Source organism: Parambassis ranga, chromosome 24, assembly GCF_900634625.1.
Source record: "Parambassis ranga chromosome 24, fParRan2.1, whole genome shotgun sequence".
Taxonomy (NCBI): Eukaryota; Metazoa; Chordata; class Actinopteri; family Ambassidae; genus Parambassis; species Parambassis ranga.
Window position 1 is genome coordinate 10,280,713 of NC_041043.1, and position 109,899 is coordinate 10,390,611.

At 41.3% G+C, this 109,899-nt stretch overlaps 5 protein-coding genes across 11 annotated transcripts; 3 read left to right on the plus strand and 2 right to left on the minus strand.

Annotated features, from left to right (window-relative positions):
* The first annotated feature begins 27,743 nt into the window (after nucleotides 1-27,743).
* On the plus strand, nucleotides 27,744-58,523 carry esrrgb (estrogen-related receptor gamma b). Of its 3 annotated transcripts, none has more exons than XM_028397081.1 (7): nucleotides 27,744-28,237; nucleotides 35,608-36,023; nucleotides 39,577-39,693; nucleotides 47,493-47,603; nucleotides 47,738-47,899; nucleotides 53,384-53,653; nucleotides 56,283-58,523. In XM_028397081.1, the coding sequence occupies exons 1-7, from the start codon at nucleotides 28,188-28,190 to the stop codon at nucleotides 56,525-56,527; spliced, it is 1,371 nt and encodes a 456-aa protein (XP_028252882.1). In that variant the 5' UTR covers nucleotides 27,744-28,187; the 3' UTR covers nucleotides 56,528-58,523. The 3 variants fall into 3 exon arrangements, with proteins under 3 accessions (XP_028252882.1, XP_028252881.1, XP_028252883.1); XM_028397080.1 differs by having other exon boundaries at nucleotides 27,744-28,233; XM_028397082.1 differs by lacking the exons at nucleotides 27,744-28,237; nucleotides 35,608-36,023 and adding an exon at nucleotides 39,405-39,417.
* Nucleotides 58,524-73,919: 15,396 nt separating this feature from the next.
* On the plus strand, nucleotides 73,920-90,669 carry ylpm1 (YLP motif containing 1). Of its 5 annotated transcripts, none has more exons than XM_028397994.1 (23): nucleotides 73,920-74,782; nucleotides 75,186-75,413; nucleotides 75,599-75,637; nucleotides 76,019-76,207; nucleotides 76,329-76,876; nucleotides 77,004-79,460; nucleotides 79,585-79,708; nucleotides 79,910-80,051; nucleotides 80,141-80,230; nucleotides 80,312-80,489; nucleotides 80,579-80,602; nucleotides 80,722-80,912; nucleotides 81,296-81,450; nucleotides 81,529-81,591; nucleotides 81,700-81,819; nucleotides 81,912-82,088; nucleotides 82,168-82,251; nucleotides 82,361-82,444; nucleotides 82,523-82,597; nucleotides 89,217-89,268; nucleotides 89,615-89,742; nucleotides 89,866-90,051; nucleotides 90,414-90,669. In XM_028397994.1, exons 1-22 carry the CDS (start codon nucleotides 74,213-74,215, stop codon nucleotides 90,010-90,012), a joined length of 5,865 nt encoding a protein of 1,954 aa, XP_028253795.1. In that variant the 5' UTR covers nucleotides 73,920-74,212; the 3' UTR covers nucleotides 90,013-90,051; nucleotides 90,414-90,669. The 5 variants fall into 5 exon arrangements, with proteins under 5 accessions (XP_028253795.1, XP_028253796.1, XP_028253797.1 ...); XM_028397995.1 differs by having other exon boundaries at nucleotides 75,186-75,410; XM_028397996.1 differs by lacking the exon at nucleotides 80,579-80,602.
* A 1,432-nt stretch (nucleotides 90,670-92,101) lies between these two features.
* Nucleotides 92,102-96,069, minus strand: LOC114429145 (prospero homeobox protein 1-like). Its single transcript, XM_028398002.1, has 4 exons — nucleotides 94,766-96,069; nucleotides 94,294-94,395; nucleotides 93,863-94,057; nucleotides 92,102-92,506 (listed from the first exon to the last, which is right to left on the minus strand). The coding sequence occupies exons 1-4, from the start codon at nucleotides 96,062-96,064 to the stop codon at nucleotides 92,339-92,341; spliced, it is 1,764 nt and encodes a 587-aa protein (XP_028253803.1). The 5' UTR covers nucleotides 96,065-96,069; the 3' UTR covers nucleotides 92,102-92,338.
* Nucleotides 96,070-96,680: 611 nt separating this feature from the next.
* LOC114429144 (dihydrolipoyllysine-residue succinyltransferase component of 2-oxoglutarate dehydrogenase complex, mitochondrial-like) lies at nucleotides 96,681-101,948 on the plus strand. Its single transcript, XM_028398001.1, has 15 exons — nucleotides 96,681-96,987; nucleotides 97,786-97,816; nucleotides 98,080-98,122; nucleotides 98,730-98,794; nucleotides 98,876-98,950; nucleotides 99,027-99,082; nucleotides 99,167-99,275; nucleotides 99,489-99,626; nucleotides 99,711-99,784; nucleotides 99,866-99,963; nucleotides 100,071-100,201; nucleotides 100,341-100,414; nucleotides 100,488-100,571; nucleotides 100,665-100,832; nucleotides 100,937-101,948. Exons 1-15 carry the CDS (start codon nucleotides 96,823-96,825, stop codon nucleotides 101,069-101,071), a joined length of 1,446 nt encoding a protein of 481 aa, XP_028253802.1. The 5' UTR covers nucleotides 96,681-96,822; the 3' UTR covers nucleotides 101,072-101,948.
* A 2,716-nt stretch (nucleotides 101,949-104,664) lies between these two features.
* Nucleotides 104,665-108,934, minus strand: LOC114429066 (leucine-rich repeat-containing protein 74A-like). Its single transcript, XM_028397916.1, has 11 exons — nucleotides 108,931-108,934; nucleotides 107,846-108,024; nucleotides 107,657-107,764; nucleotides 106,381-106,456; nucleotides 106,180-106,265; nucleotides 105,892-106,086; nucleotides 105,717-105,812; nucleotides 105,493-105,621; nucleotides 105,272-105,376; nucleotides 105,084-105,169; nucleotides 104,665-104,683 (listed from the first exon to the last, which is right to left on the minus strand). Exons 1-11 carry the CDS (start codon nucleotides 108,932-108,934, stop codon nucleotides 104,665-104,667), a joined length of 1,083 nt encoding a protein of 360 aa, XP_028253717.1.
* Nucleotides 108,935-109,899: the final 965 nt, after the last annotated feature.

Sequence of the window (109,899 nt, forward strand, 5' to 3'; positions counted from 1 at the left end):
CATCATAATTCCCCCATTACTACACAAGGCCCCTTTATTTCTACTCACCAACTGCATAGCTTTTTTTAGAAAAGTGTAAAAAAAAAAAAACTTAAACATTAGTTATTCCTGATCCTTGGCTGCTGTGCATGAATTCATGCATTTTGGCAGGACTGTGTGATGGCTTGGTCTGATGTCACAAAGGTGAAGACTGTTCACTTTGCATCATGGGTCTAAAGGGGGGGTGGCGGCGATCTGCTGAGTTAAGGCCTTTTAGAAAACAAAGGACAAGGTGTCATTGGGCCTCTGCATGAATATGAAATAGCGATGGCTGTGATGTTGATTCACACTCCAGACAAATACTGTCAAAGCTAAAGCTAAACACACTTAGCATTTCTGGATTAGCACTCAGTGTGAGTGCGCAAGGCGGCAGAAAGTTGCTGCGCTCAGTGATGTCTGTTGTGATTACTAATGGCAGGGTTTGTGTGAGTGATTGATGGTGCAGGCTGTCAGCGATTCCAGTTATGATTCAGCTCAGTTTAATCATGTTACCAAACCATGAGGGATTCTTTTTCAGTGACTTAACTTTCTTCAGTTTCAGCTTTGCTGTTTGGAGGCTAGCGCTCAGCCGCCACATGTACCGATCAGCTGTGAGGAAGGCTGAAGAATAAGAGAGAGGAAAGTGAATCTTTCACTAGCTTAGCCTTGCTATTCAATGGAATTTGAGAGAAAAACCACATCAGGCCTTTTTTTGTTTTCACTTTAACCCTGCACAGCCCCTCCTCTGTATTCCCGTAAGCATGTGCATGTTGGATAATGAGGAAATTGGCTTTTGGAATCTCGGCAGCATTGGCATATGTGGCAAGGAATGTGTCAAAATAACAGGCAACAAAAAAAAAAGGCGCGTTATTGGGAATCGTCCAATTAAAAGCAGACATTGGACAGAAGATAGAGAAGGCCACAGGTTAATGCCTTTTTCAATGATAGAGTGCAAATACTGTAACAAAAAATGGAGGTTTGTGCTCACACATACATTAGCAGCAGACAATGTGTGGTAATGTGCTTGTATGCACACACACACAGATACACACACACTCACGCTCACAGCATTAGCCAGGTTAGTGCTGGCCTCCTCATGCAGAGTCTAGACAGGAAGCTGGTCCATGCCAGATTAGGGATTTTCTCCCTCACACCCTCACACCACTATGCGCACACACACACACACAGACACAAAGAGAGAGAAATACACACACATACTGCTGACAGTCATCTTCTTTCAATATGCTTGCATGTATTGTGTGACTGGATTTGTGTCACACGGAGGAAAAAAGAGAAAGAAAAGGAGTTAAAAACAGAGACATGGTGACAGAGCCCTGTGTGTACGCAGATTCTGTCTGTTTATGTGCTTGTCTGATCTGTCTTTGTTTAAATGACTCTCACACACAAAATATAAAACTCAGCCGGGAAGAAACACAGATTCCATGTCAGGAGCTTTTTTTTTAGCTCTATTACTCATTTTTCCTCGACTTTTCCGCCCGTTGAAGTGATGAGTCTGAGGCGCAGTGTGAAAAGTTCAACATGTCCTTCTCAGGTACAGGGGCGCACTGCATCCTGTAGTGCTTAGCTAAATTAAAGCGAGCTCCTACTGTTCTCATCTGCTCACCTGTAGCCCCTGCCAGGCCTGGCCATGACCTTTGAACCCACACAGATGGGTCTGCATAATAAGACACGGGCACACACGGCTAAGTGCCATCTCGGACATGTTTGATGGGTGGCTATATCAGACCAGAAAATTTTTAAATACTGTTATGTGCCGCAATGCTAATGTGTTGACCTTTCCGAGCAGGCAGTGGCTTGTGTGTGGATGTGTGCATTTCTATATTTCACACTGTGGGTTTGACTGAGCTTTTAAGAGTAAATAGAGATACCAGCAGCAGTGCGCTTACTATACATAATCTGTGTCTCGCTGTGCATTGTTGGCCTGAGGCCAATGACCTCTGTGCAGGATGGGCTGTACTTCTCACTCTAACTGTATGAATATGCATGGCCTCCTGGCTCATTAGAAATGACAGTGAAATACAAAGAGCATTCTTACAGATGCAACATATATCTGTTGATGTACACAAAATCCACCTGGCTTCTGAGACATGTCTAAATATTTTATTTTTTTCTCTCTGTCTCTCTCTGAGGAGGAGTTCAGTTTGAAGGAGAGATGCTTTTATTAATTTTAAACAAGATAAACAGTCAATACTTTATGTAAGTTGTCATGGATCTGTAGACTTATGTCCGTCAAATTGTCCAATAATTGTTCTGAGTAATGAGTTGTATCTTATTTATTATTTGATGTAAAGAAATACAAATATTTATTTTCCTTATACAAGGTTTTAAGTGCTATTTTTAGATGGCTGTCATCTCTGCCCAGGATCCCTCTGAATATATGAGCATATTTACACCTTGTCTTAGAGAATATATGACACATGTGCACTGGCCACTGCTGCATTAACAGTATATTTCATCCCCTTCTTGGTTCTGTCTGTGAAATGGTCCTCTTCATTTCCCACATGAGTGGTTTTCTTATCATCGTGGCCCCCTCTCGCCTGCCCCGGAGGCTGAGTTAAAGCCGATAAAACACCCAAATATTCTGTTAAACATGGGTGCCCTCTGCCATGTGGCCGCTCCCTGCAATGCCTCCTGGGTAATTATGGTAATAACTCAGCCATCAGAGGCGAGGCCAGAGGCCCCGGGATGACGAGGTCAGACTAGAGAGAGAGCTTGAGACAAGAGGAGTGGTGGCGATGTTGAAACTGGGCGGCAGCAGGGTCAAGGTGAAGCGGGCAGGGCTCGCACGGTGCTATCCCATAAACCCTCGCTGTCACATCAGAGGCCGCTTGGATGTATGTGAACATTCCCTGTAAACTGTCCTCCTCAACAATCAAGATGCTGATGAGGGATGATGACAAGTGTTTGAGTAGCTCGGTTATTTGTGCAGCCTTGACTGGCAGACGTCTGTGCAGGTGGTTGAGAGGAAGGTCAGAATGTGGCGCTGCTCAGGCTGCTGAAACCATGCACTGCTAACTGTCGTGAGGCGTTTTCCTGCCATGGCAAATATTGACGTGGTTTTGAAAAGCTGATTGGGCGGACAAACATGATTTTTATTTTTTTTATTTTATTTTTTGAGATGGTCAGAAAATTGAGAGCAAGGCAAAGAGGACAAAATGTTCTGTCCGAATCTGATGCATTACTGTGTGCGCCATTACTTTCAGAAATTAAAATCGACTCCTTTGTATTCTCTGTATTGTCCGACTCTGACGGCGACCTCCTGTGTGATGAATCACTGAAACAGAACCAGAACAGACACAACAGATTTTGGACACTTTTGTAATCTGATACATACTTAACATTTAACATGAGTTTCACATATTGTATTCATCTCTTTTTTTAAAAAAAAAAAAAAAAACATTTGTTTATTTATAAGCAACAACACACATTGATTTATGTAATTGTTCCAGTTTGGAGATTGGCTAATTCATACCCTCAGTCACTTTGTCCCTGCAATCATAAAGTAACAATACAACTTTATTACCTCGTTTCATAAAGCAGTTTAAGGACAAGTGTCCAAAACGACAAGAACTGACTATGAAAAAGATGTGTTAATAGCAATTTTAACAAACAAGAATAAACTTAAATATAATGTCCTTTTATATCCAGCAGTCTGCACCCGTCTCCTCCACAGTCCAGTCAATGTAGTCATATTTTTTTTCTTCTACCAGTTGCATTTACTCAAGCTTAAAAGACTTTAAATAGTCCAAACTGACGGTAAATAGATGTAGGAAACTATATGCATTATTTCTGATAAGCCAGAGTAACAAAGCTAATTTAATAACAATGTTCATCATCAATTTTTTTCTCTTTATCCTGTTTAGGTAGCATCAAAACTTCACAATTACAGTAAAATTATCATTATTTGGGATCTTGTGATCTTAAATATTGTACAGTTACGTAAAAGAAGAAGCACACTGTCATTCACTTACTGTATTGTGTGTTTCTGTGCATGTGCAGTCTGATCCCTCCTTACATAACTTACAGTATATTTAGACTGAGACAAACAATGCCAGACACACAATATTCCCCCCGTTTTCTGTCCAAATTCTGGTCAGAGGGGAGACCACAAGAAAATGTTACCATTCAATCACCATTTTGGCTTCTTCAGCATTTCTTCATTTCCTTTCAGCCTTAAATTTTTCCCCTTTCTTGCACTGCTCCGTCATCACCCAAGCCAAGGCTTTGTCTAGGTCATTCCACTCTCTTTGCATAGAAATATCCTCTCTAAAAGTATAAATTTGATAGGAAGTGGAGTGTAGTGACAAGTGTAATAATTTCCAGTGAGACACATCTCCATTCTAACCCAAGTGTAATGAAGAAGTGATCAGTGCCAGAGCTATTATCAGGCATCCAGATGTCAGGGAAAATGAAAAAGCTGCATTTAGGGAAAGTGTGAGCAAAAATTGAACACCACACTGGAGTGAATAATCCCCATTAAGCCACCAGGAAGCTCTCCACTTAAGTTATTTTGAAGCTAAGCAGTATTAGAATTGATAGAGATGAGCTCAACCCTTAATTTTTTTGCCCCACAGATTTTAATTCTTATGTGTATTTTTTTCCTGTTTTAAACTATGAGCCTTAAATGTAATAAACCTTAAACGTTCCATTCCTTGCCCTGCTTTAGTGAGCCCATATTCATGCTTACATACTGTAGTTTATTCACCACCATCCACCCTGCGGTTCATTGAGACCCCTGACCTGCAAACAACTATAAATATTTATTTGCGTCGGCTTGTCTTAAAATAACTGTATTACAATAGAGTGTCCTGGAAGGGGTCCAGGAGAGCTGTGCAGCGAGCAGTCGTCAGCATTCAGTGTCCAGCCTCCGTGTCCGGAGAGAGATAGGGCGGTGTCAAGAGGCAGCCATATCGATAGCTTTGTGGGGGGGGAGAAAAAAAGTCACTTAGTGAGGGATCCTTTGGGTCTGAGGATGTATTTCTGGAACATGCAGACTGGAACCAGAAACAGTTTGGAGTGATGCGCAAGGTTCTCCAGTGACATCTATAAACAGTAACTGAGTCTTTCACAACATCACAGTGCTGAACCTCGGTGTCTGTAATATTATAAATATATCAAGACACTCGTATATAACCTATTATAACCCGGATAAGCACAATTTCTACTGTAGTGAAATTTACATATTCAGCAGCTAAATTCTTGACCTCCATTTACACTCACCACTGTGATGCACCACCTTTTTTAGTAGTCATAATAATAAGTCCAGGAAACTATAACTAGCATACCTATCTGAAGCATGTTGAGCACCACACAGGTAAGATTGAAGTCTATACATGGGTACAGCAGGCCATCTGACCCTGATCGGTAAGAATACAGACTTTTATATTTTGAAATAAACCTCTGTGCTCTGTGCTAGTATCATTCATGGACTCTCCATAATCCAGCGGAGAAGAAGCGTCTCCCATTGACCTCCAAAGATATACACAAATTCAACTTATCACTTCCTTTATTCACCATTTGCAAACTTTTAGGCATAAAACATACATTCATTTGTCATATTAGTTGCACAAAACAGAGAAAAATCCCGTCTGTATAGGCTCATATACAGTCATGAAAAACCAAAACACAATCATGCAAACGGAGATATTAAATATGTGTGAGTCATTGTAAAGAATAAAAGCTGAAGGATCGTCTGTGGACCAAGACTCAATTCACAGCCTTAGCTCCACTGACACAATAATAAGTAACACTGGCTAAATAATAACAGGTCTCATTCAACAAGCTTCACACAGAAGAAACCCTGATCCAAGATCCTTTTTTTCAGATTTTAGATTTGCTTTTCAGATTAAACACAGTTTAATCAGCGATCGATGGAAACACCGGCAGCATCATAACACGAGATTCTGTTGAACCAAATCTTGATGGTGTGAAGTTGATAGACATCTCACTGGACCCCTCTTGTAGAAGCAAAACATGGTTTATTAATACACAGTTCAACATATTTGAAAGCCAAACATGCTGCTTAGAGGTAGAGTGTGTATCACAGATCAGGACCACATTGTCAGGTCTTCGGACTGAGGCATACTCTGCTCAGATACACATAACACATTCGGCTCTGTTGTGGATCATTTTCCGTATTGTCTCCGTTCTTTGTGCCAACCATTCGATATCAAACCTGTCTGCCAGTCTGGCTCGGTATGAGACACAAGTCTCACTCGGCAACTTGCGCCTCTCCTCCCCAATCCCTCCTTCACCCCCAGAATGCAATAAATGTCCGGCCATCATTTATTTTAATTCACTCCCCTCTTGCACAGATGAAATGGATTCGTAACCTTGTAGGACAAGGACGTGCATGCCGTCTGCCGTCAGTTGCTGAGTTATTCTCTATTCTTCTAGCATAGAGAAAGAGAGAGGGAGGGAGAGAGAGAGACAGAGGGAACGAGAGAGCGCGAGAAAGAGGCCCAATGATGAAGAGAAATAGTCTGGCATGCAAATTGCCCGCTGCCATGTCCAATGAGGAGGCCTGGCAGAGATTGTCACCGTAGAAACTCTGGACAGGGTTAACGAGGCTGAGGGAGAGACAGACAGGAAGACAGGAAGAGCCTGAAAAAACTCCGAGTGTGATTTATTTGCCAAATCAAGGCACGATGAGTGGATTATGGGTAGCCTAATGAGAAAGAGTGTTTAGGGGATCGCTAATTGAACGTGACCAAGGAGGAGAATGCTAAGAGCGGGCAGAGATGTGGATTGGGTGGTGTATGTCGTTCAGTTTACAGCAGCTTAGCTCACAGTGAGGAAAGGGGAAGAGTACAGATGTGCACAGCAACAACTGGTGGTTGTTTCCATTAGTCATTTATTTGCTCAGTTGTTTTTTTTTCAAGATAATTTATAGTATTTAACTTTTATGGACTGCATCTGTGATTTATCGGAGGCTACAGTGTATTTGTGTTCGGCTGTCTGAGTAGTTTCAAAGTTCAAAGATCAAAACAAGCTGATGATTGTGTGCTACCTGCTTAATATTACATGTCATAATTCACTTCAGACAGTGAAACGCTGCACTGTTTTCTTGATTCATTGAGTGCACACTGATATTCAGTACAGACTGGCTCGCAGTGATGACCCTGTTTCTGTGTTTGGGTAATAAAACGCTGCCTCTCCTTCCTTTTAGTTGGGTCATGACTAGACCCACATCAATGTTGTAACGCCCACTAGAGGGTAGTATTTAACTACAGGCAGTATTAATATTCATAATGGTTTGTGCTTTTTAAAACATTGTATCCACCACTTGCACATCTGCTCTCATGGTTTTAGGTTTTTTTTATATTTTTTTTTGACTCCACGAGCAGCTGGACTTAAAAACCTATTGCAGAGTGTGTGTGTGTGTGTGTGTGTGTGTGTGTGTGTGTGTGTGTGTGTGTGTGTGGTCTCTTAGTGTTTATTAAACATTGTCTGCGGAGGGATCGTCTTGTTGGGGTGATTCCTTTCCAAGTTCCAAATAATTAATAATGTTACGTCATCATGAAGTACAGAGCAGAACTAATTTTTGTTTTATATAGTGATATATTTGTGGTGCCACAGAAACTGAGGAGATTCCTTTTAATTTCAGATTAACTACATGGATGTAAAGGCCGCATCTGAATTTAGATTTATTAAATTAACGATTCATCAAGTGCTTTAAGAGGCTGTTAGTGTCACCACCTGCTGCTGTGACCATTTCATGTTAGGATTTACGGACATGACGTAGTTACACTTTTGGAAATATCCCCCATGTCTTTCTGTATTAGTAATGTAGATGTTGTAATTGATAATAATTGATTATTTTTTGTCTTCTTACACTGCACACTGGTCAATTTATTTCCAAAAATACAGCATGGTTTATTAAATCAACCTCTCAACAGTTTAAAAACCAGGACTCCCTTTTGCTTTTTTATTGGATGCAGATGCTCTCAGTGATGACATATCCTTTGTGTCGTCCACAGAAGTCCTTGGAAATGTTTGCGTTGCATCCATTTGATCGCCGCAGCGTCTCTCTCATTTCATGAGTGCAGCGGAACACACATTCGAAATGGGTTTGGACGCAAATTGGATTAATGTTTGCAAGACATCTCCTAAAGCGTTTCCACCTGTAATGTTGTTTGCAGATGCACTAAATGAGATGTCTCAGCGGGAGCGAGTGTCTCTGTATGCAGAGCGAGTGCAGGGGGGGGGGAGGCCCGTACCAGCCTGCACTGTGACCCCCCTGATGCAGGAGCCTACTTTCTGCCTCCAGTTTCAACAGTAGCATATAGGGAAAGAGACAACATGGAAAATGTGATTACACAGTTGCCTAATGTAAGGGAATCTCATTTGTTTTGTCGGCCGTTTGATTGTTAGTTTCTGCGCTGGAAAATATAATGCAGATGTGGATGGGGGCGAGCAGCTACTGTTACCACCCAATCTGACAAAAGTGTGTTTTGACTTTGAAAACCCCAAGCCAATGTTTGAGTTAAAAAGGATGCAGCATCAGTCACGACTAAAAATAAAAACCAGCCTTAGAGCGAGTAGTCTGTGGTCAGAATGCAGGATTATGATGTAAGATGTCTATTGAAGGAAAAGCCTACCCTAACCAAGATGAATGAGTGGTATTGAGCCCTGGCATGACAAACGAGGGCTGAAGTGTCGCAAGTGTTTTATGACAGTCCCTAGGGTCCTTATCTCCCATAACCCCTGACCCTGTGACCTTTTAAACCACAAGGGTGATTATAAGTGGCCGGCCAATGGAATAACTGCTATACTATGGCCATTAGAGGACTGTTTCACACAGCCTCGCTCTGTGGTGAGCTGGTAATCACTGTATGGCTTATATTTCGGCTCAGATTTGTGTTAAAGTGAAGAAAAACATCCAGAATGTACAGTAGCAGGGATGCAGGTTATAAATAGGCAGATTGGCTGTGTTGTCATTGGTTGTAGTTAATTTCTGTTTTTCTCCTTTTGAACACTTCTGCCAATACTTGAAGAATCTGTGTTTACATCAACCAATGTTAGGAAGCAGCAGAAAGGAGCATGGTGAAAGGAACCAGTGATGACAGTGATATCTTTAACTTCGGGCAGCACTGAGTGAAAACGGTTTATCCATGCAGGTGTTGTGTCTGCATTGTTGCCGATACATACCTGTCACTACAGGATCATCTGGGAGTCCAGTGTCTGAGTGACTGTTATAGTTCAGAGTTCAGTATTTTGATTGCGACAGGCAGGAATGACTTCCTCTGTCCTCTGTCAGTGTTGCATGAAGTCAAGTAAACCAAGACACTACAGCATTATTCACTCCAACATGTAAAACTAGTTCAGTCGAACTAAAACACAGGGAGCTTCCTGATTAGCTAAATCACAGCTTTATTGACCATTGAGCAGAGACAAGCCAATTTAAGACATATATAATGTGTATTTTGGCGAATTATTTATATCTAATGATGTATATACATACATATATACATAAATATGTGGAATCTTTAAAAATGAAAACTATAACTTTTGGTTAGCTAACTTCCCTGCTCAATGTTTATGATACCCTTTGATACAAGGTGACACATAATTCACTCTAACTTGTTGCTTTATTTATTCATTCATTCATTTTCCAGACATAATTCAGTGTACTGTAGTACATCACTGTTTTGTGATTTAAAATTATCTGTAGACCGCCAAGATAAATTATCCGATGTGTGTCCAGAAGCAAAGTAGCGTGCATCACATAGTGTCTGCTGCCATGTTAACCGGTCAGCAGAGTGATGAGCAGAGGTCTCATTCGCTGCTCATCCGCCACACCTGTCATGTAACAAGACTATGATATCTGTTCCCCATGAGACACATAACTGTGTGACAATTGGCATTCTTCACCTCAGGCTTTGACAGCGACAGCAGCAGTGACCGTTAAAAAACCCGGGGACACACAGCAGTTTATCGAACGCCATTAGGGTGAAAGAGCAGCTGCTTTAAGTAAGAGGGGAGTTCAGTTTGTGGCCTTTGAGTAAAAAGATAAATATCCCAGCTAGATGACAAAACAGTACAAGCGGTAAACAGTTAACATTTGCTGCCCTGCTGCAGTGTTTGATTTGGTGTTTGTTTACTGACAGGATGAATTTTGGGGGTGAGCACAGGTAATTGATGTCCGCATGTGCTCCCGCGGATGCGAGTGTAACTGCCTACTGGAGATGTACATCATTTTCTGTAACACTGCAGTCTGAGATTAGTGCGGGGTCCCAGGGGTCTCACTCGTCACTCCATTTCCTAAATTGACAGCTGGAGAAACTCTATTCCACCGGACGTGATAAACGACACGGGGCGTCGGAGGAGTGCGTCGCAGAAGAGAGAAAGGAGTGATAAATGGGGGAGGTAGGGAGGAATCAGGGCAGATGAAAGTTGTTGGGCAGTGAGAAATGACTGACAGCTCATTATGAAAATCCAAGAGGGGAACCTAAACTTGTCCAGCCACACCCTTTTATTTATTTTCTTTCCTTTTTGTAAAATATAGTGAATGTGGATACACACGTCCACTGATTTTGAGACCTTTAATTAAAACAAGAAGAACATTTAAGACTACATCTGATTTTCTTATTGAACCTTATTTAATGACAGACATTTTAGAAGAAACAAATTTTATTTGCACAAATTTAGTAGCTGTTGTTACCTGTGGTTTTATTATTCTTGTGAAGCCGGAACTTTCCACCTATGTCAAACCTTTTCGGGTCTATTTTTGACCATTGGACAGAAGTTACAGTTTTAGCATGTGCACCTGCTACCGTTTTTTGTTCTTTTTTGTTCCCTTGTGTTCTCTGCAGTGTTACCCCCTTGTCATTTACATTTATAGCATATACAAAGCCATAAGTCACCCATCAGGACATTACAGAGCTCAAAGAAACCCTTGAGATTGCCAGTTGGCAGTGCTTTATTGGGTATTTTCCCCCAGTACTCTTACTAGCTTCTTGCAACCTCACTCAATTTAGTTGTTTTAGCCCCCTATGGCCGTGTTGCTGATTTTGAATAAGTGCTCAGGGCAAGAGGGGTCAGCTGCAATTTCAGCCGTAGCTAAACTGGTCTATTCTAATGTGAGATCTGAGGTGACTTTGACTTTTGATTAATGACAGTTCTCCAAAGGACATATCACCAGGAAAACTTTCCCCAGCATGAAAATCACTTCCAGTAAAAGAAGAAAACATCTATATCTTCACGCATACACAATCCAGCAGCACCGGCTGAGCACATTCAATGTAAAAATACCCAGGTGCCGTTACAGGAGGCAAACACTGAAAGTGTTTGTTATTAAAATATTTGTACTTTTCAGGCCCCAAAGGCCCACTATACCTTTTCTCACTTATGCATATTTCCATTATAGTCACATCAAGCAAACAGAGAGAGACGCCGCTGCTGCTGCTGCTGCTGCCTCTCTCCTGTTCTCTCTCGAGTGCTTCTCACACAGGCTGTGAAAACGGCAGCCCCAGGGAGTGCTCGTATCCCATGAGCCCTTGGGGCAGAAGGCCCGAGGACATGCTATGGGGATGCATTGAGGGGTGTATTGTAAGGGGGGGCTGAGGGCGGGGGGGGACAGGTGAGCTGCACATCTCAATGTAAAGCAGACAGTGGTTGAATGGAATTTGCCCATTTGGGATTTTTTTGCTGAGATTTAAAGATAATGTGAAAAACCCAGAGTAGTTACCATGGTGTAAACACAGATCTGCCAAGAGAGTTTGTTTTTTGACTTGAAAATGCTGTAGATAGTTTTATTTCCACACTGCTTGGCCATTTTAGCAGCTGGAAAAACCCCAGTACAGCCATCATGCTGCACCATACGCACATTATACATATCTACTGTTTGCATGCATTGTAGAGGCTTTATTAAGCTCTACCAGGGCCGATTTGGTGTTTAGAGAGAATAATCTTGGGGTAAGTTGGGTTGCAAGCAGTCATAGGACACTCATGTTATAGTACTGTGATGCACTTTGTCTCAATGGTACCAGAAAGATCAGTTTTTTTATTGGGTCAGTCAGATGTCATGCGTTACACAAATATATTAACCTACCAGGCGTACCATTCACAAAACAAAAAGTCTGTGAAGTGGGTCTGGATTCCCTCCCATTTATTGCCAGTTCCACTTGGTACAAACCCTATTGCACAAATTGTAAGCGTTGATCTGGAGCAGGGCAGGTATATGTGATGACTTGCTGCTTACCTAAGACAATGCAGTGTTAAAAATTGCAGTACCCTTTGCAGCTCCTAAGGGCTGCCTCCACAAGTGAGTGAATCCCCATAGACTCCCATCTTAAATTGGCCTAACTTTAACACAGAAATATGTTTACAGGCTGGTTAAAAATGGATTTTGGTCTGTATTAATATATAATATATGTAATATTTTAATATAATTCAATTATACATAATTACGGGTGTGACCACTTTGTGTGACAGGCGGATGCGGTACCACAGCACAAGCTTCCTGCTTCCACGACTCATATATAATCCTTACCAGTGATGGCTTTTAGACTAAACATCAGAAGTACAGCAGAATGAAAATTTAGAATTATTGGTAAGATTTCATTAAATTCACAAGGCCAACCAGTGTTGTAGAAAGCTCACTTTGACAAAACTTAAAAGTTTGCCTCACAAATGCTGCTGTGCGATGCTTGCGGCGTCCCGGTGTTTGTGATGCAGACCGGCGGCTTTACCAGAAATAAGACTGTTGGACTGTGGGACAAAGGTCTCTGTGTCTGTACTCTCCTGTATGATCTTATTATCTGTCAGCCAATTTAACAGAGAGGCCTTTGGGGAGTGACAATGGCGATGCAGGGGAGGAGGAGGAGACGGCCTCATACACACATGCTTGCAAACACACAAACGCACACCTCTGCTCTAATTCACACTGACCTCTGTGGCCTCTCCACAATGTCTGTTTTTGTATTTGATAGAAAAATCGATGGGCTTACTGGCAGAGAACAACCTCCATGAAGAATTAAAACAAGAAAAGTGTTGGTAGTGGTCAATCATATTTCTGTCCACTAACACTCCACCTAATGAGGCAGCCATGTTTTAGTGTCGCTCCCTGTTCAGATACTTGCTGTCAGCATGAAGTTGATGATGCAGGAAATATGTGGTTCTTCCATAAGATTTTTTTGTGCAAGCTTACATCATCATGTGCTACAGTCTATTAGGAGATGTCTCCAGGAGGACACTCAGAGCTTAGATTTTGGGAATATTTCCGACATGACCTCATACATTTGGTCATAAATACATCCTGCCAGACACAACACATGGTTATGTTTGTGGAAATGGTTCGAGTCACCTGACACTGTTGTGGCTGTTTTGCTTTCACTCAGTGTTAATTTTCATTTTTAATCACAGCTAGATTTGGCTTAAATAAACAATGTGTAGGGGTACGTACATATCATCTTTAAACACCCAAATTTCACTTATTGTGTAGTAAATACACTCTTGCATCTGCTTATGGATTTTGCTATTCACCTGTGACACAGCCAGGGGTCTAAATCCAATGTGCACTTCTGACCTATTAACCCTTCCGATGCCAGGGTGCACCCAGACCAGTAATTGATCCTTGAGATCTTGGTCTGTCCTTTACATGACATCTTTTAACACATACAGCAGTTCTAAACCACGTGTCTGCCAAACCTAGTACGGAAGTCTACTAAATGTTGGCCTCCACTAACCCCTGAGGCAAACAGTACAGTGTTCACCTGTTACCTTTTCTGTCTATGGGTATAACACACCTAATCTTTTCTCTTAAAACAGCAAATGTTGACCCTCTATTCATTAATTTGTAGTATTTGAGCAATGATTTACACTGAATGTATCCAGTTGGATTCAGGTTCACATTTTTATTTTGATGAGCCATGTACAGAATCCAATTTTAACATGGTTAAAAAAATAATAATATATAAAAAAAAACGGTAATTTTTTCGAATGTAGCTGTTGATCCAAGGTCAAGCAGCATAGACAGGCCTCTCTCATGCCAGTCTTGAGGCCATTCTGAGCAGATGTTGGCACAGCCAGCTGGACATGGCGACCTTGAGTAAATCTCAAAGGGGTCTTCTTTGGCAGCATGGGCACCAGCTCTCCCCCCTGGCAAAGGAGACCCAGTGCAGCAGCAACAGCAGCAGCAGCAGTGTATGCGCAAGTGATGTGTGTGTGTGTGTGTGAGTGTGTGTGTGAGCGTCTACAAACCAGCATTGTGTGTCATTCAAGCTTCAGTGAAAAGGTACCAGTGAATCAATCACATGCCCTGTGTAACACCACACTAAATGAAATTCAATGGACTGATTGAGTGAGTGATGGATGATTCACATACATACAGCCAGAATTAAGTGATGGAGAAACACTCAGAAGGAGAGTGGAGGAGGTGAGGGTTGGTTAGACCTCTGAGGACTACATGAGGGGCGTGTGCATGTGTGTAGCTGCGTGTGTGGTGTTAGATATAGAGTGTATAGACTCATAAGGCTGAGCGCCCTGAGGAGTGGCTGTGTTCGTAGCCCACATCTGCCCTCCCAGGATACAGCAGAATGCGTGTGTTTACTTGTGTGTGTGTGTGTGTGTGTTCGTGAGTGTGTGTGTGTGTGTGCGTTACCATCTGGGCAGAACATCAGGGGTACGCCTGGACTGCACGGTGAGCCAGTCCACTTTTAATCTGCCCAGCGCCCTCTCCCCACCAACGAAGGTCACCGCCTCGGCAAGGACAGCACTGTCACCCCTGTAACACTAACAGCGGGGGTCGGCACTGGCTATCCATAATAGATGGCAGCTGGCTTTAGTGTACGTCTTCACTTTGCCTGGGGCAGCGGTGTTAGCCCATCTTTCATTCCCACTACTCCGCTGAGCTAATGTGCTGTGTTAATGCTTGTGTGAATCAGGAGGAGTGCTCAGTCGTGTGTCTCCCCTGTAGCTACCGAGCGCTCCTGTCATTGCCAAAATAGGACAGAAGGTGCATCAACAAAGGAAACATTCATCTGGAGGTATCACAGCATGGCAACAAAAATCCGCCTTAATACATTAAGAGTTCACAACTCCAGCCAGTGAGAAAAATGGGAACTTTTATGGGACAGCATGCCTTTGGTAAACACAGACATCCAGATGGTGCAGTCATCTAATAGTTAGTGGTAAAACCCCATTTCTTTATTATGTACCATGTAGTTTCAGGTGTCAACATTTCACATAAAATGCATCTACTATAATTTCACAGGCTTTTATGTTGAGTGGCCGTACAGTCTGACTCACCCATCAAGTATGATTTCCAAGAGACCAAAACCATTTTAAATGCAAATGACCTAAATAAGATTAGCGAGGTAGGCAGTTCGCTCCCTGTTAATTATCACACGCAGTAGTCAATTAACAACGCTAACGATGGGACACTTAGTGTGTGTTAACCCAATTTACCACGGCTCAGAGCTGAGTGGACACAGTTGCAAGGGGTAACTTAAGGTGTGGTCTGGAGTTCTGGAGGATGGGAACGGGGGGGGGGGTCACATCTTTATTGAGCCCCATTACAGACAGTCAGAGGTCGGTGGCTCAGGTGGAGTGTTTAGAAATAGTTCTGTGATGCTACTGGTCTCTTTCCTCCATGTCCTCCTCAGCACCGGGGAAAAGGAGTGGGACTCGTCTGGGGGTAATTAGAGTTACCCAGGATGTGTTAGTCGAGATGCTGCTCTACGGTTAACGGCATTAGCCACGGCGGGGATGAAGGCATGCTCTGATTTAACAGTTGTCAGTAGCCCTTGGCTGTAAGAGGCATGGGTGACTGACAGGTCGGAACAAGGCTCTGATGTGTGTGTGTTGGTGCGGACACGTTGTATTAAAGAGGGGACAAATCTCTCCCTAGTCAGATGGTCCTGTCGTAACTATGTAAAATTGCCCGTGCTGGATTTGATGGCTGAAAAGACAGGATGGACAAAACACTCTCTCGATCTCTGAGTGTGTAGTGGACAGGTCTGATCCACTTTATGTCTTTATATTATAGATAAAAACAGAAACTCGGCCTTTATATGGTCACTCACTGGCTGTTAATATACAGTAAAAGTTAAGATTTTACTCACTTGTTTGACTTAATAAGATCATAGGTAAACAGTTTATTTTAAGACAATCTCAGCCTTGTTCGTAGGTGGTTTTTAAGTGAAAACTAATGTTCATTTCTTCCCAGAAATAAATCTTCTGCAGTGGAGAAATGCTATAACATAACATAAACTGTGATGAACGGAGTATTTGTAATCTATAATGATAAAATATCATCCATGTTACTGCAGGGAAATGATCTATTGCCTTGTTTCTTGGTTGCCTGGCAAGTATGATATTGATTTTTTATTCTTTTTTTACTATCTTCTCCCTTCGCATCCTCTTCAGTGTAGCAGCTGAACAATAAATATTAAATATAACTGTCTTTACTGGTGAGGCCAGTTACAGTTAAGTACTTTTCCTTCTTTCTCATATCGAGTTAAGAAGTGATTTTTGCTGGACAAAGTATCTGTATTCCTTAACGTTCTTTTAAGTGTTGACTACGCTCAACAAATTGGGGATTTGTACGCGGTGGACCGACACCAGTCCAGCGTTAAAATACTGTACACACACTCTCACAAAGTCCAGGCAGTGACATTCAGGCATCTCTATCAGGCTGACTCTCTCCAAAATGACACATCTGCCCCGCTGACATAAATCATCATCACATTCTGGCCCTGCCCACCCATTTTCATCTGTGTAACCAGAGCTCCGAGCGTCAGCAGGAAGTGTATTGGTGTGAGCGGCCTATTGATCATTGATCTGGCGCCATTGATTCAAACCTAGCCTTTCCCTTTTCCCTCCCACCCTAACGCTGTTCACATTCACAGGGAGACATCCTTTGACTCTAATCTCCCTGTGGAATATAAACATAAGAGCAGATAATGAAAATAAATGGCAGCTCTGGCAGCTCTTCTTGTTGTTTGATTTATCATTTTTTTTCTTTAATCAATGTTTTTTGCCATCTGATGGAGGTATCGCTCGTTGATCCTGCAGACAGAGCAGCTTTTTTTTTTGTCTTTGGATTGTGATGATGTGTCACCAGAGCCTGACCCTCACTGCTCTACTCAAATATGAGCAAGCCTGTTTTAATTCAGTCATTTGTCTGTCTGTTTGAGTATATACTGTATAATAAGAAAAAATGTGCAGAAACTGTGTACAGTACTACTAGTGATCCTCATGTCTTTATCGGTGGCACAAATGGGCTCCCATCCCACTGTGTGATGATGGGCTGATCAATATACGCACAATATACAAACTACAGGGCAGGTAATCAATGGGCATAAAACTGTATGAAATATACATTTCAGGAGTTTTGCTATAGCGCTTACCGCAGACTTTGATAAATAGTTTAACCATTTATTTTTGTCAGTATTGATTATTCAATCCAGAGAGTTCACTCGAATCGTCCGTCTCCTCTTCTCCTCTTCACTCGATCTTCCTCTGAACACTGATTTATGAGCTAACGCATCAGATGAGCAGCTGTTGGTCAAAACATCTTGGAGTTGTGGCTGTATTTATATTTATCCAGGTTATTTAAATCCTTTATCCTCTTTTAGTTGAGTCTTCTTGCAACTTACTGCAGGATTTACCTCCAAACAGCAGCGTGGACATGGCTATTGCTTGTCATTAGAATAACAAATGCACCAGGGCTCCTGATTTAGTGTGGCGCTCTGGCCTCTGATGTATATTAATACCACAACATTGCACCTCTTACCCAGGGTTCATCATTCATTCGGGTAAAAGAGGTGGAATTGAAAAGCAGTCCTTGTTTTTGCTGGAACCTGGATCACAGTCATTTATTGTGTCACGAGACAGGGCGGCCCCTCAGCGTGTCCTTCACCTCCGCGCGCAATGCCAGCTCCTAATTAGACGCTAAATTGTGTTTGTGTGTAATTTTGTGCATCGACATGTGATGACAAAAGTTGGATGTTTGTAAAGAAGTTAAAATGAGATGTAGTTCATTAAATTAAATCAGGTTTTTTTTCAATGGGAGTTCCATTTTTAATCTAAATGTGTAGAATTCTGGGAGAAGTGAAAGGATTTGCATTTTATTTCATGCATATTTTTAATCATGTCTGTTTCCGCTGGCTCTGCCCAGCATTCCCATTTGAGTCTGGTGGTGAGATTCTCATTGAGTGAGTGGTGCAGCTCTGAGCTGAGTTAAGTGATGACTGCTGATGACAGATTGTCCTCCACCACATTGCTAGCACTTCTCCCAGACAGACCGTCCGTCCCTTTTTCATCTCTTCCTGAGTGGACGTGAGGGCTCACCCGGCAATGCAAGACAAATAACACTTCTGCCGGGCCATCACTCTTTCCAGCAACAAGGCAGCTTACCTTTCACTTGACTGTAGTCCGCGTGGTATCAGACTCAGCATCACCTCTCAGCCTCTTCATTTCCTGACTGTACTCGCTGGCATGCAGGCCTATCTGATGTTAACATGGAGTGCATTGATTGAATTAAATAAACCTCTGGAAACTATACCTTTTTTTTGTTCTAGTTCTAGTGTGTGGATTCATACATCACAGCGGCTGGTAGCACCAAATATCTTCTCAGCAGCTTATTTCAGCTGCAGGAGGTGAAGCATTAGAAGCTCCTCAGAAAATTTCTTGGCCACCGTGGTGACGTTTAGTACCTCAGCCGGGACACTTTACAGTACATGCACTCTTTGTTTAAGCATTAGCTGTTTAAAAAATGAGTCTTTTCTGTCACCTTCAGAATTCACTCACTGCTGCTGCTCGCCTGCTGTGATCAGACTAGTGTGGGCCAAGGATGGGGCCCCAGTTTTTCTTCAAAGTGGACTTCATTTAAACACGTAAACTACTTTAAATAAAGAGGCAAAAGCTACCTCTTTACTTTTACAAATAAAGGACAATTTTCCTGAATTGCAAACAGCACTAAATGGGTTGTCTGTGTAACTGTGTATGATGACTCTACCTGCCTATTACTCAGGAGGATGCCGGTGTGAATGTGCTTGTATGAAAGCTTCGCTTCGGATGAGTCTCGACTCATGATTCGTTAACTTCACAGGCGCTCTCGGGGAATCCTGAGGCCACACTCCCCCTGCCACCGCCCCGGGCAATTATGCTCTTTTGAAATGCAAATGCAAGGCATGTACTTGCGTTAATGTGCGTGCATGCGTGCACGTGCTTGTGTGTGTCGCCGTGTGGGTGGGTATGTATGTATGTATGCATGCATGCAGGTTGGGCGCGCGTGTCTTCGCGCACATCTGTTGGAACGAGAGCGTTTCCCCTGTAACTTATCTTAAAAGCAGCTAAATCCACTGGCACCCCGGTGCAGCAGCAGTCAAATACAATCACATCTGAAAGCCCTGTTACCTTGGGCTCGCTCGGTCCATAGAAGGGACCCTCCAAAACGCAGCGCCGACAAAGAACATACCTTCAATTAGCCCGACGATTAACATTTTAGAGGAAGTCTGTGTTTGGGTCCCCTGGGCTCCCGGCGCTCCCCACCATTCTCCCTTTCATATTCAAATCCACATCATAAAAGTTAGCCATATCTAATCCTAAAAATGGGTCTTTTACTATTTTGTAAGGAGATAATGCCTGAAGTTTTTGCAGGCAGTATAATTGCCAGGTTATGGAAGAAGGTGTACCATTATGTCTGTATGACAGTCACTGTGGGCCATAGGTGCTCCTCTCAGTCAGAGCAGACAAAGCTCCCAGAAGCTGTATGATATTGTCTTTTCTAATTTATTAAGTGATTAGTCAATCATACTAACCTACAACCAGGGCCTCTCTGGGGGTAGCTTCAACGCTTGAGTGGGTTTGTGGTCATTATCGTGTTGTGCTGTGGTTTGGTCTTTTCCATAAGAGACGCCACTATTGATTTGGTTTTATTTTTTTTTTGTGTGTCTGGCTGCTGTCACTTACCCATGGCATCTTGGTGCTGTTGTAGGCAGGGGTTGCCCATCTGCCCGCCCTCATGACGTTGAGTGTGACAGGGTACAAAGTGGTATTGCATGGAAGCTGTAAACTTTGTGTGAACTTACACCATGCTCCGTTGCCATTAAATTCCTCTCAGACAGTTAACCTGGGGTCAGGTGAAGTGAAGTTCTTCCAAATATGTCACTCACAGGAAGCACAGAGGCGTCTGTATAACCTTTTTTTCTCCCCTGAATGTGGAATCAGCTTTTTTTTTTTTTTAGAATTGGTGCTGTGCTGTCAGTTCTTATTAATGCAAAAAACTTACATTCACCATTTTTAAACTGCAAGCATCCATTTGAAACGAAATCATTATTTATTAACATTTTTATTGTATTTTATGAAACACAAAAAGACATGAACTGAAAAACACAACTAACTCAGGGTGGTGAATTGAGACATTGATTCAGTTGAAGGAAACACCCTCTGAAATGCTGAAATTATGTATTGATTTTGCTCCTGTCTTTCGCCCCGATGCCTCTGGGTAATTGCCTCTTCACTGCTGCTACAGCTGAACTGAACCATCAGGGTGTCTCGGTGTCTCTGGCCTGTTATGTAGACTGTAAGAAGACAACCCCGCTGACGTCTTGTTGGATTGTGTGTCTCCAACAAAATCAGTGGGGACATGATGCAGAACTGTACTGTACATTCACGTTTTTAGGAAGAAGCATGAAAAGAAGTGAGGCTACCAATTACTGTGGTCAAAAAAGATGTAATGCTAACAAAATTATTACAGTAAAAATATTATCAGTCAAATTTAGATTGTCTACAAGGGTCCATGCGTCATCAGAAGTTGATTGCCAGCTTCTACAAGGACATACAGGTACTGGTCTGCCGAGGCTAAATTACCCAATCGTAGACAGGCACCTTTCACTTCCACGCTTTGACTGTAGCCTTCACTGCCTCACTTACTGTAAAGTGAGCACCCTTGTATCAAACACAACATTAGATTATAAACTTGCTCAATTAGGCATCGGCATGAATCTGTCCGCACCCACTGCTGGATCACAATCAGCTATATTGACTTGATTGATTAAGCAGTTCATTGGGGTTTAACATTACCTCGTCTGGCGACCTGTCCATGGTGTACCTTGCCTCTTGCCCGTAGATAGCTGGGTTTAGGTTTCAGCCCCCTGTGACCCTGTACTGCGGGACAAAGCGGGTTCAGAAGATGGATGGATTAACTTGTCACATTTCACGTTTTTCCGGCTACCTTCCCGACGAGTCCCCACCCTGCATAAACACATGTGGCACATATGTCCCATTTTTAAGCACTGAAATATTGACCAGGATGAGGTTACAGTCAGCAGCAGCCTAACTGTCTTTTATTATGGGACAGGCCCCTCATTGTGTAACGTACATCACCTTACCTAACTCCTATTGACTGATCCCTTTTCCTTTGTTTTGTTATTGTCAGAGCCGTGTTTCTCTCTGGTTTGACCCATGACCCGAGTGTGGTGGTGAAGCCTTGTAAAAGTGTGATGTGTCATCAGCAAACTCCCTCACTGCTCCTGTTTGACAGGTGTCACCCCAGAGAGGGGTTTAGTAAGTCAGACCTTTTCCTGAGAATCCACACAAGTATAGGCCACATGACATTTCTACCTTTTGGTGTCTCAGATTATTTTCGTACGGAGGGTCTCGTTACTGCTTTGCACTTTAATTCTGTCTCGATGCTTGACTGCCCTCTGAAAATGGAAGACGATGGAAGACGACGGAACAGTCAGTATGAAACGTCTTTTTTAGGACAATGAGCCTTGTGGGCTTTAGAGAGAAATGAAGACAAACTGTTGATGACAGCCTCTAATTCCCAGGATCTAGAATAAATGTTTTCCTTTTTTTGGTCCAACAAAAGAACTCTATCCATCATTAAGTTTTAGGAACAATCCTAGATAAAGTCTGCTCTAGTTGTAAGGTGTTTGTTTCTTTTTATGAGGTTAAACTGTCTTTTAAATTGATTTGCAGTTTTTGTAAACTGACACCCGTCTCAGCAGGATCACAGAGCGTAAAAACGGCAGACGTGAAAAAGGGGGGATAAAAACTGATTCAAATTCCTTTGACGTGGCATTGTCTCACTCACCTGAAAAATCAGATGAAGAAGGAGCTGTGCTAAATTGCTCTGTGAATGTGGTTACTGAAACCAATACTGTTTTCTTTGCTTTGCTAATTATTAATTACCCGTCTCCATGCATATGTGTTTATTCCTAATTGTATTTGATGGATGAGTGGCAGCTTTGACACCTCATTAGACCAGATTAATTGAACGACACAATATTTATGTCTCGGCAATGACCAGTTATCCTACCATCTATCATTGAGATGATCTCACTGATTGAAAACCACTGGTCCGTGTAATCCTAATTATTTTGAATTAGGAAAAGAATTTATAGCTTCTTGTGGCGTTTTTCTGTGATGATGGCAAATTGGAAACATTAAATGCATAACGAGGGAGAAAATGAGAGGAAGACACAATCATGGAATTAATGTGGGTGAATGTCGGAGAAGGGGGGGGCAGGGCGCGTAGAAGAAAGGAGGTGCATGTCTTATACAGCCACACTTTTCTTTGGTGTGACTCTGATTGTGGTGTTTTCTCCAGATTCTGCCATAACATTTGTCTCTTTCTCGTAATTCTGTAAAGCTAATGCCCACAGGAAGCCTATTTAGAAGAAGGGTTACTATTTTACATTTAACTCCCCATCCACTCACTTCCAAACAAGCTTCTGCAGAACATCTCGATCCATATTCTTTTTTATTAAAAAGTTGGCTGGGAAAAAAAAAACACACATTTCCACTGAACTTCACATAACCCTCTTCTAACTTCTGCAAAGCTTTTCCCCTCATGGGAGGAGCACAAACTAAAATCCAGCATTTGAGCTCACAGAGAAGCAACAAGGCCCAGAAGAGTGAAGCTTTTACTATCATACAGTATAGGAAAGCCTCGAGGAACAGACTTCTCTTTCTCAGGTAGTAAGAACTTCCTCAAGCTTATTTTTTTCCAACTTTTCAAGTTTCTAACACCATTAGCCGGCTCCCTTGTGGTCTTGAAAGTGGGAGCGCTGATTGAATTAAGCTGTTTGCTTCTTTGAGACATTTTTTTTTATATACATAAGTCACTTCCATTGCTATATGCACACACACACACAGACAAAGTTGCATATGTATACACATATCCACATACGGTACATGTAAAGGCATGCACACGTACTGAATCTGACAAACAATCTGTCAAAATCTGCTGACCAGAATCGCTCAATGGGATATAGACCAAAGACATTCTCAGAGGCTGCGCTGTAATGCTATTTACACCATCGTATTTTAATCAATTTAACTGGCCTTTTTAGATATACTTGGCTCAAAACGCTCTTTCTGCTGTTAAAAATAGGACAAATGGTCTTTCAGAATCAGCTGGGGAGAAGTTTAATCTCATTGAATGGAGCCAAAGCCAGACGTTTAGCTCCACATAGTGTAGAATACAAGATTATACCGGCCTGATATAGCCCTTCCACCACCCGTTTATTTTTATCCTCTATTAAGGCAGCGATATCCTTAAAGGCTGCCAAAATTATCCTGTAAAAATGCTGACTGGGAAATATGAAAGGTTCCAGGCGGGTCTAGTAAGCAATCTGTGCGCATGGTGGAGCAATGTGACTGCTGTGCTTGCTATACCAACAGGGGTGACCCCGGTTGGATGGAGAGGTGAGACTAAATGAAAGTCATCCCTGGATCTTAGGGGAGCCAAGGCTGGAATACCGAGCCGCTCTTTGAAACGAGGTTTACTGCCAAAGTAGGCTGCTTTACATAAATGTTTGGTTTGTATGTTGTTGTTGTTGTTGTTGTATGGAAGAAAAGTGATGATTTCTCTGCAGATAGAGTTCTATTTTACAGAAGAGACTTTCCTTTCCTCTTGATACTCCTCTCACCCGTGGAGGTGATTTAAACAGGCTCTCTTCTCTTTTGGGTTTGGGACAAACTAAGCGGATAATTTCCGTATCACACACACTCTAAATCATTTGTAACAGAAAGTTTTGTACTTAAGTTAACCGTTCCTCAGAGTGAAGCTGGTAATTGAAGAGTTACTAGTGCCCTGCGGGTGTTCTGAGATGTTGAAGTCGGTGTGAACAGCTGACGTGATGGGAATTAAGGAGAGCACCAGAATTTAGATTCTTTCATGAATGTCTGGAGTGTGTTTTATTTGGAGTTCTGTGTGTTGTTTGTCCAGCAGACAATATAAAGCAAAGCAAATCTACCCGTAGCTGATGCACACAAGCATCGTAACGGTGTTAAAAAGCTGACGCCATGATGGCCTTTTTGTTTTTTTTTTTGTTTTTTTTTGTTTTTTTGCCATCTGCCATATTGGAATGAACTTGAGATGAATGTATTGATCCAGTTTCTGGATGGCAATGACACAACCTGGCGTTGCTTTAAAGGTGACTCCGTTCGGACCCTCCTCTCGTGCTAGGCGGTTGATGTGGACAAGTCGACTGATGTCAAGGAGCCGTTAAAAATTAGAGTGTAAGGGGGGGAGAGTACAATTGATTTTGTTTATATTTGATGTGATTAAACACAGCGGAGACCGTGTTGGCTGTTGCTGGAATCGCAATCATGGCTTCTCACCGGAGCGCAGGTTAGAGAAATGTCCTCCAGATAATATATGCCATTTTGGTGATTGCCTTTAGCCAAAGTGACTTCTCATGACTAAAAAAAAAACAAAAAAACATTTTAATAATGAACACTGCAGTAGCTCTACAATGCACTGCAGCACAAGATGTTTATAGCTTCCTTTAAAATCATGATTTATAAAACATTATAGTCCAGAATACTGTTTAATCAAAGAGCAGCTAAGCAACAACTTGTCGTCTCATTATAGACATGATACCCACACTGTAAACTCAAATCATTATAACACTCAAATGTGAATTGACCACATGAATACTTCACCCCATGAAGCACAGTTGCAACCAAAGTAGATCCACTCACACAGTGCTACAGGTCCCAGCATACATTTCCTTCCCTCGTTGTGTGAGCCCCGGCTCTCTCAATCAAGATATCGGAGTCCTGCTACAAGTCTCTGATTAACACCACTGCTCTACTATTTTAGTGTTTTAAACTGTCCCCAGTTAAATGAGAAATTAAGAGGCACCAGATAGAGGCTAATAGCATTTATTAACCCAGCGTGAGTGGGCAGCGGGGCAACGGCAGTCCTCCACCAAGCACCGTCTCTATAGTCCTGGTGGCTCAGTCAGCGTGGCCCAGAGAGGGGGGGGGGAGTGGAACATAATAAACCCCAACAAATGCACCCAGCTGATTAATGCAGCCCTGTGGCTATAGTAATTATCCCTCTCCGCATTCCGCCAGCAGACGAGCCAAACAAGTGTGTGAAAGGGAAATGTGCAAATGATGGATTTTTCGGAGCGTCAGAGTCTGTTGAGTGAGCTTCATGTAGGATGCACGAAGCTCGGAGACTCACAAGTTTTATCCTAATGCTGGGCCTGGTTTAAATGTGTCCTTTAAAAAATATAATTGCTTAATAACAATTTTATTATATCTAGTCAAAACTCTTATTGCCATGATAATATATTTATATATTTATGTTGTTGCTATAGGACAGCTTACTGATGAAATAAATACCAAATATTATCAAATAAAAATCAACCTTTGATTCCTGCTTATTTTAAAATGAGGCTTATGCTGATAAAATTTATTATAGCAACATTCAATTCTGCCCTCGTACAGCTCAATTATTTTCCATTTCATTGATTGATAATTTCATTGAAGCAGCCATTGATTGAAGCTCATCCAATTATGTCATTAAAACCAGAGAGCCTGTCCAATCAATTAAACATGAGTTAAACATCTCAAACTCTACAATATATATTTTTTTTTAAATATATAATTTTACATTTAATTTTTAATGTGAGTCCATACGCTGATTCTTGAGGTGCATCTGACTCTGAGCTCAGTTTATGGTGATAAAGTGTCTCCTCAGAGAGGTCAGAAGGTCGGCATAAATGAGCAGTTTGCTCATGAATCAGCACTTTAATTACACACAGCCAGTGTGACAGTGTCCCCTCAGTCTAACACAATATGTAATTACTATTTATTGACACTAAATGATCGGATCTTGTTACACTTTTCAGAAACAAGGCAGTTAAATTTCTTGTCGTGTAAAATCCAGGTTTAGCTACAGATGCTGGATTGAGGCCGTAGTCCAGCGGTGGGTCACTCTCACCTCAGTGAGAACGAAGAAAACTAAACAGTTAACATAAACGATTCAACAGCAGTTATGTCCCCGTTTTCTTTGATATCCTCAAAGTGACACACTCTTGGTGCCAGAGCTTGAAAATCTGTTTTTGCTTAAACACAGACTTAATGATTGGATTACTGTTTCTTCATTTGGCGGTAGCGTGATGGTGGGATTACAGCCTGTGCGCTCAATAGATTTCCTGTCAGATGCCATGAAGCTCGGTGTCCCCACCCTGTGTAAGCTGGCTTGCTGAGAGGGAGGGAAGCAGATGAGCCTTGGAGGTACCACAGAAACACACACACACACACACAAAATAATAATCCAGTAAGATTTTGGAGTTTCTGTTAATTTAAATACTTTCATATACACTGAAAATTTTGCATGAATGACTCTTAAAAAAGACATTTTTATTTAATTAACATCAACTACATTCTGTCTTCTCTCTCTGCCTCATTAAAAACATAAACATATCTCCTTTATTGATTATGTCTGGATGTCTTAATCAGATCAGCAGGAATATCCTGGTTTTCCTCCACAGGAAAGTACATTAAATGCCAAAATATTGATCAAAAAGGTAATTGAGAATGCACAGTTCCCTTTATTATAGCAATCGGCCTTTGCTCCTGTGAGTCTGATACGGACTGACATGAAAAGAAAATGTTCAAATTTATAATTCCTTTTTATTTAAAAGACGGCAGGGAAACAGAGTCTGTCCCGAGGCTTCTGGCGACACGGCAACGCTGTGATCAATAAGAGCGTGTGATGGGTTTTGTATCGATCAGGAAAATGTGGGTTGATGAAGTGGGCTGGAGGGTGGGTGTCGGGAGTGTGTGTGTCGGGGGGTGGGGGGTATTGGGTTTCCTCTGATGGCAGCAACATTACGCGGACAAGGTGAAGATCCACTCAAACTTCTTCTTCTCCTGTTGTTGTCATTATTATCCTTCCTGCTGAGGTCATTGTCACACTGGGTTTTCTCAGGATTGGTAGATACCCTCTCTCAGTGTGATTGGTGAAGTGCTGTGGGAAGCAGCTGTCATTACTTTTAAAGGAGAGCAGGCTGTGGAAAGGCAGAGCCATGGTGGACAGGATAAAAGGGAAAGGTTTAGCTCCATAAGCTGGCACTGAGCCCTTAAAAGCACTGTAAACAGACCTGTGTAAATCACCCTCAGTGAACCTGCTGCTACTTCTGTTGCTTGTCAGTTAACTTCTCACATCTCTCTATCTTTCTGTTTCTCTCTCTCTCTCTCTCTCTCTCTCTCTGTCTGTGTGGGGGGGTCTGCTTGTTTCTGTGTTTTTTGCAGCACTCCCTTGTGAATGGACACTGACTGCTTTCCCATTAGCCCATCACATCCCAGTAATCTTTCATCTCCATTGGCCACTGCTAGGACGGCCCTCCCAAAAACGGACCAATGGCAGCCGCTCCATATGCACCAAGCCACTCCCTCCTGCTCTTAAAGAGCCCCCTTGTCTTCAATGGAGACTCAGTCCCCTCACAGACTTACTCAGCCTGAGTGCGCTCTCACCGCTGCTGCTCTCCATCAGTCCGTCTCTTATCTATTATTCTCTCTCTCCCGCTCGCGCTCTCTATCCATCACTCCCCTCGATCTCTTCTTCTTTACACTTCCTTTCATCATCCCTTCCTCAGGTTCTTTGTTTCTCTCTGTTTTGTCTGTATCACCACTCTTCTTCTCCTGCTGCTGCTCCTCCTCCTCCTCTGCCTGAGCGTGCAGCACCTGTGCAGACTGGAGTTTGTTGGGCCGTGTGTGTGTGTGTGTTGAACAGTGGAAGGAGAGGAGACAACACCCAGGAACACCTGACCAACATTTCTCTGAAGACATGTGGAGACTTAGGAACTGATCTCCTCCTCCAAGCTTTTTCTCCTGCTGTTTGTTTGTCTGTTTTTATTGCAACACCTGGAATGCTTAACGTGGACTGATGGATGTTTCCGAACTGTGCATCCCCGACCCCCTCTGCTACCACAACCAGTAGGTGATTCTCTTTATATTTATCTTTTTTACCTCCTTCCATCACTTTCTGACTCTGATTATATTTTCAATTTTATTGCGAAAACACACCTCGTCTCTATGTGTGGGACAGCTGTAGTGCCGGTGAGGCTGCGGTAGCGCTGCCTGCAGGGAGTCCAGGGTGGACGGTTGCCCTACAGCTGTCCTGCTCTGCATCAGGATCTATGGTTTAACTTCAGCCACAGGGAAGAACCAGGGGCAGATTAATGCTGACAATACATAAAATACTGCAATGCATGTGACACACAGGAGGAGATAACCGTCTGTGTTTTGGATGAGGCTTCTCTCACTTTATTGTGGTTTACATTTATACACCATCACACATAATAGTTAAGTCAGGCTTAGAATATGAAAAGAAAATGCTGCTAAAAAGTTTTTAAAGTGCAGCTTTCTTCACTGCAAATCAGGAAATCGCAGGTTATAGACATTCCTTTGGAGCACCAGATCTCACCATGGCTTACATGCCTGGAAAGACGCTGCTCTTATAACAGATATGACTGTACGGGAGAGTCTATTCCCTGGGATCCTCTTAATATTAAGCTGTAGATGGGATTGGTATGGTTTAACCCGCTTAGCACTTTGAACAAGACTGTGATTCTACAGAAAGGGAAAAAAGGAAATGTCATGAAGTTTATAGTGTATCTTCTTTAAACCTGCCAATCTGAATAGACATAAAAAGAAATTAAATATGTATAATTGTTCAAAAGCAGCTGCTGTTAATAGAAGAAGTTAGTTTACATTTCATTCTACATTGAATACATTTTTGTTTTTATCATATTTACATGTCATCTTCAAAAAACACACTTCATTCAAACAAGTAAAATCATGATAATTAATTGCAGTAACACTTTAAAGAGGTTCCAGTATGATCAAATATGTAGAAAACACCACTCCAGGATGTAGATTACATTTATTTAAATGTCTGTGATCTCCTAAAACATGTTTCAGAAATCAGTTCAGAGAAAGAAACGTCATTTGTTTTGTTTTCATCTTATACAAAAAGAAACAGATCGCAGTTAAAAGCATGTATTGTCATTTAAAGTGTTGACATTCAATATCACAGTTCCTGTGCAGTAAAGAACACACACACACACACAACCTGCAGTTCTTCTATCAGTCATCTAATTCAAACTTTTATTTGGTTAAATCAAGTTTTTTTTACAGGTTTTATGCAAAAATTTCAATTATGAAAAATGACAACATGATGTCATTAACCTAATGTGACCCTGCACCAGGTCAAAGTGCACACTGTCTGTGTGTGCTGCATGATTCTGTACTTTCACAGGCAGTATAAATAATGTGTGTGTGTTTAGCATGCACACACCAGAAAAAAAACAGCATTTTTATACTTTTTGTCAATAAGCCCACAAATGCTGATGTTTACAAACAACATATTTAGTTCTTCTTTGAGATTAGTACTGCTTTAAAATATATTTTATTCAGTTAAAGCAAACGTTAATAAATAAAGCAGCATTTTATTGCTGTAAACTGCAGATAACTTACAACCTGTCTAATAATATGTGTCATTTGAATTAACCAGGTAGTGCAAATGCATTCTGAAAATCCGAACATTAAGCTTCACTTAAGGCTGTGTTCAAATAAGGATTGGCTTTGGAGAGTGCTATTAACCCATCGATGACTCTTGTCCTGACGCTGAACGGACTGGTCTGATAAGTGTAGTGTCCAACTGTTACGCCATGACAGACAATCCAGGCTTCCACACAGGTGCTAACTTTGATCCATCTTAAACCTCCAATCTGAGGTTGTTTTGGCGTTTCTTTTAATAAAGTTAGCTTAATGCGTAACCACAAATTAAAACACTGTGCAGCTTTAAACAATGTGAGTCTGAATGGAATAATCTGCTTTTTAAAATCTACACATACAGGGACGCTTCACATTTAAGTCCATCTAATTTCCCTTTTTTATAGTAGAATTCTACATCTTTTATCATAAAAAAACACAAATATTCTCCTAACAACTAATTGTTAATTTAAAAATGTATATGTGGTATTATAGTTTATAAGAGTCAGCCACGGCAGGTTTGGCAGCGACTGTAAGTTTAAATATTCAGTTTACTTTAATAAATCACTCCTTTTTTTTCTTCTGCTGTTGCCACATGTAGGTGCCCTTCACAAGAAAACAAACAGGAATGCATAAGCAGTCAAACGTATGCACACACACACACACACACACACACACACAGACGCCATCACATACACACAGATATGTGCACAGATTAGACCAAAGAATCGCACACTGACCTGGGATCTAATATTAGCAGTGGAAGCACCTGACTGTGTCTGTTAAGAGGAACTCTTCATCTTATCCAGCATCTGCATTTATCTCACTGCGCTTTATGAACCAGTTAATTGTCGTGTATTTTGTTATTTTAATTTTTAATATTGGGTGCAAAGATTTTAAATATATCGTAATATAATAAAACTTACTGTGCAGCAACTAAAACTACAGCTTAAATAATTAGCTTAGGTACAGAGCGAATGCAGCGCCATGTTCCACACTCTGTGTGTGTTTGTCAAAAGGGACATTTATCCGAACAGCAAATCGCATTTTAAAGTTTAGAGACTGGACACTGTGAAGTGTGTGTTGGGCGCAGAAATGGTTGAAAAGGATCATAAACTTGCAGCAGCGGTTTAAACTGTCCTAGCTTTGTTTGATAGTTGGCTGATTTGACCGAACTGTGAAACCAAAAGAATTCAGTCCACTGATGGATGGAGGAAGCAGGTGGTGGGAAAGTGCTGAGGACAAAAAAAATACAAAATCCTCTCCAACTTTTTATATTGCTCACAACCAGAGATAAAAAGAATCTTAAACAACTTAAGTCGCTGTTGTATTTTTTTTTCTTTTCTCATGACTGTCATGTTTATTAATGGCAATGGCTGCTCCACACGAGGCCACGGTCCACGCCGCGGTTCTGTGTGTGACGGCATGAGAGGGGGAAATAACTTCATTACATGTCACGACCCCTTCCTTGATATAGATATATCCTTTAGGCAGCCTGTCAAGGACTCTGAATTCATCAGAATGTAGATGGACGCCCCTTAGCAGCCGCTGTCCAATCAAAACATGAATGTGCTGAATGTAAGCAGCAGAGAGGACTTCTTAGAAGGAGTTTGTTTTATTGATCAAATGAAATTAACACACACCCACACACACATACACACAGAAGTCGAAGAAGAAGCAGTGCGTCTAATCATGGAGTGCAGGTCAGCCAGCATGTTTAATTTAATGGGCCTCATTGTAGCTTCACGAGGTCTCACATTGTGAACTTAATTCCTCTTCACCACGTTAATTTGCATTGTGTCAATTGACCGGAGCTCTTACTGTATCAGCTTGAGTCTCACTTGAAATTCAGCCCATGCCCTAATACCATTAGGCAAATGCAAAGTTGTGTCATTTACACATTTGGAAAAAAAAAAAAAAGAAAAAAAAGGTGGGGGTGGGTGGTGGTGGTGGTGGTGGTGTGTGAGAGAAAAGCCAATTTGTGCCGAACAAGACTCGCTTGTGATTATCAGTGGATGTTATTACTGTGGAGAAGCAGACGTTTGAAGGTTATGTTTCTGGGCAGTAATTGAAATGCAAAATAACATTAGGATCGATGGCCATCTCTGTTTATTTATGAAATCAATATCTTAACTGTCCCTCATGAGTCCTCCTCTGATTCCCAATGACGGCTTAAGTCTCTGCTCGTTTATTCTTTCTACCCCCACCACCACCAGCACCACCACCACCCCGGTAACCTCCTTCTTCTGTCTCTTTTTAAAAGGCAGTTAGGGGTGTGTTTGACTTTGCAGAGAGAGCAATTTCCTCGAGGTGGTGGATGTGTATGTAGATGGGGGTTGATACTCCAGGTAAGGAGACATCATCCATGTGGGAAATCTATGCAATCTCTCCTCGTGGCAGTGACATTGAAGAGGCCATATGCTGGAAGTTCTGTGCACTCTGTGTGTGTGTGTGTGTGTGTTACAGATGCAGAAATAAAGTATACCCGTTCAGTCTAAATGCAGTTCAGGACCTCACTAAAGAAGATCTTATATTTAAGAGGTTTTAGAGGCTTAAGATAAATTACAAAATGTAACCTTCATTTTGTTTAAAGATTCAATCATTATTTAAGTGTAATGTTTAAAAAAACTCCTTTTTTTTCTTTTTTGTTAAGTAGTAAATGGACATTTGAAGACTTGTGATGGACCATGATTAATTGAATTATAAAGAAAAAGACAAGTAAAATAGCTATTTTTACTTAAAGCGGTAAAACAAGGAATGAGCAGACTTACAAAGTCTGATAACACACCTAAACAGGTGCCACAGACCCACCACAAACACAGTGACAGCCAAAAAAGAATAGTCTAAAAATCTAAATAACAACAACAATACGACAGATTTTCCATAGTTTAAAGGCAAAAAATATAGAATTTATTTATAAAGTCTTGTCATGAGCTCGGTTTTATGGGCTTTGTAGGAAGAAAATAGAATTTTATATGTAGCATCATGAGTTCACATGTGTTTGCATTGTGAATATTAAAGATTTAAATCACTTAAAGTTCAAAATCACTCAGCTTATAAATGCGTTTCGGCCTGCGTGTATGAATAATTTGAATTTAAGAACATATTTGATGACCTTCATTTGTGCCAATGCTACAGTATGTCAGCTGCATGTTGCTGTTACTACTTAACACTTGGACGACACGCGCTACCCCATTTTCCCCCCTCGCATGACCATTCATTTCCCAGACATCCCAGCCGCGGACTAACAGCGTAATCTATGTGTCAGGCAGGAAGGGGGCACTCCGTTTAAAGCTGATAGAGTTTGCCCCAAACAAGGACAGCCTATCATAGAAAGATTAATGAACTAATTTCATGCATGGCTCCTTGCCTCTGTCCTTCTGTGCTTCCATGTTGGACTGTGTGTTCAGCAGCGTGATTTACGCCGCGTTCCCCGCTACAAGCTTAACCCCCAAGCTTAACAATAATATTTCCCCTCAGTGGGAAAATACATTGTAAAATATGTAGAGACAACCCTTCACTCAAGGCAAGGACGGCGTGAGGTCATTGTGGGGAATTGTTTTAAATATGCATTTTATTTTTTTTATTTTTTGACTGTGGGTGTAAATTTATTGTGCTGAAATTCAGAAGCTAGAAAACATATTTCATGGAGGAGAGGTGGATGGATACAGGATTTATGTTGGGAAGCTGGGGATCTGCAACACTGCCAGCATGAGCAGGCATGCCAAAACACACACACACACACACACACAGACACACACACATGCAAACATTTGAGATTTTAAGCTGCTCTTTTGGGGCATTTTCTGCACCCATCAGACTTTGGCTCCAAAATAAATAAATAAATATCAAAGGATGCGCTGCATTCCAGCCCTATTAAACATTCTGTAGTTTATTTTTTTGTGTGTGTCTAGACTGTGGTGGACAGACTGAAACCTGTGCATCTGCTGCTCTGAGGCGTCCATTGTGGGACTGCCTCGGCCTCTCAGAGCAGCAGAACAGAGAAGGCAGGTGACCTTCACGTCTGTCTGATGAGTCCTGCTTGTCTGCTCAGTTTGTACCATTTTTCTGCGCGGCGGAGCAAACACTACCCCATTAGATATTAGGTGCAGTATATTTGACTGTGTGTGTGTGTGTTGCCAAGGGAGAGGGACAGGTTGAGGAGTGTCAGGCTGTGCTTAGAAAACTCTATGTGTCTTTATATTAAGGAAGTGGTGGTTGTAGGTGGTGGTGGTGGTAGCGGGTGGGAGGGTGGGGGGGCCAAATTATGAAACTATGAAGCTATTTCTGTCGGCGCGAATTGGTGGTTCGTGCCATTATTTCATTTCGACAGATTTGAAAGGACCCATTAGAAATTTCCATTAAACCTAACAAAAAACATCTCCCCAGCGTTGCTGTGCGCTAAGTGTGGAATGAACTACTTTTTACATATGCCACAATGTACTATTCCACAGGGATTCCCCCCCTATCTCTCTGCGATGATGTATTAACTGTTACCACGCCGCTCTCTCCAATTCCCTCAGATGGGAGAAAATATACCGTCCAATTGACTATAGGTGCGCACTGATTGCTAACAAGGTTTAAGTTCCTGTGAATCTTTAATAAACCACAATAACCTCAGAATGAAGACTAACATAAATGTTGTAGCTCTCCATCTATGTTAACAGTCTTTGACTGATTAAAAATGCATAAGGAATGTCTGGGACCCGTAAGAGGAGGGTTTATTTTTTCATGCCTCATCTGGAACAGGAAGGAAGCAGAGGATCAATAGATCTGATCTGGGCCCAGGGGTAGAGGCTATCTCCTCCTCTCTCTCCTCCTCCTCCTCCTCCTCTCCCCTGCCTCCACTCACTACCCGTTAGCAGTTAAAAGAGAGATTTCATGTTGTCGGGGCCTCTTCTTAGATTTACACAATGCAGAAACGTAGCAGAAATTTCAAGAAAAAAAAAAAGCAGCAAAAAGTTTCGGACATGACACAACTTCGCATTGCATTCCTCAGTATTTACGGCACCAGGGTGAAGTAGTGTAAAATCAGCTGTGACAGACAGAGCCAGCAGTTCTAACACAGACCCGGGCCTCATTTCATGCTTCGTTCGAGAGAATATTATTGAATGGAACGCAACATTTACTGCCTCAGAGACAGAAATGAGAGGTGGCTAATAGAATTCTTAAAACTTGCAGCAGTAGCAGATTTAACTCTGTATTTCTACTTTACAAATTTGTATAATAAAATATTTTGGGTGAAGAATTCAATCCCGGGTCAGTGCCTCTTCCTCACTGAGCTGTAACCCAGCACCGTCCACTGGCAAAATAACAGGAACTATTGATCGGTTCATGTATTACCCATGATCCTCCATATGCTGAGTGTAACACCTCTCTTTGTCCATTAACATCCCTCTGATGTTTCATTCATTCATTTACTTCTGGCAGCCAACCAATTGTGGGCATTGTTTTGCAAGATGTATGGGGCATCTGTTGACATGGTCGTTAGTTACCATTTTGCCTGAGAGGAATAAGCTACTGCACTATATCACTTGGCATTCCAGCACGTTAATGGTTGTGTCTGTAACGTAATCTATCAAACTCGGATGAAGCGGCTGATGAATTTCTCACAGAGTGATGTGGTGCTGATGTTAGAAAGCTACAGTCAGTGGACCATTTCCACACCACTGAGGTTGTCCTTCTTCTGTTTAATGGACAGAAAACCTATAACAACTTAGAAAGCTCCGGAATATTGTTTTGTAGATGTTCCTGTACTTAACATGAATTCAGCACCAAAACTGACCATATCTTCTCCTGTGTGCACTCATCCAGGTTGCTAACCAGAATGCCCTCTGACGACCGACACCTCTCCTCAAGCTGTGGGTCTTACGTCAAAACCGAACCTTCAAGCCCTTCCTCATCACTCATAGACAACGGCAGCCACCACAGTCCCAGCGGCAACTCCGACGCCAGTAGCGGCTACGTTAACGGCGGAAGTGGACACTCACACACCTTGGACTCCCCACCAATGTTCAACCCAGGCATGCTCGGAGGCGGCAACGCCTGCTTGCGGCGCTACGAGGAGTGTTCCGGCAGCATGGCCGACGACTCGCCAATCAAGTGCGAGTATATGCTAAATGCCATTCCCAAGAGGCTGTGCCTGGTGTGCGGTGACATTGCTTCAGGGTATCACTACGGGGTGGCCTCCTGTGAGGCCTGCAAAGCCTTTTTCAAAAGGACGATACAAGGTATTTCTGTCATCATCTCTCAGCTTTCTGTGGCTCACCTGAGCCGATGTGTTGTGATGAATGAAAGCTTTTACCTTCTTTATAAAAGTGTAATAATACAAAGTGCTAAAAAAGTATTCTCTCCATGATGTAGTCAAAGTATTGAAAAAAAGCTCTTCTGTGGTCCTGTATACTGCGTATGACATCAGCATGTGTGCAGCAGCATTTTACTGTTGCAGGAAGGCATTCAGATTCCCAACCCTGAGACCGCGCCTACCAAAGGACCACCAGATATATCTGAAGGGTCATTCATTTGACATGTAGTGGAGCAGAAGTGTACAGAAAAGTAAAAGTAGAGTAGCTCAAAAATGGACTTAATTGAAGGCATAATTGTCTGTTTTATTAGCTTTACTGTGATATTTCATCGACCAGATGAAAAGTTCAGTGTCATGTTCCCCATGTGTTCCAGCATCGCTATCCGGGACTGAAAACGGTGTAGCGATTACAAATGTCTGCGTCCGGCATTAAGCCCAGACTGTAAATCTGCTCTGGGTTGCGATTTTTGATGTCTCTGCATGTGAATCATACATCTGGCATCAACTCGGCCATGTGTGGGATCTGTTCCAGAATAAACACTCAGGCGTAGAGATAATACGTCACAAACTGAGATGCAGATTTTTACACTTTGTTTGCAGCATGCTGTTTTCTGCATATATGGAGTCTGGAAGGCCAATTACATGGAGCTTTTTTATAAAGATGGATGTTTGGATAGCTGGTTGTTTCAGAAAATTCGTCAGGGCTACACAGTCCTGTACATGCTGACCTGTGCGTGTATAGAACATAATATAACGACAAGAACTTCATGGTGCGCTGTTCATGTCTGTCTCTACAAAAGTAAATAACAATGCTCACGTGTGACTTTGTGTCATCTGGTCCGAGATCTTCTTCCTTTCACTCTCCTTCGTGGAGGACAGGCCTGTAACAAGCTTAATCTGTCCGTCATTCGTCCTGAGCCACGGGAGTTTCAGTCAATAACAATCAGTGTTGGGTGACTGTAATTAAGAACCAGGCATTTCATTGGGAGAAAGTCAAGAAAGGAGGGTGGGAGGTGTGAATCTGTTCTTTGCCCCCAGGCCCCTGTCGCCTACACCCAAGAGGGGTGGAGATGGGGGCCAATTAGAAGCTCAGGCACGTGTTGTCGGGGCAATAACAGAGGAAGGGGAGAGAGAGAGAGAGAGAGAGAGAGAGAGAGCGCGACTGAGAGAGATGCTAAGGAGTCCTCTAAATAAAGGCAGAGGGACAAGGGACAGGGGACGTGGTCATTCACAGAAAGGAGAAGCCACTTTAATGGAATGGTAATCAGGAAGGGGGGTCCCGGCCTCGGTAAAGGAGGAGGACAAGGAGAGGTCCGGCTTGAGTGGAGATGAGCGCGTGGATAATAGCATGGCATAATAATATATCAAAATTTAGAGGGAAAATAAGAGAGGTTAAGGAAGGATATTAGAGTGGTTGAAATGTCCTTTGAGAAATAAAGGTGGACACAAGACCTGATTAACTAAGAGGGTATGCCGACAGTGAGCTTTTAGAGGGAGCCAATTTAGGCCTATTGTGGACCCCCAATACAACCCATATACCACACACACAGAAATACACGCACACACACATACACATAGACACACATGCATATAAACACAGTCTATTTTATGTCCATTCACTGTATTCTGTTATTTTTGATTACTACATCATGTTTTTGATTAACAAAACAACAATTTCAGATGCTGACACTGATCATAAATCAGACAAAAATATGTCAACAAAAACAATAACAACTCGTTCCCTGTATAAAGGACACTATGAAATGTATTGATCAATAGTGGGATGTTTTTAGGGCGCCATGTCTGCTCTCTGGCTAAAAACTCTGTGACTAAATCCAGACTTTTGAGGGAAATAAATCAGAATTCTGAGTTTCTCAGCAGCTTTAAGCGACTCTTATGTAAATCTAAAAATATATAGTTTTGTTTCGTAAAATTGGCAATTCAAAATTCTAGATTGATTGGCATCCGTCTATGCAAATGTCATCATGTTCTTCTAGTATATTAATGCAATAATTATGCACCTAATTTTGCCTGTAGGTACCTCAGCAGACCCCTCGAACATCATGAATACTTGTGCACTGATTTTATATATATATATATATATATATATATATATATGTATATATATATATATATATATATATATATATATATATATATATATATATATATATATATATATATATATATATATATATATATATATATATATATATATATATATATATATATATATATATATATATATATATATATATGTAAGACATGCTGCATACTTTCAGTTTGTAGGGTTATATATACAGTGCTTCTGCACACGAGCACTGCAGTGTACTTTATTTTCCCTCTGCTAATGCCTCTCAGTTTAACAGACTTTACCTACCCTGAATCCAGCAGCAGCCTCTGCCAACATCCTGGCATGGTGCCCTGGGCCCCTAACTGTGCATGTGACCCTGCTGGCACCATCCATGCCAGGGATCCTGACAAATGTTGGCACCTTCTCCTTGACCAACAGGGGGTTTTGTGTGTGTGTGTGTGTGTGTGTGTGTGTGTGTGTGTGTGCGTGCGTGCGTGTGTGTGTGTGTGCGCGTGCGTGCGTGTGTGTGTGAGAAGAAAGGGGGAGCAGCTTTGGCAGATCTGCAAAAGACAACACCTGGTTTGCTGTTTTTAGGTACCATTAATACGTCTGTGGACTTACGGGGCATTGTTTAAACATTCAATCATGAGATACTTGGGAAGGAGAATTTGTCATTGGATTCGTGGGGTCATGTCAACTTTTGAAGTGTGTGCGTAATGATTTGGGAAAAGAAAAAAGAAATGTTAACCGGAACCTGCTGAGAAAGACGGGCTGTGGTTACATGGCAGCAGATTCAATATGTCTGCATTTCTGCCTGTTTTTGGACCCGAGTGATTAAATTGCATAGGAAATATTTCCATAGTGAGCCAACAACCGTCAAGACAGACTTGAATAATACATCGAGCTTTGCTACATGATATGGGAGCCTTAGATCGTCCAGTCTTAACAGCAGCTCCATGTTCGTGAACATTATGCAGAGTGCTGGGCTGTGCGTCCATCTCTGAGCCCTTGTGTTGTTGAGGGGAGGGCAGCTTTCCCATCATCCTTTAGGGTGAAGAAGGATGGGCTGGAAAGGGTCGCGGCGAGCATTGCGAAGAGCACGCTCTGCATTAATGAAGCTAATTTATCTGTGAATCAAAATGGGAGTGGGACTCCGGGGCGGGGAGGTGCTTTTTACATGTCCCATCAAAATGCCACTAAACCCTCCTCTCCTTCAGGAGTGTCACACGGGGTCACCTTGGGACAGGTGTGTGTGTGTGTGTACATGCATGGGCTGTTGTTGTGCCTGTGGTATACCACTTAAGATTTGATGTCCTCTTGTCTGCAATAATTTTAAAACAAATTATTCCTTATAGCTGATGCATATCTTTAGAATAATGAATCCATTTTCTGTGATCTTCCTCAGGAAACATCGAGTACAGCTGTCCGGCCACCAATGAATGTGAGATCACCAAAAGGAGACGAAAGTCTTGTCAGGCCTGCCGCTTCATGAAATGTCTTAAAGTTGGCATGTTGAAAGAAGGTGAGTAAAAAATGTTGTTTTATATTAGTTATTTTAAAATTTTACACACAGCATAATGTCTCAACAACAAAAAAGAAAATCAAGTCAATCCTTACATATTATTTTCATTTCGTGTGTTTTCTATGCCTCTTAAACTTGTAAGTGAAAACACCCAGCCTGTAAGGTCTCTGTCTTGGGTCTAATGCCGTCTCTGGGCTGCATGTAGTGGAATGGTCAGCGGTCAGATATTAAATCCGCCTGTGGCCTCAGGGAGACACCGGTGACATCACCCACAAGCCTTACTTACCTCTTCTCACACGGCCGAGTGTTGTACTCAGACGGGTGGAGAAAAGCTGCTGAGTTGGATGTTCTTACCAAGACTGACTGAAATGTGTAACAGTACTCTTGAAAAGCACAGGCTGTTCCCCAAAGACTTCCCTCTCCCCTGGGCTCTGGGTGTCTCTCTGTCTGTCCCCCTCTCTCTCTCTCTCTCTCTCTCTCTCTCTCTCGGTCTGTCTGTCTGCCTTCCCCTCTCTTGCCTGGCATATTGATCCGCTAAATGCTTTCCGAACATCCCACCTCACTTCCTGCACGTGTTGTTTTTCCTCCAGTGTGGGACCTCTGGGAGCACAGAGGGAAAATCTAGCCGATAGATTTTCTTCCCTTTTTGTTTTGTGTGTGTGTGTGTGTGTTTAGCAAAGAGAAGCGTTCAACACTGAGGCATAAACTCTTAAATTATGCAATTTTAAATAGAAATAGAAGAATTTTCAAACCCAGTGTGCTGAATTAGAGCTCTTAACTGTACACTTCATGTTAAAATACAGATTAATACAATATACATTGTTAGTTATGGTGACACACACAGTGGATTGTGATGTTGCACCTTAATGCTGATAGCTGTAGGTTTAATGTGTGTGTAAGTTTTAGAAAGATAGTAGTGATAATATAGATAAACTACTATCATGAATTCACATTTATACCATTAATAATGGTGAATTTATTAAAGGAAATTATAATTTAGTGTAAAGCTACAGTATCCCACAGATTACTTTATTATATTAATAAAGTAATAATATTATTATTTATTTAATATTTAATTAAATGATTTATATTTATTTAATATTCATTTGAAAAACTAGTGGAAAACATTTTGGGCTTACATATACTTGTTTTTTTTTATTATTAAACCACTGACATTCACTTTTGTGATGTTCCACTTGCACCAAACACTTCAGATAATAGAAGGCAGCAGCAGTAAGTGCAGCCTGTGCCGGTAACGTGAGCTCTGCCATGTCAGGCTCTCCTTTCACTTCCACTAATAAAACTCCACTGAAATCTTTGTTTGTTCTCAGACTTAGGGGTCATCCATTGTATTTTCACACTATTTATACACACACTCTTGATGTCTTCATTCCAGCCCAAGTGTTCTCACATGCCGAGCCTTTGACTCTCAGCCAGAAAACACAATGTTGCTTCAGAAACAAAGCTGAAACTATTAGCCTGTGCTTAAATGAAAAACGGCAGGGTATTGTCTGTGGAGAGCCGAGCTAAGCTGTCCGTGTGTGTGTGTGTGTGTGTGTTATTCTATATAAATGATAGCTTTCAATTAGAAGGAAAAAAAGAGACACCGTCATGTGGCCTGTCTTTACAGAGAGGTGTCAGCAAACATGTTGATAGTTCACAGTTGATCCATAGAAAACACAACAAATGTTTTCTACTCAAATAAATTTGAGGTTAAATCTCTTGAGAAAGCACAAACAGACGCTCACTGCAAAAAGTGGAGCTGGTTAGTTTTAGACAACTGTGAAGTGGCAGATACAAGTGAGCTCAGAGGAAAGGTCAGGCATTGTTTGTTTACACAGAGAGCCCTATTTTGTCAGATCAGCAATCCTCCTGCACAGTCGGCCATATTGTCAAAAATAAGGAACAGAAGGTGCAGGAGCACGGAGAAGATCAGCCACAAATCAAACAAACATCACCTTCATGATCGACAAACAGATACAGAGAGAGATGTGTGATACATTCAGATTAGTTCAAATATAAACCAACGAAAACACATCAGCCAAAAATATTTTCATGCGGCTGGCCTCTGTGTGTGTGTGTCTGTGTGTCTACAGGTGTGCTCGCCTCTGATCAGGACTCTAAAAGAACATAGCTAAGCCAACACAGGTTGGAGCAAAGGGAATAACTGAGAAAATATCATCATGGGGTTTTTAGATTAATGTGAAAAAACATATAAGTGACCTATTTTCTTAAAATGACAACACTACCCAGCCACCTCACTCAATGCAACATAACTCTAATATGACTCTACCAGACTCGAGTTTAGAAATAGAAAAGTACGGAGAACTTTTACAGTTCTGAGACAAAAAAAAACATTATTCTAAATAATACCCCCAGATTTATTCACTATTAAAGAGCTTTAAGGCAAATTAAATGAATACTTCCCCTTCACCTAGTAGCATGTTAGGATTGACAAAAATAATCTAATTTTTTAGTTATTTCTGTTTCCATTTTACAGTTAAAAGCTTCCCTCACTCCGTCCTGAAGCTGCTTCTACAGTGCAGCCTCGTAAATGCCTTTGCTGAAGATGCTGTGGGAACTTGATGCAGTGATCAGTTGTTCTGAAACTATCTAATATTTCTCCGTCTCATGCCAAGCATGCCATCCTGAATTATAAAGTGCCAGCTGCCAGGGTTTTTTCAGCACCATTAATGGGTGGCGGCGGGGTGGGCAAATCCCTCCTCTGTGTACCACCTGCTACTGATCAGCTGACTTCAGCTCTGCTTGGTTGATTCAGGTGTGTTCAGGGTCCGCTGTAAGTCAGGGAATATGTGTGTATGTATAACATCGCTCCGTGCATTAATGACTGTGGTTTTCTGTCTCTGTACATAAAGCCGTGTATAAATTATTGCAGACGACAGGCTTCCTTCCTGATCTGCCTTTTTACTGCTGTGTCACAGCAGAGCATCTGGACCGGCAGGGTGAATAGTAGCGGCAGGCGTCCGTTCAAGGAAGCCAGGTTGGCTCAGCGACCCTTTAAATGTCCAACTGAGGTTGAAAAAAGGTCACGGGTCCAATGGAAAAACTCTCACGTAATTACAACTCGTGGAAGGTATGGTGTCAGCCACTACTGCCAGGAGTCAGTGCCTGCAGCTAATAGCAGCGCTAATACCCCTTAGCATGACTGTGTGGTGTTAAATAAAACAACAATAATCTGGAGTGAATGAACATTTTAGTTTGAAGTCAGGTTTGTAATTTTCTGGTTGAGATCGAGTCATTTTTATTTTTTTATTTTTTTTTACTTTTATCTTTTGTTGTTTTAGTGCTACATCAAAATTCCCTGCAGGTCTTTGAGGAAAGCATCACATCATCATGTTAACAAATTAACATGTGTTAAAAGTATGTCCCATTGAAACAGAAGCACACAACCCTGTCAGCCCGCTGAATTTTTGACACAAGTGAAACATTTGAATAAGAAACACTTTGCTCTTTAGAAGTCTGAATGTTTCAGTCTTAGTTTCGGCGTGTTTCCGCACTGTTTCCTTTGCTTGTGGGAATTTTTTCTGACACTGCTGTAATGTGGTGGATGGATACAAGCTGCCAGACTATTTTGGCAACCTACACCGCTGTCTCGCCCTCGCCCGACCACAGATAGGGATCAGCAGTCTTTCCTGAGCGAACGTGGCTACCAGGGTAATGTTACAGCCTTATTTTCCTCCAGCCACATACACAAAAGATTAGTAAAGCCATATCCAATATCACAGACTGTCAGGTCCCTTCCCAATCAATAGGCTCAGATCAGAAACCAATCCATACACTAAGATTACATCATCATAATACATCTATTTAGTGTGGCTGTCTTTAGAGTTAGTTTTTCTTCATGTATCCCTCCACATCATGAATGACCTCTGACCCCATGTTTCTTCTTGTAGCACAAACCTGTCTATCCAGCAGCACATGCATGAGGCCTTGTTTGCTTTTTAGGGTGTCAGAGTAGCTGGCAGAGTGCAGCTGAAAGTCAGCGCCCACCCAGAGGCTCCGCGCTGGCCTGTCCTCACTGTCTGGCAGGTGATAGATCAGACACGGAGGCTAACACGTGTTCCTCTGAAGAAGGGGATTTAGCGAAGCGCTGACCTCTTTACAACCCTCCGACACACGCACACAACACACACTCATCTACGCACATGTCTAATGTATATCATCCCTGACAAGTGACACAGAATCGGACCTTGAGGTGCATGTTTCCTGCCATCGCCCTGCTCTCTCTTTCGTCTTTTTTACCCACATGTGCCAGCGCCACACAATGAACGCCTGCTATGCCAATACACCGGGGGGATCCTGAATCGACCCAGCCATCTCCCAGGCTTGCAGATGTTTTCGATTACAGGCGCATTTGTGGTCAGGGTGGCTCTGTAATACACAGTAATACCCCTTGTGGACACGCCGGCTCAGATTTATGAAAAGTGTAAAGCATGATAAAGAGAGCGATACCAGTGTGTGCGGTTATGGGAGAACAACTCCAGCTTTGTCTTGTCAGCCCATCGGGAGTTGGAGCAGGTGGGACGGCATCCTCATACACACATTTTTCCCCTCCCTTTTTCACAAGCCCACCCAGACTCAAACGAAATCTGCCCGATGCCCGCAGCTCTTTGCCGACTTCACTGGTTGAATTTGGAAGGGCAACGTCCGCCTGTACATTTGTGAAAGGGTGAACGACTGTGCAGGAGGAGAGGAGGGGGGGAGGCGCGCTGCATCCCTCTGATTTTTCCCAGCTAAAATAGGGAGCTCCTAATCTCCCTTTGGCAGTGTTAGCCGGCCAGCCAATTCTGACACATTCTCTAGAAAGAAGCGCCTCTGACAGGTGAGGGGCTGAAAATAGTTGCAAGAGATACACACATGCACATGTTCATATAGTAACACTGCAGACTTGATACACACTGTATGAACCACATATAACAAACTACAATTAAAAACACACACAGACACACCATTAAAGAGTGTTGTGCAGACAGTATCTTAAGTTTTGAAAGAGAGTAACTATAACAACAATAACAATATAAAAATGAGTTTTGAGTGTTTGAGTGGGACATATATTTTTATGTGGGAATAAAATCAGCATTTGCAGCTCTTCTTTTGAAGTAAGAATAAAGTGTAAATACTGCCTACATAAAACCATGAAATAAATCCATATGGCACACAAACTCTCACATACACACACACAGTGGCCGCCACATAAACAGTAAACACAGCCGCTTCAGTCGGGATCTTGCTTTAAGGTTCTACAAGTCAATAAAGATAGTGAATGTGAAAGAGAAGCCAGGGTCAGGTGGCCGTAAAGATTGCTCCAATGTAAATATGCCTCATCGTCTTCCCTTACACACACACCACACACACAGCAAGCATGGACTGTCAGTCGGCATCTTTGTGTCCCAGTCAGCACTATGTTATGAGCATATTGTAGTGTGTGTGTCTGTGTGAACTTATCCCTCACACACTTTTTTTCCCCATAAGCTCCCCCGTGTGAATGCTTTTATTCTGAAAGGCCAGGAACCATAAAAATAGATTTGGATAACATGTCTCAGGCTCTTTCCTGGACCTTTATTGTCTTGAAACATGAAGGCTGATGTGGTGGTGGGCCTGAGGTGTGGAATGTGGTACTGACGATGACACAGACCCCACCGCCACCCTCCCGAGCCCTCTGTAAGGGGCCCTCGTCCAGCTGTCTTGTTGTGGTCAGATTCTCAGTGCTGTTCCGTATCACATGGGGAGGAGATAATCCCGCTGTGGTCAGATCAGGCACTGGCTGGGACAGGCAGAGCTGTCAGGGAGGAGATGTACACCCGATGCTGAGAGGAAGAGAAAAAAAAGACAGAAGGAAAAGTGAGAGAAACAAAAAAAAAATCATATCTTGCAGAAAACTGATACTTTCAGCCAAAAACAGCAGCTTGTTCCCAACCCTCCCATTCTTCAGCATTATCTAGCCCTTCTTTCTCCTCCCTCGTTCTCTCAGCCCTCCTGCCTCGGGTCTCTGCCGTTTGCAGTGCCGCTAAGCTGTAAACTGAAACTGGTTAACGCTGAGCTCTTAATTCTTGTCAGCGTCTATTAATTATGGGCCAGTTGGATGTTCCAGTTCAAACAGCCCCCACGGATCTTGGAATTCAAACTCCGGCTGTTTGGTCACTTGTCGCTTGTCGCAGCCACATGACCCAGCAGCCCACAGCAGGCAAACCAGAGTGTGTGTGTGTGTGTGTGTGAGAGAGAGAGAAAAGCAACAACACTTTCACTTAGTCTGAGCAGGCTACAAGAATTTACCTGCTTAATATGTATTTGCATTACACAATCTTAATGTTGTACATGCACAACCCTTTGTTAAACCTGTACGTATCATTAAGTAGAGAAGCTACTGACTTGATTTAATATTTGGAGTGTATGCACACAGTTTCCTGGAGCATAATTTATAATTTTAAATTTAACTTAAGCAAGAGTAATGGTAAAAACAGCTACTGACGCTCCATCTGTTGGAAACCAGCTCTAGCTGCCTAACTGACTAATTAAAACTGCATCCACATGTGTTCAAAGAACAAGAAGTCTATTTGCAAGCCTTATTGATTACTTTAAGGCGTACAAATGGAAAGCTGTGTTAGGAGAGGGGCTCTCGATTTAGCTTCAATCTGCCAGGCATAAAATGATCTCACTGTGTTTGCTGGGAAGAATGAGCTCCCTCTGGGCACGGCGGGTAATTAGGTTAGTGGATAGTCGGTGTCAGGAAATTGAAAGACCATCCTAATCGGATTCTTTTGTTTCCAGGGGAATCAAAGGAATTTATATGAGTCACAGGGAAATCTCGCGCAACTCAATTCCACTTGACCATGTAAAATCTGTTTGCTCTCCTTCCATGCTCAAACAACTTTTAATACGAGCGTGTAAATTCTGCACAGAAGGTGCATCGAGCCGCCGTCCTCTGCGATGGCTTTAAAGATAATCCCAGATGTGTCACGTCTGTGTGCTTTGCTTCCTGTGAGCAGCTCTGCTTAACAATCAGAGGGTTAAAAATAAAGGACTTCAACTCCAGAATCATAATTACACTCCATGTTATGCTATATGGAGGTATATATATATATATATATATATATATATATATATTTAACAAAATACAGATAAATGCATTTACAATTTAAATTTGATTATAAAATCAATAGATTAACCTGAAGAGCTAGAAGCTAAGCTGACTGCTGATCAGCATGCTAGCATGATAGCTTACTTGCTAACAAACGCACCACTTTAGGTTATTGTCATTTTCACATACTTTAGGAAATATGGCAAAATATTCTACACCGCTGTTATTTAACATCATTTAGTTTCATTACTCAAAAATAGGTTATATGTGTGTGACCATAATCAGTCAACTCATCTGTTTTTTATCATGTTTTTGAATAATTTTTATATAAAATAGTTAATTTTAAAAGTCATTATTATTCTTTGTTTTTTGTCATTATATGGTGTCTTTATTAAGACATGCTAAGTTGAAACTATACTGTAATCAAATGAAAGAGTTTGGTTTGTATAATATAATATACTGTGTCATGATGAGGTAAGAAAATTAAAAACACTGAAATCCTTCAGTAAGTTTTTATGACTCGGCAAAATCTTCTCCCAACAATAACCTGATAATGATAAGAGGCTACAGTATGATGATCATAACCAGTGTTTATTTATCGTAACGCCATCCAGTGTAATTATTTGTGATAGTGAAAATTCAGCTGATAGTGATTTAAATATTGGCAGTAAAAATAAAGTTCTGTTCTATCATTTTGCAGGTGTACGTCTGGACCGGGTGAGAGGCGGGCGTCAGAAGTACAAGCGGAGGATGGACGCCGAAAACGGCTCGTACCTCGGCCTCACCATGGCCCCTCCTGCCAAGAAGCCATGTGAGTCTCTTAGCTCTTTTTCTATATTTTATTCTAGACAGGTCAATTATGAAATATTTATATTCAATGTCTCACAACACACTACATTTCTTTTCTCTCTCTCTCTTTCTCTTCATATCTGCGTCGTCACACAGTGACAAAGATTGTTTCCCATCTGTTGGTGGTGGAGCCGGAGAAAATCTACGCCATGCCTGACCCCACCATGCCCGACGGGGACGTCAAAGCCCTGACCACACTCTGCGACTTGGCTGACCGCGAACTGGTGGTCATCATTGGCTGGGCCAAACATATCCCAGGTAGAGACATGGCTGCTATTAGTGTTTTAATCGATCTATATGTTAAATTAAAAAATCCTAACAAGTGCTTATTACATACTCAACAAAGCACGTGGTTCATAATAATAAATAAAGTAATTTACAATGCAGTAATCAATGATTAAAAAAAAAAAAAAAGATTCATCTTCGATCTTCGCATTTTGACTTGTGGAAATGTTACAGTATGAGATTACTGAAGTGGATTCAATGATTGTTGTACATGAGCCCCTCCACCCCCACCCTTCTCCACCCTCCCACTCGCACACAGGATAATTAACATCTGCTACTCATCTGCACCTAAGGGAGAAGCTAGTCCCATATTCTAAAATCTAATCAATAAAGAGCAGCTGAAACCTTTGATTTGACTGGGTGGGGTGGGAGATTCTGGAGGGGGGGGGGTGGGATCCGCCCCTATGTCAATGTATTCCATTTCAATCCCAGACTTAAAGAAACCAATCCTCTTACTTACTTAAGCAGACTACACAGGGCCTGTAGGTAGAATTGATTTATTTAGGGAAATACTGACAGATTCTCCTTGTTGCTGAATTCTTAAGTAAGTCTTGTCATGCAAATGTCCTCGTCTTTATCAGCTGACACAGACGCTTCGATGTCCAGAGCTGTAGTCTGGTCATACAAAACACTAATTTGATTATTATTCAATATTCTGCATACTTTTGTGCACTTTTTTTCAGTTCAAGAGGTGCTAAAACAGGAAATCAGAGACATAAAGGACATGTTTGGCAATAATTCAGTTGATTACTGACAAAGATGCACTGCTTTTTTAGTCCAAGTTTGAGGATATAAAGCTCAAAAGTCTCGTAATAATATCATATTTTTGCCTTTAGTTAACAGACACATTACATATTCAATGTAATTCAGAGCTAGTTCTACCCAGGAGTGAGCAGTAACAGGCGTTAAGCACGTGTGGATAAGTTGTCCTAACAGCATAGTCCCCATTCTCTTCTAATTAAAACACAGCTTAACTCTGTAGATGAAGAGCTGAGCTCCACTCTGAGAGCCAAGTTACATAAATCATCAAACGAAGAGAAAGCGTGTCTGTGTGCAATAAATGAAGTTACTGTGAGGAGTGACAAAGTTCAGGAGTGCAGGATGATATTAGGAGACGATGCCATAGTCAGCGATTTAAAAACTGAGTGCAACCAAAGTGTGGCTGTGGCATCATCCGTTCCTCCGTCCTGTTCCTGCTGCTGATGGAAAGGAGGAGGAAGAGGAGGAGGAGCTGGTCGGGCTCAGCATTGTGAAGCGTTAGCGTCGTTGTCCAGGTTAAGATCAAGGGTGCTAATGTCCTTTGTTTGGCTGTAATTAATGCAATCTGATGTAGGTGAAGGTGTGTGGAGCCTCAGAGGAGTGACAGACACGCAGAGGCTGTGTGTAGCCTGATTAAGCCATCAGGCTGTGGAGGGATGCTGATGTTTGAGGCAGGCTTGCTGTCTCACCACTTTACGCTGAGAAACAAGCTGTAACAGGGGCAGAAGGAGCATCCCTGACCCAGATGCACAGTTTTTGTGCTGACCTCTTTTCTATCCAGCATTAAGAACAGAAATATGAATCCAAGTGTTTTTTCTTTTGTCCAAAAAATGCTGCTAGGGGGACAGAAACTATGTGTACGCTCATATTTTTACACTAGTTAGAAGTATAACTATTGATCTTTTTGTGATGTGAAGATCTAAATCCAGACCTGACAGCGTTATTAAAGGGCCATGTGACACTCCGGGGACATTTTACCCGGGGCCAGTGGGTCAGAATGTCACCAAGTAACGATTAAGACAAAAGGGGTCCCTACAGTTTAACAGTCCACTCCCACCATTACACTCATAGCCGGCTGCACAAATGGCCTTAACGATGAGGTAATAAGACTCATTAGTGCAGATCGCTCCATTAATGTGAAAGTCCTTCAACATCCAGATGTGGAGAGCCAGGAGGAAACATGCAATGCTCGTATGTGAGATTTTATTTTATAATACAAAAGTAAATATTAATATAATAGAAAGTTTAACACAACTGTGACACAACTTGTGCATTTTATATTTAAGTCAACAGCTTTCATCACCCTCTGGTATTTAACGCTCACTCCAGTCCAGAGCATCACTTTCTTCCTCTTTGATTTTTTTCCTCTGTCTGTCTCTTTCTCTCTCACACACACACACACACACACTGCCATCATATCTTTCACACACACTCTCTGGCTTCCTTGTTCTCCCGCTCCCCTGGCTCTCTCCCCCTCCTGCTCCTCCTGCTCATATAGGGCCCTCTAGTCTCATTATTACCTCTGTCTTTTTATTAGGCCCATTAGGGCTCTTAGGAGGCCTGTAATGATACTAAATGAATAGAGAGTGAACTGCTGTCTGTTTTAGACCCAGCTCTCAATGACAGCTTCAAGCTTCACTGCCAGCCTCTCAGTCTCTTCACTGTACTGAATAGGGATTCAATTAGTTATCTGATCTGTACCTGTACTGTATACTGTTGAGAGCACGTTTCGTTTTTCTGCAAACAATGACTGTCCTGTGCTGTGTTGTGTGGATTGGGCGCCTTATAGAAATACACTGTAATGTTAGAACGTTTAATCACACAGGAGAATGTTTAAATATATAAGAAGTAGCTTTACGTTTCTCCCATGCCTAATCAAATATAGAGATATAAAGGCTAGCCGGTGAGATAGGTAATGTAAAAAATATATTAAAAAACCTTAATTATTACATATATCGCACTTTTTTTCTTCTTCAATCTAAAATAAGTCTCTGGCACATCTCGCCATGTTGCTTGCAGTTTAGTCGAGCGTGTATACGTGGTTAATGGAGCATCATACTTCATCCTGCTCACTGATTTAAACATCTTACCTCACCAGAAAACAATTATAAGGCGACTAAAATATCCCGAGTTTACATAGCTATGCGCCCTCCTGTGGTTGTGTGAGTAAGTGCATGTGGGTCATCACTCTGGTGTCTGGTGTTATTTTTTCTGATTATTAAAGCTATTCTGAGGTTTTGTTGAACGTGAATGTGTTAATTTAATCGCCACGCATAATGGACACACAAAAAATCAATTTCTATCCAGCTATGAAATAGGAATATAACAATATTTTTCAAAACCTGGCGTGATTAAAGATGGCGAAAAGGCTAAAATGCAAAATTGCCCCCTTGCCTTCACTAAAGATGGTCTGAAGGTGTTTTTAGCTGTCCATTTTTTGATTGTGGTTTGTCCTAAATGGTGTTTATGTGACCTTGTCCTCCATCCAGCAACAATGGCTTTTAGCGTCCTATGCGCCCCTTTGTCTTTATCGTCTCTGTTCCTGCGTGTTGTCACTCCGCAGCGGGCCAACAGACACTGAGACATCGACGGCCCCCCGTTTGCTCAATATTGTGTCATGTTTGGTCAAATAGCAGTAAATCAGTAGGGTGAAATATTGATATTTCATCAGGGGGATTCACCCTCCACAGCGACACTTAACTCAGCCACCTCCGGGTGACGCTCCTGAAGCTCCGTGGTGACCCCCGGGGAGCCGGGAAGTCACTCCATCGCTTCAGTAAATTGACTGGAAAGAGGAAAAAAAACACAGGCAGGAAGACAGGAAAGAATGAGGAGACCACTGAAGAGTGTGACGGTTCATTCACAAATCATAAAATAATCCAAGACGGTGTGAATGATGCACAGTTACAGACCTGTTAGTGAATCCTGAAAGCTTTTACAATTATTGAAGTAGACTTGTTGGATTTTTAATACGATTATGTTGCACCAGGTGTCTTTGGGGAGTCTAGATTAAATTCATACATTCCTGATAAGTCTGAATATCCACATTCAGTGATCCTGTAGTCTTCCCTTCCCCCACACACTAACCATGTACCGGATGTCCTCCATCAACTGTCTGTTTGTCAGATCTGAGGCTTTGGATCGATCCCCCTTTCGCATTTGGTGGACTGATTACAATCTACTAATCAATGACACCCCAGCACTCCTTTCTCTATGCCTCATTCTCTCTCTTTCTGTCGTTTTCTCTATTTGCTTGATAAGAACCATCGGGAGGACCTCTTTTAAGTCAACCTGCCTGATTCCGATCCATACAAGTTCAGATTTAAGTAAGCAGCGTGGTGAGTTCAAGGCCCTGGTCAATACCCCCAATCACCTTCCTATTCACCATAGAGTAGTGAAAGGTATTGTGGCGGTGGAGGTCTTTTCAGGTGTCCATCTGTTTGATGTGGAGTGTGTGAATGTTAGAGGAGAGTTGACGGGTCGACCTCGACGTGTGGAGGTGATGGTTGCTATGAGTGCAGAAGGTTGAACTCTACACATTAAAGAGGAAGGAGACTACCAGGCAGAATATTGTTTTTGTTTTTTTGTTATTATATAGTCTCATCTAATCACTTGTTGGAAACTTTTTAAGACTCTTAAAGGGTTAAAAGCTAGTAACAAATGTCATCAAATACAATGTAAAAGTGTTTTAAGCAATAAATTCATTAATTCATTTAATCTTGGAGAGAGAAAGCTGCTGGTATGTCAACAAAATCGCAGATTTTAGGACTAATTCCTACAACATGCAGGGATCAGATGACCCTAGAGATGTTGTGCTTTAGCCACCATATAAGTGCAGGGATGCTGGAGTCATGTGCCCTCCACTATATAAGCAGAATAAGCAGAGTCTGCCTTTCTCTGAGTCTCACTTTCACCATGAAAAACAGTGAAATGTCTATTTAAATCCAGCATAGATAAAAAAATTAGAATAAAGAAAACAAAATCCAGAAAAGGTAGCAGCTGTTTTTACATGTATTTAAACTTATGTTCAAAATGAGTCATGATTGTCAGAACTACATTGTCATACGTGGCTTCCTCAGATGTTATATGTATTTATTGTTCCATTGACACTGTGTTGAAGCACTAACCCGTGTGTATTTTCCTTGATTTGTGTATGATTCTTTACTTTGCACACAGCTAAAAAAAGTTTGTAATTTTTATAACAGATGGTGAGACGATCTAAGTCAGTTTAATTTAGTTTAGTGAATTCCTTCTGTTGTTTTTGTTGTGAAGAGGAATTAGGTTTACATTCCGTCTTCTGTGCTATGACAGGAATGAGAGATAGTTGGGGTTAAGAGTGGATTTGTCCTCTCTAAGCAGTGTCTCATGTGCTTATGTACCAAGCTGCAGAAAGGCTGGCTGTTGACTGTTGTACGTTGAAGCAGCCCTGGCTCATGTTTCAAAGGCTTCTCCACTTGACTGATTTATATTCCTCCCTTAAGCCACCGCATACAGTGGTCGGCCCCCGTTTCAAGTCGGACTTCTCTGGGGATTGAGCAGCGATTGTGCATAGCCCATAAAACACATGGATGACTCAAGATGGCCAGTGACTGAGCTGTGAGGTTAATAAAGCGATCTCACATGGTCACGTGGATGTGTGCACGTCCATCAATACCTAGGAAAAAAAACTCAAACTAAATATTGTTTCTAATCCTGCAGGTTTTTCCACACTGTCGCTGGCAGACCAGATGAGTCTACTCCAGAGCGCCTGGATGGAGATCCTCGTGCTGAGCATCGTGTTTCGCTCGCTGCCCTGTGAGGATGAGATTGTGTATGCAGAAGACTACGTGGTGGACGAGGAGCAGGCCAGGATCTCAGGCCTGCTGGACCTTCATGTTGCCATCCTGCCGCTGGTGCGACGCTACAAGAAGCTGCGCATGGAGAAGGAGGAATTTGTTACGCTCAAAGCCATTGCGCTCGCTAACTCAGGTCAGTATTTAACCAGACTGTTGAGACAAAACCTTTTTTAGAATTTAGTCCCCTCATCCTTCTATGAAGTCATACGTCACACGGTCAGGTACTGAGGCGTTATTTGCCCCCAAGGGCCAACAAATTTTAAACTTCAGCAGTATCAAGGTACAAAATTTGCAATGACAGTAGGAGACCTCCCTACAGTGGGCTCTTCCTGTAGGGCCCCCACTTGCAAGTGTCCTGCATTTTCTAATGACAACAAACAGCAATGAAGAACATTTTTGTTGGCGTCGGATTAATTATGACACAATGGTTAGAGGGCCCCTCTTTGAATTTTTGACTAGGACCCCAGCAGACTCTAAAGGTGCCTGCAGTCAGCTTCACATCACATTACAGACCCCTTTAGCACCAGTTCCCAACATACACAACAAAAAAAGTTTACAAAACATCCACCCTGGAGACATGAGTTGGTTTTCAATGTTTACATTTTCACCCGTAGAGTCCATGTGTGACGTGTCTTTTGCATTTAGCATTAGGTTGTATACCTACTAAACATGGCGGGTCTGTCATGTATGGCCAATCTCTACTTAAGTTTAATTACAAAAAGAAAGTTAAAAAAAATGTGACGGTGTTATCTATATCATCCCTGATAAGAGGGGGTGTAAAGGTCAAAAGTACGTTGTTTTAATTCAACAACCCTCCCTCCACCCTCCTGTGTGTGCATGTATGTGCGCAGCCATATTTTAATTTGTGTGTGTGTGTGTGTGTGGATGCATGTGACTGTCACATTGCGCTCTCATTCTCTCCATCTCCATAACAGTAGCTGCCAGCGCGCCACAGCCCAGGGAGATATATTTAGCATTTCATTAGAAAAACAGGGGCTGTCAATAAAATGTGTTAAGTGGAGTGGAATGAGCGTTGGGGAGCGACGGACCTCGTTTGTTCCAATGTGAAGATGCTGCGCCCGTATTGACAGTTTGCTTTTCATGAGGCTGGGCCTGTCCCCCCAACTAATCAATGCCTGTTAGGAGTCTTTTCTCCTGCCTGACTGAAAAATGAAAAATGCTGAGCTCAGAGCTTTAGTCTTCTGATGACAAACACTCCATGGGAGAGTGGAGGATAAATGATGGGTGGGGGGGGGAGTTGATGGAAAGACAGGGATGGAAAGGTAAGGGAGAAGTGTGAGAGAGAGGAAAGGGGGAGGGGGTGGGGGTGTCTGAGGGGGGGAGAGAGGGCAACTTCGGCTCGTTTGAACACAGCCTCGGAGAGCTTCAGCTCCACTGGTCCTGTGGGTGTGACAGCTGTGGAAATTCATGGCCATTGATTTTGTAATTAGCAGAGTATCGACGGGATTGACGCCAGGCTGCTGACGGATTACATGGAAATTGTTTCTTCAAAGTTAGTTTTGCATTCCGCCCCTAACCTCCTTAAACACACATATGAAAACACACAGGCTCTCCTTGTACACTGACACACATTTGAGAGCATATTTTCTTTTCCTCTCCCCTCCTCTCTCACTCTCTCTCTCTCACACACACACACACATACATGTTTGCGCAGCCAAACGAGGATCAGATCAGTATTAACATGAAGGTTTCAAGTGAAGAGTGCTGGAACACATGTGCGGTCCACATAGCCTAGTTAATTTCCCAAGATAGAAATGCAATTTACACAGAAGGCGACTGGTAAAAGAGACTTAATCAGTCAGTTAGGAACATAATTAGCCTTGTACTTTCCTTTTTTCTGCCTCATTTACATGTTCATACACGGTCTTACTTCACTCCACAACTTTCATGACACATAGCGGAGCTGATCTAATTCACTCAGGCTTCAATCAGCAGCCATGTTTGGCTTCGCTTTTGGCAATACGCAGTCAGTGCGTTCAGGACGGGACGAGCCTCTCTTCATCCTGTTAGATTTCATCCAGTTATAATGCTGTATCGAATTCATATTTTGTTGCGCACAGTTTTATCTGTGGGTTAATGAATTGTGGATATGATACATACACAGATTAGACCTGACACTGTGAGCGCGTGCAGTGAAATTGGCTGAAAGCAAACCACCGCTTGTCCATTAAAACACTCTCTGTCAGCCCGTCCTTTAGAGGACAACCCTGTTTTTTTTTTTTCCTCCCGTAACATGTAGACTTATACATAGAGAGCAGTTTTTTAATAAGTCTCAACTGGTTTTATTTTAGAGCCTATACATAAGGGGGCCAACTGCTCTTTCTTATGGAAATGAAGGCCATCTGCCACCATCATTCAGCTGAACGATATCCTAGTAATGCAGCCATCTGAATTCATTAGCAGGGGGGATGTATGTGGTCCATGATACCAAAAGAAATGAATCTTTTTCCTGTCCCACCGTGTATTTATACAGTACCTCTCTCTCTCTGTCTCTCTCTCTGTCTCTCTCTCTCTCTCCCTGGAGTCCTGGCCACGCATAGGCATTTATTTAAGGAGCATCATTAACTACTAACCAGAGAAAACCTCTCTCTAAAACTGCATCTTTGCAAAGATCAGCTGCTGCAAAAACAAGATCTGCAAGAATCTGTAGATTTTTGTCGTGGTGCAGATCAATAGAAAATGTTTCATTTTCATTCAACAAGTCGTGCAAATTAACAGTTCTCGTCCTTTCTTTGCTTCAGACTCCATGCACATAGAGAATATCGAGGCCGTCCAGAGGCTCCAGGATTCTCTACACGAGGCTCTGCAGGATTTTGAGGGCTCCCAACACCCAGAGGATCCTCGGCGAGCAGGCAAGCTGCTAATGACCCTGCCTCTGCTCCGTCAGACCGCCACCAAGGCTGTGCAGCACTTCTACAGCATCAAAATGCAGGGCAAAATCCCCATGCACAAACTATTCCTCGAGATGTTGGAGGCCAAGGCTTGACACCCGGGCCAGATGTTTGACAGACAGCTGCATCACCCGATCCAGGGGGGAAGGGACAGCCCATTTAAAAAAAGAAAAAAAGAAAAAAGGAAGTAATTCATAAATAAATAAATACAGGTGGTGTGCCAATTGAGTGTGGAATGATGGAGTTTGGACTACTGAATCATTTTAACACTTTTAAACAGTCATAAGGAAAAAGAGGACTTGAAATAGTTTAAAAAAACAAAGGGTGACTATCAACCTGATTGACGTGGGATCACTATGATGTATATACAGATGTTGTGTACAGAAATCGGGCAACTGAGGTCTTGTTATAACCAGAGACCCATTACTCTATATCACCTGAGGCTTCTGTGAATCTGTTTCTTATCTTATTTTCATCTGAAAAATGGAAGTGTGATCATATAAATGTCCTAAAGAACTGTACAGCTATACGTAGCCACACTGTGTGTTTCTTTTATCTCATATTTTCTAATCTCAGTTGGTAAAGCAATAGTCTCTAACTGGTCTGCATATAATATGTGTACTGTATTATTGTGTGAAATTGCACTGGGCGCTCGGGAGGGGGAGAACTGTTAAAACATATTCTTATATTCGTCATCAAAGAGAGTGGTAGCAGCCCACTGGCTAAGTAAGACTCTCCATTTCCTCCTCATATATTTACCTCGTACGTAGTAGCTTCATGGACTCAGTGGTTCAGTCAACATGGTGCTTACAGAAGGAGAGAGGTCGGCTGTAATAATTTTACAAAGAGTTTGCACTAAGCATCTATGAATAACATGGCAATAATGGGTGATGTACTAGCTAGCTCGAGTCTCAGTATTCTCTGCTAATAGAGACTATGTCCTTTCTCCTCCCTTTTCTTTAAGGCTGTGTCTCATTTCAGATTCTTCCATTGCTGCTCTTACATGTAGTACAACCACTGTTTCCCAAATGGGGAGCTGCGTCCTCTGAAGGACACACAGGCTGTTTCCGAGATCACACACTCACACCCTGCTCCCTGTATGAGGAGTTCAATGTAGGGAAGTAATGTAGTGAACTCTTCTTCTTCTTCTTCTTCTGTTGCCGTTAATTACGTTGTTACTGTCACATATGTAAAACGTGCCAACCTCTACCGGCTGAACAAGTTATAATTTGTGCTGTTATAGTAATAATAATTTATTAAATAAACATAACAGGTCATGTTACATTTTTTAAAACGATTTAAGTTTTTCTCGTCTGACCACACAATGTATGACCGTACATATCGCTGATGTAGTGAGCATCGGTTGGACGCTACTTTTCATGATGCATTGTGGGATACATCGAGGGCACTATATAGGATCGAAAAATTCTCACTACACATTCGGACAGCACTGCAAAATGGCAGTCACGGTCACAAAAACTATTGTCTAGTCCAGTCTGCGGAGGACTTCCTGTTTATCGCAATGCGCTGCTTCTGTTGCCTAGCAACCTGCGGTGGATATTTACATATAAAAGATTACTGCTTATTGTTATTTACTTATTGTTGGATCACGGGACACATCGGCTTGTGAAGGATCCACCTGATGCTCCCTTTGTTACTAAAGGATGCAATCAAAAAAGTCTTCAAAATGGGGCAGCCTTGTTGTGTCCTTTGAAGGATGCAGCCTATCAGATTGAACCAGAAACGATCATAAAAAAAACAACAAACATAAAAAAACAATTTGATCTCCTCATCTGAGACTGGCTAGCTAGCTCGGTAGCAAATATTACTAAACACTGTCATCACACACACACACACACACACACACACATATTGCAGAGTAAACATACTGTGAAACATGCACATGATAATTATATGCTGTATTTAAGAACTTTTATTTATAAACTTTACTTTAAAACAGACACAATGAATGCAGAATCTGTGTAGTTTGATGCAATCTAATGCACATTTTAATGTAGGTTGATGTGCTGATTTATTTTTTTTAGGCTTTTTTTGCAATGTGCTCTGACAGATTGCATTATGTTGCACCGGTTTTTGCTTTTTTTTGTGTCTTTCCCACTTAAACAACAAAATGTCACTGTATTGATATACCTGAATATACAGTTGTTGTATACAGTCTGTCATATGTGATGACTAGCCTCACATTTGGACTTTGGCCTGTATTTTTCCTGATTTTTCTCATTAAATAAGAGCTTCAGTGTAAGTTAGTGAGGAAGGAAACAACTTGTTTTGTTGATTTGATATTAGAGATCAACAACTTGACTTGTTCTCTGAATTGACAGTTTTAGTTTATCTTTATTAAAGGTGCTATATGTCAAACACTAACACTTCCCACTGAGGAGCACGTTAATAAATCTGTATATTCCAGAAGCGATAGTAAGCTTTTAGAGCGTCATATCTATCAACCAGTTGCCAAATTATTCACAGAAAGCAATCAGATTAATGTTATCGATGTATTTCCCTCTCTCCTGATAACCTGAGCGGGTTAGATGGAATGTGTTATCATAAGGTCGTAATAATAAATTAATCAGCTGCTCTTAGGATATTAGTAGGACTGATATTGTCCCATGTGAACACTTTAGAGCAGCTTTTGTCTTTAAAGTGTAAAGTGCCATTAGCTTCTGCCCAAACAAGAAGACAACATAGAGCCAAGCAACCAGTAACTAGCCTACTGACGGCCCCCACAGGAGCACTATCCATTCACTGTAATGTAATGTATAGATAATTATAACCCAATACGGTAGAGAATACAATTCCCATAATGCATTTAACCAGCTAATCCGTCCCCCTCCTGAATGAAAGGATGCATGGTATGTGTATAGTAGCAAACCAAAGCAAATACACTGGCTGCATTTTGAGCCTGCTGACTGTTGTTTCCACTCAAACATGGATGTATATGAATCATACCCTCACTGCTGTGCGTCCTCTGACTCTTTATAGGGTTACTCCACCATCAGAGTTCACTCACGGGCCTCCTCTGTGCACTTTGAAGACTGATAGTAGATAATTGTTTCACAACTTTTCCCCTCTCTCAAAATTAATATAGCTAAGACAAATAAAAGAAGAAAATGCTTAATTTATTTCTTCTAAAACGGTTCTACTACATCCAATTAATTCTAATTGTCTCCTAAGCTGAAATTCTCAATAGAAATGGAGCAATTAAATTTCTGCTTTGGCTCTTACCTTGGGGACGTTTTATTTCGGTTGGCGGGTTGGGAGGGTTTGTCTAAAAAACCTTTTTACAAAGGCGATTTCATGGGCGTCTGTAATAAGTTTTCATAACGGAGCGATCACTGGGCTATGCAAGGCAAATATGGCCACCTATGTTCCTTGTGTTGTGGAGCATCAGACTGACATGTAGCTAGTGCTTTGTTTACAGTGTGGACATACTGTACAAATGTATTGTGCATATTTCTCTAAACTGTAACCGCTGATCATCTGTTTCGTTTCTCATGTTAGCGACACAAATTTTAGAGCCCGCTGAATAATCTGTGTACTCCATTATATTTGGGCTGCGGTCTTATTTTTCTGTTCTGTTGTTTTCTGTGTCTTTGTGCGTCTCTCAGTGCTGAAACACACACACACACACACACACACACACACACACCCCTTCATCGATTTTGGTTATCGTCACAGCAGGACGTATAGCAAAAGCAAAGCTGTCTGGACCCTATACCTCAATTCATATTTTGAAAATTACACTGGGTTTGGAAGCGGGCCATGGCTTCCTCCTGGGAATCAGTGGCACAGAAATAAAGTGACATCACTGGCTGGGTATTAAAAAAATGTAGATGAACTTACTGCAATTGGGGAACACATTCCTCGGAGGAGAAAGCTGCTTATTCGCTGTTCCATTTGCGGACTTACCTTATCTCCATGCACTCTGAGATGACGAGATTTACATAAAACATGGAGGAACCTCCTTGGCCGTTCTCGTCCGCGGTGTATAAAGGACCCCTGCTAGGTGTATGTACCATAGACATGTGATTACCCAAGAGGTTTACCACCCCCCCTCAAAAGCAATATGTTAGCATTTGTGATATATGAATCAAGTTAAAAGGGAGCTTTGGTTCATTTTAATTATAAACTATGCTTGAAAAAGGACAGGCTAACTATGCACACACACACACACACACATGCACGCTCACAGACCTGGGAAGAAAAAAAAATGTGAAAATGTTGGAACTGAGATGAGCCAACCACAGCTGGGTTTCACTGGACAGTATTGTGTGGTATTTTCCTTGTGTTTTGTTTGTTGTGTTCATGCCTAACTGTATCCATGTGTAAATATATGCTTTTTTTTTGGAGTCAGATCTAACAGTGCACTGAATGTACAGTGACAATAAAATCACATGGTTTATGTAATCGCCGCAAATTATTTTTTTTGTTCCCACAAACTTACGAACTTTATTATTAAGGCATCTGTGTATTGATCCTTTGTTTTCATGGAGAGTGGAACAAGAATCAGTAGTTCGTATTTTGCCTCCCATTTTTGGATGATTGCCCATCTTAATGCAATCCTTTGCTCCAGTAAAACTAAAAATAAGCTTTTTTTTTAGCGTTTGGTGAAAACGTTGGAACATTCATTACTGGGTCAAACTCAGTTTCATATATAGATGGAATTTTCCACATTTCAATTACGAAGTTCTTCTTTGTGTTTTTTTTCTGTCTTGACTGTACGTCTCATACAAGCTGATAGACTGTAAGGTAATATGTTGTAGCTTTAACAATATATGCAGTGTGTGTAAGAAGTTGAAATTAAATTTATCACAACTTTTAATTTTATTATAAATTAAATTAAATAAATTAAATTATACAGTTTTTATAAATGCTGATTTATTATCGAGCAAAGTGAAATGAGCCGTTGCCTCATTCGTCTATCCTCGTATAGTGAGTCAGCTTTTGGAGATGTTTTTGTATTTAGTGTCAATAATTCATCAGTGACTAATAACCAGGAAGAAATGTACAGTCTGAAAGGTGCTTAACTGTGTACAGTTTTTTTAAACAAAGTGCACTTTGTTTAGCAGGACGGTGCCTTGAGGGTGTAACGGCATCCTCCTGCCCCGACTGTCAGCTGGTTAACTGTCTACACAATGTCCTGTTTGACCTTGCTTTGGCTACAACACTGGCTGAATGCACATCTGACACACTCCCTTCCTTTGTGGTGCAATCCTGTGGAAGTCATTTCATTTACTGGGCTTTCAACTTCAGCCAATATGGAGTAGAGGGGGGGGGGTGAAGAGGGAGGGCAGTAAGTCTGTGTTTAATCAGCCTGCCACAAACCATTCCTCTAAACAAAATCAACAGTGATGTCCAGCGAAAAGATCTCTCAACAGAAGATTGAATTAAACAAATAAATGGCCTTGTCACTTTTTCATTTTTCATTTATTATCTTGGCACGGCTACACTCTGCACTCCGTATTATTGCTGCAAATGACAACTGCGTATTAACGTGTAGTTTGTTCTGCACTGATCAGCATAACAGTATTTCACCTCTGGATATATTTGTGCTTTCCATAGACACAATTTGTAAGAAAAAAGAAAGTGTAGCACCTTTCACCAGAAGTGCCACTGAGGCACCAGACGGCACCAGACATCACTCATTCAACAACTAACCTGCATTAGCATCCACTGGATGCCCAGTCTCTGTTAACGCAGACAGCAGGCCTGAGGAACCCTGTAAACGATGTGTAGCAAAGAGGTTTGGGGCTAAAATCTTTTCTTTTTCTCTAATGGTTGTTCGCCAAGAGCTTCAGACCTTCCTCTCATGCTGAGTCAAGGGCAAGCCAAGCAGGCGAAATCCAGAACCGAGAGTGAAGGAAACTGCAGTTCCTCATGTGGCCACTCGAGGGTGGCTCCAAAGGGGAGTCAATCCTATAGACACTCATTTAAAATAGCCAACTCTTTGAAGCACAGGGTAAAATTTGAATTGTATTAAGGCTTAAAGTTACACATAATTAGATGGGTGATGTCACAGATCCCTTGCCGCCAGCTGTCACCCATCAGAATCTATCAGAACCTATGGGTGACCTCAGAGATTTGCTCCCTGTCACATTTTGAAGTATGAAGCAGCTTGCCTGGCAAGCCATCCTAACTCATTTTCTATTTTATACAAAGATTTAGTCGGGTCTGGAGGATTTGAGTTGGAGTTCCAAGGAGCAGTATACCAACGGAGACAGAATGACCTGCCTCTGGATGCAACTGGATCGACATTCAGCCAATCAGAGAAATATAGAATGTGACATAAGCTGAGCGACAACCAGAAAAACCTAAAAATTCAAGATTCTGCAAATGTTTTGAACAAGGCAAGCAGCCGGACATCAGCATGCTAACTCACAGAGACTTTAGCTAGATATCTCAGATGTTGCTGCATGTTCTGATATGTTTCAGTACATTTTTAATTACCAGTCTTATAAATTGTACCTTTAGGCGCTGCTGAGAAGTGATGGATTCCATTTAAATTTGCAGCTCCTCTTGTTTTCAGTCATGTATCAGAGAATCAGGACATGGCCCAGTGTCCTCATAGTGACTCTCCATCTTGTAAACCTTGTTTTATTCTCCTTCACCAGCTGTCAGGCCTGTCTGTACTTATGAAGAGGCATTGGCACTATCGCTCCGTGGCCGGTTAATCAACTGGTCCTGTTGCTTCCTCCTTTCAGTAAATCTATAATCACACGCTTAGTGCAACCTTGTGCTGTCTGTGCTGTCGCTATACCTGCTCCGCACACAGCTCCTTTCTTCGCCTTGTGTGAAGATTATTCATCGGCTGAGGTGAGAGTCCACTGAGAATAGGCTGTAAAGTGTCAGTCATAGTTACCCAGAGTGGTGTTGTCTTGGACAATGTAACTAGGTGAAAGTGAGTGAAGGAGATAGGAAACCATCAATATGCTCCCTGTGTAAATTGAAGAAGGTCATGATTTATGGCTCCTGGCTACAGCGTTCATACATGCTGAATCTACTCTTTTTTTTTCTTCTCTCGCCTGGCTCAAGGACAGGTAAGGGTGCCTTTCTCCGCAGCTCATCCCAGCCGCCGCCGCCACCACCACCACTCTGTCTGTGGCACTTTGTGATGGACAGCCCTGAGGAAAGCCATTGCTTTTCAAAATGAACTGAGCGCCATCTATAGGCAGCCACAGTGACATGAGAGCAGCCGAGTGGGGAGAGGTGATCAGATACACATTAGTGCAGTGCTTTCTGCTACCTGTGATCCTCCTCCTCCACCTGCCTCTTTGGGTTTTTCAGCACCTCATCAGTCACTTTCAGTCTCCTTTTACGTGGGGACTCAGACAGAGCGAGGACAGCTGTGGGTTTTCTAAGGCCTCGCAACAGCTGCAAAGCCCGCATGGCATTGCATCTGTTCAAGTCTCGCAGCATTATGGCCTGTATCCCAACTATAGCAAGTTACAGTTCATAATGGGGTTCTCACTGGTCTTACCCTATTAACCAGTGAGCAGATGGAAATTATATGATAGACCTGAAAATGGACTTTCGAGTATCTTGCTGTGTAAGGCTGCTTTAAAATGGGGACGATTTAAATAAGGTCGCATGAGAGAAATCAGGACTGTGAATCCAAAATGACTACCATGAAGTGAATCTTAAAGTTTATTATTTATTTGGATGATTTATTATGTCTGGGTGTCTCTGGCGTTGCGGCTTTGCCTTTGGAGGGAGCCAGACGTAACAAATGGAGCGCTCATTAGCATTTGACCTCCACATTATGCTTTGTTTACCTGCCTCCCCTCACCTCTATATCTCCTCAGACAAAATCAGGGCTTTCACAGGAGCCTCTGACTGTGACACAGTTTTGTTACTGGGCGGTAAAAAAAATAAATAAATAAATAAATAAAAAGGTAAGCACGGCATTTGCATTGCAAGATTCCTCAAGCAACTTTTAAAGCGTCGCAGAAACAAAAGATGCTCTGCTCCTCTGGGACGTAGTCGCTCCTAGACGCTGTCGTCTAGGCTCTGGAGTCCTGACAGTAAATCCCCAGAGATAATAGAAAGAAATATGAACAAAAGTTACAGTACAGCTGTGTGAAAGGAGGAGACCGTCTGTGTTTGGACTGGAAGTTGTTCAGTAATTGCTTGAGGGCAGAAATGTCATAAATAGCTGATATAACATGGATTTAATGGCATAAAGTTACAGTTCATGCTGATTTTTTTTTGTCAGCACAATCAAAATCTGCATCCCAGCTTTCCAAAAGTGCTTAAAAAAATACAATAAAATCAATAAAAATATTATTTAGCTGAGAAACTTCTACAGAAAAAAAATATTTTTGTAATTTGTAATTATATGCTCTGTGAAATATTAACATTTTCCTGTTTCATGGGCCAGCAGGTCATGCATACAAGTAAAGAGAATCAACAAGTAATTGCAAATTGGCAAACATTCACAAAAAATACACCCACCCACCCAGCGAGCCACACACACACACACACACACACACACACACATAATATTAGCAGAGTGGGGGGTGTGGCAGGTAGTTGTCTGCGCTGTAGTTAATTACGCAACGAGGAACTGTTCTCTAATTTATTTCTCGCCTGTCCATACAAGAGTGATCATGAAACCCCATTCATTTCACAGAACACAATTTTCATATTTAATGAGCATGACTCCAATACAATTACAGTAATTAGTCAAATCTCACTCACGGCCAATGGAGCTCACCACCATTATTAGTGGATCTTATTAATGATGTTGCACATGTGGTGCTCATAGGGTAATTGAGGGCATGTGTGGGTGTGGGAACAGGGGTGGTGGAGATTGGAAAGCAGAGCCGGTGGTGACGGTCTGTTTTCTGTCCACACCAGGCCTGTGTGTGTTAAATGGACGTCCGCTTGATATTGACTTTGAGATCATTTAAAGGTACAGTACGTAAAAATAAAAAAAAAGGTTTTGTTCTAGTTTACTGCATAAATTCATTTATACTGCAACCTGCAGTGCATTCTGGGACACAGGTGAAATAATGTGCACTTGGTCGGACCAGCCTGTTGTCATCACAGCTGTCTGTGCTTTTTAGATTAATTTACTGCTACTCTAAAGTACTGCCTCCTGAATTAGCTCGCAGAGTAGCCACTTGCTAATGTTGTTATCGTTTATGTGTCTTGCATATGGGACCGCAGCAATCTTACATGTTGTTCCTTTAAACATGGCTACCAGCCCAGCTTTTTTTTCCTGAAAATAAGAATATCTACATGTTAATCAATTATACCAGGTGAAGAACTGCTGAAAAAATATCAGTTTGTTGCCCCCTTTACATCCTACTTTAAATCATTGCACATCACCTTAGAGCATCAGTGCTGTGTACCACACTCAGGAGAATATCAACACAAGAAGACAAAGGTTGAAAAACTGGAGGAAGAAGCCCATTTACTGTGAGTGATGATACCGCAGTGTCTGACATTTTAGAGCTTTGTGGAGCTTTTTCTTTCTAGACTGATCCTTATTAAATCTGTGAGCTGTATCTGCAACAACAGCAAGCAGCTGTAGGTGATGCGTCCCCCCTGATATGGAGCGAGTCACTGTGTGTAGCTTTTGTCGTGTGTACAGCTGAAACGTGTGAAGGGGTGATGTGTTTTATACACTTACACAATATGACAACCGCTGAACTCTTTCTTCATCGTGAGGAAGAGGCAGTAGTCTGAGGGTGCCATGTGAGGTGAACAGGGCAGGTGTGGGATGAGTTCAAAGCCACATTATTGGACAACAGCCATCAGGACTGTGAAGCTGAGAGTGTAAGTGTTGACCTGGCGGAGGACTCCTCCTGTCAGTTTCTCATGATGAATCTTCTCAGTGTAGTAGGTCCCTGTGTGAGCTTTTCCATATAGCTCACCAGCAGCAGTTGCTTTAGCGCTTCTTAAAATGGAGGCCTTCACCTCGGCTGCTCTGTATGTTCCCAGCTCTGTTCTTTTGTTTCTAGATCTGCCTCCCACTACTTAAGAATTAAGAATTACTTTATTAACCCCTTGGGGGAAATTAATATGTTCTGCTGACAGAACATATGATTGTAGTGCCTGACTTCATCCCATTATGGGACCAATACAGCCACAAAAGTCTGTTAGGAAGTAGGTACATGCAACCTTGTGGACTCTGTGGTTCAATACCCCTGACACAGTGGGCTGTTTTGTCTTTACCCGCTGTTAAGTTTTGTTTTTCATCATTGTTGAATTTGTTATAAAAAAAAACTGCATAAAGCATTAAAACAGCGTCATCATCGTGCAGTCGCTGTTTTCGGTTACCATCACAACAAGTCATCAGCTTGGTGAACACATATGGAGCAGGAGAACTACGGTCACGCGTTCTGGTCCCAAGGACTGAAATATCAACCACCTGTTGCTGTTCCCTGGTGAGAACTGGCTGGCAACCAACACATCAATCACCCCTTTTGAGCCTGAATGGCGAATGCTACAGCTAATGTTTTTGCATGTGCTTTGAACTAGTTGGTGTTGGAGGTTGATGTTTATAAAGAAGCAGCAATTTTAATCAAAGAAATGTGACTTAATGGCCTCTTATCCAATTAAGGGCAGTGTCACCGCTAAGTTAATGAGTGTGACGCTGTAACAGAAGAACCTCCATTAATGCGGCATAATTAGCGTAACGTAGTGGAATTAGACAGCAGCAATGAGAGTGCTTTGGTGTTTTTATAATTAAACACCGGAAAAGACAACAATTAAGCCAAATCTTAAAACCCTCCAATCTCATTCATGCCGGAGAGGACGTGTTTTGTTTTGGTGGAAAGCTCCTGAGATGGAGCTGCTTGTGTGAAGTTTGAATTACGGCTCAAAGACAAGAGCTGAAAGTGAGGGAGGTCAGGATGACGATATGCAGGGAGTGAAGCTGCTCTCTGCGCCATGTTTGTTATAAAGACAGAGTGACATCCATTGCAGCATTATACCCAGCATTATTTCTGCTTTTGGCGAGCAGTGTAAATCTAGAGGGCTTGGATGATGTGATTTTTATTGGAATTATATTTCAGTACAGATTAATGATCCTTATGGCCGTCTGCTGCTGCCACACAACAAACAAACACAGAAACCAGATCCCTTCTTGATTAAAACAAAAAAATAAATAAACTTCAGCTTTAATTAGTTGATGCTATGATCAGCAGACCTGAGCATGTTTCGCTTATTCATGGGGATCAGGACTCTACATCTCATTCTAAACGAGCCAATTATTCTCATTGCAGCATACTGGAGGGCAGGCCTTATTGGTGATGTGCTAATGTGACATTAATTGCTTTTACTTTTTCACTCCATTAAGAGGCTGCTATCTGTTTCAGGAGTCTGGCCAGATGGTTTATCGGCCCTGCTCTGGCAGCACCGTCACTAATGGACTGCAGCACATATAGAGTAAAATAACAGCAACTGGCCCGCTGCTAACTGAGCAGCAACAGAGGAGGTACAGAGCACCTGTCACATCGTGAAAAGTGGGACAACTGTTGTTTGATATTGTCTTTTGGGCAAATATTGATCTAGAAAAAGAAAGCAAACGAATTTGAAGCAGGAGAAACTCAAACCTTTGACCCCCACATCTGTTTGTTTACAGTATTTTTAGGCTTTTGTGGAAGATCGGTGACAAGTCTGCATTTGAAATATTGGCAGCCATTGACTATATGCCGGAAATCAGGCTGCTGCATTGAGCAGTAAAGCCAAGACCAGGGTCAAATGCTAAATAAGAAGAAACTGGCACTGGAGACACCCAGGGGAATCTTCTTCCTCTGTGTCCTCCTCCTTCTCTGTCCATACTCTCACTCCTAACCTCCTACCTTGATGCCAAACCTCCATGACCTAGGCCAAAATCAATAGCACAGTTTAAAGAGGATGGACTGTGTAAATAGAGACGGTAGGTCCTGCTGATCAGGATGTCTTGACCAGTGACGGCTGCTTACTAGTGCATTAGCATTTGATAAAGTCTGCTGGTACGTTAAAAAAAAAACACATTTTTGGATTCATGAAGATGGTGAAATACCCAGAATCTAAAGATGTTAGATCATTTTCTGTGTGAGTCTTACAGGATCAAATGGAGCCGTGAGGGATCCTGAGGTGCAGGCAGCTATAGGCAAACAGCTGACATCCAATAAGAGGCTCCCCTGGGTGTCCAGTGTGAACATTCACCTCGCTGAGTTCACAGTGGCTCAAGTACATGTCCTACCATGCTTTTAATATTAAAGCGAATATTAATAATGACAAGGTAGTCAATTAATTGATGCTAATAATTATTCTGCAATTGAAATCAGATGATGAGCATAAAAACTCAAATATTCATCAGTCACAACTTCTCAGCTGAATCTGTGGGAAAATCCCTTTAAATAAAACCTGCTGTGGTTAATTAGTGTGATTCTTTTATGTTTTTTAGTGCATATAGTTTATATGAAGACATGAAATTTTCCTTTTCCACTCATGCAGTGTAGGCTAATATTCCCTAAACATTTTAAAGACTATATTTTCCTATATTTCAGGAATCTTCTTTTCTGCACTATTCCTCCATGCGTTAGTTTTAAAGGCCACATGTATGATTATTTATAGTGTCTCAGTTAGATGTCATTTCAGAAACCCATCCCTGACCTCCAGGTGTGAACTGCCTGGACATCAGTCTAGAGGATTGAGGATTCATCCATTTAATGAATGTAAATATGCTGCAGCCTGTTCATCACATGTGGACCATACGTTTGTGTGGGTTTCATGGCAGCAGGACGAACAGGCTGCAGTTCACTAATACTCCCACGGCCATGTGTAAAACTGATGGAGGCTGCTTCACTATCAAGTATTTCCTGCATAAAATCACAAGGATAAAAGTAAAAAATAGATCTGAGCTGATACATTGATTGAACGGGTGAAGTCTGGGTGTGATCTATTCCTGCAGCACAAGATTTATATGTTTTTTGAGTGTGGAACGGCAGCCATTTTTACCTTTGTGCATGGGCCACATTAGCAGATAGCATCTTGTCATCTGAGTGAATATTTCTATAGTGAAAACAAAAACATTACTCACCTGCATTTACACAGCATGCATATCAACCCAAACACTTTGTGAATGCACAATGCGCCGGCCATAATTCTGCTTATCTCACATGTGTGACAGTCCACATTTTAGTATATAAACCGGCCCATTACCGGCGCTCCAAGTTAGAGTCTGCTGAACCTGGAGCCGGCCAGCTGCTCATATTAATCAAACAGCCCACTTCCCTTTATGACACCAAGCAAATAGTCATAAATGCTCTTATCAGCCTTTCTAATAGTGTGGACGTTGCAATCAGATTCATGGTGGCATAAACTATTACATTTCATCTTTATCACGGCCAACAATCACTTCTGCTTCACGAGCGTCGTTTATAACAGCAGGACAGCTTGTTGCATAATGAAATTCAAAACACTCTATCGCTTTGAGGGATCTCACACTCTGTTTACTTATATTTACATGTATTCATGTGGATTTTGTTTTTCCAGCACAAGGAAACAGACATGATGAATGTATGGCTGCGGTCCTGCTGGGACAGAACTGATCTGCGGTTAGGCCACTTCCATACGTCACTGTAAAGTCTGTAGAGCCTCAATTTAAAACAACACATGGTCTCATCACCACTTCAGTGTGTTGGCTCTTCTCTTCAGACGTGACTGTACACACAGCTAGTAATGGTGATGGTGACACATTCAAAGAAAATATTTTACTTTTGCATCCTCAGAATATTTCACAGCGGCCACAAAAATTTAGACATCAGTGATAGATTGAGAAAATTCAGGCTTCTGCTTTGTACACTCCCTGCTTAATTTGAGGTGCTTTGATTAATCAATTAATATTCCTTTCTCAAGGTCTTTTTATAAACCTCATCATTAATAAAAGAAGACATTCAATTAGCAGCCAAATCTTGATTGCCAATTTTGTCATAACAGTCTCCCTTTCTATGCTTCTGTTTTTTTTGTTTTTTTTTTGGTTCGTTATAGTTGGGAGTATGGCGTGGGTAGGAAAGAATTAACTAATTTCATTAATCTAATTGTCATCGCTTTCAACCATCCCACTAATAAGTACAAATTAATATGATTAATCAATTTGACGACATAAACTCATTCAATTACAGTTTTTCAAAGGCAAGTGGGTGTGTTGGGGTGATAGGGAGGAGCGGCAAGCTGGGGGAAAGAAAGAGGAGGAGGAGGAGGAAGAGGAAAAGGAGGAGGGTGGGGGCGTCCGAGCAGCTTGCTCTGTGTGGAGCCCGGCCCACAAAATTGAACTCAAGTCGGGCAATTAGTCATTGTGAATGATAAATAAATGGTGATGAAATGTGGAGGGCAGATACCAGCAGCTATAGTTTCATTCAGTGAAATCTGCTCCTTTTATACAGAGAACAATGGAGCCTTTAACACCGTGGAACAGCTTGTCTCTGTCTTTGATCTGGATTTAGTATCATCAGTGTCAATGGTGGTGGTGGTGGGGAGGGGGGGGGCATAGTTTATATGTTATTTAATAGAACTGGTTGTTGCTGTTAGGGTATCTTCAGATAAAAACTGTGAGAGTAGCAGGTCTGGTTCTGACTTTACTTCTTTTAAAGCAGATTTTTATAAGATTTTAAGAATCAGAAAACGATAGCAGGCTAAATAATGACCTGTGTCTGTTAAATGAGCTATAGTCAGAAAGAATATGTGGGCAGCAGTGGCTCAGTGGTAGAGCAGGGTTGTCCAATAACCGGAAGGTTGGCAGTTCTCTAGTCATTGTTGTGTGTCCTTGGGCAAGGCACTTTACCCACATTGTCTCTGTATGAATGTGTATGAATGAATCGGCAGTGGTCGGAGAGGCCACGTCTCCGTCACTCCTGCTATCTGCTACATCTGTAGTTTACCACTGCCACTCTGTGTGAATGTGGTGTGAATGAATAATCTATCTGTAAAGCGTCTTTGTATATAAGTTCGATGTATTGTTATTATTATTATTATTATAATGAACCAATCAATGCTGCATAGAAGATACAGCTAAAAATATGAGTATGCATTTACTTTGCATGATTATATAAAGGCGTAAACCCACACTGTCACTGCTACAATCACCCACAGCCAGTGAGCAGGTTTTACACTGCATGGATCTGGTATCGGACGGGCCTCCTTACAGCATTAGTAAAGTAATTGGAGGTGAGTGAGTGATTAATTAAATGATGTTGTCCACTCAGACCATTTTTGCTTTTTGGCATGTTCATAATACCTGCTGCAAAGCGGCCTAAAATTTGAGTACTTGGGTAAATAAATAATAAATTCACACCAGAGGTCATAACACAGCCTTTATGGGACATCTGAGAAGTGCATTCACACATATACAAGGTCCCTGTGTCAGGTGATGTTCCCTTTGTGTCCCTCGCTGTAACTGAAATTAGCTTCCTAAACATACACGTAGTTTGAACTGCTATGAGTCCAGAGCTGTTTCACCTGAGCAGCTGCTGATCTGATTTGTATATTTCAGATGTACGGTGCCGACAGGAAGATGTGCTGGCGCAGCAGTTTGTGTGATGCCCTTTAATGTAGTCCATCTTATCAGCCCAGCATCACCCCCCCCCCCCCCTATTCAAAGCCACGTCTGATTGAGCAGTTGTGATGTTGTTTGGGTCTTACATTGAGAGTAGTTTACCGAGGCACCATCTCTAATTTGTGAATTGAGGTATTATAGAAGAGACAATTAGACCAGGGTTCGATTGGCATGTAGAGGCTTGGATGCTGACAGTCAAGAGAAGGCTTTCAAATGTCATACCAATTAATCTATCCAGCCATCAAACAATATTCTGGAAACAAAGTCAGGGGGGGCGATCAATCCGCATCACTTTTCTCCTCACCGGGTTATGGGAAAATTGATTTGTCAAACAAAGCATTTTGGAAGCAGTGCATGGACTTGTTCAGGATCCATTAGCCTCCATTGAGCATTTTGTTTAACATAGGATTTTCATCACAGAGAAAATGCCGTGTCCTCAATACTGGGAGCCGCAACTACGATTTCTGATTTCTTTGTTCTTGCTTAGAAAGCTTTAGAAAGTGCTGATGAAGATTGAAAACTTCTAGTGTATTTAAAGATATTACTGTTTTTTGTGGTCAATAAACACTTGTGTTAGTGTGTGTAAGTGTTATAGCTGTGATTAACACAACACACAAAAAACACTATAAGTCTCACTCCTCCCATTGAAAAAGCACCAGGCATTAGCCCCCAGTGTCAGTATTATTGTATACTGTGGGGCTATCCTGCCATTCTATACAGTGAGGCTGCCCTAAGCTGTATCATGAATTCCCTGTGCAGTGTATTGTTCTAAGACAGAACTGTATCACATTGTGCCCATCATGCTGTTTTAGAGGGGAGAGAGCTTCCACTATGGGATTTCTCCCACCCCCCATCCCCTGATAATGTATCTCTCCCTAAAGGCTAGGCCTCCGTGACCTTGTCTTATTCATTGAGGGCGTCTTAAGCGAAAGAACTGAATCCTGAATGGGCCATTTCCCCTCTTTTAACACCCCTTGAATGTCATCAGTGAAATATGAAGTCATTAGGCGATATTAAAACACTGCTGACAAACTAATTAACGGGAGACATTAAACAGGACCAGCTTGATTAATCCGCTTTAACGATTCTTTTTAAGTGGTTCTGGTCAAAATTAATACAGATTTACTGGTGATCTTAAGAAAAAAAATACTCTTATGTGTAGCAGACCTCAAGGGCAACCTAAAGTCACTGGTCTTTTACCCCCCGCTGCTCTTCCTCCCATCTCTCTGTTGCCCAACACAAAATCTTCATATACAAACTCACACAGTTGGCCTCTAAGTCAGCACCAGTGCTGAACTGTATGGTTTCAGTATTATTTAAAAAAAAATCAAACAAACTATTTTAATATTGTTATATACTATATGTTATTATAACAAATATCTGAACAGTATTACTATGTACAATACACTAATACACAATAAAGTTATTTAATTTAAATCAAATCACTTAGGTTTTGGCTTGTGTCCACCGCTTATTTTACTGCTCAAATTCTGTTGTGTTTATTAAGAAATTATTATTCGTCAATAGTTTATTATTAGTATAGTTTATTCGTGTTAATATTCTTTCTTTTTTCCCACTATTTTTTGTCAATAGTTTAATGTTAAACTGAAATATCTTTGTAAATGTCTCCCTCTAGTGGCAAAATCAGGAATACAGTTTGCTTTTAGGCGCAATTAAAACGTAAACAAATAGGAGAAATTAACTGTTTATTTTAATTTACATTTCTTCTGTGACTTTTTTTTCCTACAGTGACAACAGAATGTAACAGTACTGGTAAGTGTAGTATTTCATTACTGACCATTTTTAACTGCGACCTAATGCTAACCTGCGGGAGGCAGCAATGAGCCACAGAAACATTTGATCTGCCGAGAAAACACAGAAGAAGAGAAGGCGGAAGCGGAAGATACATGTGACGTATTTCCGTCATCAGCGGTGTGCTGGAAAATATAGCAGCAGCAGTTCAACTATAAAATCATATAAATCGTTTTGTAATATATTTTTTACAAGATAAGTCCCTGAATATTTTCCACCTGGCGGATAACTGTTACGTATGCTGTACAAACAAACGTATTTATTGCGTCGTTGCCCCGTCAGATAATGAAAATGTAGCTGTCGTTTTTGTTTTACGTAGGTGAGTGTGAGGTGTTAGCTTTGTTAGCTACTCTGATTTCCACTGCCGGCGAACTCAAAAGGCACGGCTTTGTTCATAACAATGTATCCCTCCTGGGGAAACTACAGTGGACCTCAGTCGCAAAATTTTGGAGGACCTGGGCCTCGAAAGCCGCCCGGCGGGAGCCTTACCGGGCAGGCAGCGGGGTTCGGCGGTTTTGAGGCCCCAGCCAGCGGCTCGCTGTTTTCTAGCTTGCAAGAACAACACCGCCAGCAGATGCAGCAGCTGCAGATGCTGCACCAGAAACAGCTCCAGTCTGTGTTACATCAAGGCAGCAGTACTACTGGATTCACCGGTGGATTGCCCGGTGGGTATTCTGGGTCGTCGTGGCATTCGGAAGGATCAGGACATTTAGACAGCGGCGCTGGCGCCCAGTCGTTCTATAAACAAGACGAAACTTTGGCTCAGCCGACGAGAGTTCCCCCTATTTCTAAACCGGGACAGCCTCCCCTGCCTCCGCCTCAAACGCATCCTATTGAACCCCAACCAGTTCCTCCACCTCCAGATCTCCAGTCAACAAAACCACCAGAGAACAGCGGTGCCTCTAAAGCCCAAGAGGCACCCAGGAAGGATGCACCCACGACAGAGGAGGACAAATCTTTACCTTTGCAGGTAATGTCTTATGATTGTGTGTTTTGAGATATTTGGTTGAATATTTAAACTTCACAATGCATGTTACAATAAATTACATAGATCCAGCTTAGGAAGAGCTGCTTTTAGTAACATAGCATCATGATGAATGTTTCTATGTTGAGTATAACTTTGTGTTCAACACAAAGTTACGATACTGATATCGTTCACTCTTCTGTATGAAACCTTTTGACTGCTGACGCTTTGCATTAGTTCTCAGGTTAATGGCCCACTTGAATTCCCATTAAGATTTTAGTGAGTTCAGTATTTTATTTATAAATGCATTCCTTGAGAGTTTTTGCTGCTTTGTCATGCAACTTCATCAGACGTGATGAAAAAGGACCTGAACAACATCTTTCTGGTGTCTTTTAATGGATGATTTCAGGAAAAGCAGCAGCTTTGGTACAAGCAGCACCTTCAGAATCTGCAGAAATTGAAGCAAGAGAAAGCAAAACAGAATCAAAAAGATAGTGACGGCACTGTGCAGTCGCTACCTGCAGGCCAGTCGTGTCCTCCTCTTCCTCCGTCAGAGGCACCAAAAAACACTCCTCCTCCTCCACCTCCAAAAGAGGACCCACCAGCACCACCTCCACCACCCGAGGAGATTAGGGTAAGTATTTCTTTTTACAGAATTGTTTAATGTTTAATATTACTTCTTAGCTTGTGAATTAAAGTTAAACATAATGTTTAAACATATTTGCAGTGCCAATGCAAACTTTACATGCTCACCAAATCTGTGTTTTTTTAGAAATATTACATTTTCTAAACATTGTTTATATTGTTTGCATAAACTTGCAGAGTGAAAATATAGGAAAGTCACCTACATTTACAGACACAGTAAGTCACGCGCAATTTGTTTGATTCCTGTAGTTATTTTCTGTAGAATTCCTGTGATTACATAATTTTACATTTATAAATTTCATCCACAATCATCCACCCCTCCATGACTGTGATGCTCTTCATGACTCTCTTAATCAATATCAATTAATGGATAATATTAATAAATGTGTTCATAACAATAATATATCCCATTTGACTAGAATTGTTGTCATTGGTGCCAGAAGTGCCATATGAGCAGTGTACAGTGGTTATTGTATTATAGTGCCTCCTCATATTTATAAATACATTTCTTCCCTCTCATTGCAAACTCCACATATTTTGCCAGAAATAATCTTTGGGTTGTAAAGTTATGCTTTGCTCCTACGTTTCTGTTTGAAGCCTGAAGTTCCAAAAGATCCAGAGGAAGCTGCCCGCCTCCAGCAGCTGCAGGCTGCTGCCGCACAATGGCAACAGGTACAGCAGCAGAGAGCAGGCCTGCAATACCAGGCTCTCATGCAGCAACACGAAAAACTTCAACAGATCCTGGAAAAATACCAACAGCTGATTCAACACCCGCCAAACCTACAGGTACGTTGATGGCCACTGACATTTTGAAGGCCAATAACTTCCTGTGTTTCTTTGTTCTACATTTGATGAATAATATACCCCCCAAAACAATAACACCCTCCACTTGATCTCTTTTTTGCAGTCAATGACTCCTGAAATGCAGCTGAGACACTATGAAATGCAACAGCAGCAGTTCAGCCCTTTATTCCATGACTGGAATTGCTCCTTCTCTCTGTGGTATGAGCAGTTCCAGACCTATCCCCAAAAAGACCAACTGCAGGACTATGAGCACCAATGGAAGCAGTGGCAAGAGCAAATGAATGCCACCAATGCACACCTTAAAGAAAGAGTGGCTACCCTCATCGCTATGGTTCCATTTGCCTCAAACCAGTATAACAGTGGCATGGTGGGACAGTTTGGCCAGTACCCTGGACAAGACATGCAAATGCAACAGCAGACAACAACCCCAGGTATGCTGCAGCCCCCAGCTGGTATTGCTCCTAGATCTCACGGTCCACAATCCAGTGCCTTTGGGTCACACTCAGAACCACCAGCTGGCCCACCACCTGGACCGCCACCTGGACCACCAGTTGGGCTGCCTGTGCAGGGAAGTCGCCCTACCGGAATTGGAGGCAGGCCCCCAGGTCCCCCAATTGGTCAACCACCAGGCTTCAACATCAGAGGCCCAAGGTCAGTTTTGTAGTAGTATGAATAGCAAGTTCTGAGTATGTATGTTGTTTCAGACAATTGATCCTTCAGTGTTTCTTTAAAAAATGTGCAATAGTGTTTCTGATATCTCTTTTCTCTCTGGTCTCAGAGGAAACAACCCCAGATTTGACCAGACACAGCAAGGTTTTGATGGTCCACCAAGGTTTGAGCAGCCACAGCAGCGCTTTGACTGTCCTCCTCGATTCGATCAACCAAGACATCACTTTGATGGTCCACCGAGATTTGACCAACCACGGCAACGATTTGATGGTCCCCCCAGATTTGACCAACCACGGCAACGATTTGATGGTCCACCCAGATTTGACCAACCACGGCAGCGCTTTGATGGTCCCCTCAGATTTGACCAGCCTCGATTCGGGCAGCAACCTAGGTTTGAGCCTGCAAGGCACCCTGAACCCCTATCTCGTTTTGATGGTCCACCAGTGGCTCAGCTCAACCAACAGCAGGGCCCTCAACTTAAGGCTGAACCAGCTACTCAGCAGCCTAACAGTGCAGATATCAAGACACCAGAACAATCATCCAGTCAGCCACAGTCAGATAAAACTAAATCTAAACCAACTGATGGTAAGACCAATACAGAAGACATGACAGATGACAACTTGCTTGCAATCGAGGGCTTTTTTGTCCAAAATGACCCCATTCCTCAAACATTACAAGGAAACGCAGCAGAATCGGATGGCAGTAATGCTTCTGGCAATGTTGAAAAATCTAAATCTATATCCAGCCAGCCATCTGTGCCTGCTACTCCTCCTGTGGCATCAAAAAACACTACACAGCCAGATGGACCATTGACAAACATCAAACCATCACTGAATTCAAAGCCAGCTGGAATTCAACCAGAGCCACAAAGTTCTGGCCAAACAGTGTCAAGACCAGAGCTCCCAAAGCCTCCCCCTGGCAGAGGACGAGGTCATCCCCCAGGGCCTGTCCAAATGCATGGGCGAGGACGTGGGCAGAGAGGTCCTGGAGAATTCGGAGGACCAAACAGTGTACCAGCAAGTGAGAATGTGGGTGAGATGCCTTATGAAGAGAATGTGGGTATGCCAGAAGAGCAGAAGGGCTACACCTGGCAAGATCCTTCATATGAGGAGTTTGGTGGTCCCGAATCAGAGGTCCCCTCTGAAGAAGTGTGGATGCCAGAAGATCATTATTTCCCAGAAGAAGAATATTATGAAGAGCCAAGAGGAGGACCGCACATGGGGAGGGGTGGCCCTCCAATGATGAGAGGAGGGCCTCATATGGGAAGAGGAGGTCCACCTTTTGGTAGAGGTGGTCCACCTATGGGGAGAGGAGGTCCGCCACTAGGTAGAGGGGGAATGCCTATGGGCAGAGGAGGTCCCCCTATGGGCAGAGGAGGTCCCCCTATGGGCAGAGGTGGTCCGCCTATGGGAAGGGGGGGGCCTCCAATGGGAAGAGGAGGGCCACACATGGGAATGGACATGCACTGGGAAGATCCTGAGGGAGCTGAATACCCAGAAGAAGGAGACCCTTACTGGAGAGACAGGAGACCTCCAATGAGAGGCATGAGGCCTCCTTTCCCACCAGGCCGGGGTCGCCCCCCACGTGGCCATCCTGGTTTCATGCACCCTGGACGAGGACGCCCCCCTCACCCTGCACATGGGCCCATAGATCATGGTCCCTCAGGGCATGGAATGGGTGCTGATAATCCTGAAATGGATCCAATGTACCGCGGACATGACCCTTATGGCCATCCAATGCATCCTGAAGGAGGAAGAGGCAGGCATCGTGTGCCACCTCCACCTCATGAAATGATGGATCCCATGGACGAGCAAGTGTATGATGAAGGAATGGAAAGAGACTGGCATCCACCACATGGAAGAGGCCCTCCACCACCTCCACATGAAATTATGGATAGGGGAGGAATAAGGAGGAGACCTATGGGTCGGGGAATGGCAAGGGGCATGTGGCGGCCAGGGCCAACACATGAAGGATATGAAGAGGGATATAATGAAGGTTATGTTGAGGATTATGAACATGGGGAAGATAGCTATTGCTGGCGACCACCAAAGGAATATCCTCCTGAAGACTATCGGCATGATGCTAAGTACTATGAATCTGAGTGGGAGAGAGATCATCCTCCTCCTGAGAGAGATTATCCTCCCCGAATGCCACCACCAGAGTCCCTTAGAGATGCCCATTGGCAAGAAGAAAGAGATAGAGGTCCCTCATATCCATATGATGAACGTGACAGGGGAAGAGGAGAACTAAGAATTCGTGAATACAGAGATGAGGCACCATACCGACAGGAAGAACCATCATACCCACCCCCTGCAGAATGGGAGCGAACATCCAGGCTTCCTCCACCGCCTGAGAGAGGGTATCCCCCTGACTATGAAGATCGTAGACCTCGTTATGAGAATGAGCGCAGAGAAGAGGTACCTTTGGCTATACCTGCAACTCTTTCAACCTTGCCTGGGACCTCAGTTGAAGCAGCACCCCAAGAAACAGGTGCAAATGTACTTGCCCTCTCCCAACGTCAACATGAAATCATCTTAAAAGCAGCTCAAGAGCTAAAGCTAATTAGGTAATTTCTAGACTTATTGTTACACAAATTCACACAAATTACAATTTCACAACAATAAATGTGTATTGGCGAATTTTGCTTCTATTATTTATTATTGCTGCATCTTTATTTTTTGGGTCCACAGGGAATTGCAAGAGGCAAAGACCACTAGTACTGAACCTCAACCTGCACCGGCTGATCCTGTGCCAGAGCTGCCTGCTGGTCTTCTTGGTTTGGAGATCCCACCTGAAGTCAGGAATGTTCTGAAGGTATGTTTGACCTACTAACTTCTAATTGTTTTAGCATTGTTTTATAAAGAAGTGGACAGGTGTAAGGACAAGAGGTATTCATTAGAATTAATTCATGTTTGTCATGCAGCACATAATTGTGGAGCAACTTTCAGAACTCTGTTTTTCTCTTTCTTTGTCAATTTGCAATTAAATGGCAGATGTTTATATTGTCATTGTCAGGGCATGACTGCAGCACAAACATCTACAGCTGAACCTGTGTCTTGGGAAACCAAACCTGCTGCCACACATTACCAGCCACATGGCCCTGCTGCACCGGTACCTCCGGTGATTCCAAAGACGGTTGAATATGGACACGGGCATGGTATGCTCTTATATAGATTTTACAGATTTCACAGGTTGTTGTGCATGCAGGTCTGGGGGTTGTTTCTGACTCAAGACTTAACATTTTAGAGCCCGGTGCCACTGTTGAACGGATCTCTTATGGTGAGAGAATTGTGTTAAGGCCTGATCCCATGCCATCGGACAGGGGCTATGAAAAAGGTAAGTGTCAGTTCTTTCTTCATACTCCAACAAAGGGATCTTTTGCTGCTTGTAAATTGATAAAGCGCTTTGTTTTCCTAGAACCTCTTGGTCCCAGAGATCCTTACAGAGACCCATATTACGAAAGACGATCAGACCCCTACCTGGACCGCCGGGAGTACAGTCGAGAGAGGGAATTGTACCGGGATAAGCCTCCACATGAATATGAAAGGGAGAGATTCGAGAGAGAACGATTTCCACTAAGAGAGCGAGATGACAGGTAAGGTGTTTCTTCAGTGGCTTTTTTCTTTTCTTTTCCTTTGTTTTTTACATATGTAATATTGTTTTCCATTTGTTCTTTGATTCAAGCATACAGCCCATGGTAGAAGACAGGTACTCTATCACATTGTGTCACACATTGTGATTAGTCTGAGTGTCAGTTTGAAACAAGACATTGGCTATAGGAAATTAAACTAAACTAAAATAACTCATAACAATGCTGTTTCCTGTAGATCTCCACTGGCACCTCCTCTACGCTCAGGGTACAGGGATAGAGACCGGGATGTACGAGAGAGGGACCGCAGTGGCAGCCGGGATCTAGATGACCATTACGGAAGGCCTGGCTATGATCGACCTCCATATGAGCGCTCTTCACTTGACCGTAATCTGCCTGAGCGTTACAGCCATAGCACCTCACCGTATGGTATGTTGGATTCAGTTTATGCAACCGAAGTGTATTCTTCATCTGTGAAGAGAAATAACTTGTGTATGACAAAGTTAAACTCCAAAAGCTATAAGTATCAGCAGACATTGATCTTTCCAGTTGTCTTCAAATGTGTGATGTATTATTCAAAGAGTTACATATCAATAGCATTTTGTGCGCCATTTCTTTCCTGTCTTGGCAACACCTGTGGGCAAAAATCACTTTTGATTTTTTGTTTTAGTATGACTTAAAGATTTAGAAGGTGTATGACAAATTAATCCACAGTGACAAAAATACCCAGAAACAACTTAAAATCTCTCTAATCAATAATTTATGCTCTGTGGTAAGAATATATTAAAACTTTGTAATATAATATCACATAGTGGATAGGAGAAGTTATCCAGAAGACCGAGGGCCCCCCACTGCACCACCTCTCCCACCTCCTCCACAGCCACCACCAAGAGTTGAGAAGAAGCCTGAAATCAAGAATATAGATGATATTCTGAAACCACCGGGCAGATCATCTCGACCTGAAAGGGTAGGAATGACTACTGCATGCATGTAGCAATTCTGATAGCAGTATAATATTGAGGACTTATTTAAATGATTTCAACAGATTGTCATCATAATGAGAGGACTTCCAGGAAGTGGAAAAAGCCATGTGGCCAAGCTCATACGGGTAGGTGCAGTCAATAATGGAGTCATGTAACCGAACTTTGAAAAAAGTAGACACCAACAAGAACAGTACTCACAGCCATGTTTATGTGTGTCTTCTGAACATATTTAGGACAAGGAAGTTGACTGTGGAGGTGCGCCTCCAAGAGTTCTTGTTCTGGATGACTATTTCATGACCGAAGTCGAAAAAGTTCAGAAAGACCCAGACACTGGAAAGAGGGTCAAAGCCAAGGTAAGTCTGATGGAGATGATGAGGATGATATGCATTATCAACTGGGAGGTCTGAAAATGATCTGCAATCTAATGAAATACACCCTGTTATAGGTTCTTGAGTACGAGTATGAGCCGGAGATGGAGGATACCTACCGCAGCAGCATGCTTAAAACATTCAAGAAAACCTTAGACGATGGCTTTTTCCCCTTCATTATTTTAGACAGTATTAATGACAGGGTCAAACATTTTGATCAGTTCTGGAGTGCCGCCAAGACGAAAGGTTTCGAGGTAAGTTGTTTTCATAAATGTGTCAGAAAAAATGTTCCAATTTGCCCAGTGCTAAAGACGGTTTGATTCTTGTTTCAAGGTGTACCTGGCTGAAATCACTGCAGACACTCAAACCTGTTCCAAGAGGAATGTCCATGGGCGCACACTTAAAGATATAATGAAGGTCTGCAAGCTCTGTCCACATACCTCAAATACAGACATACTACTTTGTGATGTCCACTAAAGTTTATACAAATGGCATGAACCTCTGAATAAAAACCTTCTGTACACAGATGTCCAACAACTGGGAGCCTTCACCACACCATATGGTGCGCCTGGATGTCCGGTCGCTGCTTCAGGATGCTGCTATAGAGGAGGTAAGAGCTTCAAGACTGAACATTTCTCAGGCTATTGTTCTACATCTGTAATTTGGCTAAACTAACATATGCTTGTAGGTTGAAATGGAGGACTTCAATCCTGATGATGAGCCCAAGGAACCCAAGAGAGAAGATGAAGAAGAGGGTGATCTGGTAGGACATGTAAACCTTATTTACAGCCTCATAGTTGCCACTTACACTTATTTGTCTTCCCATCTGTCACACACAGTTTTAGTATATTTAGTCATTAGTGTGTTAATCTCGCTGTTTTGCTGTATTAACCAGGTGAGTTTTATACTGACAAAACAGATGAAATTCATGGCAAATGATAGCATGAATTATTATATCCTCATTTATGTAGAATGTATTAGTTTTACATAAGAGAACAGTGGAAATGATAGGAAGCCAAACTATTAATGTTTTTAATCCCATTGTAAAAGCAACACTCGACCTACTCAAAGATTAGGTTCCTGTTTTGTTTTTGTGTTTTTGAGGATATCCATCAATAACTATTTTATTTAAAAAACAAAAAAAGAAAAACAAATGAATGGCCACCTGTTGGGGAAAATGATAACTTCTTGTTTTTTAAACAAGCTTGCAGTGCTTCACAGAAACAAGATTAGATAATCTAGTTCTAACACAAATAATGAAACAAAAAACAGACTATAGTGCAACAGTAACAATAGAAAGATAAAACCCAAAAGGCTAGGATCGGAATAAAAAAATACAAAAACTCTTGTAAAGGTAAGTGCGGAGGGATTTAAAAGCAGCTTCTGAAGATGGCGACCTTGTAGACAATACACTGCATTCTGACATGACTGTTGTCATTGTGCTGGATGCCTACAAATTATACATGTATCGTGCCATACCCTGAAGAGATTCAAGTCTTATTCTTAAATCCAGATTGACAGTCGGATTAGTGTGTCCATACAGATGTAAATATATCGCATCACTAGAAATAAATCAGATTTCAATCACTTTGGATTGGTAACCTGAGTTTGTTAAAAGTCTGGCTCTTGCCAGGCCCTCCTGCTACATTGTTTTTCTTCATTGGGAGGCACACTTTTATAAAAAGAAACAAAACATGACTCAATGCAGGTTTGTACAGCAAGGAAAGAAACTGTCAAAATGTCATGAACAAAAAGTCCACAATTCTGAGCTTTGAAACATGACTTGTTTTTTCTTCTGATACTTTTTTTTAAACATACATATAGAAAACTTAAAAATCTTAATCCAAGCCAATCTCATGATACTCACTATGCATAGTGAAGGATTCTCCCCAGTTTCTCTCCAGTTTGATAAAATCGATCCTCTGTGGCTCAGTACTACTACACAGTAGTATCTGGTACTACTTTGGTGGGATTATCCTCAAATGGAGTAATTAACTGTTAGGAGACAAAGGTGATTACGTTCATAAATCAGCTTTAGTTTGAGCCTGCATGTATTAAATTAGTACTGATGTGTTTTGTTTCCGGTGTTCTAAAATGTTAACAGCATTCGCTCTTTCTGTGCGTTTCTACAGCGTTTGTGCTCTGCAGTTTACATCAGTAAATATGAGGCACAATAGGATTCGTAATGGTTTTAATATCTCTCATGTCTTACAACAGACAACTAGGACACAAATCTTCAAATTGAACTTATATGTCTGTATTGAAGATTTCCATGTTCTGTATTCATTTTAATGGAAACTAATATAATTGCCTCCAAGTCACTCAGAAGTTTAGGTTATTATATATAATATATATATAATGTATTGTAATATTTATAGAACTCACTTTTTTCAGTACCTTCCGAGTCATTAGCCCAAGTGATTTGTCTTCCAGGAGACTTTGAATCTGATTTGAGGGCTTCTTCTATTTTGCATGATTTATTTATTTATTTATTTTCATAGAAAAATATGTTTATTTTTATATATTTTACATATAAGACTAGGGCTGCTATTTTGATACTCGGAGTACTATTTTTGCGATTACTCGAGTACTCGGATCACACGTAAATGTCATAGTTTTCCCATAGATACGGCTGCAGCTAACAGCTGGTGGATACCTGCTTTGGACCGCTGCAGTGTCATTGCTTCAGCCCGCAACCGCCTCCGTGCCCGGCATGCGTGTGTGTGTACAGCTCACCCACGCTTCAAACCCGGGGCCTCTTGCGCCCAAAACGCTGATCATCCCGTCGCGCCATGAGAGAATCATCCCCAATGGCGTTACTAACAAGTCATCGAGTACTAAATTACAGTGGGGAAAAAAAGTATTTAGTCAGCCACCAATTGTGCAAGTTCTCCTATTTAAAAAGATGAGAGAGCCCTGTAATTTTCATCACAGGTATACCTCAACTATGAGAGACAAAATGAGAAACAAAAATCCAGAAAATCACATTGTAGGATTTTTAAAGAATTTATTTGCAAATTATGGTGGAAAATAAGTATTTGGTCAATAACAAAATGTCATCTCAATACTTTGTTATATACCCTTTGTTGGCAATGACAGAGGTCAAACGTTTTCTGTAAGTCTTCACAAGGTTTTCACACACTTTTGCTGGTATTTTGGCCCATTCCTCCATGCAGATCTCCTCTAGAGCAGTAATGTTTTGGGGCTGACGCTGGGTAACACGGACTTTCAACTCCCTCCAAAGATTTTCTATGGGGTTGAGATCTGGAGACTGGCTAGGCCACTCCAGGACCTTGAAATGCTTCTTGTGAAGCCACTCCTTTGTTGCCCGGGCGGTGTGTTTGGGATCATTGTCATGTTGAAAGACCCAGCCACGTTTCATCTTCAATGCCCTTGCTGATGGAAGGAGGTTTTCACTCAAAATCTCACGATACATGGCCCCATTCATTCTTTCATTTACACGGATCAGTCGTCCAGGTCCCTTTGCAGAAAAACAGCCCCAAAGCATGATGTTTCCACCCCCATGCTTCACAGTAGGTATGGTGTTCTTCGGATGCAACTCAGCATTCTTTCTCCTCCAAACACGACAAGTTAAGTTTTTACCAAAAAGTTCTATTTTGGTTTCATCTGACCATATGACATTCTCCCAATCCTCTTCTGGATCATCCAAATGCTCTCTAGCAAACTTCAAACGGGCCTGGATATGTACTGGTTTAAGCAGGGGGACACGTCTGGCACTGCAGGATTTGAGTCCCTGGCGGCGCAGTGTGTTACTGATGGTAGCTTTTGTTACTTTGGTCCCAGCTCTCCGGAGGTCATTCACTAGGTCCCCCCGTGTGGTTCTGGGATTTTTGCTCACAGTTCTGGTGATCATTTTGACCCCACGGGGTGAGATCTTGCGTGGAGCCCCAGATCGAGGGAGATTATCAGTGGTCTTGTATGTCTTCCATTTTCTAATAATTGCTCCCACAGTTGATTTCTTCACACCAAGCTGCTTACCTATTGCAGATTCAGTCTTCCCAGCCTGGTGCAGGTCTACAATTTTGTTTCTGGTGTCCTTTGACAGCTCTTTGGTCTTGACCATAGTGGAGTTTGGAGTGTGACTGTTTGAGGTTGTGGACAGGTGTCTTTTATACTGATAACGACTCCAAACAGATGCCATTAATACAGGTAACGAGTGGAGGACAGAGGAGCCTCTTAAAGAAAAAGTTACAGGTCTGTGAGAGCCAGAAATCTTGCTTGTTTGTAGGTGACTAAATACTTCTTTTACAGAGGAATTTACCAATTAATTCATTAAAAATCCTACAATGTGATTTTCTACATTTTCTTTTCTTATTTTGTCTCTCATAGTTCAGGTATACATATGATGAAAATTACAGGCCTCTCTCATCTTTTTAAGTGGGAGAACTTGCACAATTGGTGGCTGACTAAATACTTTTTTTCCCCACTGTAGTTGTCGATGCATTTTGCCCTCGAATATATTATTCGAGTACTCGAGTAATCATTGCAGCCCTATATAATACAGTGGATTTAAGGGCTTCAACTGTTTTATCTTTTGTATAGATATTTGATATGGAAAGATTTTAGATTTGTGTATACATTTTTTAGCTTCCATTTATTATGCCCAAGTACTTCTAAAGTAGGACACACTGCTTTTCAGTAGCTTTTCAGTGGCTCTCATGGCGAGATTACATTAGAAGATAACCAGTTGTCTTCCAAGAGACAAATGGGACATGGCATTTATTTTTTTGCATACATTTGAATGAAAAATAGATTTTTCCGATAGTAATCACAAAATAAGATTATTTGCAGTCTTGTCCACGCGGAGACGAGTGCAGGCGTAGCCACAAACATTTTCTATCGCACGTGCGTTTCATCCACATGGACGCAGTGTTTACAAAAGACAAAATAAGACTCTTTGTATCATAATTGAGGGAGTCTTCCTTCTGTATAAATTCTATGTATGAAACTATTTTAATCTTTGTATTCATTTAAATGAAAAAAATATTTTATATTAAATAGCTTCCATTTCATGTGTGATTACAAAATATGGTTGTCTTCTAATAGACAAATAGGACGCATGTCTTTGAATTGGATTTGAGCACTTCTTCTACTGAAAATTAATATTTGTATGAAAAGTCTTTAATTTTTGAATCCACTAAAAAACAATATTTTGTGAACAGGATTTTATATGAAGATTTGTATAGAAATTGTTGGATGTTTTCATTTATTAAATGAAAAAAACAACATTTTTTAATAGCCTCCATGTCATGTGACCAAATAGCTGTAAAATAAGATGTGCAGTAGTCCACTAAGACACACACAATTAACACATCTTTGAAATGGATTTGAGGGTTTCTTCTTGTGTAAATGTTTTATGGAGAAATTGAAATCTGTGTAATCCTTTGTATTCACATATGACCAAGTGACTCCAAACTTACGACGAGCTTTTATTGCTACAAAAGAGAAGGTTTTCGAGGTCTTGCGGGAAAAATAACACTGATACTGTTTTACATATGGTTCACTTTGTTTACAGTATTTAAACATCTCTTGCAACAATATGCAGTGTACAGTTTGTAATCACTTTATGTGTATGTATAAAGAGCAGAAGGAATATCCATTATTAACTTCAGTTTGTACATATACATGCAAATGGACAGTGCACGCAGCAGTTTTCTTTTTAAATCTGGCATATTGTCAGTATAAAAAATACCTTCAGTACCATTAGCCTGTCGGAAAAGAAGGATGGTATAAATGTGCCTTGTCTCTACACATTGAACTCTTCATGGCATTAAGAGTGATGTGTCCACTTGATGACTGTGGTACTTAAAGGGTACCATAGTAAACTTCTGACATTTTTATATGTACAGTATGGGGGGGCAGATTTTGCTCATGTGATAAAGTGGAGGATCCTTGTTACAGTTATCAGAGGCATTCTGATGTTCTGGGACCAAGTGCGGTTGTTGCACATTTTGTTGCAATTTGATTGGACCCTTGTGTAATATTTAGCCGTCCTTTTTTTTTTACATTGCTTATTTGCGCCTCATTTGAAAAATGGCTTGTAACGCAGTGTCATTCAAAATGGGCTTCATAGTTATTAGTAAGGTATTTGTAGTTAATTTAGTAAGGTGATTTTGATAATAGTGCTATTGTGTACCCCAGTTCTGGACTGGATCTGCCATCAAGAACTAGCACTAATACCTTTAAAAACCAAAATAACAAACCTGAACTGAAGGTGGTGATAATTCAGTCTTCATCCAGAGGTTCCTTAATCTGGTATACTAAAGGTTAAAAAAAGGTCATCTTACATAAAATAATCTTAATATAAATTATTTGCAGCTGTCAGAAATAACTTCTTCAAAGATTCCTTAAAACATATTTTGTACATAATTGTTGACAATTCTCTTATTTTCCAGCAAAAAACACAGTATTGTCTCTTTAATTAGGAACTGCTTTATGTTATCAGTAGTAGTAGTAGTTGTCACAAACTATATACTTTAGCTAGCTTTGAAATTATACAGCTAATGTTGTTGTATAATTTATTGCAGTAAAGATCCCATTCTATTCTTTGTCAGTGAAAACAACAGCAGCTGCATTATTTGCAAACCTTTCACAGGAAGCTACACAGCAGCCTCACAATAAGATGCAAGCCTTTCTTTGTAATGTCAGGGTGAAGTTTAACCCTTTTATCACACATGCAGTGCATTCCGCATGTTGTCTGGTCAAACACAAGTTCAGTTTCACTGGACATTAACAGTTCAGTCATATGTTAATACAGCAGGTAATACACTATCCACTCTTTTGTTGATATTTCAGATATAGTCACTAAAAATGTCCATTGGTACTAATGAGTCGTCCTCCCCTTCCTCCTGCTGTGTGCTCTGCTGACACGCTTCCCCTCACCACAATCAGTTTTTCTAGTACTGAGACCTGTCTGACACCGACTGTCACTTGCAAGCTGCATGTATGATAAGCAACTCAGGAATGTGTCCTCACCTTAGTGTCTGGTACAAACCTTAAAATGTAATGAGCACATGACGATTAGCTTGTAATGCTAACTGTCATTTTATATTCTGACTTTTTGAAAAGCCTTGGCGAACAAAGCAGCTGTCCTTATTAGAGCATTTAGCTGTAGTCTGAACACATCAGATTGTCACAACCTGCGGTAACACTGTAGTTAAAGTGTCTGCATGCCAGTGTTAACAAAACAATGTGTCAGTGCAGTTTCATCCTGCCGTTGTGCTTGTTATGTGTTAACCTCTGATAAACCACTTTCCTCTCTTTTCAGCCCATCTCTCTCGTTCTGCTTTCTCCATCCTCCCCCTCCATCCTTTCCTTGTGTCACCCAGACATTTAACCATTGCAGTGTTTTTTTAATATAGGGCTACATTCCAAAAAGCAAATGGGAGATGGACACATCCGAGGCCAAACTTGGTAGGTGTTCATTTATACCTTCTACCTCTGTTGTATAGACAGGTCATGAACTCATTACAAGGCTTACAAGTCATTTTTGGTGTTGACTTTGATGTTGTGTAAGTGAATTATGTTTTATGTCCATGTCAGTGGATTATGTTACAGAAGTTATTCAAGTTTAAATTGTAAATTTTAACACATTAAAATAAAACCCACTTTCACTTAAAAAACATGTCGCAAAAAATCTAACCGGCAGTTCTGCATCATCATACTGATGTTTTTCATAAATAACAGGTATGACGGTGAGGTTAAAGGTTGTTTTTTGCTGTTGTTGTGATGACTGAACAGTAGTCTTCCTTTTATACAGACAAGTTGGACGGTCTGGGCAGCAGTGGGAAGAGGAAGCGTGAAGGTGAACACATGGCAGACCTGGAGGACTACCTTCAGCTGCCAGACGACTATGCCACACGCATGTCAGAACCGGGAAAGAAAAGGGTACATTCATGTCTTTTTTAGTGAAGATATTGTGGGGTTTGTTTTGTTTTTGGATGTATTTGATACTGTTTCACACACATAACACAACACCCTGCATGTGTTGTTTTTTTTTTTTTTTAAAAGGTCCGTTGGGCTGATCTTGAAGAACAAAAGGAAGCAGATCGAAAGCGTGCTATCGGTTTTGTGGTGGGTCAAACGGATTGGGAGCGAATAACGGATGAAACCGGCCAGCTGGCGCAAAGAGCTCTCAACCGAACCAAGTATTTCTAAGAAGAACATCTTAACTTCTTTTTTTAGGTTTATTGAAAGGTACGTTGCTCTTTTTTATATTTGTGGTGTCATAGCGGCTATAGATGCTCCTTGTGGCTAGAGGATGTTATGAAGTGATGATATTCTACAAGTAACTGTTTTTTAATTAGTCAGGGCTCATATAAGGATACTTCTTAGTGTAAAATCTCTGCTGGAAATGATTCTAAAATCACAGCAAGCTATTTTTTAGACTCGTTTAACAACTAATTTTGGAAGCAAGCAGTTCTGTCTAATAACATTTGTAATGGCGACACGAACGCATTTGAAACGGGTATATTCTGTACTGTGAAGGAAAGTTAACAGAAAGTATATTTGTTTGATTGTTCAATCAAATGTGACCGGTAACGATTTTCTCTCCACAGATGACCAGAATGTGAAACACTGAAGCTCCCTGCTGGTGAAACATGCATCAATGTGACATCAAAGTCTTCAATAATTCATCAATACGGATACAGTATAGTTTTTTTTCCATCTCTAGATATCCACCAATCAATTTGTAGTTGATCGTTTTGTGCTACTTTTTGCTTCCTATTTCTTGTACTGTACACCTGTAGCACTGTTTGTTTGTCCATACATATTCGATACAGTTAATAAAATTTCTCATTTTTGAGAGTGTCATGGGAGTGGTCAGTTGGTTTGCATGATTAAGAAAAACTTCAATAGAAGATGAGACATTTAGTTAAATGTGTGCAAAAATGTTATGGATTAATAATTAATAAGGTCCATTATGAGTGATCAGTGAGGTCTTCATGTATATTTAAAATATTTATGTGGGTAAATGTCAACCATCACATATTTATTACTTGAAGATTCACAGTCCCCTCTATTGTTTTTAAATTAAAAATATTAAATTTAAACAAAGCACGGTAAGCAGGTTAGTGTATAAATTAGTTGGAAATTCTAACTTAGATATCATTATCATAGCTCACCCGAATTTCCCTGAGGGACCTTCCCCAAGGGATTAATAAAGTATATTCTACTCTATTCTACAATGAATATCTGTAAGAAATACCGACAGAAAATTAAGTACTTTTCTCATCATGTTGACAGAGGAGTATTTAATGTAGTACTGCCCGGTTTTGTTTTGCCTATGTGACCCACTGAGAGCGAGAAACTGGAGAGGGAATGCTCCATGTTAATCTGTGATTGTAGATACCCCATGATGTGTCGGTGAGAAATGCCTGCAAATACATCAGAAAGTATTTAGATTCACATTTTAAAAGCTGAACAGGTATCATTACAGTTGTTGCTTGGTAACATTTGGATTTTTTGGAGCATTTTTCCTGCATATTCGAAACCTTCTGATGGCAGAATTTATGTCATTCATACTTTTTTTGGATGTTTTATAGTTTCTGCCAGAGGCTGTCATGCTACATCATTTTGGAGTTCTGAGCTCACTTTTAAGAGCAGACGATCATATTCCTGTTAAATATCCACCTTTAAAGACTTCTGATGTTTCTTGGTCCTGACAGGTAATATTTTCTCAGTATTTGTATATGTTTGTTTACTTTTAACACATTTAAGCTTTTTGGAAAAAAAAAATCATTACTTCATCAGAAAGAGTTAAAATGTTAAGTAATTTAATTTGGAGTTTAAAATTTAAATCCACCCAAAGCACACACACAAAAAACAAGTGTGCCACAATCTCTATTTCTGAAGTGACTCAACCACGCTTTCAGACAGAAAGAGTGAAGCAATTATGACTCGTATCACTGCGGACATGCTCTCTTATGTAAGGATTTCTTTTTACATCAACACCTGTGGAGACGAGCATCCTGAATTTTTCACATCAAAAATTTAATCTGGATTATCAAGACAACACAGGGATCACTCCTACAGAAGACTGTGGTCTATTGTGCCTGTGGAAGTGGAAGAAAGTGAATGGAGACATCCATATGGTGAGTATGGAAGAAAGAAAAAAATTATTTAACAGTTTATAAGAAAAAATTAAATGAAAATGTAACTTTAAACAGTTATTTCTGTTATTCTGTACATACATATGAAATGTCACTGAGTTCTGAATATTAAACATTTTTATAATTTGGTGTGGAACTTTTTAATTACTACAGAAAAAACTGCTGTCTTCTGTTACTCTTGTGAAAAACATGTATTATTGCTATTTTATATAGCAATAATACATGATGCAACAATAACATCCACTAATGCTCCTACAGTCAGGAGCAGGCATGGAGACTACATCTGTTCAGTAGAATGGATTCTACTGTATTTACATGAGTAAGTCCACATTGTGACCACGGTGGCACGTGTGACGACTTCTGGTTTGATCTCATCCGGTGTGATGACTTTTGAATTCAGCTGGGACATCGCTGTCCAGTTTGCAGATCACCTTATAGATTGCTTTCTTCCAGGATGGGTCGCGGTCTTTCCCCATTGAAATGGCAACATAAAACTCTCTGAGCGTTACCTCAGCCACCTCCAGGAACCTCTCAGGGACCTGTGAGAATTAAAAAAAAAAAAAAAAAAACACTATTACTAAGACTTCACATGTATGGTGCATGTTCTTTTTTGGTTTTGACAGATAAGAGATGGGTTGCATTATATTATAGACAATGAGCAATAAAGGTAAGTAACAAATCAATACTGCTCATTTTAGACATCTGAAAGAATCCAGGACAAAACCCGTCATACATATGAACACCGTAGGCTGCTTGTGTTGTTTTTCAATGCTGTGAGTGCAGCGCACCTCCAGAAATAAAAATCTGGCAATAATATCAACTTTAATTTCTTGTCATGTTTGCCCTCCTGAAAAAAAAACACTCAAGTAAGGTGACAAAGGTGTTGTCGTTTTTTTAATCTCCTTAAATGTGACAGTCTAGAGTTTGAACGGGTCAATTTACTTCATAATCTAATTTAAGACTGATGTAACTCAGTCCAGTAAACTTACATCTTTCTAGCAGGAGTTTAGTCTCATCACTCCTTCACCACCTTCTAGTTATAGGGGTTACTCTGACAAACACTCTGAAAATCTAATGAGTTGGCTGAGAGACACATGTTCAATTTCTTTTGTGCCAAAGAGGTCGGGTTTGCACAAAGAATATGCCACAATTTAAAAGGCCATTTCCTCTTAACACATAGCTTATATACTATTTATATTATAGAACTCATAGGATCAGTGTAAAATGCAACCTGATTGTCCTGATTAGAGTATTAAATTATTTGTTCAGTCTCAAATTCAAATTCATTTGGCCTAAATTTGAAGTTTACCTGATAATTATAATACAAGAAATGGAATAAAAAAAATAGAAAACTTGCACTGACAACTGACAAATTTAAGCTCATAGTAGGATCACTGGTATTAATTTCTTCTATTAATTTCATCACACTTGCTGTTTTATCATGATTCAACAATTTATAAGCACAACACTGACATCTGAACTTTTCTGTGTTTACACTGCTATAGCTACCTTTTAGTTTTTTTGGAGAAATAGCAAGATCACATCCTGCTTTTTTCTGATTTGTGACTTATACATAATCCTTATTTGTTCCCTTATCCAACTTTCAACTGTGCATATATAAATAAACAAACATTTCTAAAATACACTGACATTTAATAAATCTTAACAAAAACATTGTTTTTCAAATAAACTCATGACAAATATTTCTCTCTTCTATTCTCTAAAAGAATATTTAATATAATATTAAATATATCACATTTTTGGCAATGCATGGCCCTGAGAAAATAAAGTGACCTCAGTGAAAACACCAAAAGCCACAGAAATGCAGACAAATGTCACTTCAGGACCGCTGCTAACCCAACAGTCAGTTTAAAGCAGTGAGAGTTCCTCCTGACCTGATAGTCATTGGCCTTGTTGTAGTGCATGTTGAGAACTCTGAAAAGTTCTGATTCTCTCCCCACAGTCAGACCCCTCATGTCGGACACTCCCTCCATGAGCGCGTGCCGGGCGAACTTCTCCATCTGGATGTAGTAAAACTCTCTGAAGTTACTGAACCACTTGATGAGCTGGGAGGTGATGCAGCGCGTGAACTGAGAACCAAGCACGACACAGGTAAGTAAAATGATAACATGCTGTGATTATTATTTTTTTATGTGAGATTAATTGTACTTTTCACTAATAAAGTGTGTTTTACCAGGATGTTGTGTTGTTGTTTTTGAGACAATAATGTTAATTCTATGATTTCTGAATTATGATGTGACAACGCAGATTAATCATGATTCTGCTCTGTCACACGTATGTGGTCAGTATGTGGTACAGTTCTCACCTGCACATCATGAAAACACATCTTCAGCACCAGTGAGCTTGGGTAGCGAGTGTAGAAGAACATGAGCTTTGCTTTCTTCAGGTGGTTTGTGGTCAGACCCTCCTAAAATACAACATTGTTAAGGACAAAAAAACATCCTCATCCTCCCCCTGTTTTCCTTTGTTGATGAGGCTCCAGACATTTTCTCGCCTCAAAAAAATCATTACAACTCAGATGCACAGAGGCTGCAATTTTCTTCACATTTTGGAAGATGAAAGGGAGCACTTATTAGATTCAGTAAGGTGCTGAAGTGTTCATGAACACACTCATTTATAGCTCATGTCTGGGTGATGCCACAATGAGTTGTTATTTGAACCTCAAACAGGCAGAGGTAGAATTATTACTGGTGTCTAAAGGCGCCTGCAACAATCATAGAACATAAAAGATCAAGAGCATTAAGAGAACACCAGTGTTGGACACCTGTAAAGGATACATTCAGCATGTACATGTTGTTTTTCACCAGGTTATCAGACTCAATCTTCACGTGAGGGAGGCACAAGCTTTCCAAAAGCATCGTATGAGTGTGTGGGCTTCTCACAGATCTGGAGTTCACCTTCGATCTCACTTTCACTGAACTCCAATATGTGTCAAATATCTCTGGCTTTGATTGGTTGATATGTGAATGTCCATCCTGCAGGAACATGAGCGCGTGCTGATGGTCAGTGCTGTTATGCTTTTCTGATGCAGGATTTTCATGCAGAGCCGAGTCTTGGCTGAAGGGATTTGGGGGTTTTGGAACATGGTGAGCTCTGGAAGATTTGTTGTTTCTTTCAAGTTCAGGCTTTTGCATCACCAGAGATAGAGCTTCTGTTTGAACATCTGCAGTCCCACAGCAGGAAAGTCCAAATGTATCATCTGTAGACACTGATGACTGCAGAGGCGCATCACTCATTGCATTCTCTGCATTCTCTGGTGATGCCTGTATAAGAGGAATGCTTTTAAATATAGAATCTACGCTCCTGCTCACAGCTCTGGACAGTTCATACTTTAAGACATCTGCCATTAGCTTTATTCTCTCTGGTTTGGATTGGAAGTAGTTCATCAGCTTCACCTTCTTCCATCCCTGATATTTTCTGCTGGAGCTGCCTTCAGAGTCGCTGTATAAATCGGAAAATGCATCACCTGGAGATGTTTCAGGAGATTCATTCCAGGTGGGGTATTTCCCTTCCTTACTGCTGTCTGTGAGTTCTCCGTCCAGCTGAGTGAACCGCATTCTGAGCTGTCTAAGGTGCTGATGCTGTCTCTCCAGCTGCTTCCTTGCTGCCTGGCGTTGCCTCATGCCTGTTTCCCGAAGTAAAGGCAGCTCTTTAATCGGGTCGCCTTGCTGCATGCAGCCAGTCTCCTCATCCTGATTTGTTGTTGTTGTTGTTGTTGCATCTGTGTAGCAGATGCCAGGAGAGCTGCTGGTCATTCCTTTGATGATGTTTTCTACTCTGGCACGCTTTGCTTGATGACCGCTGCTAAGGTTCCATTCATAAGAAGCGGGTGCTGGTGAGGGGTGCCTCCTCCTGGATAACTGTCTAGTGGAGCTGTCCAGTTGACTGGGACACATCAAGCTTGCTTCAGCATCTCCACTGCTGTAATAAGAGCTGTCCTGTAGCGTGTTCATGTTCTCGCTGTCTTTTTGTAAGTTCACAGATGTGTCTGAATTTGATGGCGCAGGGTCAGCCTGTAAAGAGGAGAGATGCTCTGCAGGGCAGCCATCGAAGCAAATGCTGCTGGAGGCATACATGGCTTTGCTCCAAACACTTTGATTCATGCTTTTTGGGTAAAAAAAAATAAAATAAAATAATAAAACATGTTACATATCTAATACAATAATGTAAAATACATTTTCTAAAAATTCTTTGAAGCAGTTTTGTTTGTATCTCTTGAGAATTATTGTATACATCTGACTGAGGTAGATGCAAACATCTTACTTAAAAATACTTCAAAATTATAGTAAAAACAGCCAGAAATATAAAATGTAGCTGTGATAGAACAATCTGCTGCAGTGGAACCTACCTGTTGGCTGTCCAGAGGGAGATGTAGGTCTGTTGCTTGCAAGAGGAGAAGACTACTCTTATTTGTACTGGCCCTGCTGAGAGCCCCTCCACACAGGAGGAGGTGTGGTCTTTGTTTGTCAACCTATCCAATGGCTGCCTGCAACATAATGTCAGATAGATAGGTAATGTGCATAGGACAACCTAAGTAAGTAAAGGTAGTTATGAGTTTTTTGTATGTTTTTTATTTTCATTTTGTTGTGTTTGTGATTAACAGTACTTTAATAGTAATTGTATATGTCTATGTTTGCTGCCATTTTCATGTAATGGTACAGCCCTGTTAATTAATCAATTAACTGTAAAAGTCAGAATATAAAAGAGGAAACTTTTATTTTATATTAACCTTAATATTTATAGACTACTGCTACATAGCGACGTGTCGTTTGGTTTATATCCAGCTGCAGCTCCCGTCGCATGGTTTTCTCGCCCCCCCTCCCGAGCAGCCACAATGGTTCCTCCCAGCTGCACCGCCCCACGAGCCTGTGAGCAGCAAACCTCCGTGCCACTGCTTCAGCTGCTGTCGGGACACGGGGCATCTCCGGTTACAGCTATGTTATCACGGTCTTCATGTGTATACAGAACGCTTGGCCGTTCTCTGTCAGCGGCGAGCCAGGTAGGTTTGAGGGGAAAACATTAACATTAACATTATAGTATGAATAGTACTGGTGTTTTTATGAAAACAGCATAGCAGGCAGTTAGCTAACACACAGCTAGCTTGTGCAGCGGGGCCTCGCCTACCAAGGACAGACAGACAGAAACATGCGCCTTCAGGAGCCGCTCAAGTTGGCCAAAAACTCTTAACAGTGTTGAAAACCCACTCTTGTGTTCACTTGTGAGCCAACTAGCTTTACCATCCACCAAGCCAGGCGTCTTGTTTACTGCTTTAAGTTCTCATGCTGTAGTGCAGGATGGTTGTTAGAATAGAATAGAAAATACTTTATTCATCCCAAGCTGGGAAATTTCACTGTTGCAGCAGCAGTTAGGTCGAGTTGTGTGCAGCTGACCTGACAAAAATAGTCTGTGCCATGTATGTAAACATGTATGTGCAAGACATATATGGCTTTGAACTTATAAGTCCGTTAGTCTGGACAGTGCTTTGACCAGGACATAATCTGCAATATGATCGTAAGGTAACAACTATATTTAGTCAGGAATGCTTTCTTCTTCTAAAAGACTGGTGCTTAATAAATGATCTCAGTTGTCATCCACTTAAAGCGATGCATTGTTTTGTACTGCTTCATACATGAAGAATGTTTTGTTTATGTTTTAATCTCATGCTTTTGTCGTACGTTGTTGAAACCAGTTGCAGAAAGTAAAAAGTTTTGTTGTGGCTGCATGCCTCACATTGAACAAAAATAATTTCCATCTGTGGTATGTTGTGAAATTAATTTTTCTTTTGTTATCTTTTCAGGTCAATAATGCACTGGTACATCAAAGCATAAGTAAGTGTGCTTTTAACTAAGTAGAGTAACCCTTTAACTGCATTTGAGATCCTCAGCAGTAATGCAACATCTAAGAATATGAATAAACATGAATATGAGTGGGTCATCCAAAGCAGAATCAGTGATGCTTGTTGAGTGGCTGAGATGCCTAGGGAGTCCTCTGCAGTTTTTAGAGACCTCTCCTCATGCTTCATGTAAAGACACAGCAGTCACAGTTTTTGATGATTTTCCTTATTTCTCTCTTTTCTGTTTTTACTCCTAAGGTCACTCTGTGTGCAGCCAGCTAGTTTACAGGAAATCTCAGCGGTAAGTAGGGCCAGGCAATTAGCTGAAAATATCCCGAATTTGATGTCATCTTACTTATGTCAGTTTGATTATTACTCTTCCTGTGCGGTCCCCTTGAGGTAAAAAAAATAATCATAATAAAATGAAAAAGCAGTGTAAAGCTTGTTACATACTCCACAAGAACAGAGAAACCTGTTTGTGTTCCCGAGGTGGCGTGAACAAGAACACAATTCGTTTAGGCCGGGACTTTTTTTTTTTATACTTCACAAGAAATGTGTGTGCTCTTTTCTATTCTCTGGTTTGAATTTCTTAAGTGAATATTTATAAAACATGTGTGCACAAAATACTCTGTTACACAGAGTGAACAGAGTAGGGTGTATTCACACTGGGAATGTTTTAAATTAAAATCAAGGGAATAATTGGTGTGAAGCAGCAGTTTGTTTGAGACCTGCCCTCTTCCAAACAAACTCTGTTGTAATTTTAGCTAAAATATGAACCCAGTATTGATTAAAGCCATCTTAACAGGGTGTTATTTCACAAGATATAACCTTGAAAAATGCCACCGCCCTAAAGAAAATGGGGTTGTCAGATGTTTTGTTAAATGTCTTCTTCTCTTCTTGATGCTCAGATGTGAATTTCCATCATCAGCAAGTGTCTACCACATCAGATACTTTAAAACGTCAGCTGTTCACAGTACGTACATTGTCTATTCTGTAATGTACAACTTTGATAGAGTTTACCTTGCATTAATTATTTTTTTATTTCTTTGTACAGGAGATGAAGTGGTCACAGTCAAAACTCCTGCATTTGCTGAATCGGTTACAGAGGGTGATGTGAGGTGGGAAAAAGGTTGGTATTTGCCTGGTAAAATATGGTCATTGTAATTTATGCACAATAAATACTTACTTGTGGATTTTTTTTCTAGCTGTGGGTGATTCAGTGACAGAAGATGAGGTGGTGTGTGAAATTGAGACTGACAAGGTAAGAACCACTCCACCTGGAATCCACCTTTTTGTTTCCTTAGCTGAGAAAAAGTCAAACTGAAAATCCTGTTTGTGCCTTCAGACATCTGTACAAGTGCCTGCTCCAGCAGCTGGTGTGATCGAGGAGCTCCTGGTGCCTGATGGAGGGAAGGTAGAAGGAGGAACACCCCTCTTCAAACTCCGAAAAGGAGGTATGTTATCTGAAATATCTGCTATCGTCTTCTTTTTCAACAAAGGCAACAGTATGAGTGTTACTGTTTTAAACAGTAAACATCTACTTATGATTGATGCTACAGACAGAACTCAGTTCTTAGGATTTGTTGCACTGCACTGAAACAATGATGATTCAGTCTTATTGTTATGATTAATTACAAAAGCAAAATGTGATATTTTCTTTCTTTCAGCTGCTTCTCCTGCTACTAAGGTCGCTCCCTCTACGGCTGCAGATGCCCCGGCTGCAGCCGCTCCTCCACCACCTCCTCAGGCTTCGGCCCCTCCAGCCACACCTCCAGTGCCACCACAGGCTGCCCAAGCACAACCTGGTGTGTTTAAATTGACATTTTTTTGAAATGCATTGTATGTTTTTATATATTGTACATACTGACATCCCCTCTCTCTTCATGTAGTTGATGCTGTCAAGCCCACTGCTATAGCTACGGCTCCCCCAGCAGCTCCTTCAGCTGTCAGAGGAGAAAACAGGGTAACACTTTTTTTCCCACTGAAACAACAAGTTTGTTGAGATGAATCGCAATAACTTTTGTTTTCTGTTGTTTGTGTGCAGGTGAAGATGAACAGAATGAGGCTGAGGATTGCTCAGAGGCTGAAGGAAGCCCAGAACACCTGCGCCATGCTGACCACCTTCAACGAGGTGGACATGAGGTGAGCCACAGTGACTCCAGAACAGGTTAACCTGCCTTTCTCTGCCCTCGGCTCCAGGCTCTAACATTTCTTGAATGTTTTTTTCATATGTCTGAATTTGGTTTTAGCAACATTCAGGATATGAGGAAAATCCACAAGGATGCTTTCTTAAAAAAGCACAACATGAAGCTGGGCTTCATGTCAGCATTTGTTAAGGCTGCTGCACATGCTCTGACCGACCAGCCTGCTGTCAATGCAGGTAAGATGACAGACTATGTGTTTGCTTAAAAAAGTTTCCTAAGCCTTCCAGGAGGAGGTTTACTATCATTAGAGGGATGTGTATATTTTGTAAGATAGGGCACCATTAAGCTTTACTCACAAAATGTTTTAAATTACAGTGATTGATGACACAACCAAAGAGATCATCTACAGAGATTACGTAGATATAAGTGTTGCTGTGGCCACTCCAAAGGTACGATTCTGTACTATATGTACCTTATATGGTGTCAAAGAAGACATGATAAACAGTTTAATGTGTTTCACAGGGTCTTGTAGTACCAGTGGTCCGTAATGTTGAGACCATGAACTTTGCTGACATTGAGAAGGCCATTAATGCACTGGGAGAAAAGGTTTAAAAAGATTTTTTTAAAGAAGACACACATGCTAAATCTTTTCGCCCGTTTCACGAAGTTGTGGAAAATCATTTCTGTCGTGTTTCCCAGGCTCGTAAAAATGAGCTTGCTGTTGAAGATATGGACGGTGGCACGTTCACCATCAGCAATGGTGGCGTGTTTGGCTCTCTGTTTGGCACACCCATCATCAACCCACCACAATCTGCCATCCTGGGCATGCATGGTATCTTCGACCGGCCTGTGGCCATCAATGGCAAGGTGAGAACCATATGACCATAAGAAAACTGCATACATACTAAAACAGATTTAGTGGATTTATGAAACGGTAAATCAAACTGTAAAACACGTCTCTGCTTTTGCAGGTTGAGATCCGACCCATGATGTACGTGGCTCTGACATACGACCACCGACTCGTTGATGGCAGAGAAGCGGTCACATTCTTGCGCAAGATCAAATCGGTGGTGGAAGATCCACGAGTGCTGCTTCTGGACATGTGATGTTTCTACCACCACATTATTTACAGTTAAAGATGCATAAAATGAACTCCCATCACAGAAAACGCACAATTCACTCAAAACTGCCTACAAAACTACTGTTCTTTTCCAACAGCGGGGGAGAATTAGGGATGCGTTCTGTCTACTATTGCAATTAGATGCATGCTATTACCTGTAAAGAGTTGGCTAAGCAAAGAGAAAAGATCGATTACAAGCTTAAACTGCAAAAACAGCTTGCATATGGGTGTGTTATTGTACCCATGTGCTCTGTTATTGGCCATATGAAGCACTAGATAAACACTTGCTATATTCTTGTCACAGTTGTGCAATCGCCAAACAAAAAATGGCTTTTCCAGACAGCAGCTGGTTGAATAACTTTCTCCCCTCCTTGTTAAATGGTGCTCCTGAGCCACTTTTTCCACAGCGAGGCCAAATGGAGCTCAGTTATATTAGTTCAAGATGTGAACACAGGTTTCAAAGATTTCTTTTGGTTTGCTGCTAGACATTATGACTAGCAACAGCGTTGTGGAAAACAGAGTCAGCAACCGAGAAAACGAACTTTTTGTACATAACACACGTATTCCAGTGCCACGACTTTAAATCCATGCTGGCTCTCTGGATGTGACTCAGTGCAGTTACATTCCTGGGTTGTCATTCATGTTCTGTGTCACTTCGACTGAGGCCACAAAGTCAGATCAAACCACAGTGGTAGAAACCATAGGAAGAAACATACTGTTTCTTTTGTATGATATCTGCTTTGTTGGGAGTAATATTCAAAACGCACAACTTACTGGCAGGTTTTAATGTTGGAACATTTTCTTTGTCCCATCTTATATGTAAAAAAATCTATTTAAAGAAACAATAAACATCTTAAAGAGTTTTATGTACTGAAACGTATTGGGCAGCAGTGGCTCAGTGGTAGAGCGGGTAGTCGTTGTTGTGTGTCCTTGGGCACATTACCTTCAGTGCACTCACTGGTGTATGAATGTGTATGAATGAATCAGCGGTGGGCAGCCCCGTCTCTGTAGCCGTGGCTACATCTGTAGTTTACCACTGCCACTGTGTGAATGTGGTGTGAATGAAGAATGAATCTCAAGTGCTTTGAGTGCCCAGCAGGGAAGCACTATATAAGACCAATGCATTATTATTTCCTATATTTTCACATAGTCTCTGTCTCTAGTTATCCAACAATGACTTTCCACAGTGGAGTGAGCAGTTGGTTTGTTCTCATCAATACACAAATTGATTTGTTGATAGTAAAATTTGAAATCTTGAATTGGACTGAAAGGCTCAAATATATCCCTCTACTTAATCAAATATCAGACGAGGTTTTTAATTGATAATGGTCATATTCGTTGTGCTTGCTTGTGCTGCACAAAAAGAAAAACAGTACATTTCATCTTGACATTCATCTGCTTCTCGAAACATAATTGAAATACAGTGACGGCAAAATAAAAGCGCAGAGCTTCTGTGATGAGCATCTTCATGGCTGATCTTTGGATGGAACATTTTATCTCATGCCAAATCTATTTTGCCCCCCAAATTTTCTGCTGCGGATGAGTTGTGTGCCAGCGATGGATCTTCAAAGCTTCATTAGCCGGCCGACCGCCCCGGCTCTTGAGAAGCTCCAAATAAAGGGATCATCTCTGACAAAGTCTTGAGGGTTGCTTGGCCCTTTCTGCCACTTCACAAACAGAAGCTCAAGTGTGTGCAGCTGTGTATGATACCTCTTCACTGTTTCTGTTTACTTTAATAATCGCAGGGGACAATGGGTCCTAATGTACGTCTTTGTTTCTCTGCCAGCACCTACACAAATGTCTGAACAACACTGTTTGGAGGAAAAACACAGAATTCATTATGCGAACACAACGTTAGATTACCATGAGAATACCGGAGGTTCTAATGGGCCTGAATACGGCAAACAATGACACAAGGGCTCCTTTAATTTAATTATTTACTTTTATTACCGCTCAAGATTCCATTAGCGCTTTCGAGAACATGTTAATTGGCAGCGTATGCCAGTGGGTGCATAGATATCTGAAGGGTTTGTTGGCAGGTTTTTGTTTCGTCTTCAAAATTTGGCCAAATCCGTGAATTTCCAATTGGACTGCTCAATAAGATGTGGGTTTAAAGTCTTTGTGTCCATTCAGATGAAAGATGGCCCATTAGAAATTGGCAGCTAGCTGTTTGTTTTCATTAAGCCACATCAGAGAGATAATTTACCTAAATTATTCTGTTATTTTTTTCTGTCTTTTAAATAAGCTCATTATATCAATGCCATTATATAAAGAATTATCTTTTAGACCATTTGAAAAAAAATGTTTTTATAGGTAAAAAATTACCAATTTTTTTTCAATTCTCTATTAAAAAGCTGGGTATACCTTTGATCTAGAGTACTCCACATGTACTCAAGATGTTTGGATTTATTTCTTTATTCCAAAATAATCAGGGGAAGCATCCTATTCATTCTGCATAAGTCACCTTAAGCAACAATATAACCTAGAGTCCTCCTTCCACAGGCAAGTTCTCCCAAGATGCCTGGAACTACTAACACTGACATGGCAGGTATGTTGATGAACATACAGACATAATATAGTGTCACCAAATATTAATGTGATTTAAGCTCTGTTTATTTCAATCAGTGTTTAGTTTTGTTTTTAAAGCTATTTTCAAAGCTATTGTGACTTTCAGGGAATTGGATTATATGTGAATTGTGTGCGCCCGGGTGTTTAGTTTTTTGATTACGCACAATGGTAAATTGAAAAATCAAAGGTGGAACTATAGGCTGGGCTGGTTACTTAGACAGGAACATGTGTAATAGAAGCATATGAAGTAAGACAGGTGCCGAGTTTTTACCAATTGTGTTACTTTGTGGAATAGTAACTCAAACCATTTACACGTAACACAAAGAAGAGATGCAGGTGAAACACAGTGCGTGGCATCATTGTCTCCTCTGTGGTTACCACCAGAGCCACCTGACAGAAACAAACTGTGCTCCTGGATATCACACCTTGAGACAATTCATCAGCACACCCTTAATAATCCTACTCTGCTGCAGGGCCTGCATAAGTAATGTTCCATATGCATATTCATAAGTGTGCCGTTTTCCTTTACAGACCATTTCATTCAAAGCTAACCAAGCCCAGCATGGCAAAACAACTAGCTTGCATCTGGCCCTATTCTTTCTCTCCCCTCGTCCCTTTGATATGGACGCCAGCTCCCTCTTTTCTTCCACCTCTTGTTCTGTTGTCATACCAGAAGATTATTTTGGATGGAGAGAATGAGGCAGAGGACCCTGTGGCCCAGCACAGACACAGGTTGGTGCAGCTGGTTGGTGTCAGAGGTTCAAGTATACACACTGGTTTGGACAGAGCGAAGAACTACAGTGGAGAGGAGTGGGGTGGGGGAAGGTCACTGACGTCACAGGAAGCTGCTGTTTGGATACACCTGTTGGCGGTGCATAATACATTTTGGTATTTGAATTTGTGTTGTTATGTTCTCCAAAAAACTGAGAGCTGTTAAATGGAAGACAAGATCGAGTAATGGTCTGAGCATTTATTCAAAGATGGGTTCCTGTAATGTTGCATGTCTCCGTATCACAGCTTGGCAAACTGACTGCAACAAAGAGAGACAGCCCATCATTACACACAGTGCATGTCTGACAGTCAGCTTCATGGGTGAATTTATGATTTTCCTTTGTATAATATAAGGTTTAATTAATCAAATTTACTCGGCTGGTTTGAACGACTCATTTTTGCTACATTAATTAGCAATTCTCATTTGCAACTATTATTATAGCACACTGGGGCAAACAGTGAGCCTTGAGTCCTATATGCAGATTATTTAACACATTCAAATTCTTACTACAGGGCTCTTCAATTAAATGGTATCTAAAATTAATCCTTGTATAACTGGATAAAAATTATTTTAGTTATTTTTTCTTTTTTATGAAGATGGACTAAAAAAGCTAAACACATTTTACCATTAAAAAAAACAAACCACCTGCCAGACTGACCTGTAGGCTATCTTCGCTGTGAACTCCTTGTCAAACTTATTGATCAACCATTCAAGCTGGCGTCGATCAAGAGGTATGTTAGCTTCCTGCACATGTGACGATAACATTTTTCATTTACTTGTTGTATTTTTCTAATTTGTTGTATTTACTCATGAGGTGCACTAACACATAGTTTTAGGTTCACGGACCTTGACAGCCGCCCTGAAGGCAGAGGTGGAGACGGTCATGGTTTTTTCTTCATCCAAAGCCTGAAAGAAATCCATGATCGTCTCACTTTGCTCTTCAAAGAAGTTCTATAAAAGAATCCAAATCACAGTGGACAGGATTTCAGTTATTTAACAGAGTGTGGTGTTAAATAGTAAGGTTGTTTTATTTTATTTTTCTGTCTTGTGTCTTCTCAGCCACTGACCTTAAAGATCTGCAGGGCAGATAAGTTCCTGGTGACGGAGCTCATGACGCTGTACTGGACATCCAGAGCAGGATGAGTCTGCAGGGTCTCTTCCAGCAGCTCCATGAAGGTCTCATCCACAAACACACTCTACACCCACAAATGCACATACATAAAGAAGGTGCATGGAGCAGTTTACACTTCAGTCCATAGGATGATGTGACAATAGATTTTGTAGCACTTACAGAAATATCAATCTTTTCCAGTGCTGAGTTCCTGTTGTTTTTAACTGCTTCCAGCAGCGCCAGAGCTCCGATACTTGTTATGGGGTTATGGGAGAGCTGATCGAAATAAACGCCAAACATAACACAGCATGTTCAAAATGATTACAATGAACACAGCTCCCTTTTGTGCCTTCACCTTGAGAACACCAAGGGTGTTATTGGTGGTCAGGCCCTGACAGAGCAGCCTCACAGCCTTATCGTCTATCCAGTTATAACTGAGGTCCAGGAGCACAAGTGTGCTGTTTTCACTGAGAGCTTGACCCAGAGACTGTGCCTCAGAGCGGCCCAAAACACAGAAGGACAGCTGGAGCTGCTTCAGAGTTGAGTTTTCCTGAGGGAAAGAAACAACAGACGCCAAGAGCTATGATAGGAAAGAGCATTGAAGTTATATAGACAGAAGGCGTGTGTGCATTATGTTTGTCACCTTCAGAGATGACATCAGAGCCACTGCACTGTTCTTAGAAAAACAATTCCCGCTCAGATTTAGGACTTTAATTCCTCCATTTCTGGCTTTGAGGAAGCAGAAATACATTTTGAACACATCACTGGGGTAATCCTGGTTAAGGTGGGCATTACACTGGTCATTTAAATCTGTTTACATTTACACCATCAGCAATTACTGTACCCAACAATTGACCCAGGTGTTCTCCTCCTTTGAATTTGTTGAGACTGAGGTCCAGCTCCTCAAACTTGTATTTATCCTGTCAGAAGAATGAAAGAACCAGCTAAATCCTTGGGGCACTTTTTGGCCCAAATGGGTATTTTTTATTTTCAACTCTCAAAATATCAGTCAGTGTAAAGGCTAAATGTATGAAAATTGGCCAGGAATCTTTTTTTATAATTATTTTTAAAATTCAAGATGTAAGGTGTATAGTATAGGAGATTTATGCCTATACCTACAATGAGACCTTTTCTGACCCATTTGGGCCCATTGACTCCCATTATGAACACAAATTTTTGATATACTCTAGTCCTGACATGTTTTAATGCTTTCCCCAAATATACCTAATAGACCTGAGCTTGTGCCATCAAAAAAAATACATTTTTGGTTCGATACCACCAGATAGAGACAAAACAAAATCATTAATAAAATCATCTCTTACCATGTAGAATGGAAAGAAATAAAACAGTTGAGCACCATAAAATGGTCTTCCTGTGTTGTGACTGATGAATGGTGTGAAAGGGATTTAGAATATGTGTGTGTGTGTGTGTGGGCATGTGTGCAAAGTCCTGTTTATTTTTATTTTTTGATCAAACGAGAGCTTCCTCTCTCCTATTGGAAGTAAGGTAGCATGTTTATGCAGGTTCATCTTCTCTATTACAAAAGGAGTATAAAAACATAAAAAAAATATTAAAAAATTAAAAAAAACTTTACATCTATCATTAGCTCTGAAGTTGCTGAAAAGATAGGTTGCAGCAAAAATAAAAAAATATTTATATATACCATTTTTATAGCATTTTTATGAATGTACCCATTTGGGTACCAAAGGCTTTAGTGTAGAGACAGTTTTTGAGTGCCCCAGGGGTAAAGCATTATGTACGTACACATCAGTACACAACAGTCACTTGATTAGTTTTATGAACATGGACTAACCTTTAAAGCATCTGTTAAGTATTTAACAGCTGCATCATCGAAGTCATTTCCTAAGAGAACAAATATGAATTTATGCAAAACAGATCACAGCACCTTAATTCCTAGAGTGAGAACATTGAGCACCTGCAAGGTTGATGGATTTGATATATAAATTGTCTGAGAGCATGTTGGAGAGGAGTATGGCTCCTTGAAGGCCCAGCTGGTTGTTAGACAGATTCTGAAGTAGATAAGTCCAACCATTTTTCAGAAGAGACATGAAAGTTTCATTGTAAAACAATTACCTTGAAAATAATTTTGAAAAAGTTACCAGACTCCTGACACTGGTGTTTGATGAAAGGGCCTTCATCAGGTACGCTGTCCCCTTTGCCTTAAGTGTGTTGTGGCTCAACTCCAGGTTGGTGATAATCTTGTCATTCTTACAAATGAAAACATGAATGAAGGATCCTATTGTTTGTTGTGCTACAGACTTAATTCAGAATAACAAAGTTAGGATTACTTTAAGAGCTATAGCGAGAGCTTTGGCCCTCAGAGGCCCCATGAAATAGTAGTTCAGATTTAAAGAAGTGGTTGCACCCAAGTTATGGAGGACGGCCCTGATAGGAGTGGCACCTGTCTCCTGACAGGCCTGCAGGTACAGCTCTGCCACAGACATGCTCTGTGTCTGACAGGTGGTGTCTGAAAATGGAAGAAAATAAAAACAGTGTACGGAAGCGTATTGCATTCACTTGAGTAAAAAATAAATCTACTATTTCTAGTAAGTTTTTACTAGAAATATTTTTTATTGTTATGAGAAAATTTCTGTTTTTAGAAGTAATATTTTATGTTTTTACGAGTTATATTTTCTGTTTTTACAAGTTATTTTTTCTGTTTTTACAAGTTATCTTTTCTGTTTTTACGAGTTATATTTTCTTTTTTACGAGTAATATTTTCCTGTTTTATGAGTAATAATTTCTTAAAGGTAGGGTAGGAGATTTCATTCTGATTTCCAAGAGTTTAAATCGAGGCAACTGGACTCAAGGATTGTTTTTTGAAGAATTTCGCCACTCCCCCAAGTGGCTTCTTCAGTTCTGCAACTATTCTGGTTGGGAATCTGAGTTTTTTCATTCTGATGCAGTTTTTGTTAAATTTGTGTAACTTCTCTTTACAATCCGATAGCAACCAATTAGTTCGGCAGTTTCGCATTAAAACGAAGAATATGAATCACCCGTGGAAGCTATAAAACGCTAAAAACATCAGCCAATCCTCCGGGTGGACCCTGCATGGCGTATTGGCTGGTTGTCACTCTCATCCTGCTCTGCGCGCACCAGAGAGGTACGTGCATGATGGCCGAAGTCACAGACCGCAGCTCGTCTTCAGGTAATGCGCGTCCATGTGATTGGGAGGCGTAGCTTCAGAGTGAGGTCCGAGAGAAAGGGGCGTGTGTTTACTTTCAAAATCTCCTACCCTACCTTTAACGCGATACCTAAGGTCTGCAGGAGGCCCACTCACTCGAAGGCTATCGAGGGGCTGACACGACCGTAGTGTTGCTGTTGGGTGCTAAACTTAAACGCTTCAGGTAAGTGTTGTTATTTACAAACCTACCCATTTCCAAAACAAAGCAGACGACAGTATACTTGTGCTTGGCACTGTCCAGCGGGATAGTCTCTGGCTAAATTACAAAGTCTATATACGATTTTTGGTTGGCAATGTATGTTATTGCTGCTACAATTGTAGTGTAGAAGCCATATATATGGAGTCGTTTGTCTATTTGTTAGTCTGGTTGTCATGGTGATAGGATTTGCGTCACGTGGGTGTAGGTGGTGACCCCTAGAATTTATAAAACAGGCACTTTGCACGTTAATCCCCCGTCTCATTCTTTTGGTTTACAAGATTCATTTCCACAATGCAGTGCTTAATTTCATGTTCATCTATATAAAACCTCCACCATACATCACAGCGCGTGAAAAATAGCAAACCATGGCATATCTGAACATCTAAGCGGAGGTTTAAATATATTTAAAGCAATATACATTCTTTAAATTGTTTGTATTTGTTGATGCAAAACAGATTTTTTTTACATTTGTACAGAGCATGCTATGGCCACATGTTCAAATAACCCCCTGCCACAAGATGATGGTCTGTGGACATTTCGTAAGAGTCGCGGTGTTCCTGAGGAGAATATTCTGAAGATGCAGCAGCAACATGTAAGTCTCTGCACAATAATTTCCGCAGTGTATTAAATATTAACGTTTTGTTAGGCTTATCTGCATTATTTTATATTTTGCTAATTCTGATATACAGTGAGGAAAAAAATTTCATCGTAGGTGCATGTCCACTGCGAGAGACATAATCTAAAAATAAAAATCCAATTTTAACTATTTATATGTATGATACAGCTGCTAATAAGTATTTGAACACCTATCAGCTAGAATTCTGACCCTCAAAGACCTGTTAGTCCGCCTTTAAACAGTCCACCTCCACTCCATTTATTATCCTAAATCAGATTCACCTGTTAGAGGTTGTTAGCTGCATAAAGACACCTGTCCGCCCCATACAATAAGTAAGACTGCA

Coding starts and splice junctions, on each gene's coding strand:
- esrrgb (XM_028397081.1), top strand. CDS start 28,188: ATGTTTCCGAACTGTGCATCCCCGACCCCCTCTGCTACCACAACCAGT. Junction 28,238..35,607: donor TCTGCTACCACAACCAGTAG/GTGATTCTCTTT, acceptor GCACTCATCCAG/GTTGCTAACCAGAATGCCCT. Junction 39,694..47,492: donor AGTTGGCATGTTGAAAGAAG/GTGAGTAAAAAA, acceptor ATCATTTTGCAG/GTGTACGTCTGGACCGGGTG.
- ylpm1 (XM_028397994.1), top strand. CDS start 74,213: ATGTATCCCTCCTGGGGAAACTACAGTGGACCTCAGTCGCAAAATTTT. Junction 80,052..80,140: donor TGAATATGGACACGGGCATG/GTATGCTCTTAT, acceptor TTAACATTTTAG/AGCCCGGTGCCACTGTTGAA. Junction 82,252..82,360: donor CACTTAAAGATATAATGAAG/GTCTGCAAGCTC, acceptor TTCTGTACACAG/ATGTCCAACAACTGGGAGCC.
- LOC114429145 (XM_028398002.1), bottom strand. CDS start 96,064: ATGTATGCCTCCAGCAGCATTTGCTTCGATGGCTGCCCTGCAGAGCAT. Junction 94,058..94,293: donor TGTGTTTTCATGATGTGCAG/GTGAGAACTGTA, acceptor CTTGGTTCTCAG/TTCACGCGCTGCATCACCTC. Junction 92,507..93,862: donor ACAAGGCCAATGACTATCAG/GTCAGGAGGAAC, acceptor TAATTCTCACAG/GTCCCTGAGAGGTTCCTGGA.
- LOC114429144 (XM_028398001.1), top strand. CDS start 96,823: ATGGTTCCTCCCAGCTGCACCGCCCCACGAGCCTGTGAGCAGCAAACC. Junction 99,276..99,488: donor CTTCAAACTCCGAAAAGGAG/GTATGTTATCTG, acceptor TCTTTCTTTCAG/CTGCTTCTCCTGCTACTAAG. Junction 100,572..100,664: donor TTAATGCACTGGGAGAAAAG/GTTTAAAAAGAT, acceptor CGTGTTTCCCAG/GCTCGTAAAAATGAGCTTGC.
- LOC114429066 (XM_028397916.1), bottom strand. Junction 106,457..107,656: donor ACACCAGTGTCAGGAGTCTG/GTAACTTTTTCA, acceptor TTCTTCTGACAG/GATAAATACAAGTTTGAGGA. Junction 105,813..105,891: donor ACACCCTTGGTGTTCTCAAG/GTGAAGGCACAA, acceptor TATTTCGATCAG/CTCTCCCATAACCCCATAAC.